The sequence below is a fragment of the Toxorhynchites rutilus genome, chromosome 2 (genome assembly GCF_029784135.1).
Source record: "Toxorhynchites rutilus septentrionalis strain SRP chromosome 2, ASM2978413v1, whole genome shotgun sequence".
In the NCBI taxonomy this organism is placed as follows: Eukaryota; Metazoa; Arthropoda; class Insecta; order Diptera; family Culicidae; genus Toxorhynchites; species Toxorhynchites rutilus.
The window spans coordinates 127,877,774-128,020,782 of NC_073745.1; the positions used below are offsets into that span (position 1 = coordinate 127,877,774).

General features: G+C 38.4%; 4 protein-coding genes and 1 pseudogene across 13 annotated transcripts in view; 2 read left to right on the forward strand and 3 right to left on the reverse strand.

Annotated features, from left to right (window-relative positions):
- Positions 1-1,906, forward strand: part of LOC129766108 (uncharacterized) — a 5,520-nt gene extending 3,614 nt beyond the window's left edge. The window contains exon 1 of the mRNA XM_055766564.1: positions 1-1,906. This exon is cut by the window's left edge and continues 3,614 nt beyond it. Coding sequence (XP_055622539.1) covers positions 1-1,906 — 1,906 coding nt within the window.
- LOC129764171 (ras-related protein Rab-23) overlaps positions 1-23,489 on the reverse strand; it is a 227,120-nt gene extending 203,631 nt beyond the window's left edge. Inside the window, exon 1 of the mRNA XM_055763012.1 lies at positions 23,358-23,489. The gene's annotated coding sequence lies outside the window, so the exon portion shown is untranslated. The remainder of the gene's footprint in view (positions 1-23,357) is intronic.
- LOC129764172 (protein yippee-like) overlaps positions 1-23,500 on the reverse strand; it is a 318,646-nt gene extending 295,146 nt beyond the window's left edge. For 2 of the 3 annotated variants that reach the window (XM_055763017.1, XM_055763015.1), the window contains exon 1: positions 23,358-23,492. The gene's annotated coding sequence lies outside the window, so the exon portion shown is untranslated. Of the gene's footprint in view, positions 1-23,357 lie in introns of all 3 variants that reach the window. The other variant, XM_055763016.1, reaches the window with a different exon arrangement.
- LOC129766109 (tigger transposable element-derived protein 4-like) lies at positions 13,113-13,603 on the forward strand (annotated as a pseudogene).
- Positions 23,501-42,831: 19,331 nt separating the features above from the next.
- LOC129764169 (zinc finger protein 569) lies at positions 42,832-119,614 on the reverse strand. 8 transcript variants are annotated; one of them, XM_055763003.1, is made up of 13 exons: positions 118,869-119,614; positions 118,491-118,685; positions 117,446-117,754; positions 70,682-70,830; positions 70,347-70,420; positions 62,176-62,403; positions 61,964-62,103; positions 54,984-55,119; positions 54,426-54,915; positions 53,795-54,357; positions 52,783-53,312; positions 52,440-52,709; positions 42,832-43,243 (listed from the first exon to the last, which is right to left on the reverse strand). In XM_055763003.1, exons 3-13 carry the CDS (start codon positions 117,569-117,571, stop codon positions 43,160-43,162), a joined length of 2,790 nt encoding a protein of 929 aa, XP_055618978.1. In that variant the 5' UTR covers positions 117,572-117,754; positions 118,491-118,685; positions 118,869-119,614; the 3' UTR covers positions 42,832-43,159. The 8 variants fall into 8 exon arrangements, with proteins under 8 accessions (XP_055618978.1, XP_055618979.1, XP_055618981.1 ...); XM_055763004.1 differs by lacking the exon at positions 118,491-118,685 and having other exon boundaries at positions 119,382-119,614; XM_055763006.1 differs by lacking the exon at positions 118,491-118,685 and having other exon boundaries at positions 70,682-70,815.
- Between the last annotated feature and the right edge of the window lie 23,395 nt (positions 119,615-143,009).

The following is a 143,009-nucleotide window of genomic DNA, read 5'->3' on the forward strand; positions in this document are numbered from 1 at the left end:
CAGCGTCGACGTTTCAGCAACGACATACCTGTGGACTGATTCAACGATCGTGCTGAACTGGATCTTGGCCACACCGTCAACCTGGAAGACGTTTGTAGCGAACCGTGTGGCAGAAATACAAGAGCTCACGTCTCATGCTGTGTGGCACCACGTCCCGTCAGAAGATAATCCCGCAGATTTAATCTCCCGTGGAAAAGACCTCGATGAACTTCTCGACGCTTCGTTGTGGTGGAACGGACCGACGTGGTTGCACTCCGAGACTTCTCCGTGGCCCGAAACCGTACCCTATTCCACAGCTACCACGGAGATTCTTGAGACTCGTAAGACAGTGGCCCTTCCAGTTGCTGACCAAGAACCACCCGATATCATCGATCGCTACCACAGCATTCGTCAAGTGCTCCGAGTGGCTGCCCTCCTCTGGCGATTCTGCGAAAACTGTCGTCGTCACGCACAAAACCAACCACTCGTTGTTGGACCGCTGACTCCCGAAGACATCGACCACGCCTTGTTGATGCTGATTCGCAGAGTCCAAGGGCAGTGCTTTGACATCGAGATACGGCAGCTCACTAGTTCTGGCCAGGTGGACAGAAAGTCGAAGCTCCGTTTCCTACATCCCCAGATTGTGGACGGAATAATCCGAGTTGGCGGCCGGTTGCACTTCGCGCGAATACCGATCGACGAGAGACATCCCATCGTGCTACCTGCTAACCATCGACTCACTGAGATGATCTGTCGACGAGAGCACCTCAAGACGCTGCACGCTGGTCCAGGATTGCTGCTTTCGTCCCTCCGTCAGAGATTTTGGCCTCTTGGCGGTCGGAACCTTGTGCGAAAGGTCGTTCATCGATGCGTCACGTGTACGCGAGCCAAACCTCAGTCGTTGCAGCAGCTGATGGGCAACCTTCCACCAGTTCGGGTCAACCAGGCGTACCCATTCCAAAACGTTGGTGTCGACCTTGCTGGGCCATTCTACGTTCGAACCACGTTAAGGAACAAGCGAACACCGTTTTTCAAGGCCTACATTGTGGTGTACGTCTGTATGGCTACAAAAGCTGCGCATCTCGACCTCGTCACCGATCTGACGACCGCAGCATTCATCGCCAGCCTTCGTCGATTCGTCAGTCGAAGGGGAAAGCCGAGCCACATCTTCTGCGATAATGCGACCAACTTCGTCGGTGCACAACGAGAGCTAGGGGAACTGAGAAAACTCTTCCAGTCCCAACACCATCAGGATGCTGTAGCCAGAGAGTGCACGGATGATGGAATCGAATTCCACTTCATTCCGCCCCGCTCGCCGTCGTTTGGAGGAATCTGGGAGGCATGCGTGAAGTCCGCCAAGATGCATCTGCGCAGGATTCTTGGAAATGCCCATTTGACCGAGACCGAACTCCAGACAGCTCTGTGCCAAGTTGAAGCAATGCTTAACTCTCGTCCGATTACGCCAATGCCAGGCGCTCCAACAGATGAACTCTCGCTGACTCCAGGACACTTCTTGATCGGTCGGCCGCTTAACGCGATGCCTGATCCCGATAAGACTAGCATCTCAGAGAATCGTTTGTCTCGCTGGGAACGAGTTCAGCAGTTGTCGCAGCATTTTTGGAACCGCTGGCATACTGAATACCTCACCACGCTGCAACATCGATACCGGTGGACTGAAGCATTGGATAACCTTGCCGTTGGGTCCATCGTCGTCTTGAAGGATGAACAGCTACCACCGCAGAAGTGGGCCCTGGGTCGCGTGCTTAGCGTGCATCCCGGTACCGATGGCCGTGTTCGAGTAGCCACCGTGAAGACCAGCTCCGGAATCATGCAACGTGCGATCTCTAAGCTGTGCCTGCTTCCTGTTGAGATCGATCCGGAATCCGTTTCACCGACGCCAGAACTAGCTGGTCCTAGCTCAGGGTGAGAAGTCGCTAGTACGGGGTACTGGCCCAAGCTCGGGGGTATCGAGCGTTTTCCTGGTGCATCTGTAAAGAGAACAAGGCCTCGCCGTGTGGGCTTTTCGGAGCCCCCGGCTGAGAATTGACAGCAGTTAAGTACTCCCGTTTGTGTTCTCTTCCGATCGATACAACCGTGTTTAATTACAGTTTTCCATCTACTACAAGATCAACGATGCACCAGAACCCAAGACAGCGCCAGCCCTGTGAAGCAACCACATCAAAGAAGAAATGCGTTCGAGGAACATCTCTAATAAGAAAAAAAAGTCTCGTCATGTGGGTTCGGTAATTCCGACCCCTTGGGGTGCGGCAACCCCGGCCCCGTGACCGAGACTTAACGCAAGTTAAGTTCTCCTTTTACACTACTCATTGCCAGTCGTCGTACGAATTCTTCTTCCCCACAGAAACAATCAGGGACGTTTCCATGTCGTGCGACGTCGACGATGCGTAGCCGTCTCCTGCTGAAGCAACAATACCGACCTATCCTCCAGGTCCTCCATGGAATATGATTCCCCCGCTGATATTCAAATGAAAGAGCGAAATTTCATTGGCGGCCGGAATGTTCAATACATATCTGAAAACTAAAATGAAATTTGTAAACATATAAATACTCATCTACACAATACACTCACCATACACTTAGAAAATAAGATACACTAAAATGGAATACTTACCAGTTTTTTACACGCCGCACACACTGTGCGAATCCAAGAACTAACAACAAAACACGCATTGCTCGGGATTTTGTGGAGGTGTTTCGAGTCGTTCGAAAATAATTCACGTTCGGTAAAAATACGAGAAAGAAGGTGCCGCAAGTGAATAAATCAGTACTGCGGCAATCAGTGCTTAGACAAATACATTGAAAATATTTCTAATACGCTATTAGTATTCTCTAAAAATTCCCGGAACCATTGCAGAAAAGGTTTCGTATTGCGCTGACGGCTTAAAGTGAATTGAGTGTGTAAATGAAACGATATTTCCTGTGACCGATCGTACTCCGGAGTGGGCAAAAACCTACACTCAACAAAAAATAGAGCAGCAAAATGAGACATCGACAATTTTGAGTGATTTTTGAAACGCTGTAACCCTGTTATAAAATAATGCATTCGTCAAAGCAACAATTGGACCTTGTATAGAATATTTTCAAGTTTGCAGTGGGCAGATTTGACCATCGATTTGCCGTGCGTTCATTATTTCATGAAATATTCTTGATTCAAAATTCGATAGAGAATACCTCTGTAGTAAATAGTTCTACTGAAACTTTCTATGAATCAAATGGAAGCGAAATAACCAGGTTGATTGGATTGTTATTGGGAATGTATTTTAAAAAATTAGAGAAACATTGAAAACCAAAAACGTTTTATCTTTTCTTGCAATGTCTTTTGTCTACAACTCATATACACATTAAACTAAAATATAAACTTACTATATCCGTAAACCAGAAATTTGTAGTTTGAAAATGCTGTATTTTTTATCTTCATGTTATCATTTATATAAAAACTACAGGCATTTCGAAATCGCTTAGAAACTTCGACCCTTTAGTCCTCAATCCTTTGTCATATGAAGATCTATAAATATTAGTGCATGCTCTCTACTCCATCTTTTCTTTTCTTGAAATTCTTTTTAATTGATAAAAAAAAATCTATGCATATAAAATTGTTCTGTATGTTTTTGGGCGCTTCATTAACTCGAAAAGTTCGCCACTGATGGAGCTCATATTATGACATAATATAAAATCCACAGGATTGTTGTTACTGATGCCAACCCCTCAAGAAGTTTTAAGATTTTTAGATGGAATAAGCACACTTCTGGAGTAAAGCTGTGAACGTAAATCAACTTTCTAGTACTGAATACTTATTCTAGGTGGTAGCAACACATTTCTTTGCAAGTGTTAAAAAATCGTGAACTAAAATTGTATCTGATAATGATTTCAAATCCATTTTTTATTCGATTAGTGTTGCTCAAGATCAATCTTTGGAATTGTGTGATGTAGATTCGGATGCGGATTGTTCAACTGTATATTGCGCGTTTCCGTGTTGGCAAACTAGGTAGATAATTTACAGATTCATAGAAATTTCACGGATAATAGAAAAACAAAGTATTACAAGTATTTCATAATTAAACTCATGTGAAACATATGCTTTGTTTTGCTACTTATTTCGTTGCTATAAAACCTCAATGTGCCACAGCAAAGCGTGGCAGAGTACAGCTAGTAAAATTTGAAATAAACTTAAATGGAATTAAAATTTAATGTTTGTGCTATTCAGTTATTTCCTCAATTATTGTGATAAAATAAGGAAAAATATCCACGTGGGCAACAGGGGGAGGGATATGAAATTGTCCACGCTTGTCCACGGAGGGGGAGGGGGGAGTATAAAATCGTGCTTTTTCTGTCCACGTGGTATGTGGACAGCCCCTGATCAACGAAACCCCCTTATAGCACTATACTCGTTTTTCTCGAAATCATAAAAATGTCGCATGGTCCGGTCTGACTTTACACCGACCATATCTTATCCCAGTGGATCGGGATAGTGCCCTCTTTCGGCTCTGTATATAGGAAAAGGTGGCCCTGACCCGATCCCCTAAATTCAAGAAATTCAAGTTGATGTACTCAACAGGTTTTTGAGGTCCTTAAATAGGCCTTACAAATGATCAACAAAATTTACAAACATCTCCATTAAAATCATCTAGAAGAGCCTTGTAATTTTTCTCATTTTTTCATTCGGATTACGTTTTGAAAACCGCTAAGCAAGACTTTTTCCAGACATTCGAATTGATTTATTGAACAAATGCCTCAGTCCGTCTTTTTCCGTCAGTGCAAAAGCCAATTTTTTGACCTCCGTCATGGACTTCCCATAGAATCTCCTCTCTAGGTCGAGGAGATATCGATACTTACTACGATAAGTAGGGTAAATGATCTTGGTTTGTCCAATTTAGGGTGTTAGTATACTAGTAAACTAGTAAACTAGCAACTAGTAAATGCAAATCGATTTTTCTTCATGAAAATCACATGAGGGGCTTAGAATGCAAGGGGTGTAAGTGACTTGATCGATTTCTCTTCATCAACTTTTTCTTTAGTTAATAACTCAAATACAAAAACGTTTCAATTTGAGTTTGCTATAGAATCCGATAGATGAGGTTCTGGCCTATATTCCACATTGTAAAATACAGCTGGGAATGAGTTTGCAGTTAAGTTATGACCAAAAGAGAGAGTCGATGTAGAGAAATCGATCAAATCACTTGCACCCCTTTCATTCTAAGCCCCTCACATATAATCGATACGAGTTTGGGTTTGCTGAAAAGCCCCAAGTCTCTAGTTGCGTTGATATTATTCAAATTTTTATGTTTTTTAACAATTTCCCTCAAAGAGAAATTATGATCATAGCTTGTCCAAAAAATTATCAGGGTTTGCCCGGATTTAGAAATCACTATTTTTGAATTAAAAAATTCGAACTTTCAAGTAGATGTTGCATTTATCATTGTTTGAGTTTACTGTCATCACATTGATCCATTCATAATTTAGGCTTTCTCCAGAATATTGCCTTTTATTGGGCATTTTAAAAGTGTTACCCTCAACACACTCAACACAGAGAAACTTTATTTCTGCTATGCGCGAAGAACACAATAAACAAACTGCAGCGCGCCAAGCGGTTGCCGTAGAAATCATGTGGACAAAACAACATTAATTAATTGGACAACTCATGATCAGAATTGAGGTCATCGAAATACGTTAATTTAATGGTTTAGCTATGAAAATCTGATACAAATGGTGTGCAAGCATGATGTTTACAATATTTGTGAGTGTTATAATCCAGGAAAGGTCTGAATACGTACCAAATAATAATCTGGTAATTGATTAAAAGTTAGCTCAAATGAGGAGCGCATTGACATCAATAGAAAGTGTATTTTATCATCCTTGAAAACATGTGAATCCGTAAAAATATACTAAAAAACTACTGTAAATCATGGGAAAGACTATTTTATTTATATGTTTTGAAACATTAGAGTACCTGATTTGACAAAGGTGTGCTGAATTAGAGCATTCAAAACAGTGGATAAACTATGATCGTATTTTCGACTGGACAAACCAAAATCATTTACCTTATTTTCAAACGGTTTTATTTAGCTTGCCCTGTAATTTGTATGTTTGTAACATGTTTGTTAATAGAAAGAAATTAATAGAAAGGGCCTGGCTGGGTAAGAGAGTAAAAAGTGCCCCCAAACCAAATCACCAGCTGTATGGCAAATATTGTATAGGATATTAAATAAGAAATTATGGCGGTTTATTTGAACCCCTATGTGGTTTGACGTAGGATCTATAGTGAGAAATGTACTTTTTCGTTTATTTCACGTTATCCTCAAAAGCTTCGAGATAAAAATTTGAAAATAATACTGAATATGCTTCTTACAACGGTGTATCAAAAAAAATTATCAAAAATTGAAGTACCAGAAAAAATATTGAAATTTTGATTTTTTTTTGGGATTTAGTGATTCAGTACTACTCTAATTCATATTCAAATGTGTTCCTATGGCTTTTCTAGATATGTGTGATTTTTTTCAGTGTTTCGTGGTACAAAAAAATGTTTTTTTTTATATTTCCAAAGGGTCTGGCTGGGTAAGGAAGTAAAAAGTGCCTTCAAACCAAATCACCAGCTGTATGGCAAATATTGTATAGGATATTGAATAAGAAATTTTGGCGGTTTATTTGAACCCCTATGTGGTTTGACGTACTTTTTCGCCATCATTAAAAACTTTGCCCTTTGAACCCCTTCCTGTCGACCGATTGATTTGAAATTTGGAACACACCTTATAAAACTGCGTACAGTAAAACCTGTTTTTGTGCGGTTTTTTTTGTGCGAATTTTTTTTGTGCGATTTTTTTTGTGCAGTTTTCTGTTCTTGTGCGGTTTTTTTGTGCAGTGTATGAAAAGAAGCATATTTGACAAAGTTATCGTCCATTTAGTTTTTTTCGATGGTTTATATGCATTTCAGTGCGAAAAAAGCATAAATAAGCATATTTATCCACTTCTGAAATCATTCCCCTCCTCTCATCAAATGCTCTAAGTTTTTGCATGACATGATTTCTAACAGCAACGCATGAATGGCGTGGATTTCAGTTATTTTCTTGAGGGAAACTTTTTTTATGCGGTCCCTATCTACCGCACAAAATTTTTTTTTTCAAAATGTGTACCGAACACGATTTTTTAAAGCTGCTGGTTAAGTTTTGCTCGATTTTTTATGCGACTTTTTTTGTGCGGTCCCTATCCCCCGCACAAAAAAGGTTTGCCTGTATTTCATGATTTTGAAAACAGGTCCCGTTTTTATGAAATAAAGTTAACGTTAATAACTATTTTTTCTGCGATTTTCACGATTTGCACACCAATCGAATCGGAAATTTTCTAAGATTTGTTTGATATGCTATACATTACAATCCCATAGTCTGTATATAGTTTAAATTGATGAAAATTGGAAGCATTTCTATTTCCCCATACATTTGTTCTGTCCATTTTTGTGCTTTCCCGAACAGAGCTGTCAATAACGGGCAACTTATGCAGCCGCTAGAATAGAAACAACGAAGGGGGATAGCGAAAAGAGCGTATTTGCGAAGTAAAATCCACCCTTGCGTAGTAAGTAAGCTGTCGCTAGCGTATAAGTATTGCATTTCCTCCGAGGAAAATTCTCAGAATCTTTCTGTACCCGAAACAACAAAGGTCGCTTATTCTGCTTGTTTTGTGTTTTATGTTTCCTCTCGTGCTGTGAACGCTAGCGAATATTTCACTTGATGTGCATCTGGCATTGCAATTGACACAACCTTCCGAGCCATGGCAAAGCAGGCGAAAAAAGAAAAGACCGCAAATGATTATAGGTCGCTTCTAGCCATCAATGTTTGGCTTTGAGTGTGTTGCTTGTTTTCGTTGCGCGAAACTTAGAACTTGTTCATTTCCTGTACATGTGAATAGCACACCTTCGATACTTTTAGTTGCCATTCGTATTCGCTCTCGTGCGTCTAGAGGCGAATGAACTGAAAAGTTTGAAACCTCAATAATTCATCACGTTTGTTCGTTCTCGTGCGCATCGGCTCTGTTCTGTTGCAACAAGCTCCAAGCTTTGTTGACGGTTTTGATACTTGTTGAATGGCGATGCACGTTAAATACTCAGTGCAAAGCGTGCATTGATATAAAGAAACAGATTGCGACATATGACCAACTAGTGCATTGCTCTCGCAAAGTCAAGAAAGAATCGCTGCTTCTCGAAATGATTCTACAAAAACACCCAAGCCATTAAACCTTTTCAGGGTCCCTGGAACTTTTTACTAAAGAGTTATTTATGAAATTTCGACGTATTCGCAAGTAATATCCGAGATGATAAACCAACAAATTTAAAAAAAAGAAGATTGCGTTGTCCTACGTCGTAAGCAGTCGTGTCTCGCATACAACCCCTCGAATTTTCATTTACAATTTTGACAGAAGACCAGCTAGGTACACACAGTTAGTGTTATTGCAAGTTTTTACATTCTTCAATTTTAAAATAAAAATGTAAATTATCAATAATACATGAGTATCCGTCTTACGCACCCTGTCCGTCTTTCCCGACTTTCCCCTACATCCCATCTTCATGCGTTGTACAATGGTCTCGGAAGCGCATTTAAGTGAAAATTTGCATCTAGAGCTCGACAGTTATTCTCTAGATAGAAACTGTCTTCGACAAAGTTGTTACATATGATAGAGCGCTCATTTTTATGTTGTCAAAAATAGGGTGACCAAAATTTCCGATGAAATAAAAAAACTAACTTTTCTTTTATTTTTAGATATAGGTAAACATAGTTCGACAATGTTGTAGCTCAAGTTATTATATGCAACTTTGTAGAACGAAGTTCTTTCTATCTCTCGAAATAACCGATATAGTGCGTTAGGATCACCATGAAAAAATGTTTGTTTTTTTGTTCTAACTTTTATATTTTAAATTATGCAAATTATGCAAGACGGTTTCTTCAGAAATCTTTTAGAGCTTACTATGACAAATATTTTTGGTGCAGCATTTGATATTTCTTCCCAGAAGTACGCTATTTTCATTGTTTATCGTTTTTTCTGGAGTTTCAAAACATCAAAAACATCAAAAACTTTAAGTAGGATTAAGATATTGAATACTAAGCGATCGATCGTGAGTTCAAACTCAGGGCCCTCAATTGACCATCTTTGTGTTGTTATAGAATAACTACGTCCACGCAACCATCATCAGCTATGGAGATCGATCCACGGTGGAACAAAGATCGATTCATCCATACAACTGCTCTGCTCTGCAAGAAACATCGGGCTGCTGTTCTATAAATAACCCAACAATGATCAATATCAACTGTCTCCGCTGTCCGGTCTGCTGAACAATGGAAGAACAGATAGAATACCCTTACGCCGAAATGGCTACTAGAGTGTAATTTACCATAATGTAATGGAACAGAAAACCTAACGCCTAAATGGCTACTACTTCTACTGTGTAATTTACAATTTATAGAAACATAAACATATGTACATGTACACGATAAAAACCCGGCTCTGTTGCAGATAAAATGCTAATGAGCCTGATAAATAAATAAATGGGATTAAAAAAACAGATATTGACAAGTTCTGCATCGCAAGATGTTTGTCTTGAAAAGGTCTGAAAGTCGTCCGAAGACATTGAAGACAAGACAAGTAGAATTGGAAATATAAAAGCTAGAAAAAAACGATTTTTTTTCATGATCATCCTTTTGCGATTTAGATAGAAAACGCTAAGAACAACTTTGTGGAAGATCTTTATTTTCTAGACAAAAACTGTCTTCGACAAAGTTATTACATATGATGGAGCACTCATTTCCATGTTGTCAAAAACGGATGACCAAAATTTAAGGTGGAATAAAAAATCTAGCTTTCTTATCTACATAGATAGAGATGAACTTAGTTCGACAATGTTGTAGCTCCAGGTATCTTAATCAACTTTGTAGAGCGAAGTTTTTTAATAGATTATTATAAATCGATTGAAACACTGGATTGGATTAATTTTTCTCAAAGTTTTTTCAATTTCTTTTTCTGCTTGAGCGATGGTCCTATTGTCTAGAGATTACGCTTCGAGCTCTAGATGCGAATTTCTACTTAAATGCGCCTCCTGGACCATTGTGCGTTGATTTTTCACGAAGTTACAGCTTTGCTAAAATCACCTAAAAATTTCGACTTCGCACTTTGTTCCTTTATTTTTTTTGTCGAGTGTATTTTGGTGGCACTCTCAATTTAACATACAGTAGAATCCGTTTATTATGACTCCGTCTGTATTGACCAACCGCCTATTATGACGTAATTGCACAACGAAGTTTGGTTTTTGACGTAGGATTACGTCTTTCGGGATCATATTGGGGTACAAATTGATAAACGAATATCGATCGCATCGTGAAAAATGTCCAATTTCAAACGCTTATTGCTCAGTCATTTCATGACGGATTGTTCAGATTTTTACATCAAAACATTGCGGCACTCTATAACAATTTTTCACCTTGAATAAAATAATTTATATCATGTAATTAACTATCGAACAATTGAAAAATCTCAACCCCTATCCAAACGGTACTGATTGGTCGAAATTGACGTCATTTCTTTTTTGCCTGCTTCTCTTCTTTCGTTCCCCGATAAGTCAAATATTTGCATGGCGAGCGAGTGCGGGCGCCTATTTCTCACATACCAACTGATATAAAAGGACGGTAGCATTTTTGGATTTCTCATTCTCGTTCAACGCTCAGATCGGCAAACATCTGGGCTTCTAGTGTGCAGTGCTCTACAAATCAACCAACGCCATACGGTGCGGCAAAGGGGAGGAAGCCATCGGCAACCAACGATGGATGCGGTGCGGCAAAGAGAGCAAAGAAAAGGAAGCAGCGGAGAGCATCGAATTAAATCTAGTGTGCATTGCTGATGCGCTTCTCTTCACATCAACAATTGGATGCGGCAAAGGTGGCAGAGGAGCGAAGTGCATTGCATCGCATCGTATAACACCCGCTATCCGTCGTTTAGCTCGTCGTGGTGGTGCCAATCAAACCCCCCCAAATCGACGCACAGAAGCCGATGGCGCCAAAGTCAAGGAAAGCATCAGCGAATCCGTAAAAGCTACCGCTCCCAAAACTACATGCTACATCCGACTGAAACGCAGCAGATTCCGTACAACCCATTAAACCATTCCAGTCCTTCTCAGAACTATCAATTTGTTTTGAAACAAAAGAGTTTATTTTACTATTTTCCACTTACCACAAAAACTATATAAAACTATGATCAAAAATACTGTTTATTTTTACATTTTCTACTAACAACTAACAGGGAACCATCATATCACGTCTAAAAATGTCTATAAGTATTCGATTAATCGAGCGAATATTCGTTGACCAAACATCGATAAAAGTTACGTCAAATATAATTTTAAATAAACATCGAAGTGCTAAATAATATATTTTTAATGAAATCGCTTTTCAGTTTGATCCAATATGTTACCAATTTATGATTCATGCGGCGATAGAAAAATAAACCCATTACCAACGTAATTCACATAATTCTTATTGGAAAACGTACTGTTTTGACGTAGGATTATGTCTTTCGGGAACATATTAGGGTACAAATTGAAAATCAAAAATCGAGCACGTCGTTAAAATTGTCCAATTTCAAACGCTTATTGCTCTGTCATTTCATGAAGGATTGATGAAAATTTTGCGTCATTCGATTCCGGCACTCCATAACAATTTTTTTATATTGATAAAATGATATATGTCATGAAACTAACCATCGAACAATTTAAAAATCTCAACCCCTATCCTAACGGAAATACCCACTTCTGATTGGTCGAAATTAACGACACATGCAGCGGTTCCCTAACAGAGGCATCTAAACCAAGCTGCCTGGGGGAAATCGGCATTGCAAATACATGAAAGTAGTGGGATCTTTTGTTCCTACCGAAATGCGTTCCCTAACAGAGACATCAAAACCAAGGTGCTCGAGGGAAATCGGCGATTGCAAATATATGCAAGTCGGGGGCATTTTTATATTGCAAGTAAGGTGAGTGATACGATCAATTATAGCAAAATTTGGTACTTTAATGTTGGTTGCTTCGTGAAATTTCATATCAATGACCGATCGTGTATTGCGAGAAATTTAGCACAAGTGTAAGTGTAAAATTGTAAACAGTTGTGTTAAAAATGACTTGATAAATGAAACAGTTTATTTTAGTAAAACCAAGGGGTGTTCCCGCTCGAGAACAAGTCGTTTGGTTTAAGCTGTCTGTTCATTTTCACCTAAAGTGAAAATAAACAGACAGCTTTAAAAGTGAAAAAATATTCGAAAAAGTGATTTCCCATATACTCTACATATAGTATTAGGTGTTGTTAGTCCAATTACAATTCGCATTGGGTTAAATAAACACTAAAGTAAACATTATAAAAGAAAATTACCTTTTCCATTTCAAATATGTTTTCTCTATATTGAAGTAACATGTTTTTACTGATGAGAAAAATTGGTAATTGTGTTCGGTATTGATAATTATTTTATATAACATTGTTATATGAGGTTTTCATCATATCTCATTTCACTTCGCCATCTTCTATCGTGATACGCACCATACAACGACTAATTACTTCTATCATCAGTATTGTAAACACTAGTAGAGTGAATAAACAATACCCAACAACCAAACAAACGGCCACTAAATCATTATAAAAGAGTTTAATTTTTCAAACATATCCAAAATCAACATATAGCCTAACGGAATCCTACGTCAACTATGCGGTCGTGTCTCAGACACAACCCTCCTGTGACTTTTATATGAAATCCTTTATGAAAAAAGTCGGATATAATGACTTCCTTTACAATGACATGTCGCTTATTATGACCCATTTTTAATAAACTATGTCCGGTTATAATGGCCGACATAATTCTTTACACCCTCGATGATGTTCGTTGATTCCCGGCGACGTTCGGCACGTGGCTCGTTTTTGTTTTGAATCTCAGTGAGCTATTGACACTTAGAGGTCAATAGTAGCATGCCATGGTAGCAGCAAATGAGTGGCACAGAGAAAAAGAAATTGCTCGTTAATGAAACGTCACAAAAACCAAGATGTCTTAGCACTGTTCAATTGTTACCTGTCGATTATGCTAACAATCGTAGAGCTTAGATGAGGTCAGAACTTTTTGAAAAATGGCTTCGAGATTGGGATCGTGATTTGGTGAAGAAGATGAAAAAGGTTTTATTGCTGGTTGCATCCAAAAGTTACTGATTTAAAGTCTATAACACTTGCTTTCCTTCCGCTGAAAACATCAGTACTACAGTCAATGGATAAGGGAATAATATGATCAGTCAAAACTAATTTTAGAAAGAACCTTGCAACGAACAAAAATAACGGTGCTAGATGCAATTCTGATGGTAAATGATGCCTGGCAAAAAATGTCACAAAGTACTATTCACAACTGTTTCAAACATGCAGGATTCATTGAAAACCACGATGGTTTACCTGTTCAAATATCAAAACATGAAATTGATGAAGAAGATGACGTTCCTTTATCCTTGTGGTCACGAAACCTGAATTCAGATTCTTTTGCAGCACCGGAAATGTAGGAAAATTATGTTGACATCGACATGTTGACAATTCTTAATTCAAAAATGTAAAAATATATTTATTCATACATACATACATACATACACACGTACATACATAAATATATGTATCGTACTTATTACGCGCATTTTAATTTTTATGTTCAATATGCTATGTTTCTCTATTAAAATATGTACATGGGTACAAATTTACATAAAAAAGGGTTTTTACACAAAACGGTTTGTATGACGTTTGCTTATTATGACATGTTTGTCCCTTCCCTTCGATGTCATTATAAACGAATTCCACTGTATTTCCAATTAAAACCCATCAGCCTTCATCAGAATCAGACTGAAGACGTAAATGGAATAAACGTTGAACTCAATCAAAAGCGTGCGGCATGCTGACGTTTAAGGCTATTGCATATATTGAAGTGGCTCCCTAATACAGCAAATGGATCTTGATAATGAAACGAGATTTTACCATACTTTACCATTAATGTCATGGTGCGAATCGGATCCCGATGTTGTAATCAATACTAGAAAAATATAAACTGATTTAGGGACGACACCCATCTACCAGTGCGATAATCAATAGATATCAAATAATTGAGATTTGTTGCTACCAACAAATCGATGGGAAACCCCCAACACTCACAAATGGTTCCAATCGACTGTGTGTGTGTGTGTGTGTGTGTTTGTGATGCTGCTATCCGTGGGAGCGTCCGCCTGCCGAACGAACTGCACGACGGAAAACATGAAACAGCTGTGCAGCGAGCAGCTCATACAAATTTCAGCACTCCGAGAAAATGCATGCTGCTGCACTGTCCTCCCCATTACACGCACACAAACAACGCCTCAATTTGTGTTGCGAATAAGAGCCAGCAAAAACGGTCCGGCAGGGAGACGGCGGTGGCGGGTGGAAAATCGATCGAACAAAGCGCAAAGCGGCCCTCCGACAGAGACAGCAACAATAATAATAACATTGCTGGTGCGCATGTCGGGAACTCCAATTTGCTCGACATTCACACCATTTTCTGCTGCTGAACGCAAGCAAACCCACGTCCCGTGTTCTGGCTATGCTGATAGACCCCCCCCCCCCTTCGATGATGGTGTGTTTGTACCAAATAGCTGATGTGCTGCTCCATAAACCTACCAACATGACCGAATCAATGTCCGAGAGTAAAATAAACACACTCGGAGTGAAGAAAATAACAACGCAATATCCCGGTGGTATGTCTCTTCTTTAGGGTCAAATGTTGGGCACATTGTTTGTCTGCGCGACAATATAGGATTAACGACGGCATTTTATTATTTTATCGATAGCTTTACGTTAGCAAAATAAAAACACCTTTTCTTGAATGAAACTCATTTCCACCAATAGTGGAGGGATACCCAAAGATGAATGAAGGGGCATTACTGTGTGATTTTTATCTCTGCTTGTTTCATAAAAATCAATGAATTTGTGCGCATAAACCAGAAAAATTGCATACACACAGGACCGTATGCTTTGTGTAGCATACTTGCATACCGTACGTATCAAAAATTCTGGATATCAGTACCAAACCGAATATCCAGAAATTTAATTTGTCTTGTAGTGGAAGAGTTGTTCAAGTCATAGACATTCATTGTGTATTCTCTGTGACAAATCGTGGAATCAATGTTGACCCTTTGTGGTCGTATGACTGCTCTTAGCCACCACAACAAGAAACCATACTAATTTTATAATTTTATCAACCATGGATCAGTTTACACATTCTTAAACGAATATTAATGTCTAGTGAAATTGTTCACGGAACAATACGGAGCTTTCATGAATAGTAGATAACAGCACTAGGTATAAACAAAAGTTTTAAGCGTGTATTAACGTGATATTAGCGGATAGTCACGATGCAGGGTTCTCCTTCGTAAACCATGGAATATTGTTTGTATAAATCATTAGTCACATTAAAACAAATTGTTCAGTAAACACATATCTAAAGTTCATTGAAAAATAAATAGATCTTGTTGATTTTTCATGAACTTATATCTTCTGCATCATTGCTCCTTAAAGGAGAATCAGTTCCGACTAATCCGACACCCCCATCAAAATGTAGTACGACCGCAAAGGATAAAAACAATTCAACGCACTGTTATTTTGCATTTACGTTGTCAAGATAAGAAATTCTCGACCCATGTCAATGATGTTTCGTCAAGCCTGCACACTTGTATCAAAATTTCAAATTGAATGTAAAGGACCTGGCCGGGTAAGAGAGTAAAAAGTGCCCCCAAACCAAATCAACATGGAAAATATTGTATAAGATATTAAAAAAGAAATTTTGGCGGTTTATTTGAACCCCTATGTGGTTCAACATGGGATCTATAGTAAAAAACGTCCTTTTTTTATTTATTTCACGCCATTCTCAATAGCTTTGAGACAAAAATATGGAGAAAAAAATACTGAAAGTACATCTTACTTAGGTGTATCGATAAATATCTTCAAACAATATTTTTTAATAAAAAAATGTAATAATAAAATAAAATTATATATTTTCTGGCATTTCGAAATTTAAAAAAAAATATGACTTTGAGACCCGCTTCTGTTCTAATTTTTATTTAAATGCATTCGTATGCGTCTTTTTTTCTATTGCATTGCGAGACACAAAAATAATTTTCTTCATCGTCTGCATTATTATTTTTATTTTCTTGAAATCGATTATTTCATTGTATTCATGGTTTTCAATTGTAAGATTAAAATAAAAAAAATAATAATAATAATTTGGATATTTTTAAGTGTTCTTCTCATTAATCCGAATTATCTTTCCACAAGGACTTTATTTTTTCTCACAAAGCTCTATCGTTTTGCTGACTCCTATGAATTTGGTATACCATCTAAATCCAATGCAAAGATAATCTCATATATTTCAAGATATGAGAAAAAATCTCTTTGTACAGTGCAATGCTCTAAATATACCGACAAAATTTAGACATATAGAAAACAAAATTTAAATAAATATCAGAGCAGTACTGGGTCTCTAAATACGAAATAAACTAAAAATGCCCAAAGGCCAAAAAAATGCTTTTTTCGCGCAATCCTTTCAAAACATCACGAAAAAATTACGCTACATGTGGAAAAACAACACACACGAATGCATTTAAATAAAAATCAGAGCAAAAGTGTTGAGAGCCACTAATATTCAAAATATTAGTAATTTTTTTTTCAAAATTTCCAAATTCCTGAAAATATTTTTTTTTCTACCGCGAAAAACACTCTGGAAATTCTGAAAAAAAATCACATATACCTAAAATAGACGTAGGAAGAAATTTGAATAAAAACTAGAGTAATACTGAATCTCAGAATGAAAAAAAAATAAATTCAATTTAAAATTAAAATTAATTTAATTTTTTTTAATGCAGGTCGGAATCGATTATCCGGAGTATTGTTTTTTTTACTCCGGATAATCGAGTCAAAACAACTTTTTTTCTTTATTTGTTTTTTTTTTTGCATGCATTTTTGTTATTTGAAAATAAAAGAGGCATTTGATTTTTGATTCAACCTTTAAAGTCAGAAAACACCTTTCTCACACGAAAAAAAAAATAATTTATCCAGATTCTCTCAGGAGGTGATAGACGGTCATATTTGATGAAAAAAAGCCTCCTACGCATATGTTCGAATTTCAACAATGACAGAGTTATACAACTTTTTTTTGTTTCGGACTCTGTTGCCTCAAACTGGCTCTACATTAAAAAGTACGCTACGGAAGACAATTCTGATGGTTTCATTTGAAAGATGAGAAAATTTAGTACAGGATTTAGTAGTAGAACAACTTAATTAGTTAATTTTAATAACATTTTGGAAGTGAAACACTTAAAAGTTAATATTTTTTAATGTGTTATTATTAATTTTATCCTAAAAACTTATATTAAACGAGATTGTTTCTATCAAATAGAATGAAGTTCTTTAATCGCTCAACAATTTGTTCTTTGACGCACAACTTCTATCTTTCTTAATTTGGATGCAATATCGATATAAACAATTCCTGGTGAAAATTCAATCAAAATCTTCAAAAATCACAATTTTTACCTTACTGTACATGTAATAGCCACTTAAACTTCACCTTAACGTTGAAAGGTTACATTTGTTCATGAAATAAGCCATATTTGAAATATAAAAAAAAATAATCGAGTCTGTATATAATCGAGTCCGCGTACTGTATTCTATTAGTCAAATCATTTCATTTGATTCCAATATTGAGGGGATTGCAAAAAATACATAGTCGACCATTTTGTGGCGGCGACCTTTTCGAATTTATGTTGTTCATAGTATAGTGTATTCTCAAAATCAAGCCATTCAGCCATTTTTTTGCGGCGGCCAAATTGGATTTTTCAAGATCATGGAATACGCAGTTTTAAAATGACAGTAGAATTAAATGTATATTCCAAATTTCAGATCAATCATTCAACAGGAACGGGGTCAATTTTCTATTAATGTGGGACAACCCAACAAACATTCAAACATACATAGAAACAGGTCAAGCTGAATGAAACCATTCAAAAAGTAATTAGTTGTTTGGGGACTGCGGCCATCTTGAAATTGGATTTTTTTGACGTGGGACTACGTCTAACCGGAGTATATGGGAGGTAAAATGAAAACCTAGACACAGAACATGCAGGAAAAAATGAAAGATTCCAAATGCTCATAACTCGAACATTTCTTACTGGATCGGAAAGATGTTTGCGTCAATTGATGTTATTTTTAATTAGATAAACAATTGAATAACTGTGAAATGTCAAGCGTTATCTAAACGCCCTAACTGCCTAGTTTTGATTGACCCGATTTACGGTTTCCCGAACACAGACTTCAAAATCAATGTACCTGTGAGAATCCGCTCAGCAAATATACATGCAAGTAGGGGGTATTTTTGTTCCAACCGAGCTGTGTTTCCCTAACACGGACTTTAAAATCAATGTGCCTGGGGGAATCCGCTTTGCAAATACATGAATGTCTGGGGTATTTTTGTTCCGACTAGATGTGTATGTCTAACACAGACTTCAAAACCAAGATGTCATCATACCAAACGTAAAAGGACAGTTATTAAATTTACTTGTAACGAAGAACATAATCTATCCAAATGCGTGAATTGACCTCACATGGCATTATACAATCTTTTTACTCACAAAGCAAATATATTGAATTCAATTGAATTCGGATATTGTTTCATTCAATCAAAAATTAAATCAATACAAACAAATGATTGCTAAGCTAAGGTAGTCCCACGTCTACCTTGCGGTTATATCATAGATATAACCCACCCATTTTTATTATCTGCTATGTTCTGCTAGTCGAAAACTTTCTTTTGATACATTTTTGGGCATTTTTCATAAATAACTGTGTTCTACTAGTCAAGCCTTTTCATTTGATACCCATATTGATGGGGTTATGAGAAAATAGGTAATCCGCCATTTTGTAGTGGCCGCCATCTTAGATTTGCATTTTTCATAAATAACCGTATTCTACTAGTCAAGCCCTTTCTTTTGATACCCATATTAGCTATTCAATATAAAATTATTATACAAATTATCCAAAACTCTCGAAAATCAAAAATAAAATACTCCGGATAATCGAGTCTAAAATTCCGGATAATCGCGTGGACATTTCTTATACCCCTCCCCTCTTTGTCCACGTGGACATTCCTATCTTCTTTTGGAGATAAAATCGATTTTTTTTTTCTTATTTGTTTCATTTTTTTTTTGGAAAACCAAGAAAGTTGTAGAGTTGTATCCGAACCATGACCACATAGTTGACGTAGGATTGCGTTACGATATTTGTTGTATATTGATTTTGAATATCTCCGAACAAGATGAGATTCTAGATTCGAACAACATCATCGTGAAATAGTCAAGGGGCGAGATTGTGTTACTTTTTATGTCTCAGAGATACAGCTTGTGATACGTTAACGAGGAGGGAGGTCCAAAATCCATATTTTTTAGCGTTATGCAATTTGTGAACAATGCCATAATATCGATATATTCTATTCTTTCTTCAATATGACCCGGTAGGTTATTTGTATCACTCTTCAGTTTCTTCCGAACTCCATTTATGTTGTCTACAGTTAGCTTCTGTACATGAAAAAAATATAATGCTATAACTGTTCCTGATAATGCGTATACATTTAGCATCTCGAAATTGTTCGGTAATTTCGTTATGAGTTTACGAAATGGTCTGCAGTTAATTGCTCGTTTGTGCGAAGCTCTCGTTTTACCAGCATCCCAAGATCAGAAAAGTCGCAAATTAGTTCAACTCCTGATCACACTTTTTTAAAGCTTGTCGAATGTTCATAAATGCTAAAGTAAATGTATTTGATAGTTTCGACCACATGATTGCCGAGCTGTATTTATTGGAAATTAACGACTGATTGTTTGTAAGAAGCTCATAACAGGAACGTTAAACCTTATGTTACAATCTGGCAAGCAATTTTTGAGTTTGACAGGGATGTGCTGTTCCTGAAATAGTAGATGACCATTTGCGGGTGAGGGCTGACTTTGGTAATAAATAACAGTTTATGTCGATTATCCCAACAATTTTCCATTCAAAATTGTTAAAAATTTTAATAATTTTCATCGCCTATCACGATTTTTTACAAAAACGGCGTTTTTTAAAGTATATAGAACGAGTCGCAGATAAAGATGTGATTCATTGAGTTTGTTTCGATCAAATAATGTGGAATCCATACGCCGTAGCAATTTGCAAGCTGCACCAGATGCTCAGGGACGGTGGTTTTTGGATATTTGTAGTGAATCTGTTAACTGATCTGTCGTGTACCGAATATTATTCTAAATGGATTCCTCGATTTGATTGACATCAATAGCGGTACGAACTTTCCGGTCCAACCCATAGAAGAGCATTTCACAAATTACCACATTTCAATAGAGGGCAATAAAGAGCTTCGCAGCTCGTGACCCTTCTTCAAAGATACGAGCCGTGCATCTTTAAAAGAATTAGTTGTTCGTCTTCCAATTTTGCAAAACCTTGGAAGTTCTCATAACATAAACAGAAACTGGATAAAAGCCCGCATCTAAGAAAACAATGTCGACCATTTTTTATATTACAATACTAAGCCTGTGATGTTATCTTCATCCTGACGGAATAAATTATCCTTTACTAACAATGAAAATAAATCGAACGCTCACAATGTATGCGCATTAGTTTCAGTATGTAGATTTCAATGACAAAGATCAAGAAGAGAAAAAAGAGAGAAGTATGGATGCCCGACCGGCACTCTTAGAGTCTATTTCAACAGTGCCAGCAGCTACTTAATCGGTCGAATTGATTGGAAACGAATTCGAGTCGGTTCTGAAAATTGCATTCTACCTACTTAAAAGTTTTTTTTTGTTTTGACACGGGCCAATCGCCACGAACATGCATACAGATTAGACGTAATGTATTTAAAAAAAATGTGCCCACGTGGAAATTATCTATACCCCCTCCCCTCTCACCGTGGACAAGCGTCGACATTTCGTGACCCCTACCCCCAGCGTTACCAATGTTCCAGTTTAAACTGGATTCTCGTGCAATACTGTGTTTCAACTTATAAAAATATCAGATTTCTAGGTCCTCCAAAACATTCTGAAGTTCAGACTATTAGATCTGCCATTTCATCCACGACTGGTACAATGCTCATAGCAAGAAAACTTACCCAAAATAGTTCATAGAGCCCGCGTGCTATGCTGGCTTTGAGTTTATATAAACATCAGATGTTACAGGTCTTTCAAATTATTCTAAAGTTCAGAAGGTCATAGAGTAAATGGTCTCCATTGACTTCAATTGATATGAGTATAAAATCCAATCGTTTACATTAAATGGATATTAGTTTCTCAAGGTCACTCAAAGAAGTTTTAGTTCTAAATATGATTAATTTATTGCATAATTTAAACTCCGCTAAAGAGCTAATGCATACGTTGCATAAAATGCACATGAACCATAGTGTATATTTCATAAAAAGCATACTATGCATATTTTTTCAAAAATACTTTCTCGAGACGCCTAATATAAGATGTAAATTAGCAATGAATAATACCAACAAAAATTGAGAGAAATAGCTTCTCAATTCCGAAATTTGATCATTTTTGGTATTATGGTATTGGCAATACTTGAGCAGTGTTGTTTTGGCATTGTAGTATTGAAACAATAATGTGGAAAGTTGTTTATGGTATTTTCTCATGATTATATCTCATGCTAATCCGTACCGAGACTCCGAGACTCTTCAAGTTTTGCCCAAAGAAAACCATCCCTCAAATATTGTTTCACAGTAATTACAGTTACAGTTTTATGAGCTACATATAAATACTACGTGGAGCTTGAAAGAAAATTCTATTTCTCAAGCATTGGAATAGGTAAAAAATTCATTTAAGATAAATCACAGCCGATCATCTCAAGGGGGTAGTACACTATGGAAACTTGAATAAAATAAAATAAAAAATATTTCTGGCTTAAAATGTTCTCTTAGATGTCTACTTTACTGTAGTTAAGTTACAAGCCAATTAGTGGACCTAAGTCTTTGCGTAAGGAGCGCGGATTCAAATTTAAAGCCTGTTTTCTCGAAACTATGTTTTGCAAACTCCATCCGATTTTAATGAAATAGATTTTCCAAGATTCTCCACTAAATTTCCTGTCATCGTACGTAGGATTTTTTGACATTTTGAAAAATATAATTTTGGTGAATGTTTTTGTCTCGATTTTTGAGGCAAAAACGCAATTTTTTTAACAAAAAATGTTGCCATTTCGTCAAAAATCAATATTTTGAAAAAATCCTACGTACGATGACAGAAAATATATTCAAGATTGCGTAAAAAAATCATTGGTTGAAATGGGTCCACTAGAAAAACTTGTAGAACTCCCACTATTTTACAAGGTTTTGGCCGCAAGAGTTTAACAAACCGGTTGCGGCTATTCAGGGGATAGTCCAATTGACACCATTTTATTTTTTGTTTGTTAAGTAATATATACCTATTAAAACTGTGAAAACTGTGATATCAAAAAATCGCGAAAATCACATACTTTTTGTGATGTTCATAGTATACTACCCCCTCAAAATAAAAAGGTTTTACAGGATCCAGTTTTTTTAAGAGCAATCTTCCAGTTTTTTGAAAAGTATTATTGGCAACCCTGCCTACCCCCCCTAAAGTTGTACACGTGGTATGTGGACAGTCCCTAGATCATTGTTCAGCGTCATAAACATGAGTGCTGACAAAACATGAGTGCAGCGGACATAAACATGAGTGCTGGCAGAGATTTCTAGACGGAACATTCGTTCCGCAAACCTAAGACTGCATCAGCGGCGAGAGCTTTGGGATTCAATTGCAGTGAAATTGAAATGTATGAATTTGTTTGATTTTTTACTATTCAAAATCTGAGCAATCCAAATGAAGTGTCCGAATAGTATATAGATAGCTTATTGATACTTTGAAATTATTGTAAAAGTTTACATTCGTTTCTCTAAACTTTTCGGTTTTACCCGACAGGGTGTCGATCTCACCCGCACTCCCATTTATTTCACCTGAAAACATCAATTTTTGTATTCCATCAATTCTACTCAAAAAATGATAATCAGATACTGTAGAATGGTTCATGAATAGTTCAAGAGAAGTTCTGTAACCATTTGAAGTCGAAGAAACGTGGGATGTCTTTGAAATATATGGAAACCTTTAAGGTTTCGGTTTTACCTACATAGATTTCTTCATCAAATGCGTTCCTCTATCAATCCTTAGGGGATTCTCGATCAACCCATCATCATGGTTCAAAATATGTTATAGCGAATGAGCTCAATCTTCACCGGATAAAACTTACCTTGTTTTCCAATTGTTGACTGAAAGAAATTCAAAATTCTGAATCAATCTGAAGCATGACATCAGAAACTTTCTGACTGCAAGTTTCAGTGCTTACTTTTCCTTTCAATACACACAAATCTAGATTGCTAAGCTCTACCAGCTGATCCCTGCACCCTATTCGGTATTATGTAATTAAGTGTGTATGAACAAAAATGCACACAACTGCACTGTGCAATCAAATCATTCACCTTCTCGATTCTTGCAACTCACACAAATTCACGGTCACTTAAATTTTTTATAGTTATTTTGTAATCACACTATTATTGCTGAGATTTTGCATAAGAATTCTTGCAAAATTATTTAATTGATGTTAACAGTTGGATTTTTTTTAATATTAAGTTATAATTAATATTCCTTCTGTTTATTGATTAACACTGTTAGCATACGTTCACTGTTCCCTGCTGGAATACTTTCTTCGTATCTTCCATCAAAACATAATCTCCCGATATCACCAATGTGAAAACATAAAATGTACCACAATCGAATTCCACCGAATCGAAACAAATAAAATCCGTCCGGTCGGTATCTTCCCGATGAGCTGTTCTTTTTTTCTTGACTACTCCACCGTGCCACACCAAAGCATTCCACAATCTCTTCACTAGCGACAAGATCTACGTAAAATCTTACCGATATCCCGAAGAATTTTCGACGTGAAAATTTTTTCCCAGTTTTTAATTCGCAACGACGCAACAGAAACCAACTTTTTGTCGATTTTTCCCTCACTATATTCTACACACCATGGCAGAGCTCTGAAAGATCGAATTTGTGTATGTGTTTGTAGCCTTCGGTCCGCTGTCTACATCAAAATAAATCCACGGTCTGAACGCGCTTCTCTGTGTGCAGCGCAATTCCGAACCGTAAACGGCCTCTATTTGTATCTCCCCACACACGTATGCAGCATCCAAACATTAATAAAAACAAACAAAACCCTTTTGTTAGTGATTGTAATTTTGCATCATGCATGATTTTATGGGTTTGAATACCCAAGAGAGCATGAACGATGCTTAAACAATATTTGAAAAGCATTCCAAAATTTTCGGCATATTTCTGATAATTTTGGCATATTAAGTCATTCGCAAAGTTCGGTGAAAGTAAGATTTTATGCTAACTACGCAGTAGCCTTTCCTCGATGTCCTTTTCGGAAAATTGAATCCAATATTATGCATTTTCTCTTACACACACCCACTGAAGTTAGATGTTCGATCGCATTCACAAACACTCATTCATAGGCGGCACAAACCATATGATTTGTGCTTGTTTTGCTGCTGTCTCTTTCGGGCAGAAGTGAATAATATTTGGTTTGTTGTGATGCTGTTTCATCTTTCGAGCGCAGCGAAAACTGTGCCGAGCAGTGGCGTACATCACAATCAAGGGAGGAGTTCTAGTTAGAGATGTCTAAATTTTTCGTTTATTCGATTATCGATTGATCGTGGGGCCATTTTTAAATATTCGATTCATTCGAATAATTGTCTTTCAGTATTCGATTAATCGAGTGAATGTTTATTTCTTGTACTCAAAATGAACAGATGTTTAAACAGACTATGATGTCATAATTTTAAAAGTTACATTAAATATAATTTTAAAATAAACATGGTGCAGAATATTCCTGTACAATTTACTGTCAGAAAAGCACATGATTTTCTCTCATGGCAGCTCGAAATCTTCTCGTTACAGTTTTATGGGCCTACCGCAAGGCTCCTGCCTAAGCCCCCTCTTGTACAGTTTTTACGCCAATGATATGGATGATTGTCTAACTAGAGATTGCACGTTGAGACAACTTGCAGACGATGGAGTCATTTCCATCACGGGTACTAATCCCGTCGTTCTGCAAAGGTCGGTGCAAGATACCCTGAACAATTTGTTCACGTGGGCCTTTAAGCTGGGTATCGAATTCTCTACGGATAAAACTGAAATGGTCGTTTTTTTTAGGAAGCACGAACCCGCCCAATTCCAGCTTCACCTATCCGGCAAAACGATCATGCACTCTAAGTTTTTCAAACACCTGGGTGTATATTTTGATTCTAAATGTACCTGGGGAAGACACATTGCTTATCTGAAACAGAAATGCCAGCAACGAATCAATTTTCTCCAAACAATTACCGGAACATGGTGGGGTGCCCATCCAGGAGACCTCATTCAGTTGTACAAAACAACGATATTGTCAGTGTTCGAATATGGCAGTTTTTGCTTCCGATCAGCTGCCAGGATTCATATTCTCAAGCTGGAGAGGATACAATATCGTTGCTTGCGTATAGCCATGGGGTGTTTGCATTCGACACATACGATGTAATAAAATAGGCAGAGCGGCAATAAATAAACGCGTCTTTATTTAACGATGACTAGCGTGAAAAGAGACAGAGTTTTGGGAGAAACGTCAAAGCAATACTTATAACTAGGTAGGTTGCCTTTAGCAATGTATTGGTCGGTTGCAATAGGGTTGCTAACTTAACACCTCCGCTCAACCGAACAACCCTAGCTTGTTCCGTAAATGTTCAAACGGTCCACGTGCCAATCCTTTTGTAAAGATGTCAGCCACTTGCTCCGATGTTGGCTTGTATAATATTTTGAAAACACCGCTCTGGATCTTCTCACGAACGAAGTTATACCGGATGTCGATGTGCTTCATCCGCTTGTGATCCCTCGGCTCCTCAGCGATTCGGATACAAGATTGGTTGTCTTCAAATAGTGATATGGGATGACTAAAAACGACACCAAGTTCTTCAAGCAAATTTTTAATCCAAATCCCCTCACACGCAGCTTGACTTAGGGATATGTACTCGGCCTCCGTTGACGATAGAGACACCGTTGCTTGCTTTCGAGTCATCCATGAAACAGTTGCTCCATAAACTAGAAACACGTTGCCGGAAATTGAGCGTCGATCGTCTTGATCGTTGCCCCAGTCAGCATCAGCATAGCCTACTAATGGCTCTTCTTCATTCTGATGATAGACCAAACTCATGTTTATGGTCCCCTTTAGGTATCGCAGTATACGTTTCAGGTGACACCAATGAACCTCGGTTGGTGCGGACTGGAAGCGGCTGAAGAAATTTACTGCTACACTTATATCTGGACGCGACGCAAGTGCCAAGTACGTTAAACAGCCAATGAGTTCCCTGTACGACTTCTTTGTCACATGATGTTCCTCGATTTCCAATTTCAAGTTTGGTTCTAACGGTGTCGCCACTGGCTTACAGTCGGCCATACCGAACCTTTGCAACATATCCGCTATGTACTTAGGTTGACTAATCTTCAAGGTACCTCCGCTGAAATCACGGTCCACTTTCAGACCAAGGAAGAGTTTCAACTCCCCCATATCAGACATCTCAAATTGTTTCGACAGTTGCTGTTTGAACCTAGTCAATAAATCCATTCTATCAGATACAAGAATGATGTCGTCAACGTACAACAACAGATAGACGACGGATTCCTTCCAACTCATCTTATAGAGACAGGTATCTACGTTGGACCGTTTGAATCCGAGCTTCGTCATGAATGAATGGAATTTATCATTCCAGCTCCTCGGAGCTTGCTTCAGGCCATATAAGGCTTTCTTGAGACGGTACACAAAATCTGGATTCGTACTCTCGAGACCTTCAGGTTGTCGCATATATATTTCCTCCTTCAGTACACCGTTGAGGAAAGCAGTACGTACGTCCATCTGATGAATGTAATACCCTTTTTTATTCGCCACCGCCAAGAGCGTTCTAACAGTGGTGATTTTGGCTACGGGTGCATACGTCTCGTCGTAGTCGAACCCCTTCCGTTGTGAGCAGCCTTTCGCAACCAATCGCGCTTTGTAGCGATCCACATTTCCAGCCTCGTCGCACTTAACTTTGAACACCCACTTGCAGTCCACAAGGTGCTTTCCTGCTGGTTTCGGTACGAGTTCCCACGTCTCGTTTTTCCTGAGCGATTCGAGCTCACTTTCGATGGCAGACTTCCATTGGTTCCAGTCGCTTCGTTTTCTCAGACCATCGATGGTTGATGGTAGATCCTCAACAAACGCCTCTGCGTTCAATGCGAACGCCATAACAGCATCAACTCCGGCTGAACCTGCAAAACATTCACCGCCAGTATTTGCTCCAAATCCAGTAATAAAATCGTGAAACTTACCGGGGAGCTTGCGCTCCCGTCCACTGGGCCTCGTCGACATTTCTGCTGGACAGTTGTCAACTTCTAATTGCGGAGGGAGCGCGTCGGCAGCTTTTTCCTCAGCATCAATCTCTTCAGATGATTCATAATCCGTTGGTTCAGTCTGCACCGACACGTTGTCCGTTTCCAGGCCAGGTTCGTCTTCTTCGGCTGATTCACAGGACACTTTTATTGGATCTTGTTTTCGCTCCGTTTTCCGTTCTTCGTCAAACACAACATCACGGGAAGTGAAGATTGTTTTCCTCCTAGGATCCCAGATCCTGTATCCATTCGCCGTGTATCCCACCATCACATTTTTTTCACTTCTTGGGTCCAATTTTCCACGTTTTTCCTTTGGCACCCATGTGAATGCTGTTGATCCAAACACACGCATTTTATCCACATTTGGCTTCCTACCGTACCATAATTCAAACGGTGTTTTCTTCTCTTCTAGAGCAGACGTCGGACTTCTATTCAGAATGAATGCGGCAGTGAGAACCGCTTCACCCCACATCGATTTCGGTAAACCAGCGTCTTGCATCATGGAACGAGCTTTGTCCAACAAGGTGCGATTCAATCGTTCCGCTACCCCGTTCTGCTGTGGGCTGTACGGAACTGTTACCTCCATTCGAATTCCCTCAGTGCGGCAATATTTCGCAAATGATTTGCTGGTGTACTCCCCGCCATTGTCGCACCTGAGTCTCGCTACCTTCGTGTTGAAAAATGCAGTCACATGTGCACAATACTGCTCAAATTTCTCCTGTACTTCATCTTTCGATGCCAACAAATACACCGCCGTGAAATGACTGTAATCGTCCATAAATGACACATAAAAACGTTTCCCGTTCCAAGTGGTTGGATTGAACGGCCCGCACACATCGGAGTGGATGAGCTCTAACGGTCGAGATGAATGTCTCTCCACGACATTGTTAAAGGGTTGTCTTGTTTGTTTTCCTGCTAAACATACCTCACATATACATCGGTCAGGCCAATCACGAATCTTCGCTGCTGTCTCGATAACCCCGTTTTTCCAGAGGTTCTTCATATTAGTCCCTCCTAGGTGACCGTATCTCCGATGCCACAAATCAAAAACGTCGTTTTTCGTCGTCATGGCACTCGCATTTGCTGATGCCATATCTCCACGAGAGTATATATGAAGAGCATACAGCTGACCGCTTCTGTGTCCCATGCACACGATCCGCTTTGCCTTTTGGATAATCACTTTTCCTGCAGCAATCTTCACCGTCATACCACTGTCTTCGAGTCGGCGCACGGAGAACAAATTACACTGCAACTCCGGTACGTACAAAACATCCTTCACCACCGCTGGCTGCTTCTTACCATCGATCATCATATCGACACGGATTGTACCGGCAGATTCCGCCACGATAACTTGACCGGACTTGGCCACTGAAATGCACACCTTCCGTCTAAGTGAGTGTATTTCCTCGAACAGTCGCTTCTCTTTCACCATGTGATCTGTCGCACCTGAATCTAAAAACCATTCAATTCGTTTACCCGTCCTCACAGCAGGCGCCACAAATGCACCGATGTCTGTGGTTGCAATAAACAAAGTTTCATCCTCGCACGTAGCATGTGCGGTTCCTTTGATTTTTCGATTGGATTTCCCCTTTGGCTTGGTATTTTCCTCGCGTTCCCTACTACATGTAGGTCGATAATCGGGACAGTCCACACGTTTGTGCCCGAATCTGCCACACTCGAAACATTTGAAACCGGCTTTCTTTCCAGCAAAAGCCGATTCACCAACATAATCCACCGCATGACCCGTTTGATTCGCACGTTTTGCCGACTCGTCCATCAGCCTCTTCTTCACGTACTCCATAGTCAAGTGATCCGGTTGAATGGTTTCCAAAGCCGTGATTAACGCATCAAAAGACTTCGGTAGCGATAGCAACAGCTGGCAAACAACATCCTCCTCGTCGATTTTCACCCCGGCAGCCTTCATCTCTCGCAGCACTTTTTCAAACTGCAGCAGATACGTCTTCACATTTTCGCCTTCTTTTAACCGCAATTCCTGGAACTGCTTCTTCAGGAATAATTTACCTGCGATCCCGACACGCTCGAACGCGTTCTTCAAAGCATCCCATGCTTCTTTCGCCGTCCGTTTGTCCTTTACGTAGTCCAATTGATCCTCTGCTATTCGGTGGATGAGCAAATTTTTGCACTTCTTATCCCTGGCCATACGATCGTCGAGTTTCTTCTTCTTCTCCACCTTGACAGCCACTGTGTCCCCCGGAAGCTCCCTCGCGTACTCCTCGTTATCGATGGCATTCTCCAGACAATCCAGCAAATTTTTGTCCTCCATCAGAACCTCAATTCGGAATTTCCAGTTTCCGAAATTCGTTCCATCAAACAGCCACAACTTTTCGTCACCCATTTCCGCGTTTACTACTTTCGAAAAAAAGAATGTTCCGGACTTTTCTTCCGTTACCACGCTGGGCCCATAACCTAATAAAATAGGCAGAGCGGCAATAAATAAACGCGTCTTTATTTAACGATGACTAGCGTGAAAAGAGACAGAGTTTTGGGAGAAACGTCAAAGCAATACTTATAACTAGGTAGGTTGCCTTTAGCAATGTATTGGTCGGTTGCAATAGGGTTGCTAACTTAACACGATGAGTCTCGAAGTCTTGGCAGGAGTAACTGTGTGGTACTCTATAAGAGAACGACTGATTTCAACAAGTATTCTCTCAAATATATATTAACCGCAGGCGTACACTCAACTGTGTCGACATAATGGCGGTGTAGAAGTCCGACACCGCATAAACCGTTGCGCAGCAACCGTTGGCACTTCACTTCACTTTTCACCATCACCGAGCACGAGGTAAGACGTTCCTGCATCAGGACAGCTACGCTGGGGGAATTCCCCAAACAAGCACATCCGAGAAACTCACAGTAACCCCAATTACTCTTTGGTTCACAGAATTATCCTACAGATTTCTCATCCGTTGCAAGATCATGAATCCATTGGTGATCGATAACTTCGAAAATCTACTCCAACTGACTCCTCAGTCAAGTTTTATGTCTTTATACCATAAGTACCTTACCCACGACGTGCACCCTTCACCAGGCATCTCCAACCAAGTTTGCTTCCCATACTTTTGCAATCCTTCTGTCATTATTGATCTGTCCATGGCATGGCATGACAAAAAATCCATGGAATCCCAGATCGCCTACGCTCCGATTCTATTCCGCCAATATTTTCGGCAGAATATGGGAAAGTTAGATCTGATAAAATGTTCTTTACTGACGGTTCATACATAAACGGGCACTGGCTTCGGCATCTTCAATGAAAATTCCAGTGCCTCTTTCAAACTCAAAGATCCTTGTTCCGTGTAAGTCGCTGAACTGGGTGCGATATACTACGCACTAGGGATCATTGAAACATTGCCCATCGACCATTATTTTATTTTTTCAGACAGTCTCAGCTCAATAGAGGCAATCCGCTCAATGTAAACGCTCATCTTATTTCCTAACAAGAATAAGACATCTATTGAGTGTTTTGGTCGAAAAATTATTCAAGATTACCTTAGCATGGGTTCCCTCTCATTGCTCGATTCCGGGGAATGAGAAAGCGGACTCGCTAGCTAAGGTGGGCGCTTCAGAAGGTACACTTTTTGAAAGGCAAATTGCTTATAATGAATTTTTCCACATTCCTCGTCAGCACACGCTCGTGAGTTGGCAGCGCATGTGGAGTGAAGATGAGTTCGGTCGTTGGTTACACACGATTATCCCTAAGGTCTCGACGAGCACATGGTGATCATTTGCGTGATATCTCGGCTTATGTCCAATCATTACAACCTAAATGCGCATCTTTATTGCATTAGGCTAGCAGCAAACAATCTTTGTGATTGTGGCGATGGCTACCACGACATCGAGCATGTTGTCTGTTCGTGTATCCGGTTCCATGCTGCCCGCTCTCAGCTTTCCAGAGCATTGAGGGCACTAGGCAGACAATCGGTTATCGGATCTTGATCTTCTGCTTCATCTATACCTGTTCTTCAGAAACGCCGATGTCAACGTTTAATGATGTTTCCTCCGTTGTATCCATGTATCATATCCCTCCTATCCGATCGATAAATTTTTTTTCTTAGTCGCGGCAATACATACACATACTCTTTACAGATACACAGGCCGAAGATTGTGCAGGCCACTGAACATTCAACAAGAGCCAAAGGTTGTACCGCTCATGACAACTCTACACGAGCTGATGATTGCGCCGGCTAGTGATCATTCTATCCTGGGTTCCTCGAGTCGAGAAAGACGCACCACGCTAGATATGGGGTACAGACTAGGGGGGCGTTGCTGACTAACAGTCAGCTGCATCCCAATAGGAAGTATCCCATGTCGGGCACACGTACAGAGCATTGAAGACTGCAACATCCCAATTATGAGAACACTTGTAATACTAACCTCGAGCCAACCGCGAGTAATCGGTTACATATTACTTACATAGTTGTAAGCAAACATTGTCAAAATATTGAACTCCCGGCCCCGTTAGGCTAACGCCATATGAGCCTTAATAAAAATATATATTTTGGATAAAAAAAACAAAAAAATGGTGCAGAATAATGGTTTTTGAGTTAAATGGTATTTCACTATATTGATATATTTACCATTTCATGATTTGTTTGCGAACGATTGAGCTAATCATGAAAATGATGCACAATATTTTTATTGTACTAACATACATTTTTTTTGCACAAAATTACCTGTACTTCGAATGTTGTTGAAATAGTAGATTTGTTTGAACATTTCTACTTGGTTCCCCTATAACTACTAGTTCTAAAGAAGTATATTCACAGAATCATTGACCACTAGTATGGTACATCTTCCTTGGCACTCTGAATTTGAAAACCACCACTTTAGAACGGGAGCTTAGACCATCATCTTGAATTCCGCATTTTACCTCTGCAGAAGCTGAATTCTTCTTCTCAGTAAGGGAGGCGATCTGGCGTAGTGGTCCATGCCTCTCACGCTAAAGGTCACGTGTTCAATTCTCACTCCCGACATTCTTCCAAAAATGGATGTAAAAGTGACGAACCAGCCAAATGAGTTGAATGTCACTATAATACAGATAAAAAAAAATTCTTCTCAGTCTTCTCTGTGATATTCCATTACTACTGGAATCTATTTCACGTAAAACTCCTATTCTTCCAGACACGTCTATCTTCATTGACAGGTTAAACAGCAGTCCCTTTGTTTACCTTTCACTAGCAGAGCTACACTCTAAATTCAGGATACCACATCCTCCCCTGGCAGTAACAACAATGTAGCGGAAAATAATCTAGTTAACGAATTCGTTTTGCAGTTTTTCAATGCTTCTTTTCAAACTTCTTCTTCTTTTTTTATTTGTTCACGGAGACTTTAAATCATATGATTCATTCGCATCCGATTTCAATTGAACAGCGTTCTCGTTATGTACTAGACAATATCCATGTGAATGAACTTCCGCAGTATCACAATGCATACGATTGATTGATTCGCCGTAATAAGGAACCGTCATCCTCCAAAGACGCTAAAACATGAAAAGAGATTAACGTTCTTTGGTTCGAAAAGAAAAATAACTCATTTTATAAAAAAAAATATTGCCCGTCTCAAGTTCATTTAATTCTTAAAGCTCACCAAAATTATTTGCTTCATCAGCGTCAGCGTCTATCAAATCAATGTACAATACCATGATGTTTGAAAAATTTACATTCATTTTCATAGATGCTGCCATATATCGGTTCTCAATGTTTTCATCAATTCTATAATCTACATCGAACTAATCGATATCTCGGCACAAGAGATATCGATCACAAATATTTCAAACAATGCATATTTTCCAAAAAGGTAGATAATTTTCTACATAAAACACATTCTAAAACTTAACGACTATTCTCAACTGCATGTAGACTTCTACATGCGAGAATCTTTTCCTTTCGAAATAATTCATTCAGCTCATAACAAACAACTGCCTCAGCTGCAGGATACCGCTTTCCAATTTATTGATTGTTTACCAGTGCCACGCTTTTTACAATCGTCTTTGGCCACCCCGTTTTATATTGTGAGTACACCGTCATTCGCACACCATGATATTGGTCTTGGGCTTTACCCGACTCAATATAGTAAGTAAAAACTACAATGCACGCATACAAGCTGGCCTTGGGCTTAACCCGACTCAACTGCTTCAAATGCAATGATTTTGGCCTTGAGCTTAGCTCAGCGCAAACAAACCAAATATTGGCCTTGGGCTTTACCCGACTCAATATGGTAAATATGAACATGTACACTTGCAAGCTGGCCTTGGGCTTAACCCGACTCAACTGCTCTAAATGCAACGATTTTGGCCTTGAGCTGAACTCGGCGCAAATCTAACCAAACATTGGCCTTGGGCTGAACCCGACTCAATATGGTAAACAAATGACATTTGATATGATTACATGCATGTTTACTAGTTGGCCTTGGGCTTAACCCGACTCAACTGATCTAAATGCACTTGGCGCAAATTTATCCAAATATTGGCCTTGGGCTGAACCCGACTCAATGTAGTATCTGAATAAAATAATATATATATAACTATATACGTACGCTACGGTCTTAGGCTCGAACCGACTCTTTTTTTTCTGGAGATGATTTCAACACAACATAACGTTCAACAATCTGAATGTTATGTTTTCTACATTACTGGCAGCACTTCAGAAAAAAATTTATCTCCCTCTATCACCGTTACCTTCATTGTTTCAAAACACTGCTCATCGGACGCAAAAAATCTTTTTTTTTTTGTAAGCATAACACTTTCTTCCTGTTCACTTTCATCATGGCAGGATCGCCAATGTGATATTCCATTACTACTGGAATCTATTTCACGTAAAACTCCTATTCTTCCAGACACGTCTATCTTCATTGACAGGTTAAACAGCACTCCCTTCGTTTACCTTTCACTAGCAAAGCTACACTCTAAATTCAGGATACCACATTCTCCACCACCAGAGAATTATTTTTATGCTTCAACGGTAAATGGTTTAGTATATTCGATGAATTTTGATAAAACACCATGACGGTTAAACAAATTTTGCACTGCATTTAAAAAAATAGTTCCCTTTTTCATTAATAGCGATTCCTGTGATAATTATTCGATGTATTCATATTTAGATTTGTCGGTATTCGATACAAAATTACTCGATAAAAATGGCAGATATACAATTATTTGAATTAATTGAACGATTAGCCGATGTCTCCAGTTATAGTAAGGTTTTAGTACTCGCAACATTAATCGGTACGACTCTATGAGAGTTTCAGAGAAAAATTAAGCAAACTTCGCTTGATTGCTATGCCAATTCTATGGCTGAAGGAACCACATAATTTTAATTCGAAAAAATTGTGTCCGAATTGGAAAAATAAAGAACAACATGAAACACCGTTTCAATAAAATAATTGCTTTCTGAGATTTGTAGACTGGAATCTAAACCATTGGTCTCGCAAACCTGAGCTTACATCAGCAGTGAGAGCTATGTAGTTCAATAAGCTATCATGCAACAAAGTCACTTTGTATTGCTTATTTTGGTATTCTGGTCGTTTTTCACCCGAAGTTCAATTCAAAAATGATCATTTGTTGTCGGTAGTGTTCAGTACCAATTATATGGCCAGGTTTGAGTACCGTTATGAATCATATTTCGGACACTTTGTTCTAATATCTTAAAATGCTTAATGCACTAATGATATAACTATAAAATTAATATCACAATTGCTTCTTTAGAGTAATCCCTTGGTTTCACTATCATTTCATATGAGAACTACATATGAATTTTAACATAATCGGCAAAAATCCAACAACACTACTCATTATCGTTTGTGTTTGACGATTGCTTAGCGTGAGAACGTAGAATTTACCCGTTCATAAATATTTAAATTTCTCCCGTGTTTCATCAGTTTTCATCATCGTTAACAGTTTACTGTGATTGCTTGGTAAGTGTTTCGCAGTTGATTATACAATATAATCAAGTGTAATGTAATTTTCGTCCAAAAAGTTACAAAATAAAGTGTCCGAAATTTGATTTAGTGTCCGAAGTTTGATTTTTATTCGCTTCATTTGAAAAGCATTTTATTCGATGATTGTTTTATGTTTTCAATCAAATAGGTACCAAAGTAGAAAGCTTAAATGCATATTGGACTAATTTATTGAAAATATCAACCAAAAAATACCTGTGAATAAAGTTTAGATCTGATTTCTGCATCATATGTCTTAAGCGTCCGAAATATGATTCAGAACGGTATTAACACTTTCGTCGCCCCGTCACCCAGATATGGGTGACACTTTCCTCAACCAAATTGAATAGGATTTTTAAAGGGAATTTAATAGAATGGGCACCTAAGTGTAACTATGGGATATGTAGAAAAATAATAAAATTATAACGATATCATTACAATGTTTATACTACACTTTTTATTAATTTATAGTGCGGATGGTTTGTACTGCAGCTTTTTGCGAAACCCATATAATATGACTTTGGCATGTGTTATTGTTGTCAATTCATCTTCAAACTAAATAAAATATTGCTAGAGCATGTGAAAGTTATCTACAAACTAAGTTTGATCTTCATTTAATAATTTATCCGCAATTTAGGCTCTGCTATATACTCAGAAAAGTCACTTTGGGCGACGAACGTGTTAAGGTGGCGAAAAAGTAATTCATTGTTTTTGCGTGATATTCACAACTTTTTTTTAATATGCTTCGAATTGTCCAAATATGCACCCTTTTGGATTTTTTTTTTCAATTAATTTATTTGTAAGGCTCAATCGCATAAGATTTGCGAAGTCGCTAATTCCAGTTTTGTTTATATAAAATGTCAACTTAATTCTATGTTTAGTAGGAGTCGACCAATTACTCACGGTTCACTCGAGGTTGAAGGGGCAACAACGAAAAAAAAATCAAAAGTAAAAAAAAATATTATATTTATATTGTACTAGCTGACCCGTAAACTTCGTCCCGCACGGAATGGATTTTTTGTTATGAATATTTTCAAATGCTCCCATTTTCTTAATAAACGATCGTTCAACGTTATAATTGACCCTTTACTATTTCCTTTTACTATAAGTTTCCTAGTACTTCTACCAAAACTCGTCAATATAATATTCTCGTAAAATATTCACAATTCTCGTTCAAGATTCTTCAATCGCTTGCAAACAACATGTTTCTCCGTTTCATGGAATACATGTTTGATATAAAAATATAATCAAATAAAGATAGCTCAAATCGGACGATTCCTTTCTTGAGTTTTACGCTTACCAACACATTTGAGTATCCGTTCTTGTGCAAATTTTTTTTCGAGATATACCAAAAGATAGGTGCGATCTTGATTCCGGATAGGATTAAGTTCAACTTGCTGGAAACCCTCCCTGATGTGGCGAAACATCGCTTGTTGTATTTATTCAATCGGTTTCTGGAGCATAATATTGTTCCAGATGATTGGAGACAAGTACGAGTTATAGCTATTTAAAAAACCGGAAAACCCGCATCCGACTTCAATTCGTACCGCCCAACAGCAATGCTGTCTTGTACACGATAAATTGTTGGAGAAAATGATCTTGTTTCGCCTTGATCGTAAGTCGGTTTTCTTACATGGACCTCCCCCAGGGCTCATGTTTAAGCCCCCTTTTGTATAACTTCAATGTAAGCGACATCGACAATTGCCTTACACAAAATTGCAGCCTAAGACAACTTGCAGATGATGGAGTGGTGTCTGTCGTAGAATCAAACGAATCCGACCTGCAAGGCCCCTTACAAGATACTTTGAACAATTTTTCAACCTGGGCCATTGGGCTTGGGATCGAATTCTCCACGGAGAAAACAGAGATGGTGGTTTTTTCTAGGAAGCATAGACCAGCAAAATCAAAGCTTCAACTTGCTATGTCATTCAAGTATCTTGGGGTCTGGTTCGACTCTAAATTTACTTGGGGGCCCAATATTAGGTATCTGAGTAAAAAATGTCAACAATGAATAAACTTTCTCCGTACAATTATCGGCACCTGGTGGGGAGCCCACCCAGAAGATCTTATAATGTTGTATCGAACAACTATTCTCTCAGTGATGGAGTATGGCAGTTTCTGTTTTCAATCAGCTGCCAAAACTCACCTCATTAAACTCGAGCGAATTCAGTATCTTTGTCTCCGTATTGCGTTGGGATGTATGCCCTCGACGCATACCATGAGTCTCGAGGTTTTGGCAAGCGTACTCCCACTAAAAGATCGCTTCAATTTATTATCTCTTCGGTTCTTCATCCGGTGTAAGGTCATTAACTCATTGGTGTTCGGAAATTTTGAGCAGCTGACCGAGTTAATTTTTCAACCCTGGATTCATGAGTTCATATCATGAACTCATCTCCATGAATATTCGTATATTCCCAACAGTGTTTTCCTGACTACATCAATTCCTCTGTGCATTTTGATCTGTCCATGAAGCAAGATATCCATGGATATTTAGATTATCAACGATCGAGGATCGCTCCAACGATCTTCGATGCAAAGTATGGGGATATCAATTGTGATAATATGTACTTTACTGATGGGTCCACTATAAACGAGTCCACAGGATTTGCAGTGTTCAACAAAATTTTCAGCACCTCCCATAATCTTCAGTTTCCTTGCTCAGTGTATATTGCTGAATTGGCAGCAATTCATTGGGCGCTGGACAGCGTCGCCTCACGACCTGTTGAACACTATTACATTGTAACGGATAGTCTTAGCTCTGTCGAAGCTATCCGTTCAGTGAGGCCGGAAAAGCACTCGCCGTACTTCCTTGAGAGAATACGAGAAATTTTGAGTGCTTTATCCAGACGCTGTTATGTCATTACCTTTATCTGGGTCCCTTCACATTGCTCCATTCCGGGTAATGAGAGGGCTGACTCATTAGCAAAGGTAGGTGCAATTGAAGGCGATATTTATCAGCGCCTTCAATGAATTTTATTCTTTAGTTCGCAAAAATACCATCGCTAACTGGCAACGCAAGTGGAATGAAGATGAATTGGGCCGGTGGTTTCACTCGATTATCCCTAAGGTTAGTCTCAAACCGTGGTTCAAAAGTCTGGAATTGAGTCGGGACTTTATTCGCACCTTCATCCGATTCATGTCCAATCACTGTTCGTTAGATGCACTACTCTTCCGTTTCAATCTTGCCAGCAACAATCTCTGCGTTTGTGGCCGGGGTTATCACGACATCGAGCACGTTGTTTGGTCGTGCGAGGTGTATCTTGTCGCCAGATCGAATTTAGAAAACTCCCTTCGGGCCCGACGAAGACAGCCCAATGTGCCGGTGAGAGATGTTTTGGCTCGGTTAGACCTTGATTAGGGTAACACGGGGAGATTTGGTCATATGGGGTAATTTGGACCACCCCTTTATCTCAAAAATTACGGCTCAACTTGGATTTTTTATAATGTCATTTCCTTCTATTGTCGAACCGTATGTACCTGAAGTAAAAAAAACTTTGGTAAAACTTCACAAGTAGAGGGAAACGGTAGCATGAACACATCAAGTACTTTGATTGTCAAAAAATGTGAGTTTTCCGATAGTGGTTTTAAGGTTTTTCCCGCTAATTAAACAAACGTTTCGTGTATTGTGCAGTAAAGTTCGGTTCGCCTACAGAAGAGGAACAATTTGATGTAGCGAAACTGTAAGTTTGATAACAATGAATGAAATTAATTGCAGTTTGATTTTTGCGTGTTGTGTGGGGTGACATGGACACGTTTCTGTGGGGTGAATTGGTCCTGCAGGTTTGATACTTTTCTTTGGTCTAATTGATTTCAGATGCCGCTGAATTACAAAAAGAGGATGGACAGACAACGTTGGAAGAAGGAGGAGCTTGAAAGAGCAACGCAGACCATCGAGAACGGATTTTCTTTGACCAAGCATCAAAACTGTTTGAAAATGCTCGACCAACAGTGAAAAGTTTCATGCAGAATTCGAGATGGTGTCAATCCAACTTTTCTGGTCTGGAATCTGGCCAAGACACCTGGTATCGATCCCAAAACATTGTTACAGATTGTAACATTATCCCAAAATACTTTACATAAACATAAGTATGTTTTTTTCGATGAAACACACAATGGACCAAATCACCCCACAGACGGTCCAAATCACCCCGCATCAAATTTTAATGTCCAAGAATCATCTCTTTTATTTCATGATATATTTGGTAGATTGAAGCTTTATATAATGATTTAACATTATTTATTGAAAGAAAACAATTGTCGCTCAGTATACAATGTGACATTTTTTATTTCGACCGTATTGGTTTGGAAATATCAGGCGATTTGCTTAGGTGGTCCAAATTCCCCCCTTTTCCCCTACATGTCCCATATATATGTTTTCCTTAAAGCTAGCGATCTTCGTGTGTGATTATCCCTATATCCTTATACCCTTTTTTCCATCCTTTGTGGGTAATTCGTCCCCTTGCTACAAAACAGTAGAATAAATTGACACGTAAATACACTATAGATATACGAAAAGATTTAAGAATCGAGTGTTCATCAATATTGTTACAATTTCCTTATATCCCATCCTTCTCCTAAAATATGTCACCCTCCTAAACTCGAGTACACGCGAGTAATCGGTTTCCCACCTTACTAACCATAGATGTAAGAAAATTGTTTGTATATAATTGTTTGTATATTGTTTGTACCATAGATGTAAGAAAATTGTTTGTATATATGTATTAAAATTATATTTAAGAATTCGGCTCCTTTAAACTTAAGTAACTGAGCCTGTAAAAATAAACGAATTAATAAAAAAAAAACATTTGAGGATCCATTTTCATTTATATAGACATCAAACATTAAATGGACTAACAACGCTTATGATGTAATTGTAGAAGATATGGGAATTAAATTTTTACCCTTCAGTGTTTCCGGAAATTTCCGGAGAGCGGATTTTTCGACGACCATGAGAAACATCTTGTTCGTTTAGTTTTTCTTGTAGAAGTTCAGCAGACACATTTCTCGTTGGGTGACGAAACTCCTTCAAATAATTGACGTTTCTTTTAGTTCTCTTCATTGATGGTCATGTCTTTATGAATATTAAAATATTTATTATCCACAAAACTGCTTCTTTCCATTTTTACATATATCAATAATGTTTGCTTAAAATGTACAGGCCTACTTCTTCCTCGCAGTTCTGTAGATTAGTAGTCCTGGTGTACACCTTCCTATTCTTATTTCTGTTGACCTCATCTTGTAATAAAATAAACTTTCTTTTCTCCTTACCTTTATTCCAAGCTTTATAAGCTGATCGATTCATTGTTACAATTTATCAGTTAATCCTAACTTAATATTAAACCTTCCTTAAACATTGAAAAGTGACTTTTACAAACCAAAAGTACCCTCTCTCCAAGTGGATTGATTGAATTTCTTCTCAAGAATCAATTGAATTAAGGTATTTCGTTCTGCTTCATTTGAAAGATGATAGCGTATCCATCCTAGCTTATCGAATCTAAACAAAATAGTTAACGCAAAATTAGTATGTGCACAATGTGGGTTTTTCCATTATCTTGGTTCTCTCAACTAAGCGCTTCTTCATTTGTAATCGGGAAAAGTACGTACTGTACGTTTCAAATAAAACAAAAAAACAGGATTTCTGTATATGGCCACAAGTAAGATGGTTTTTTTCTGGACCACGACACTCCGACCGTGTGAATCGTAAGTGCGGTGCTTTTAAGCGGTGTTCCGGTTTGTTTCTATCTGTCTCAACATGACACACCGCGCGATACTGCTTAATATATGTACAACAGGAGGCTGATGGATCCTCATTCATATCTTTTTTTTTTCATTCGCGGTGATTACCTTCGTTTGTGTTTTGTTAACAAAATTAACTGTAGTCTTAAATACTAACTATAAAAAAATACATACATTCAATATGTGTGTTTATCGTGTTTATCAATCCAATTGTTTATTCAATCGAGTCGTATGTACAGTCAAAAAAAAACTGTAACATATAATAAAACTCTGTTTATAAGTAACGTAGGGTGCAATTGTTTTTTTATATTCCCGTTTTCTGCTCACTGGCTTAAATTATGTTTCATAAATCGAAATAAGCTTTACGTTTAAATTTATGTGTATCCCCCTCTGCCCTATCGAGGGAAAATGCTTTCAACCAAATCATTTCTTCTTTGTACAATAATAATAATGATAATGTTGTACATATAATTCAATCTGAAAAGCTACGGGTGAAATTGTAAATCAAACTTTCAGCATTATTAGGCCATCAAGTATGAAATGGACATCTAGTTTTTTCCTGATATATTTGACAACCCCCTCAATTGGTCGCACGTCGTCAATATAAAAACGCACAATTAGGAACGGTTCATACTAGTAGTTTGATGAGTGAGATTGAACCATTGCTAGATTTATACAATGACGGAAAATAGACATGAAGTAGCACATTTGGAATTTTTGCTAGACCTCTGGTCTATCTGATGTCTGCACGAGACCACTACTGAATACGAAACGTATTGAATTTCGGGATAAACATTCCACAAAGAATGTATCTTCAAGAAACCTCTTGACTGTCAACAGAAACAACAATTTGTTTGTTTCGTTTGTCAAAGCTTGATCGATGGTTTACTGGACACACCATTTGTTTTATTGTACTGCTTCTCGCTTGGGTTTGTGTATAGTCTTAGTTCCAAGTCTAACATTTCATAGTTAATGACCTAATCATAAATCCGGCTACACTCTATTTGCCTATAGCGAATAAAATCATTTATCAAAATATAGCAAATTTACAATATTTATATATTTACTAGATAGAATCTCGCAAACTTGCTCTAATGTACTGAAAAGACGAAATCAAGGAAAAATCTTCAATTACAAGGCTTCATGCTTAATCATGGTAGTAATTTCGGGCTGCCGTTCCGACGATTGATGATATTCACCGGAGTCATTATTTGGAACCGTTTGTTGATGCTGAATCATTCTTTGCTGCTGATAAACATGCTGATAGTCACCACTCTCGCTAACGACCATTGTGGTGGCGTTGGCAGTTGCATAGTTGTGATGATTATCACCATTGGCAGCTGCTGATGGTCCTCCTCCACCTGCCGCGTTGATTAAGGATGCATCCTTGTAATCCATAATTTCTCCCATAACAATTTGTTGCGAATGCTGGTGATGATGCTGATGCTGTTGCTGCTGCTGTTGCTGCTGCTGTTGTTGGTGATGATGATGGTCTATATTCACAATAATACCGGTTTTGTCTTCACCATTTGCGTGCTGTTGCTGCTGCGACTGTTGTTGATGATGTGATGATGGTTGGGTGTGCTGCTGCTGCTGCTGTTGTGGGGGTGGGGGTGGTGCTACAATCGTGCCAGACGGATGGTTGATAATGAAACCACCCCCGCTTGTTGTGCTGTTTGCTGCAGTGGCGGCAATTGCCAGCGGTTGAGGAGTTTGACCCGTAATCGCAGCTGCCGTCGATGCTACTAGTGATGATGCTGCACCGTTGATACTAGGATTAGCCGCAGCGGCAGCAGTAGCAGCGGTGCTCAACAAATTTCATCCCACCTCATTCTTCAGTATGAATACTTTCTTCATTTCCTCCGTACCATCCGGTTTGGTTATACGGAGCATAGCCTCCTCTCACTCGACGTTCGACTGCCGGGACGAGTCGTGGATAATTTCATACTTGATGACCTGGGCGGTGTTACTCTCGAGTACTTGGACCTGTGCGGAAACGGAGAAATGCGTTAGTACCGCTTGCTAATCAATTTTTATTGTTTTTTTTTTCTTAGCAAATCAAACCAACTCTACAAGTCTACTCAATCTACTCATGAAAATTTAACCATAAATTGATTATCTGTATCGCATTATACATTAGGTCCCGAGTTCTGCGAAGTCATTTGTGCATATTCAAACTATCAAACGTAAGTCGTTTGAAGGCATCGGGTCATTTTGTTTAAATTTATTAAACCAGATCACGATATCAGCAGAAGTATAATCGAAATCAACGAAGGCAGCAGAAACCTGGCTTGTCTCAAAAAGCTGAATTTTAGACTAAACAAATGGAAAACTTCAGTTAGAAATTTAAAAAAAAATAATATATTAGGTTGGGGGAAAAGTATTTCATTATATTCTCGGTAGCTGGCTTTAGTAATCAATATCTCGCGTAATATAGATCATGTAATTTTAACTTCAGGCTCGTGACATTTCACACTAAAAAAAACTTTTGTTGTTTTTTGTTCGTCTCATTCAGTTATGAGTTAAACAGTGTTAACAATGGAAGTCAACAAAGAGAAAATTCGGTACGATTATATCCAGTCTCGATTATATACATTCTCCGATGTTCGAATTTCAACAATGACAGGGTTATAGAGCTTTTTTTGTTTCGGACTCGGTTGCCTCGAACTGGTTCTACACTAAAAGTATGCTACGTAAATCATTTCTGTTGCTGTCATTTAAAAGATGAGAAATTTTAGTACAGGATATAGTAGTGGAACATCTGAATTAGTGGATTTAAATAACATTTTGGAAGCGAAAAATTTAAAAGTTAGTAATGTGTAATTATTATTTTTATCCCAAAAATTCATATGAAACTTGATTGTTTCTATCTTTTAGTTTAGGGAACAGCATATAGTCGCATGGTGATAGATCAGGAGAATACGGAGGGTGGTCGATGACACAAATCTGTTTTTTCATCAAAACTTCACGAACTTACGAAAAAATTCGCGAAACAAAATTTAATATTTGCTCTTTGTTCCATTGTATTTTTACGACACAAGCACAAAATATACGGTTATCAAAAAGCGCGTAACTTTTTACCTGTCAACCGATTTACATAAAGTTGGCTGCGTTTGAAAGATGATACCTTTAACTTTCTAATGTTATCAACGTTCAACAGATGGCGTTACGTGTTCCATGATTTAAATAAAAAGTCCCCTTATTTATTGAAGATACTGTGTATGATTAACGCGACTAACTCACAGAAAACCCGATCGGGAAGTTCCATTTTTGATCTCTTTTTGCAGCAATAAAGGCATTATATCAGTGAGAACGAGTTCTTTCAATGAATCAATTGTGGTATGCGACATGTGGCATATTGTACCGTTTTGTGGAGGCCACAGCACCTCCTTATTAAAGACACACAATTGTAATAAAAAAAAGTCGTGACCCTTTAACGGTCACAATTACGTCACGCACTGGCGTTCTGCAGAATAATAGACCAATGACTCAACTGATCCATAAAACGCGGAAACTAATGTCTTTTTCAGGATGCAACGCCCTTGCTACAATTACACGAGGATGCTCTTCGCTCCAAATGGACAGTTTCGTTTATCAATGTAACCATTTAACTAAAATTGAGTCTAATCGCTGAAAAACATTTCTCACGAAGAACGCGATGAGTATCTCGAGTTGAACTATAGGCTCCGTAACGGAGTGGTCTGATAGTCACTCCATTCGAAAAACAAAATGCCCAAAAGTGATATGATTGTTAATTATTGACCCGAAAACTTGTTTTAATAGCTTAAAATTTTGGAAACAGGCTATTAAAATCACACAAATCTGTATATAAACAAATGCCTGCTCGGAAATCTACTCAGTTATGACACACAAACTTCAAAACCAAGGAGTCTGAGGAATAAACATTGCAAATATATGCAAGATGCGGGTACTTTTGTACCCGCATGCATTTTTACACTCCGGAATGTGTGCGGATTTCAAAAGCGGTATGAACATAATGCTTTGACTCGGTTATCCAAGACTGCATTGGAAGATATCCCTTCGAGGCTTCGGGTCATTGAACTTCTACGTAAATGTTGATAACAATCTGCTGCGATAACGTCGATTGAACAATATGCGCTCAACTTACTCGTCAAAATTAAAACTGAGTGCCTGAAGTTCATTAAATCAGGCAAATTTAAGGTTCGAGAAGTGCGTACACTTACAATAACTTTAGAGGGAAATGTAAAATGCATTAGCCATTCTTCCGTGGAAATGAACAAGGCATCATGCCATACGTCAGACTTATAACGATGAATGTAATCTATCTCAATACATGAAATTACCTAAATTGGGTTTTGTTCGCAATTGAATTCGGAAATGATTACATTCAATCACTGTTTTAATCAATAATTTAATCAATACACTCAAATGGTTACTCAATCATCGATAGTCCTACGTCAACCTTGCGGTTTTATCTTAGGTATAAGCCACCCATAGTTTTTTTTTTCTGAAGAGTTCATTATGAAGTTTTGTTTCTTTCTAAGATTATGTGCCCTGTCAAACGATTTGAGTCGAACCAAATTAGGCACATTAGCTTCTTCTAGGTTAGTGGTTTGCTCCATTCCCCCCTTTACGAAAACTAATCCCGGAGCTTCACCCCTATCAGTATTTCGGAAGAATATCTGTAGCCTATCAGTGAATTAATAAAAGAGTACAAACGGTTTTCAAGTTATATTCGTAACAAATTTGATTTTATACTTGTATCTGATTACAAAAAAAGGTAGGGTAGATAGGGGCAATATGAACAGGCTGGGCGAAATGGCCACCGCTCGTTTGAGCTTGTTATCGAACCAATAACACTTATTTGCCAACAATTGTGTTACAAATACTCTTATTAAGTATCTCCGTGAAAACCGTATTCAAATTCAATTGTTGTATAAAGATATTGAGAGAAATATCACACTGATTGATTATCACGAAAAACATATAAAAAACAGTCAACAAAATAAACTATGTACGCTCCATGCTGAAATTTATGACTCTGCTTTCTATATCAATTCGTACTGGTTTTATTTATGAGCATTTTCACTGATTTATTGCGCTACTTTGCCGTTTCATGTAAAAAATCGGTTCATTTTCATTGAGCGCAAATGTACGGGCGGAATGAGCATACCTGCTTGGGCATTATGGCCAGGTATTTTTTCAACATAACCTGTAAAAACAGCTGTCACCATTTGTAAATATAGATGGAAATAGTTAGATGTGGTATCATGGTGCGGAATTATATCAGAACATTCGCTTGTAAAAAGTGGTCACAGACCTTGAACGCGGCCACCGAGACAGCGAAGAGAAGTACGACAGTGTGACAAGCATCCATTGTGTCCCGCGAGAAACACTTAAACGTTATCTACGTTGTGCAGACCCTTTGCTGCTCCATATTTCTCTCTCATTCAATAGTCAAAAGCAATTAGCCGGAATAGATTGGCTGGCTGGTTTTCGAAAGTGTCACTCACAAATCTCACTTCGGACACCAGAAGCAACATCCGCCGCTAGGATTGAATGATTCAATCGCGTTGCAGTCGGAAAATTCTACGATTTACTGGAGGACGTAAAGCAGAAATACAACACTCCACCAGAAAGGCAATTCAACGTCGATAAAACATCAGTGATTCCAGTAACTATCTTCGTTTCCATAGGAGCAGTAAGTAAACTAAAAATTATTATCTTTATTCAACAGGTGCAGACCAAAAATTCCAAAATCCTAGCAATGTGGAGAAAAAGGCAGATGGGCGCAGGGTGCTGAGCAAGGAATAACCATTATAGAATATTCCACAGGGCATCTTATGTTGCTACTGTGGGACACAATTCAGTTCTTCTACGGTTGGCGATAAACGGAGCCAATGCTATCGATGCACAGATATTCTCTGTTCCTGCTTTGAGCAACGTAAAATTGTATTCCAATCACTTTGATCACATTGTTATTTTTTGTACATGCAAACTGAATGGAATCCAATGAAATACACGTAAAAGTTGCAAAATAGAATAATCTTTCATTTTATGAACTCGTTACGTTATTCTCCTACGAAAACATGCTCAAATTATTGAATCAATAAACATGGTCATATTGCCCCGCATGGTGGCCCATTTTGCCCCGTAGTGTTTTCGATCGATGGAAATGGAACACATTTTTTAAAGTGTAATTTTTCCACATAAATCTTTTTTAAAACGCATTCATACAATCTACATCGATCAATAAGGTTTCAAATCGTGATGTTTTAATATGTAGCATAATTTATAGATGTTTCTACATGATTTAGGACGTTTCGTTCTTAGGGGGACCATATTGCTCCTATCTACCCTATATAAAGTCTGTCAAGTCAGTATGGCACCTGCGTCTGAACGTTTTTCATCTTCGATATCTACTCTGTTACGGTGTTCTGTTCCCGTCAGCAGGATTGTATATATATATATATATATATATATATATATATATATATATATATATATATATATATATATATATATATATATATATATATATATATATATATATATATATATATATATATATATATATATATATATATATATATATATATATATATATATATATATATATATATATATATATATATATATATATATAGTTCCAGAATGTGCGCCAGTTTATATACGGTTTCAATAGCCTGTTTTCAAAGCAATTTTAAAGCTACTGACACAAGTTTTCGGGTCAATAATTAACGATCATATAATTTTCCACTCCGTTCAGCCGGCAAAGAGGTATTAACGTTCAAAACTTCGCACTCCAGCGTCCCTCTCGTTTTCGAAACTTCGAACTTACACCCCGGTACAGAAATGAAAGACGCAGTCCTACGTCAAAACGTTTCGTGTACCCTGGAGTCGCTTTTTACGCGGGGGATACGTGCCGCGTAAATAAAAACCGCGTAAATTCAGGAATCCGCGTAAAAATAACAGAGTAATTTTCAAAATCTAACAAACAGTGAATTATTAGTTTAAAATGCAACCCATATTCTAACAATTGATTAACTGATTTTTTTTGCATGCTACTATCATGATATCTGTATCTCCTTTCATTTCTCGGCTACTAATCGGTCATACAATACAAACTTATTTCGTGAAAAGTCACATCAATTAGCATATTGAATTTTTACGCGGTTGATATGTGCTGCGTAAAAAAGCCGCGTAAATTTCGAAATCCGCGTAAATTCCGCAATCTGCGTAAATTCCGAAATCCGTGTAAAAATAACCCGCGTAAATTCCAAAAAATTAGTAAAAAAGCCGCGAAAAATAAAACCGCGTATAAAAAAACCGCGTAAAAAGTGACTTTAATGTATATGAATAATCATTCTGCTCGTGGTCGTGAAACAATGATGACTTCGGCGTCTTCTATCAAACTTCACAAAGTACCTTCGCTTCAAATTGATCGGCGTCAAGTCAGAGGGGGTCAAGTCGTAAAGTTTAAAAAAATCGAGTTATCAATTGCATTAGATTAAGCATTTCGTAAGCTACATCCCCCAGTTATCAGATTTGGGAATTCATGCATACAGCAGGAATAACGGATCGACATTTTTATGAATGATCAACGAAAACCCCACATAGAACGCGGTCAGAGCGGACCAGGTGCTGTTAACCATTGCGAATGTAGAAAAATCACGCACTGTTGAAAACGAGGAAATGGGAGATTTTCTCAGCGATTTTTAGAGCTTTTCTGTACCAGGTGACTCTTTGTTCTACCCATCATTGGATTATAGCAAGTTTTCTGCACTGCAATGCATTTCGAGTGTATTTACGATTATTCATTGCTGTCGGTAAGTGGACCAGATATTACTCTATATAATGTGCAGACAGACCGAACCATTTGTCAATCAGTCGTATATTGCATTTCAAAAATTGCCAAGCACCAAATTCATACCAACAAAATTATTTCTTGGAGCTAATAGGTACCTTGTTGAAATGTGCTTGAACCCGTTAGCGTAGAAAGTACACATTTTGATTATGTTAAAAAAAATTAACTTGGTTCACTCTGCCTGAACGGATCAGTGGAAAATGCTGGTCTTGAGTATGAATGATCGCAAAATGTACACTATTGCAGAGTGCATTTTAGACTATAGGTATCGGATCTGAAGCCACGGGGTGTATATTATTAAAAGCAGTACATATGAGTTTTTTGGGAATTCAGAAAATCCCAAAAAGGCGGCCATTTTTGTTGAAAATGAGTGATTTTTTCATGAAAAATCGCTGTTCAGAAACTGATAAAAAATTGAAAAAAATTAGATAAAAAAGGGCCATGTAAAGCTCTAAATAATTAATTTTCCGATGCTAATATTATTTTTTTGTTTTGCAAAATCGGTTGAGTAAATCTTGAGATATCGTACCGCCAGCTGAAAAAATACGGTTTCGAGAAAAACATGTTTAAAAATTCGTACAGCAATATTATATCCCTTGAGATGACCTCATACTTTTGGCTATAATTTACCAACGAAATCAAACATCGAAAATTCCTTTTAGGACAACATTTCTTAGAGCATAAGCTTCCCAAAAAATGCAAAAAAAAGGAAATTCGATTTTTGCGACCTTCCAGACCGGGGTCCCCCCTTAACATGTAAAGCCGGCGCCACACGATGCTACGAACAACCCCGAATATTGGACGCTCGATGGTTAGACGCATCGTGTAGTCGATGGACGAACTACGAGCCTCCAATGTCGAGCGTCGAATGTTCGCGTTGGAAGGTAATCCGTTCGTTGTGGATTACCATCCAACGCGAGTGGCACGAGTCAAAGGATTTTTGTCATTCGTTGATTCGACACTCGATGACATTCGATACATCGCTACACAATTCGTCCGAATCTATCTTTGACAGATTGGTTTGTTTACAAGTTTTATATGAAAGAATTATGAAATTGATTCATAAAATTCAAAATATTCGGCAAAATATTGCAGTTTAATAATGTAGATTTGAAGCATTTTTAATTTACATCCCGATATCAGTACAATTGCTACGGAGGCAATTTCAATACTTGCATTGTCATCCAGTTTCCTGACGTTTTTGATGGTAAATGAAAATAATAAACATTCGATCCAAATACTCGTCGATTGTTTGGACCGATTGCATTGAATCGAACATTCACTTCACCGTGTAGCAGCACATTCGTCACAACATTTGTCGATTAATCGAGTCAAATGTTTGAGTCCAACATTCGAGTGAAGCGTTGGACGAATCGTGTAGCGCCCGCATAAGCCGTGCAATCATGTTAATACCTGTAGTAGATGGCAGAGACTACTGTGCTGATCGCAACCAGATGTTTATGAATCAAAATGGAGTCAGCTGCATTTTTCAAAATTCCGAATAAACCGCAAAAAAGCAATTCCTTTTTGCACCACAACGTTGAAGGAGGCAACTGCAAAGTACCTCGTAGCTCCGCTAGGAGTGCTCCAAACAATCTTTTCTCTACGCCATTCGATCCGGGTCGTTTTTTTACTTACGCAGCTGTAAAAATCCGCGAAATTTAAAAAAAATGCAGCTAACTTCATTTTGCCGCGAGCCCCTCAATTGTTAATTGATTGAAAAATATTTTGAAATTGTTCAGTGAACCAAGTCTTAAAAAGTGCTTCATTAGTTCAGTCAGAGTGGACCATGTACGTATAGGAAGCCAAATAGCGCTCTGTTCTGGGCATGAAACTTGATGTTTTTTTGCAATTATCATACGTCACGGTATTGTTAGAGAGTTGCTAACATTTCTGAGAACAATAATGAACAAAAAAAATTGAAAGGTTCGAAAATTGCAGAACATTGAACTTCAAGTTCGTTTTTCTCGAAATGAAAAAAAATGTCCCATGGTCCGATCTGACTTTACACTGAGCAATTTCGAAACAAATTTCGATGAAAACAAGACGTTCTTCATCTTGGTATACCAACAGAGAAAATTGTTTCATTAACACACAGTTACATTTTAGGGTTCCAAAAAAACGTTGAGCGAAAAAATGTCGACTTGATGGAGCAATTTCAGACATTTTTCCACATTTTTTCCGATGGATTTGGATTCCCGACTTTTTCCCGCTTTTCCCGAATGGGTGGCCACCCTGGGCCTCGCACTCGGTGGAAGGGGATGCACGATCTGCTGGTGTACGAGGTGACTGGAGAACGGCTGCCAAAAACAGATGAAGCAGGACATCTCTAATTCGTTAGACCCTAGACCGGTAGACGGTCCGTCGACCAACAAAGTAAAGTAATGTATGTAATCCTACGTCATATGCGGTCTTCATTACGGACTCAGCTTAGATAGCAGACCCGACATGAAATAATTAAATATCAAAATTGCCTTTGAAATTAATAAAAAAGAAATCAATGTAAACAAAATAATGCCAGCAGGAGGGAAGCACAAGTTTGTTCTTTTCCTTCAATTTGTTTTATACCAAGCGAAAAAGCGAGAATTGAGCAAAAGAAAAAGGACGCTAAACGCATGTGTTTTAGAGCGATAAGCGACGCAATATTAGCGTTCAATAAAGCTTTAATGAAACACCACTTTATGTTGACTTCTTCAAGATCCGACATCGCCAGAACTCCTAACAAGGAAGGAGGTCAAGATAAATATTAAAAAAGAAAGCAAAATCCCAAACTAACAAGCAGGCCACTTGCTTCGCATCGGACGGACCTTTCTGGAGTCGTCGGATCACGAAGAGTTAGTGGCTGCCCTAGATGGGATTTACTGAAATCTAGAGGTTTAGCCCATGAAATGATTCAAAAAATTGAATAAAAAAATCCAGAGAGACAGGTTCCCTGGTTAACATTGGTGGCTCCAGAGAGGAGGAGCCAGACCAAATTTGCCTGAAGCCAATAACTAGAGAGAACTTTGATTCCCTTTCCCAGTCGTATCTCAGACACAACCTTCCTGTAACTTTTTCACAGACACAAACAGTTCAGAAACACTATTAGGTTGTCTAGTTTGTATCATTCTGGAATCCGAATCGTCATAAAAGCGTGGAATTTTTCACAAGTGTGAAACCTCAGACAACCCCTTCAAACTCGTCTATTTTCTTCATTATCACAGATATAGTACTCTATCCAATTGAAATTTAACCATTACATACTAATCAATCATCAAATATAATTACGTGTCGAAAATTACAATTCTAATTATCAAATGTATGTGTGTGTTAAGGAAGCTGAAATGACTTTACATATTGTACCTGCACAGGCTGGTTAGCAATAACCAGGTTACGCATCGCGTGCTGCTGGTTATTCTGGGCCTGCTGGTTCTGCTGCTGCTGCTGTTGTTGGGCTTGCTGTTGGGCGGCTTGCTGTGCCTGCTGCTGTGCTTGCTGCTGCAGTTGATGCTGCTGCTGGGCAGCCTGCTGCTGTTGAGCTGCCTGCTGCTGGGCTTGCTGTTGTGCCTGCTGCTGCTGCTGCTGTTGCTGCTGAACCAGCGCGTCCTGATTTGTCTGTTGAATCTACGACGAAATATGAAAAAATCGAATCGTTAGTCAAAAGATTCTCCCTCACACCGATGTGAAAGTGACTTACAACGACGAGCTGTTGTTGGGGTTGTGCCTGTTGCGCCTGCGCTTGTCCCTGACCGGTGCGTTGGTTCTGTTCCAGATGCTGCCGCTGGTGCAGCATGAGATGATTCTTCTGGAAAAACGCTTTACCACATTCGCACACATGTGTGCGAACCGTACAGCCCCCATTGGGGTGGCGTCGGTTGTGCAGCAGAAGCCCGTGCTTGGCAGCGAACCCTTTACCACAGTGACCGCAGTAATGGGATTTTGGTTTCGCCTGAGCTACTACCACCGTCTGCTGGTGCTGTACCTGCTGGGCCACCTGGGTGGGCTGTTGGACAACCTGCACCTGCTGCTGGTGGGTTGCCTGGGCCTGGACCTGTTGTGCTTGTTGGTGCTGTTGTACCTGGGTCTGCTGGTGAGGCGGACTCTGTGGTTGGATCGTTTGCTGCACCACCTGACCAGAGGAGGTGATAATTTGTACTGGAACGGGAGATGATGACATTACAGGATTTGTGGTAACTACAGTAGTGCCACCTCCTATTAATGAATATTCTAATGGTTATTAGAATGTTGAGTAAGTTTTTTTTTGTGGTGGTAGTGGTATTAGGTGCGTGGGTAACGTAAGAAGCGGTTCAGGAAGCACAAACGAGTAGGTTTGTTTTTTTTGGATAGTGCAACATGAAAATTGAGAAAAAGAAACAAAAAATATATGAGAATGACGAATTTGTCCTGTATTATAATTATGTAATACAAAATATTAGCATACTACAAATTGGATGGAATAATTTTGAAAGAATGATTGTCATTATACACATATGAAAATATGGCTAAAACTATCGCTGGATTGATTTCAGGGCAGGCTAGCTGTCTGAGCTCATCCCGGGTCATAGGTTTTGGATATATTTTTCATTTTATGATGATATTTCCAACATGAATTTATTTAATGCGGCATTTGTTGTTGGAAGCAATTATTAGTTATGTAAAAGCAAAATAAATTATCCATATCTAACTGCAACCGGTAAACAGTTCAGTACCTTGATTGACGGCTGGGAACAGATGGCCGGGAATAGCTGCGGTCAATGCACAAAGATCTGTCATCAAGCTCTTATCGCCGGTATGCAAACGCAGATGGAGCGCGAGTGCCTCGCGACTATTGAAAGCACTTCCACACTCGCGACAGGCATACTGAGGCCGGGGAGAAGTTTCCGGTGAGCTCTGGCCAGTGGCAATCGTGGTGATGATGTTGCCCGTGTTAACATCCTGTACTGTCTGCTGTCCTTGGTGGTGTTGAATCTGTTGAACTTCAATGTGCTGCTGCTGCTGTTGTTGCTGCTGTTGTTGAGCTTGTGCCTGAGCCTGTGCTTGTTGTTGAGCTTGTTGCTGCTGGTGTTGATGATGCTGCTGCTGTTGCTGCTGTGCTTGGGCCTGTTGTTGAGCATTGCTCGTTACCACTGTGTTTGTCGTAATGATGGTGGTGTTCGACGAATTGGGATTAACTCCTCCGTGGGTTAATCGATTGTGGGCGTTTAGTTCGGATTTGGTCCGGAATCCTTCGCCACAAGCAATACACGGGAAAGGTTGGTCGCCAGTGTGGATTCTTCAATAAACAAAAGAAGAAATTTAAATGATTACCGCCATTCAATGACCAGCTATTTACACAATTACCTCATGTGAGCGGCAAGGGTTCGTTTTTGTAAGAATTCTTTTCCACACAGCGTACACGAGTGCGGAATCCGTCCGTGAAGCTTTCCGTGGTTTACCAGTTGGAACTTACGTGGGAACGTTGCACCACAGTCTGGACATACGAACGGGTTGACCGATCCGTGGAATCGCGAGTGCATAACTAGATGTTCCTTTTGAGCGAAGCTTTCCCCGCAATCTTCGCACACATAGGGGCGCTCTCCGGCGTGGAACTTACTGTGGGTCACCAAATGGCGTTTCAGTGGGAAAGATCGACCACACTCCTGACACACGAAGGGTCGCTCTCGGCTGTGGACGCGTGAGTGCGTCAGCAAATGATGCTTCAAGGTAAAACTCTTTTTACACTCCTGGCACTGGTAGGGACGATCCGTCGAATGCAGCAACAGATGGGTGTTCAGGCAATGCTTGTGAGCGAAATCTTTGCCGCAATGGACACACACGTGTGGTCGTTCACCTGATAAAATGGAAAAAAATGGTTATTGATGTTCGATACGATCTAATCGTTGATCTATCGATACCCACCAGTGTGAACCCGAGCATGGGTTGTGAGATGGTGCTTCAGCAGGAAAGATTTTCCACACTGATCACATGAATAGGGACGCTCCTTAGGTACTACGTTTGGTGTTGGTGTGTCCGATTCTTGTTGAACATACTCATTCTGCGTATGAAGAGAGCTTGTTAGTAAGGTCTGTACGAAGATATTTATTTGTAACAGGGTGTCGGCTCAAAACTCGAAAAACAAATTCCCCAATATTTTCTGATTTTCTTGTATTTTTCTGAAAAATCCAGATACAGACTAATAACCAAATGTTTGACTAGTTCTGTAGGTGTAGATCTTTTTTTTTTGTACTAAATTTATTTTCGAATGGCTCAGCAATGTTATGGAACAATGAGCCGTGTTTATGAATAGGGAAAAGCCTCTGTAATCAGAACCATGGCAATGTTCTTTCTCCGCCCGTTTTCAATTTATTGTGTATAAACAAACTATTCGCGAATCACGATCCATCAGTCATCCGACTAACGGCCAGACGGTAACGAGAATTGGCCTTGGCCTTTTTTGAGGCCGATAAAGTTAGCTTACTTTTCCAAATTAGCCTTTTTCAAGGTAAATTTTTCGAAAAAAAACATTGAAAACGAGAGCGTTACGTTTGAAGTGCAAAGATTCCAGCGAAAATACTTCTTTAATGGCCGAACGAAGTGGTATGACAATCGCGTTCGAAAGACAGAAGATGCATGAGTGATGTTTATTACTTATTGACCCAAAAACTTTTTTTTCCGTAGCTCAAAAACTGCTTTGAAAACAAGATGTTAAAATCACAAAAAAAAATCTATAAATATGCTTGAAAATCCATCGAAGTCAAGATCGGTCAGATGCATGTCGTCGGACGGTCGTGAAAGCACCATGTATATTGTGCTCGGCCTGGCCAATCTCAGATTTCTTGCTACTCTGTTCATTTTTTTCGCTTTTCGATCAGTTGAGTTTGCAGTGCACTCTCAGAATATGAGCGAAGTAAGCATAGTGCAGAGCTTGCACTTACGGGAAGAAGCACAGCAGAAGAAAAATCTTAAATAGTACGACCGCGTTAGTTTTCAGACCGTTATGTAAAGCTTGGTTGTGTATAGTCGAATCATACGTAGGAATTGTTGATTTTATGCGTTATCAAATAGATAACGTTGATGGGAAATAAATATGGCATCACCTCGGGCCGCACTGTGCTTAGCACGAGAAGAATATTCGCGGTGTGCCACGTGTATTCGCAATAAGCTATTTTTATAATTTTTGCTGAAAGAGAGTTTGTCGTATTGGCGTAATGATGATGATATTTTGAATTATAAAGGCTTTCAGACTTTGAGATTTTCTCAATTCATTCGCCTCAGGCCCTAAGAAAGCCAATGAGGAAAATTTAACTAAACACTCGAACTCGCTAGCAGTATGATTGATATTTCGTGGATGAGTAGTTTGTGACTTTTTCCGATCAATAAATTTTTTTTATTAAATTCAAGCATTGTTGCCTGGCTAAAAGTGACGTGAAAACGCAGCGAAATTCAAGCCGGATGTTAAGAAACTATTAGAGTTGCGTGCTTCGGAGTATTGAAGGTAAAAATCGCCACCCTAACACACACCCGATTCAATTCCGATTTTCTGTTGCCATTCTGAGTGTTCTTTGGAGCATTGTTTTGAGCGTTGGAAGTGTAATTTTGCTAAGAGACACTGGAAATCTACTTGGATATTCAGTGAGTTCAGTGTTTCAGTGCCGCTCTAGACAGCGAGCAATAAACATAACATGTAAATTCTGAGAGGTAGTTAGAAAATCTGCTGCGCTTTTTATTGATTCGCATAACGGTCGCTCAACTCACTCAGTGAAAGCATTCATTCATTAGTCCTTATTAGTGCTACCAAATGTGTGTACCATAGAGATTTACTCCTGAATTTCCTGAGAATGAAAATTATCCGTAATAAATATACGAAGATTTTCTGGTTGGAATTGAGAATTATCATAATAGCCTACAAATCTTGTTTATTATCTATATATTCCAAAGCGATTCGCTTTATCGAAGATACCCTGTCGACATTTATTTAAGCTTGAAGTTGGCGTGAAAAAAAGATACTCTATCAGATTAGCATGCCCAAAGGCAGTTTTAAATCGTTATATTTTGAATGAAAATAATTACTTGTTGCTTTTGAATAATCAAAGCACGTAGTCCTAGTAGTAACTTTACAACTGTGTCAATAAATTTCCTGATATTTACATGAAAATTCATCATCATTAGTATAATCTTACGAAACTGATCTCGAAGCTGAACTTATTCTTTATTCTCGAAGATCCATTATGAGCTTCTACTAATCAAACAGTCGATAAATTCCCACAACTACTGCTAGCAACAAACTAGAAAAACTTCCAGAATAAGTCAATGCGATAGCCGTCGAGTTCCATCAGAGCAACGCCAAACTTCATGTCTCTTTGCCAACACGACAATTTATGTTGGAGTCTGGCTGGAATGTGCTATCCCACCATCTAATCTAACCGGATATTGCACTTTAAGATTATCACAGGTTAAGGTCCCTGCGAAATTCTCTCAAACATACGATCTTCGACATTATGGACAGTACAGAAAATATCTTACTTTTGTATATCAAACAGTTTTCGGTGAGAAAGCAACCATATTCTGAGAGGATGAAATTTTTAAGCTGTGTGAAAGATGGAGAATGATCGTGGAACAGAACTGTGCACATAAATTTGAATAATTGTATGTCTGCCTATGAAAATCATGAGTTAGTGTTTCCAAAAATCGGTTCGAAATTTCCGGACAACAAAATATGAACATCCTGATTTCTCCTGATTTTTATTTTCATTCCCCTTGATTTTTGAAAATAATAGTTGGCAACCCTGCTTGCATATGTTGGCTAGAAAGTGGCGTCAAGTTGTTCGATGAATGCATATAAAAGGTCGATAAATCGATTGCAAAGTGGCAGTATTTGAGGTCGATTGTTGGCTGTAAAAACGGAATATGGGTTGTATTATGCAGAGTTTTATCGCACTCAGATTTATAAAACGGGACAATGCCAAACATCACCATTAAGCTAATTCTATCACGTCTTAGATGGACCTTCTCAGATTGCTGAATGTCATGAAACTACCTTCTCAATACAACAATGTCTTTTTCAGCAGTGCCACATAACTGACACATTTTTTTTGTGTATTACAGTGACTCTCGACACATTTGGCAGGTTCGTCACGTTAATTCCATTTTTTTGAAGAAGTGGGAATTGAATTCGTAACCTTTAGCGTGCGAAGTACGAATGTTACCATTACGCCAGATCGCCTCCCTAACATATAACTGTTTTCAGGTACCACAGGATTTCAGCTTTGATAATACGATTTTTAAGCATGAATTTATCAATAGTTTTCCGCGAAGGAAAAACGAAGAGAATTGGTTGAAATTGAACTGCAGGTATTGATTGTACAAGTAAGTGATCAGTTGCACCACAATCTGAAGATGCCTGATTCGAACTCTTTGTGTGAATCCTGGTTAACCCATTACTGCCCAGGTGTACAAGAACTTGATTCAAATGGCATGAAACTTTCTAGTCCATCTAGGTTTGTCCCGAAAAGGGGGGGAAACGCAATATTTTGGTTTGGAGTTCTTTGGAAGTTGAGATATCTGACGTATGAAATTTCATACGCTGAGCCGATACAGTATCAAAAATGGAAATCTTTTGAATATCGAACAAAACGGTTTTATTTCATAAAATTCAACTTCAACAACCATTTTCATGGTTTATTGACAATTTCGTGTACTGCCGTTCTACGCATAATTGTCCCACGGTTCAATACCTAGAAATTTGTACATTTCCGGTACGATCACACGGAATCTTGTATCTCCTTTTAGCAGTACGTACTTATTTGTCTCTGTGATGATTAGTTCGACGAAATCTGCGTCAAATAGGTAATGGCCAGACCAGACCGCAGACCATTTATGTTTGGAGCAGAGATCACTAAGATCAGGTGACTGTCCTTCAAGAACAACGGCTGCATCTGCATCCGAATTTAAGGTCATTTTTTCCCAGTGTCTGGCTCTCCACTTCTTGCTGCTGCCAGAGTAGCATTCTTGTGATTGGCCTCGTTCAATGTTTTTCGAAAGCGTCTTCGTCCAAATCAATCAGATAATTGTACAGCTCCTCCGGATTATTGGGAAGCTGATATATCCTATTGAGAAAAAAATATGCCGTAGTTGCACAGCGTATGAAATTTCATACGCTCAAAAATAAACATAGATTTTTTTGCGGTTTCATAATTTTCTTCGGATTTTTTGTTAGATATCATTTTTTACACTCGTCTAGTAGTGTTGTGTCACAGATTTGAGCAATTTAGAATCCTGTAAGAGGTAAAACTTTGATAAATTTATGTTTGCTTTTGCGACTCCATTAAACTCGAACTTTGCAAGCTTCAATATACAACAAAACAACAAAAATGACACTGACACAAAAAAAAACACTTTTAAATTGTCATGTGGTATCATTTAAAATGCGTTTAACACTTTAATTTCATCAAAAACAGTTTTTCAAAAACGGGCATTTTTGCGTGTTAAATTTCATACGCTGGGCACTGATGGGTTAATGTCGATTTGCAACAATAACTTCAGATCTTGCAGCCAAATGCGTTGGAGGGTGCTTTTGCCTGCCATTTCGTACTTAATACTGCTTTGCTTCCTATGTTACAGATAATAGTAATAAATTCTGTAGCATAGAAAACAGTGGTTAGCGCCACACATTATCACGTCGGGGGTTCGAGTTCGATTCCCGTTCTGGTCAGGGGATTTTTCATCAAATAATTTTTTTTCGACTTGCACTGTGGTCACGCATATTATAGAGTTCACCAATCCAGAATACATTCAAGGCGTGTTATCCGGCATAGAAATCACAACTGAGTACTACTAATAAATATGACACAAGTAATACCTATGTTGTGAAGAAAAGTTCCACACGGAACGTTTGTGCCATCCAAGAAGAAGAACATAGAAAACAATTTATTAAAAACTTATTAGAAGGATACACAAAATATATACCAAATAACCCTTACCTGAAGTAAAATAGACAAATTTCACCAATTTTTCATGCGTTCATGCAAATTTAACACCTGGTGATGGGACCACTTGTTCATCGTCAATCATAGTAACCCACGAGTTTAAAAAAAAATTGACAACGCTATCAGTTGAACTGCGGAAGTAACAGCAAAGCATATAGTTTCGTGCGCACTGGGAGCTCCATAGCATTACGAAATAAGTGAACATCGTCAAGTACTTTGAGTGCGCCGGACACGGCCGTTCCGGTTTTCTATAATATGTTTACATTCCTGGAGAAGAATGAGAGCATTGAACGGAAGCCAGGGACGGTTCGACGCGATCGTAGCTGGAGCTAAAGCAGAAGACGGAGGGAAAGGTGGCTACATTGTTCCGGGCTTTGGACCAGGAGGTCGGAGCAACGGATCAGACAGTAAAAAATCCTAGCGGAGATGAACATCATCATTTGGAAACATAAGTCAAAACCGTGTCGTGTCGGGACAGGAAGCTGTGACCCAGAAACAAATGCTGAAAGTGATGGAGGATGATTTTTCCGATGAAGCGGAATGTCGCGGTCGTCATGGACGACGAGACTTATTTAACGCTGGATGGCAATGACTGACAGGGAACAGCTACTTCACGTATCCCACCAAAGAGGTTAGTTCCAAGGTGAAGTACTCCCACACCAAGTTCCCAAAGAAGATGCTTCTATGGCTAACCATCAGCGAAAACGGGATGTCAAAGCCGTTCTCCTTCTGTTCGGGACTTGTGGTGAACGAGGAGATTTACAGCACAAACTGCCTGCCGAAAGTTGCCTCCTTCATCCAAAAATATCATCCGGCGAGAATGTGGTGCTTTGGCTGGACCTGGCCTCGCCCTTTACGCGTGGGGAGATGAACCGCTTGAAGATAGATGTTGTTCCGAAGACCGCCAATCCTCCAAACGTCCTCCAACTACGTCTCATCGAGAACTCCTGGGCAAACCTGAAGCGGAAGATCTATTCTAATAATTTCGTGGCGAAAACGGAGGAGGAACTAATAATAAAGAACTGAAAAACATGCCAACAACTGTATTTCCGACAGCGATAGGGCGTCGCAATACAGTAAACATTCACTAACTGGGCGAAAAGGGAAGACCACTTATCGACATTCGCGTTTTAACTGGTCCGGCATGTTAAACGTCAAATAAAATCGAGGGAAACTTCAATGAATTGTTTGATTCGCATTGTTCCTGTAATTGGATAAATAAAAGGATTCCAATGGATGTTTCGCATTGAGTGCGATAACAGGTATGACATATGATTTGAGAAAATTATTTTTCTGTAGTTTCATCAATGTTTTTGTCGTGCGAAAATAATGTCTATTCTCATAACATTTTAAATTACATTCGAATGCCCCTCACAGCAAATCTTCCATTTGAATATGGCGTAGATTGTTTACGAAATTCTGCTTTTTAACTGGTCCAAAGACCAGTTAACGTTCGCCCAGTTAAACAGCAGACCAGTTAAACCAGGACCAGTTAGCGAACGATTACTGTACTTCTTTTAACATGGTCAATAAAATTATGTTAGTTTATTCCATTAAGTTTTCTTTTATAGTTCTTTTTTCTATCCCCATCCGAAAATTGATCGTTTGTCAATGCAAGCGTTTAAAATAAAAACAGCTTGATTGTAGAAGCCGTCTATTTTTGCGCTATTTATACTCCTGAAGGACTAACTTCACCTACAGGCAAAAGCGAACAACATATACCAAAAAAAACCCTACAGAGAGTCAAACTAGTCAGATACATTTTTTTGCATCATCAACTTTCTAATTACAGCGATAATCGAAATCCTAATCGGCGGAATTGTATTATTTCCCTGATTGGAGACGAAATTCCCTGATATTCCCTAATTTTAGGGTTTTTCCAGGTAGTCGACACCCTAAAATTGTAATACTCACATAATCAATTTCAACGGCTTCCAGTTTCGGGGAAATGCTTAGATTCGGTTCAATCTTCAACTGGTGTGTGGATGTGGTGGCCTGTGAATCTTCCCCGTCCTCAAGACCTTGGATAACTTTCTGCACCTGGACGGCAATTGCTGAAAACGACATAAACAGTTTCAAAGAAACATGACGATCTCATTATACATCAACCCCCTCGTTTAACATACCTGCATGGTGTCCATCGGTGTTGGTTGTGATGGCGTGCTGATTGTTCGCCGCTACGGCCGCCGCCGCTCGCTTCATCAGGATATCGTTGCATTCCTCGGCGGTCAGCTGGATTGGTCCAAGCGGGGACATGAATGCGGTAGCGCCTCCACCAGCCCCTCCCGACGTGGTAAGGATTGTTTTCGTCTTCGAATCAATGATTCCGTTCGCTAAGGCGGAATTAGATTGGTCTAATGGTGACATGTGTGTTTTTGCGGGTTGAAGAGTTTATGAATTCCAATATACAATATTTATGTGTGTTCCGTGCGCATAGTTAGATTGCAGAAAGTTGGTTAAGAGAGGAAAAAAGAGAAGAAAAAAATACCATGTTATTAAAGCCAACAACAAACGAAGAAGCGAACTTTTAACGGTTATCCTGGAATTTCATTAATAATAGAGCGGAAGCATTTCACACTAAAAGAAAAGGGCAAAAGGAACTCCGGTCGGTCGTAAAGGATTTGTCATGCAATCACCACTTTTCGTTTTAAATATTTACAACTTGTTCTCAATGGCTCTCATTGCGCGGGCGGGCGGTAAAAAGCTGGCAACTTAACTGCTCGCTACTGCCGGTACAATTCGTTTGTTCTCGTTTTATATATGTTCTGCAAATTGTCTGTTTCGTTGATAGAAAATCAATAGTGACTCGCTGCTCGAGCGATTACTACAAGACGATAAAATTCATCGAAGAACCGAAGAGAAGCAGCGGGTTGCGATCGCATTTGCGCTGCTGCTTCCCCACCATTTCTATTATTTGTTCCCGATAAATTATTTCATTCAGGTGCGATACTTCTTGTACTTGTGTACAACCGAGACATGAATGGGCGATGAGAATTTGATTAATGTGACGAGATTTATATTCTTCGCAGCAACGCAGCAACAAGGCAGGGGATGAGACATCCTGGTCCACACGAAAGTTGTGCAATCTGAATGCGGATTGTTTTGACTAATGATGTGCTCATGAATAATTAAGGAAAATATTTTGGAGTTGCATTTCTTAGACGTAAGCTACTATAGCTGCAAACTTTTGCCTGGTTTGATTTGAGTTTTTGAATATTTGCTAGCACAAATAATGATTCATTTCATCTACATCGCTAGTTGGTCCATCGCTCTTCCAAAACTCGGATTCGTCTGACTCATCGCACACAACTTGAAGATAATTGCTTGAGGAGCAATACAAAAAGTATGAGAACCAACAGTAATCAGTTAATTGATTTTATCGATGGACCTCGAGACCGAAAATGCGTCAAAGACGAAATAACCAACAACTGAACATACAAAGCATTCAATGCTGTCAATACTGTCGTGACGGAGGAATATTAATGATTACTGTTTATGGAACTTTGCTTTTTCGTCAATTTCGTTAGTTGTCGCGTTTTGGCGTGTTCAATTGTTATCTTCACCCGTTCTACTAGCATAACTAGGAACTGATCATTCGTGGTACGTTGGTATCTTATTCTCAGTGAACTTCATTTAATAGAGGAAAGCAATATATCATGTTTCTGTTACAGTTAACCGGATTGATTTCCAATCCATTCACACTCCATTCACTCTATAATTTAAATTTTTCACCCACAAATGAACTATTTGGTACAATCGCTTTGATGTTAATTTGCATACTGAGATATGAAATTCTGAAAATTAAACCACTCGAACTGCTTAATATTGAAACCGCTAAAATTACATTCACACGCGGAATCTCTTATGATTTATGGTTTTTGTTTCCCTATGTTTTTTCGTTATCGTTGCACTGACGGTTTCCATGAAATATCGTTGCGAAAAAATTTTACCTAGAAGGTTATCGCAAAATGATTTTGTTTATATTATTTATAAAATATGAAAATATCGTTAATCGAGCTACTGTAATAAGTTTAACTAAATAGAAGATTGCCGTTAAATTCTGACACGTATCGTTTAGGAACCCAACAGTCCCCTTGCCATTGCGTTTCTAGAGGAACTTAGCTGTCTCAACGTAGTATTACTTGCGTTATTTTTATTAGCACCTGGTTGAAATTTCTACGTCAAATAACACGCCTTTGGTTGCGTTCTGAGCACTGATGGAAATTCATATGCATTTTGTCTAATGCCCGATTCGGTATACCCATTTTACTCACAAGTAACACATCTCAAGGTTTACTCAATGTTTTTGAACCAAAAGTTCGAATGAATGTAGCAAACGTTTATCCACGAACCTGTTTTCTGCAGCACTGATCATCGGTGATATACCCACGAGCAGTGTTGAAAAAATCATCTTCGTTAAGCTCAAAAGCTTATATTTTCAGGCTAGGTTGCATCGAAAGTCTATATACTCCAAACGAAAATCAAAATAACAGATCCAAACAACTAGTGAATATGAGCAAATGAACTTTTGTTCATCAATATGTTTTGATGTTTATTTTTCCACCCAATGTCATTTTCATCTTGATTATTCAGGATGCCAGAACTGAATTTCATTTTAGCCAAACGAATATCAGCTGTTGTTTACTTTTAACCAGAGGTAGCTGTGTGCGGCTGGTTTTTATGTAGGTCGGATTGTACTGATGCTTAAGTCCTTCCAAATCAACGCAGGCAACAAGAAGATTATGATATGTTGTAATACATTTGACCATCGAGTCCAGGAGCAATTCTTATTCAATTGCAATACGATGTTTAGGGATCGTTCGCGATGCCGTTGTTACCGTCTCGCCAAACAAAATCCTGCGCGATTTCTTGCAAAGATCGTTTCATCGAGCTCTGGCGTTTTTGTTTTCTAAATGGTCCAGCCTGACTAATTTTATTTTATTTTTGATTTTTGGATCAAAATCAATGCCAGAACGAATATCGTTTCGAATGTGAGGAATATCAATTTGTTGCTTTTGATATTCAAAGTATAAATAACAGCGAAGTTATGAGCTCCACTCAATGCCGATAAAATGCATCAGCGATATGAACAAAATGAACTCGTTTGTTATTGTCATCAATATAATGAGGGCTGAAATAAAATCATATTCGTTACTCGTGAATATTTGTTGATATTCTTAGACACTGCCCACGAGTATACTTACAAGGCTGTCACCTTGTTTTTCCTATGACAGCCTTTCGATTGATCTATTAACTGCAACCGCATAATGAGCATGTCATCGCATGCGACATTTATAGTTACCGTCGTTCACTGTACACGAATACTTCTTCATATACATGAACAGGGTCTTTCAGAATAAACGCTCACGCAACGAATTTTAATAACTTCTACAAAAGTGAACCGTTTTTTATTTTTTAAAACGAAAATAATGCTTATTTTAGGAAATTTTCGATGTGACCACCCCTTTTTTCGATAACGCGTTTTAGACGGTGAACAAAATTCTTCATGCACAACTCTAACAGTACGACTTCGATGCTGTTGAAAATCCGAGTTATTTCTTGTTTAAGTTCCTGCGAATTTTGTGGCTTATTAACATAGCAACGGTCCTTCACGTACCCAGAAAGGAAGTAATCGACGACGAGAAATGATGAAATTCTTACCATAAGAGGACAAAGTTTCATTAAGGCTTCGATTGCTCGAATAATACGATTTCACTAAAAATACACGTTCTTGTAAGTTGTACATCGTGACACTAAAAACCTTCCGATCAAACTGAACGAGTAGCCGAATATTATCGTCCCGAAGTAGGGAATGCAATGTTACTATCGACGGAGCGAAAGAAAAATTTCATAAGGATCTTTTGCGTGAGCGTTTAATCTGAAAGACACTGTATTTTGTTCATTCGTCTACGACAGCTGATGCGTGGAAGCGGAACTTCCAATAGTCGCTTCAGTCGCCATGAAATAAAATCGTCTGCCTGTATGTGCACGTAGCCAGTTCCCACAACCAACAATAACAACTTAACAATTTCGAAACAAAGAGCTGAAAATTACTTTTTTACTTGTTCCGTTCTCTTCAGTCAGAGTAATTTTTTACAATCATACTGAAATATCGATTCATCTATTTCATTCTTTCGCTTTGAATTGGGAAGGCAAACGCTTTCAATTGACGATTGAAACTGCACGCATGGGCATATTCATTATCGTTCGAACGGGACATACAGTGTCGGACATAACATTAGGACCACTGCTCAAGCAAAAAAAGAAAGTGTAACATCTGTAGTTAAAACAATAGTCATTCATTAAAAAATGCGTTTTAAGCATACTTAACAACTATAATGACGCGATAAAATTTAAGACCAGTTCGTCGTTTCGGCTATTTCGAGTGTTATTTCGACCGATTTTTGTAGAAATTGATTGTTTCTCGGTGGTATTTTGTGTTTTTCGGATCCTGGTATGTATTTATCATGTAAACAAGAAGTATGTGAGGTTTTAATTCTCGATTTTTAGTTGCAGTCAACGAAAAATGAGTCGCGAGCATAATAGCACGGAAATACAGCGGATGGTCATCCGCAAAATGTCCAAAACATGCGCAACCAACGCGAAATTGCAGAGTACTTGGGACGATCCAAAACCTTCGTGATTAATGCCCTCCACTACCGCGAAATTGACTATAGTGAGAAGCCTGATCAAGGCATTCACTGCATAGAAGGGAAAGCAAACAAAGTAGCGTACTCCAGAATGTCATGAACCAAGCAATATTATAATATCTTCGAAGCGTGAATATAGAGGAACTCGTACACATAACGGCGAATGAATCCCAGTACAGAGCATCGTTGAATCTGGGCTTCGAATCAATCCCAGACCATAGATGCACTATGTACGTTGCAGTCTTGACGTTTCCATTCTATATTGATGGAATACGGGACTGTTGAAGCGACCAAAGGAAATTATCTTGAATCTATTATCATTCACCAGCATTCCGCTATCGCAGAACCATTCTAGTGTACCGCATTTCTGAGGAATAAATAATCTGAAAGGGATGCGATCTGTCTTTTAGTTTGTTTAACGCGTCATTTAGAACAAGTTGACTCGGCGATTTTTCGTCATATTTTGGTTGTTTTTTTTCGGTATGAGAAAAATCGCAGCACGACTAGTGTCAAAAAAGCTTTTTTCAAAAAGCTCATTGCAATCAAGGGGCTGAAGAGATGCTTGAACGATCAAATTCTGATCCCACACCCATCCAACGTATAATTACTGGCCATGAGATATGGGTGTCGCTTTTTATTATTTCCGGAACGCAAATTACCGATTCGTGGGATCCGTTTTGACAGCATTGGAAATATTAAACCGCGTGAATTGAAGGCAATTCATGAATACAGTTATAAAAAAATATTTCGATGACAGAATTGTTCGCCTGGAAAAGTGTAATTTTTCAGAATGGGCCTATTTTTGGGGCGATAACGTAAATTTAGATGGTAAATAAAGCAGTCTTATGTCTTTAAAAACAACTCCCGGTATATATTTTAAAGAATGTAAGCAAAACAGTCACTCTTTGCTACAGGTTTGCTTTGCTAAATACGCTTTTAAAGAACATACCAAACAAAACAAGGCAGACGGGAGTAAAATCAGTAAACAAATGATTATTGGATTAAATGGATTAAATCGTTTTTTTACGCTCGTACACTGCATTCGCATTCACTCGTTGAACACGTGGCTGATAGTTTGTAGTGTTTGTTGACGAAAGCGATACAGATAACATCCACACGCAGGTGTCACTTTCCGGAATATATCACCTTATAATCAGGTCCACTGTGGTCTTTGAAGGTAAAGTTGCATGGAGTACGAATGAAAGTTTAAGTTTATTCACAATGTCTAAAAAGAGCGATGAGTTTTGTTTACCGTTGACCGGAATCATTAATATAGTAATTTTACGAAAAAAAGATTTATCGAAAAAAAACTCGTATATTCATTCCTTTTCAAAAATTAAGACACATTCTGAATCAGGGTGAGCTGGAAATTCCTCTGTTTCGCCATTGCGCATATTTCCTTTCAAATTTGTAGTTTCTGAATCGCTCAAACCTATTTACGATTTCTGAAATGCAAATGAAAAGTATTCCGGTAGATTTTTCAGACAAAATATGCGGGAGCTCAAATACCTAATTTTGGGTAAAAACCAGGGCTCGCCAAAGTTAAATAAAAAATTGGCAATTGGAAATGAGTTTTGGCTTCATCCAGCAGTTTTTCCGTCAACATGACTCAACAGTCATTCGGGCGTTTTGTTTCTAACTCACTGCATTTCATTCTTCCCCGTCAAATGGACTTCAATGCATATTGTAGTGACTCCCCCAAAATGAATTCGTTTCTCTCTCACATGTATCACGTATGTATCACGTATGCATCGATGTTTGAGTTCAACGTCGTTTGACATCTACTTAAGGTGAGCTAGATTTTTTTTGCATCGTACACGAAACTCACACATATAAAATAGCGTGCGGTGTTGTGTTCAGAAACACTGACAAATTTGTGAATTTTGTTGATATAAACCCGTTTCTCTGTATGTTTTTTTTTCGCAAAATTGAACTCAATCTTTATATGGACTTAATATTGACAGTAAATTAAGATTGTGTACGCGGGTAACAAAATTCATGTCAGGGGGAGTAGAAGTGTGGATTGAAGTCAGGTTGAATGAAGAGGTATATTTGTTTTCATTAGTCACGTCAATTAGAATAACCATTGACTAGAATAGTTCATCAGCCATCCTCGCTCTCAACGCTCGTCAATTAATTTTTTAGTCAATTCAAATCATGTTGACGGCGAATGCCGAAGTAGTCCTAGTCGAAGCGAAGCTACTAAGTGGAGTCGATTTTCATTTTTCATCCTCCAAGATTTCAGGCCCTGGTAAAAACTTTATTGAAAACTATTTGCGAGGCATCGAACTAGAAGAAACCCGAGTTGTTTATATAATTGTTTAGAATGTTCAGCATGATTTACATAAAATATCAAAATTTCATATACTAAATGTATATGTATATTTGTATATTTGTATATTTTTTGTTTTTCTATTTAAAATTCCTCCTATTTTTTTAATTCTCGATCTCTTCACAAAAAAATATAGGTATGACTCCGAAAACAATATTTTTGTGGTTTTCGGGGCGCGGTTTATAATTCAAATACCTTTGATTTTTTAAAAAAAGTATCGGAAATCGGGCATTTTTCAAGTTCGAAAACTTTTGAATTTGAATTTATAAATCGGCTTGAAAATGGGAAAAGAAAAATGAATGTTCTTGTGACTTTGATGTTTTATGTTAAAAATATCATCTGTAGAATAATGCACGATCACATTCTCGACTAGTCCGGCACCTTACAAATTACAAAAAACAAGCATTTATGAAGTTTCCGTCTAAAAAGGCGTTTGGGTTGCCATATAGTTTTTTTTTCCAATAAGTCTACTAAAATATCCTTAAGAAATCGCAGATCGGTTGAGAGGTTCAAAAGCTATAAATTTCCAAAAATGAACGTATTGACAAAACAGATTTTCCAGACCACTCAATTCTGAATTACGCACCCTAAGGGCGAAAACAAAACGGTTGTATATATTTTTATGATTTTTTTTTCATGGAATTACTGCATAAACAGTTTCAAATACTACTTTGTGTCGCATTTCTCCAAGATACCCAAGACGCAAAATCCCTATCGGACTTTGAATGACAGAAACGGTGGCGAATCTTCATGAGGGCAACAACAGACATTCCGCAGTCTATGAGTATACGAGTTACGATTCTGCGCGAGAGTACAGGAGAATAAAGATATCCAAAATCGCAAGAGGGAAAATCGTAGTGAAGATTATTGTCTGGCTCGGTTTGCTCAATGGAATCGTTGCTCTTGTCCAAAAGCGAAGACGCGGGCAACAGAGTACGGTTTGAAACATTAAGGGTTTCATTAGAGTCTTCTTGTTTTTATTGTGATGTGGCAAAAGTATTATTTGAGTAACTTTCAATATTTTGGTCAAAAGAAAGGGTCGTTACGCAGGTCACTCTCCAGTTTACCGGTTTTGGGTGAATTTATTTCAGGCATAATTTAAGATAACAACCAATGTTTCCTACTAATTAAACCATTACCAGTGAGTATCAAAAGCCTATTTCAGTTCCCTTTACCGGTGAGAAATGCAACTTGCGCTGCTGCATTGAATGCAATTTAGAGCTAGCAACAACAAAACTACTAGCCGAAAGAGGGTGACCTCACTCTAGAAGCTCATTGAACCTAACCGTTCCTTCGCGGAATCGGGTGTACTTACTTATAACTTCGTGCTTCTTAACTGCCGGATGGCCAGTGGTAACGGTGGCTGTAGTTCCACTGGTGGTGATAATGCTGTAAAAAAGATGCAACAAAAACAAAACAAAATAAGAATCATTACTCAACGGGACGCGGCGGCGGCGGTTGGGGAAGACGCGCTCACAAGTGCACAGACAATAAATCATCGTGAGATGATGAGAGGAATCGTCGTGTGGTTGCGAAATTGAATCACAACACTGGGCTGTTCGCCGCCGCAGCAGCTACAGCAGGAATAATGCAGTTGGGAACGAACCAGTGGAACAAAAAAATATAAAGAGATGAGAAGAGGTCACTTACCGCTGTGTTGTGCCTTGCTGTAACGCGGACGGATCGTTGACCACGATCATCCGCCGGACCGCACCCTTGTTGGAGGCGTGCGTGATTGTACCCTTAGCATCCTTCTGCACTATTATGCTAGCACCGTCCGGCAGCTGCAAGTATGGCATCTGTTATCAGGACAAAACGGACCACGGCAGGTAGGATGGTGGTAGAGGGTGGTGGTTGTGGGCAAAGATGGTGTTTTGTTTTGGAAGGAACGGTGGTTTTGATGAAGTGATTTTTTTGTTGATGTTGGATGGTGTTGTGGTTGTGGTTTTTTGTACGCAAACACAGGTAGCGCGCGACGCAACAACAGAACACAATATGGAAAAAAGAAAAGAGAGAAAAAGAAGCAAACATGTGGTAAAACAGGTCGAGTTGAATGAGCAAGGCTACATGAGAGATAAAATAAGAATTAATTGAATTTCGTTACGTTAATCGACATTAGACACAGGTGTTGCACGAGAAATAAATAAACTTTTTTTTCTTCGTTCGCCAATCCGATATATGTTACCTATTGTTTCGAGCGAGTGTAACCATGATTTATTGATGACTACATGACATAAAGACGCATCGGAGCAGAATGATTGATCGCTGACATTGTAATTTGATGTGTTTATGCCGGTAATCATTTCAATAACATACTCTTCAGCAACACGTGCGGCAACAAATGCGTTCACCGCATCACGACGAAAGAAATTGAAAGCAGAATTTCCGCTCCTAGAATACCACAATACTATTTAACAGCCATGTCAAGTGGAATGCACAAACACATTCGGAACGGTGAAAACTGAAGCTCTCTATTGCAACTGAAATTTTGTTGTTTATAGCTTGCGCTCAATCATATGTAACACCACACAACAGAAGTTAGTGGTATTGCTTTCAGGAAGATCGCTACACCAAAGGATGGAGAGAAACAACACTTGTCAAAATCAGCTGTGTTTTGTTTGTATCATTATCGGTGTTTGTTTTTACACGGCTATCCGCTGAATTCGTGTTTATATGGCACACTCACTGTGAAGATTTGGTCACCGATGTTCAGCGAGCCTTCTGTAGGATATACAGCTCCTCGCCGGAAAATATTGACTCTACGTGTATGTGTGTATGTGCGTATACTACGGCAGTCCGTTTGCAGACATCAAACCAAAAGGGTCCTCTATCGGCCGTGAGTGTGTATACAACAAAAAAGAGCAACAGTGGTACCCACTCTGAGCAGCAGGAGGCACAACCACGACTTCACACTCGACGGTCCGTTAGTGGCAGTGTGACAGTTCTACATGGCAATGCAACGAGGAAATATTCAGAAAAACGCACCAAACAATAATGATAATAATCATCACGACAGAGAGTCGCACAAACTCCGTTCCACAACATCAATTGCTGTATGAAACCAACCACAGCATACATACATCCCCTTTAATGTATCCACATAGACACACATTGGCCAATCCATGAATGGTCCATATTCCCTCAGTATGCCGACACAACACATGAGGTCGCGCGAAAAGCACGTGCTTTTCTCTACGGATTGTTGGTTTGAGTGACGCGTTAGATGCCTGCTCCTCTATTCGCCACCACCGAACAGCAACACAGTAACATCTTTTGTTTACAAGCAGCAGCAATCGCTAGAGTGTCCGCGTGTTTTGCAGAAGAAAAACACCAAATCAAAACAAACACACGCCTTTAGTGCGGCTAAGACCCAAACGCACCAACATTCAAGAGTCAGTAACTATGGTGTTGTTCATCAGATGTAATGGGGCACTACAACTGATTAATGGATTTTTTTTCTCCTATTTTTTGCGTTTGTCAAGTGGAGCGCACGAGTTCGAATCGCAAAACCAACACCGAGGAATTTTGCAATCTTTTCATGCAATCTAGGAAATTGATTTACTCACTCTTCAAGACCGTTTCATAACTGCTTGCTGCTGGTCGGTGTGTTAGCTGCTGTGGATGTAATTACTATCGGTTTTGCTCCATTTCTCCGTTTCTCATTCTCACTGTTATAATACCTCTCTCTAAATAATTGATCTTAATGTTGTAATGTTGAAGGAATGAATACACAAAAGCACAATCGAACTTTGTCTGCGACATGTGGTTTGCTAATTTGAGTGCTTTTTCTAAATGGTATTTGTGTTTTGAAGAAAACTCTCAAAATCTGCAGTGCCAGAATTTTAAGATGATCACAAGAACGAAACAAAGTTGAGACGAAATCGCTTTGATCGCGATTATATTACTGTAAACATAAGGATACGAAAAAATGCGACTGCACGAGGAAACAGGTAGATTTGACTACCTCCAGAGGTAATGGCGATGAAATGTAAAGTTTACCATTTGTACAAGTATGAAACCGGGAAACACATTTATTTCATTAAAATGAAAAACTCTACTTTGTTCAAAACATTTTCATCGATAGCTATACATTTTCCCAGCTCTCGATGCCATTTAGGGATGCCACAACAAAAGATCAGCTGTGTTCCTCGTTCAGAACTGTTCCTCATTTTTTGGCCAGTTTTGCGGTGTGTGATGTAATATTATCATGCAACAAAATCACTTTGTGTTGCCTGTTTTGGTAGTCTTGGTTGGGTTTCACCAAAAACTCGATTGAAATTGATCATTTGTTGTCGGTAACGTTCAGTATTAACAGCTTTGCAAGATATGAGTAACTCTCATAGAGGATCAAACCCTTCTGATCCCACCAAACACACAGTTTTGTACTTCTTCCATAGCGATTTGACCGTGCAACCGATGTTGATGGTTCCTTTGGATTTACCAAAGATCTTTATCACTTAGGATTCTAATCAACTTTCCGTCAGTCATAATCCGATGGAGAAATGATTTCCTGTAGTCTTTTATGTAGAACCCACTTTCCGATCTTCTGGATCATTCCCATGTCCTTCAACCGTATCGAGATGGCTTTTTGAGTCACATTCTGCTAGTTGTTGCCCTGAGTGTCACATTCGTTCACTGTCCACATCTTTTCCATGCTCTTCATAACATCCTCACATCAAAATCACAATTTTAATAATTTTTTTATTCACTTAAAGAACAGCAATTTTCCAAGAGCAGCATGTCACCGTAAGCTTCGACAATTCGTATTTTTCAAGCACGAAAGTAAACATGTTCAAAACTCTTCCACGTATGCTGCAGAGTAAAACCTATTTCGTTTTAACTTGAATTCTTTGCTAGTAGTCAAAACAAAGTTTCCAATAATTCATTATTACGAGAAGGATTACATTGCCAGTTGGAGCCACCTAATAGAAAACTCCGGTGTCGTATTTTTCTATATCTGGTATATTTCATCTCCCCTCGCTAATTACGCTAACTTTGCTCACCTTTTCAGTGTTTTTTTAACTTTTCAAGCCTTTTTTTTCAAAACAAGATGTTGAACTTTACACTATGTCGGCGAGGATGAACATTATAGAATTTCAAGAATGAATTCTTCAGTACAAATATTTGTTAGCACTGACAAGGGACGATGAACGAATGGTTGCAAATGTGGGCAAATTGTCAAATTAATTTGCAGCATAGATTGCTCGCTGTCTAGAGTGGCACTGAAACACTGACCTTATTGAACATCTGAGTAGTATTGTTCCCTTAGCGAACTGACATCTCCCACGCTCACAAGAACACTATTTCGGAAAAACTGACAGCGGGCTATATCTGTGGTATAACCGCAAGGTTGACGTAGGACTACTGTTGGTTTAGTGATCATTTGTTTGAAGTTGCATCTGAATCGATTCTCTTTGAATGGATGAATGAAGGAGGGGGTGTTTTCGAAAACGAGAGCGATATGTTGGGGGTACAAGGTTTTTAGCTTTAACCCTTTCGCTTCGAGCGTCGTCTATAGACGACATCAGGAAGATACTGCACATCAATCACACCAATGCGTTATGCATACTTTTCGGTGCAGTGTTCCGTTCAGCGGTAGCGCTCCGACGGAGCACACTGCCGTAGTGAAAGGGTTAATACCTTCTTGTCGACTGAACGAAGTGACATGATTATCACTTCATTCGAAAGATCAAATATCTCTGAGTAATATGCCTTGAAAGCAAACTATTGGTAAAGTCGATGAACTGAAGAAGTGTTAAGTCTCAATGATTTAAGACAATAAAAAAATTGTTGAAATCCCAAAATTCTATAAATATGGGTACCTGCTTGGAATTTCAACTCAGTCATGGTTAATATGCGTGTGATGAAAGACACGACTGGCAAAGCAAGATTGTCGTTGTGCACAACGTCTATGATCAACTTGTATGTAACAGAAGAAGCAATCACGCAAACTGATGTAAAATTTATTCTCCGCTATCTCATGTTTGCATGTCACTAACTCTCAAACTCTTTCCCCATCTTTGTGTGTGATATGATTTGTTTACCATTACCAATAGATAAAATATCTGTCACTTTCAATCGGTCTGCGTAAGTTTTGCGCTCACTCTGCCCTTCCTCAAAATATCCACTTCCCGCATGAGAAATTGTTGCGTGAACATCGTTTGCTGGCGAGACTCGAGCGGGAATAAATTGTCTTCCTCAAGATTTATCTTGTACTCCTAATATGTTTCCGAAAGACGTAATTTTACGTTGATCGCACTTGATTGATTGAAAGAATGTGTATGGCCACAGTATTCGATAAACTTTTTCGCTTTAAAGAAGTTTTGAATTTGTGAAGAACTATCTGATACTTGATTTGCTAAAAACAAAACCTTTCGTGTTATGCATGATGATGTTTAGCTTTTTTCGCAGTTGCTGTTGATTTCTTTGGCTCCGACTTTTTCGGCTTTTGTGAGAATTCAGTTTATTTTCGGGCAGTCGCAACGACATTAGCAACAGCTTTCTACACCCAAACTAGCGTTGGCAGAGATGCCATTTTGTATTTATCTGGGTGAAATGCGCAAATAATGAGCTGTTTTAAAAGCTTAAGAAAAGGTTTGTACGTATGCGAGCAGACATCTCTTTCTGTTTTCTTTTCTCATTCTATATGGGGTTGTGCAAAAAAAATCATACGACGTCAATGTGGATCGAACCAAGGCCGGCTGGAATGCAAAGCTATTTCACACGTCCACGCTATTCATATAGCTGCTAGTGCTGATATACGTAAGCATGATAATATTACACCTCATCATAAAAAGAAGTTGGAAAGTGTTTTCCAAGAGGATAAAGAAGAACATTGACGAGAATATATCTTTCTCTGTCTGGACCGTGTATTTGGCAAACTATACGAAAAGCTTTCATATGTTTTCATTTAAATGTGTGTCCTGTTTCGCTCGCTCATATTTGCTAGAGCCAATATATATATTATACAAATGATATACATGTATTGGGGAGTAGAACATTCTCTGTTATTTTTTAGCTCATTTAATGTAATAAATCGGGATGCCATAACATGAGCTAAAAATTAACTTTGGGAGTACTCTTCTTGTTGGTCACCGGTTTGAACGAACACGACAAACCAGCGCCCTTCGTCCATGTTTTACCCCCAATAAATTCCCGCAAGACATAATCTCACGCTTAAAGAACAGTTTCTTACAATATATAAGGTTTTTATGTCACACCAATACTAATACTTTCCTATGCGAAGAAGATATTTACTGGGTTGGAAGAACAATCTTCAACTTTCTCTTATTTGCACTTGATCGAAAAAATAATATAAATTATTATATTATTTCGCTTCAAAGATATTTCGAATTCTGAGAAGAACTATTTGATATTTGATTTGCTAAAACAAAAACAAAATTTCTCGTGTTTTGCGCGCTAATGTTCAGCTTTTTTTCTTTTGCAACTGATTTCTTTGGCTCCATCGTTTTCGGCTTCTGTGTAGCGATTTCTGAGAATTTAACAGTTCGGCTGAAATGCTCATAAGGTTGACGTTTAGATGACGCCTACTTGACTATCACAAAGCACCATCTTTCAATGGATACGTGTCAAAATTTGACAGCAATCGGTCGATTGGTTCGAGAGTTACAGCATTGAGAGTGAAGCAACTTTTGTTATTGTGAAAAAAATGCAAAAATCAATGAAAACGATGGCAAAATTGCATGAATTGGGCTTCGAATTGCTTCCGCATCCACCATATTCTCCAGATCTGGCCCCCAGCGACTATTTCCTGTTCGCAGAACTGAAGAGAATGCTCACTGGCAAGAAATTTAAGACCGATAATGAAGTGATTACCGAAACTGAGACCTATTTTGGAAAAAAAAACCCGAAAAAGTACTATAAAAATGGTATCGAAAAGTTGCAAGATCGCTATAATCGCTGTATCGAAGGCAATTATGTTGAATTATAAAATTGAATTTTGCAAAAATAAAATAGTGTTACTGTGTTACCATATAAACTGTTAGTTGTAGTGTTAAATACTTCAATGGTGAATTCACCTTTGAATCTGTATTCTTGTTTGTAATTTCAAAATTAGTGAATTAATCCAAGTAAAGATTTATTTGAAAAGAAATTACTTCAAATATCAGATAAAATACATAATAATATTCGTAACAAATGACATTATTTGAAAGCAACAGGCCGTTTGATTTTGCCACATGCACAATACAATTCTGGAAATATTGGCGTATCGCATTTATGTATCCAAACAATACAGCAAATGTTCGCTCTAGTCAATCGTGCTATCACATTGGAAAGCGATGCAACATAATTTGACATTAACAGCACTTCCTCTAACTAGACGATACAGATTGATACAAATCGCGATTGCGCTGCTCTTTCAATCGTTCAGCAAGTGCATGTGCATGTGCTTCTCATTCATCTGGCGTTCGTCCTGCACGAATTCGCGATACATGTTCCCGATAATATTAATGCTATTAACGTTTCGGTGCGATGCTCAAGGGGTTGATTTGCACACCGAATCGTCAATCTTGAGTTTCGGTAAAATCACCGCAATCACTGGAATTTTCATTCCCATCAACACTTTAATAATTTGAATTTAAAACTTTAGAGAATGAATTTTAATGTAAAATAACCTGAAATAAATCAATGTGCAATAACGAAGGAAAAATCACACCAGTTGAACTACACAATTCATGAAGACGAAGGCACAGTGTCAACATATGCCGTGGCATGAATCAATCAACTCTCTTTTAAGTGGCTTCACACCCGAAGACAGTATGAAGTTGTTAAAATTTGAACGAAAATAGTTACATCATGTTATTTAATATATGAAATGCGTAATTCGTAGAATACGTATTTGGTACGAGAAAGTCAATTTTGTTTTCTTACGTTTTGTGTGACTTTGTCTTACTCCACCCATTATCCTTTTTGCCTAACGCCAATGGAACACGAAGCACTATACCGTCGACGCGAATCCGTAATGGATTGTTTAAACTTCCCATTTTCCTTGAAAAATTTTTCAATTTAATTTTTTTTTCTTGCTCGGAGACGAACACAACAAAACGAAGACAGCACAAATCGAGCGACCCGTCCTCGAGTTATGCGCAGTCTTACGAACTTTGTTTTGCATGTAAAATAGAATGATTATGACATCAATTTCATTAATCAGATCAAAATAAAATGAATTGCGCTTTGTTACAAGTAGATTGCCATTATTTCCAGTATTATTTCTGGTCGCTAGCTGGATGATTGATGAATCGTGAATGGCTTATCGTTTCCAGGTTAGAAGTCGCAAAAATAGTTCAATTTGTAAATTATTTTCTTGCATAATTGTGTTTTTCGGAGTTTTGGAGATATAATGTTGTTAAAAGATAATGAAAAACTGCTTGAGTATTCAATAAGTTCAGTGTTTCAGTTTCGCTCAAGACAGCGAGCAACCAACAGTACATGGTAATGATGAGAGTTGATTTGACAATCTGTTCAAATTGGCTTTTCATTGTTTTGCGAATTGTTTCCCTCCTCACTCAGTGCAAGCATTCATCCATCGGTTCTATTCAGTTCTACCAAATATTTAGACAAGAGTTCCATTCTTGAATTTCAGTAGTGTTTATTCTCGCCGGCAGTAATTTCGTAGTCCTATGCTAACGTATTGAATGATCTGTCATCGTTTTTCACAGCACCGATAAAGTCATCCATTAAGGTTTAATCGTGCTGCCATAACCTTACAATCTCCATACATTCATCAGACGAGATCACTTCATTATTGCAACTTCATATTTCGGTGTGAAGCATAAAGTTTTCGTGTAAGGTCATCAGGTTCTTTAAAAACCTGCATGTTGGAATCCGTTAACAGTCTTGACTGTACAGCAGAAAGTTTACTTCCTTATTAGATACGAATCGCATCCTTTACATAATGATTTGTAATGAATTCAAGAGTCCCTCTTCCTTCTTTGTGCCACACTTCCAGTTTCAATAGATTACTTCCACCTCACTCTTATTAAAAAGTTTGCAGACGTGATTGTAATTTGGCGCCAATGCGCCGCTTTTGTGCCTTCTCCTCCTTCTCCGTTCGTTTTGATGGAGCGGAGTTAATGTTGTTTTGAATCAATTTTGCTTCCCGCCACTTGCCGTCGCCTCCTGGTTTCACTCTCACGCACCCACCACATCACCGTGTGGATGCGCTTCGTTCGTACATTCATTGGCTGTGATATGTTATTAATGACCCACCCCCACCATGCCATTCCATCCATCGTTTCATATGGCTCCGTGCCACAATATATGTGAAGGCCTCTACATGTTCCCTCACTATAACTCACTTCTGCTGCGAATCGTTCCGTGCACCGAAAGCATCTCACACGGTGGTATGCATGTATAGTTTGTTTTGGTTTGTTTGGTAGGAAAAATTACACCCACAGGTACGACGCATGCAGCATAGGCTTCGTTGGTGACAAGGAGTCACCTTTACGTTGAAAATAATTATTGCAGCTATGTGTCCTTGCCAACAACAACAACTGCATCATTGGGATGGGAGCAAAGGAAAGTTTGAATGAAATTTCCACCCCGGCGGGGTGGTGGGTTGTGTTCCGGGAACGTGGCGGTGGGACTGATAGGATTGAATCCCCAGCCCAACACATGAATTTTCGCTAGTGCTGCAGGTGGTAAACACCACACCACCACCACAACTATTTGCGACTGATGGCACAGGAGAATTATTTCCAAATGGTTCACCATCCCGAGTACGTGAACACAACATGGCTCTTTCAAGAGAGATACGTGATGAAGCCAGGTTTGTTCTAATGGTGGTAGCCGTCACAAGCGCAGTCTCCTCAACCACCACCCACGTAAAGCACACTACACTGTTGTCGATAGGACTGGTTTTATGTGTTCGGCAGAATCATTTCGGAGAGCAGGTTGAGTTTGCTACTTTCGATGCCAACGATGTCTGCTTTGTGTAGGAGCTCAAGTATGCAGCAGCTTTTTTGTGTTTGCTGGTCGAATTTTATAATACTCATTTCAGAGGAGATGGTAAGCGCGGCTTGTCGAGAAGAGTGTACCGCATACATTCAGGCGATGCCTGAATCATAAGGTGTGCGTGTGTGTGTTTATGTGTGCTTTTTCCTTCAGGCCAGAGAAGGTACACGAAAGGTCGGACTTTCGTTCCTTTGTTGTTGCTCGGACAGCATACACAACAGTAGGACCATTGCAGGGGGAGGAGTGGTGTTCGTGTGTTGTGTACAACAATGTTCAGAGCAGCAAAATACCTTCGATACGGCGGACAAAGACGAAGCTTCGCGCTGTATGCCGCCGCCACCATGCTCTCTAGACAGCCGCTGCCGCCGTCGTTTCCTACCGCACAACAAAACGCTCTTTTTGAGCGCCAATTTATGTTTGTTGGGCTAAGGCGGCAGCGGGTAATATAATAACTCCATCGACCGACGGGACATAACGGAGCGAACGGAGCTGCAACAAGCGATAAATTACATTCGTGATTTTAGAGCATTCCAGCTGGTTTCTGCGGGGAATGACCCCGTGAAAGAGTGGTGATTCCCATGTGGATATGAAGAATTACGGAAATTTAATCATGGATATACAAAAACGTAATGTTTTACCCCCAGCATTTACCTCAACTGCATTCGGGGCTCTACGAAACTATGGAATTCGGAGATGATATTACATTACAGATAATTGGAGCTCGGATATGGCATTATCGCATTTTGCAACAATAGTTGATCATTCGATGGTCCTTTGTGAAGCTTATGATGATCACCATCAGTTTCCAATCTTTCGAATCTCAGTTTCAGGACTCTGCATTCATTCCGTTACCGAAAGATCGTCTCAATAATGTTCACGAATTGATCACACATTCCCATCGTTACACACACATTCGATATTATATTTAGAGGAAAATAACCCCTCGTTTTTTTTTGCAGGATCACAAATGTAACAAATTTGCTGCTAACCCAGAAGACGCCGGAAGTGATTGACAAAGTGGTTGGATGTCAATTAGCCACAGTTTATCGCATCAAAAAATATCTACAGGTTGGTTCTAAATAGCTAAGCCGGTGGTCCGCGGTTTTCACGTACGTATACGTGATTAAATCGGTCCGTGCAAAGATTTTTTTTCCATCCCATTTGTTTATTTATTTAGGCTAGTGTGAGGACGTGAAAATGAAGTAACTTAGGAGGGACCCCTTCTACCGAATTGAGCTAAACACATGTTCCGTTGACTGATCGCTCCACATGACCAAGGACTCCGTCACGGTTCTTCCATAAAGCAAGATTATTTTATGAACCGATGCTCTTCTTCGAACTGAGACTCTTTTGAACCGTTGCTCTTTTTTGACCCGAGACTCTCTCGAACCGCAGCTTTTTTCTTTTGAACTGCTGCTCTTTTTTGAACCGTGGTTCTTTTGTAAAGAACCGTGGATCGTATGCTCGTTTCAGACGAATCGGCTCAAATGAGCGGCTCGTGAGCGCTCGCCCATCTCTACCCCATAATGCAGCAGACTTCACAGATACTGATGAACCTTGTCGAGAATAAACTTATTTTCTGGCTCATGTTTTCATTTACTTGATATCAGTCTATCGGTAGGCGTTTCATATCATAAAACATATCACGTTTTTCTGAAATAGTTTTTACGTTAATAACCATTTTTACTGCCAACGTATTTTGGTGATGTAGATTTCAATCGAATCGGGAAATCTTTTAGGTTTGTTGACACTACGATTCACTAATCCGAAAATTGCAAGCAACCCAACATTGGTTATCAGTTTTATGGGTCACCAAAGGTAGATTCAAGTGGTTAAGAATTGCTAGAAGGACCGTCGCGTCGCGAATTGTGACATATGGCCAGCTTGTGTATTGTTCTCGCGATGGTAAGAATAAATCATCAATCAACCATCTTCAACTACTTCTACAAAATCACGAAAAGCCATCGGCCCTTTCATACCCTGGATTCCTCGAGTCAAGAGAGATGCACCACGATTGATATGAGGTACAGACTAGGGGGGCGTCGCTGATTAACGATCAGTTGCACCCCAATAAGAAGTATCCCGTGTCGGCCACACATACTGGAGACTACAACATCCCAATTATGAGAATCTTTGTAATACTAACCTCGAGCCAACCGCGAGTAATCGGTTACATATTACTAACATAGTTGTAAGACAAAAATTGTCAAAATATTGGACTCCAGGCCCCGTCAGGCTAACGCCACATGTGCCTTAAAAAATATATATATTTTGGAAAAAAAAATAAGATTGAATCACACGTAAGTATAGTTGATTTTATAAGTTGTCAAATATGGATAACGGTGGTGGTGGCAAGAGTAGAGTGTCCTCTATAGCTGCAGTGTCAGCTGCGTGTCTAAAAGAAAGGTGCATACTTAGTGCACTACATACATTGGCTAGAAGACACATCTCGAAATGTGGCCAGCTTGTGTATTGTTCTCATGAGAACAAGGATGAATCATGACTCAATCATCTTCAGCTGCTTCCATAAAAGCACGCAAACCGTCAGCCCTTTTCAGATCCACCAGAACTTTCTACTAAAGAAAATTTAGATAAATTCTAATGTTACGTTCGAAGTAATAAATATCGACTTGATTTTTATATTTTTTATCCGGGAGAGAACTTGTGTGAATTTTGGAATTTTGGTGACTTTTTTACGATCGATCATTTGATTTTTGTGAATTCGCACCACTGTTTCCGAGTAAAAAGAGGCTTCAAAGTGCAGCAAACTTCGGATATGAAGAAGGTATTTTCCAACGATGAGAGCTGTGTTCCTTGGAGGAAAACTGAAGGTAAAAAATTGGTTCAGAGCGATTGCTGTCGTCGCCGCCGCCACCACAAAACCGATTCGGCTCGGGATTACTATAGACCCCTCGCAAAACGACGAAGTAGGTAGACCTAGATAAGAGAAGGTTTGACAGTAGATAGCGATAAGAGCGATAGACCAAAATATAGATATCATTTGATATCAATTCATATCTTATGAGATTTTAGACAAAATCAACTAAAATTTATATCAAATTTTGAAACCGATTGAGAGTTCATGAACTATGAACGAGAGTAATTGTGAGTAGAATTTATTCATATAACTTGAATTGCATACAACATTGAAGATAGATATCCCAGCATCTTTGAGCTAATCTTACTTTTGAAGGAACGAGTAGCTTCAAGGAACTCAGACAGAAAAACTCAAACAACTTCATGTAATGTAATTATGTTAAGAGATACTGGAAACTGGATATTGCTTGCATATTCGATAAGTTCAGTGTTCCAGTGTCGCTCTAGACTCTAGACAGTGAGCGATCAACAGTATATGATTCTACTGAGAGTTGATTCGAGAATTTACTAAAATTGGCTTGCGAACCATTGGCGCTCCTTAGTGCAAGCATTCATTCGTTAATGCTACCCAATGAGTGTAGTAAAGAGTTCATATTTTCAAATTACAGTAATGCTCGCCAGCAATAAAACATTTAATTAATTTATACGCATTGTTGTTTGACCAAATTTCAGCAGTTAATTATCAATTAAGAGCTAGTTGCTGTAAGTTAGTGCCGGAAAGTACTGAAAACTCAAAATGTACAATCGATTTGACCTCGCATAACATCAGGCTTGTTAATACGAATCTTTTGGAAGGTAATCCGTGTTGCTGATTATCTTCACTATTGGGTCAAACCTCGGGTCATGATTTATTTTTCTAGTTACGAACGGTACATGTCAGTATGTAAAAAATCGGCAATTAGGACCTAAGAAAGACAAAAAGAAGTAATAAAATATTTTTATTCACAAAAGTAGTTTTTCGCGATAAAATGACTTTCTTCTTGCCAGTGAACATTAAATCGTATGATATGCCAAAATTGGAGACGATATGCATACTTCCAAGACACATTTCGCTTATATATGACTTATACACGCAAAAGCGGAGGCGATATACATATATGAAGTCGTATATGACGATATTACGAAACTTGTAACACTGATATGTGATTTGTCACGACAATGTTGTATAAATTGAATATAATGTATGGTAAATGATTTTAGTTTGTCCAGTCGAAAATATGACCATGGTTTGTCCACTTTTTTGACCCTTTTGACCCTTTTGACTTTTTTGACTTTTTTGAATGCTCTAGTTCAGCGCAACTGTGTCAAATCAGATATTAAAATGTGCCCTAACATATAAATAAAATAGACTTTTTCATGATTTGCAGTAGTTTAATAGGGGTTTTCTACGGATTCACATGTTTTAAAGGTTTATAAAATCCACCTTCTATTGGTGTCAATGCGCCCCTCATTCGAGACAAGCCAAATCACTATACTTCTCGGCGCAGTGCTCCGTACAGCGGTAGCACCCCGACGGAGCACACTGCCGTTGTGAAAGGGTTAAAGTATTCGAACGTCAATAAAAGCCAATAAATTAGCTTGGATAGACTGTACACTTCATAGTGGATCTGCTTGATCAACCGGAACCAACAAAATTGCATATCTTTATGCAGTAAATTATCGCGTAAATCATTGCGCAAGTTTCGGTTAAAAGTTAAGTACGTAATTTTCTACAAAAACCCACAGTTCGAGTGAGTACTGCACAGTCATCATCAACGATCATCTGACAACTATTTGGAGACCCCTATTCCGAACCCGATTCAAAATCACAGAAGAACTCGAAAGAAAGAATTCCCCTCAAGTGCATTCTGTCGGTTCCGTCCATTTGAAATGCAAAAATGAAGGAGCACGCCTTAGTAAATGAGGTAACGAAAATAATGACGCAAAACATCAAACGTCGCGAAATCCATCCCTTCGTTCTTGAGCGTTTCTTCCAAGACAGACCCAACCTCAGAGAGCTCAGGTTCTTGTGTCTCTCATTACCTGGAAAGGACGGTCGTCGGTCTGTGGGAACATCGGCCAGTCGTCCACAGTAAACCGCAGTCGCATCTTTCCACAATGATTCACAACATAACGAATGATGCGTCATTTGTCTTCGACCATTAACTTTGCAAATTGCTTCGAAGCCAGAGAAGTTTCCCCGGAACGAAACAACACGTCATCCTTGAACACGACGACGACAACGACGCCGTATCCCCTTTGCTCGCGTCAGAGTATAGTTAAAGTGCAGAACTGCACGAAGCTAACCGCAACTTTTGAGAGCAAATGCCCGGCGGGAACAATGTGACATGCAACAAATCGTTTGCATCATATAGCAACTCACTTCTGCTAAGTGCACAACTCCTTCTTCTCCGCCATAAACATCACAGCTCATTTTCTTGGATTGACGCTTGAGCCGAGGCTCACGTCAGCATGTGTCTTCCAGTAAATGCCAAACACAAAATCCTTCGATGAGAGGTTGCGAAAAAATCCGTGTATAAAATCCATACAGCGGAGTCTGACTATCTTATTTTGTTATTCCGTCCGACGGCGACGTCGTTCGTTGCAAATTCCGGCAAAGACATGAAAATATTAATTCCGTCACGACAAAGAAGAATGCTTCGCGCGATGGTTACTTGAGAGAGCGCGCGAATCGTGCTAATACAACGCTCCCCGCAACAACCCCGAAAGTGTGCGTTTGGCTCACGAGCTTCGTCGGTGTGGTTGGTTGGTGCCGAGGAGAGCTTCAACCTCGACATCAACAAGAGAATGTTAATGTTGAATGGTTACATTAATTTAAATATAGGATTAACCTACATCTAATTCACGAATGTTGGTGATGGCGTACAACATATACGTTCGAGGGGGTTTTACCGTTCAACAAGTCAGTGTCGGCATGTGGCGTGGATGATAGTTGAAAGCGACGGGAAAAAAGATATCGAATGAAGAGTCGTTGGGAACAGGTCTTGGTGTGTATTATGATGTAAAGGGAGACAAAAAGGGACGCGCAGACAATATAAGTGGCGTCCGTACGAACGCGAGATTTGAGGATGTGAACATCTCGTCATCAGTCTAGGTACTGGTGAAAGATGCTTTCCATACCCATCCTCATGCTCTTTTTTGTCGTAGTACAAACTCGTATAGTAAACGTATTGGAATGTGCGTTCTTTTGCTGCACATAATCTGGGCCTGTCTGGAGTCCGCAAGAGCACACCGGAGGAGGCTGTGCGTACCGAACTTTTATTTTCCCGCCCTCTCAACAACATAGGTTTTCTACGGGTGTATGTGGGTCAAGGTCGCCGCCGATCTGTGTTGTATATGTTGGCGAGGAGAGTAGTAGCAGCAGCAGCAGTGACAGCATAGCGCCTTCGAACACAAGCGACGAAATCAGCCGCCAGTGTGTATCATATCGTATCAAACTGCACACATAACGAGAATCCTGTGATGTTGGTCAGGATTTGCACAAACTGATACACACAGAACACGCTGTGCTGTTAGTGTGGGTTGTTACACAAAATTAATGGAGTGCTTGCCAACAACAACAACATTACAACCACACTTTGTTTACCATTTAAACCATTCGTCACACATGGCGAGACAACACAAGGTGCACACAGGCAGCTGCGGACGAGCCTCCAGCCACCAGAGTGTTACAATACCACTCTGCTGGTTCTGCACAACGGTTTGTACAATTGTATTGCCAATACCGAGTGGGACGAAAAAGGCTTTTAAACAGAACTTATAGCACTTGTCTGCGATGACTAGCATTATGTATTGACATATAAGTGTGCATCAACTCAACCTAGAAAATAAAGTTTCTATCAGACACTTCATAACTCTACGGAGAGTAATACTCAAACGTAAAACGAGAGTGTACTTCCCGTTTGTAGTCATAACAAAAAACAGATGAAAGTCATGGGAAAATACAGTATGATCTCAACACAATACACAAGGGTTGCAAAAGGGGAGAACTGAAAGTACAAATCGTGGTGTGGTACAATTTTTCAAGTACAAGACGAAATTGTAAATATCCGGTAAAATTTTGTACATTGACAACTACTCAAAATTACAATTTTTATTACCATATGACCAATTTGAATGGCGACTGTTTTTTATGAGAGGCGTATTCAAAATAATTGACTTTCTATTAAAAAAACGTGACTAGAAATTCAAAATTTGTTATATCTCGGAACGATTGGTCTTAAAATAAATCGTTTAATTTTTCATTGTGAATAAAAATTTTATAAGGGCAAACATACTCTTCTGAAGAGAAAAATTAAAAAAATATTGAATAGTGATTTTGGGAAGTCACCGCCATATATACAATTTTTTTGAAGTAGGACTACGTCTTTCATTTCTATACTGGGGTGTAAGTTCAAACTTTCGAAAACGAAAGTGTTACGACGGAGAACGAGATTGTGAGCGTTAATAGCTCCTAAACAACTGAACGAAATAGTATGATAAACACTTCATCCGAAAGATAAAATGTCTACGCGTTATATGCTTGTTGCTTTTTTAACCCAAAAAATTGTTTCAATAGCCCTAAAATTGCTTTCAAAACAGGCTATTGAAAACACACCAATCGGTATATAAGCGAGTGCCGCTCGGAAATCCATTCAGTTATAATTGCGTAACGATTGAGGTACCATCGCTGGAATGGATGGATGTTTCCCTAACATAGACTTCTAAACCATGGAGCCAAAGGAAATCGGCATTGCAAAATAGATGTAAGCAATGGATACATTTGTTCTCGCTTGCGTATCTGGAAATTGGAATGTTTCCCTAATAGACTTCGAAACCACGGAGCCTGAGGGAAATCAACATTGCAAAACAGATTCAAGCTGCGGGTACTTTTGTACTCGCTTGCATTTCTGGAAATCGAAATGTTTCCCTAACACAGACTTCAAAACCATGGAGCCAGGGGAAATCGGCATTGCAAAATACATGCGAGCTGCGGGTACTTTTGTACTCGCTTGCGTTTCTGGAAATCGGAATGCTTCCCTAACACAGACTTCAAAACCATGGAGCCAGTGGAAATTGGCATAGCAAATTATATGCAAGCAGCTGGTACTTTTGTACTCGTTTGCGTTTCTGCAAATTGGAATGTTTCCCTAACACAGACTTCAAGCATGGGAAAATCGGCATAGCAAAATGGATGTGAGCTGCGGGTACTTTTGTACATGCATGCGTTTCTGCAAATCGGAATGTTTCCCTAACACAGATTTCAAAACCATGGAACCAGGAGAAATTGGAAATGAAAATTGGATGCAAGCAGCGAGTACTTTTGTACTCGGATTGACTATGGATTTGATATGGTATGACACGGTGTAGTGGATATTATATTACATATCGAAGAAATCACATTTATAAAAGCAGCGTTATAAAATTATTTGTTTACGAATGCTGCAATCGATCGTCGTTATCGGGAAGTTGGAATTGTTGGGAAGGGGGTCTGTGTAATTCCGAGGAGGAATCTATCCCATCTCAAGTGTTAATAATCCTGCTCCGGATCAACGATGATTCCAATTGTCGGGGCTGGGGGAGTGGGTACTATTTGTGCTGGGTATTTCCGAGAAGGAATCGATTCCCCCTTTGAACGTTAGTCCTACGTCCACCTTGCGGTTATATAAAAGATATAATCCATTTCTAGTTTTTTAACAATCGGAGTTAAAAAATGGCGTAGATATTATAACGGTGTATTTGAATGTTATTCGCTACGAAACACAATAATTACTCAATATTTTTTACTCATTTTATGCGTCTCATTAGTAAAAAATCCGTCTTATGCTCCAAAGATCCAATCGTCTCGGAGTAACTTGACTTTTTCAATACTACTTTTTCAATATACTGATAGTTGAAATTCCTGTTGGGTGAAAACGACTCAATTTTATTTTTGAGTGATACGATATGCGTGTACTAAGACTCAAAATTCATCCGGCTCGAATGGCACTCTTTTCGTACACTTCCTATCAAGTAACATCAACCAAACTCTAATCGATTACTCACAAGATATAAAATTTTCATCTGCTATCGCACTGTATAGTGAAAAACGTCGGAAAACTCGAGCTAGCGCTCTGAAAGTTAAATTTTCATTTTTCAATCTTCGGCAATGGTTTTGTTTGTATTGGTGAAAGCATCGATATTTCTTCGACACTGATGCCAGACAACATCATCGAAACAGCTATAAAAACCACTCAATGAAATGTTATTCCTGAGTCATAGCGTTTCATGTCATGAAAATTAATTGGATAAAATTGTGTTGATATCAATAGAATTAGTATTTCTACATTTAATGAGTCTATAATGTAAGTTTTAGCAACTTCAACATTGGGTAAGAAAATTGTATTGCAGAGCTCGGAACACTGCCACGACTGCCTATGCTTTCAAAAATAGTAAACGGAAAAGTATTAAATTCAATCAAAATGCCTCGGCCAACGAAGAGAAGGTGAAGGTAAAAGGTCTCCAACGTGAATATGTGAAAACAATACGATCAACGAAGGAAAATATTAATGAATTATCAACATCGAGTTACTATGCGGAAGAACTTGTTAATACCAAAAGAGCCCCAATTCGCATGTGTTATAAATTTACTCATGTCATATCGTTCATACATTTTATTTTAGTAATTGTAATTTTTTTCAAATGTATTCAAATACTCGAGTCAATGAAGCGCCAAATAGTCTGATAAGTGGATTGATCTATTTACGTGTGCTTTGCTCTTCTCTCACAAACACTATTACCCCATTTTCACACGTGGGTTTACCTATACTACTACAATGGTTAGCTTCCACCTTCACCTTAAGCACTTTCATTCGGGGCCCTACAACTACAAAGTCGTTCTCAGTGACTAGCCTTCCCTCAATAATGAAGCTACTGCATTTCATGCTGAGCCATATTCAGCAATAAATTGAGCCAGCAATTTATTGCTGCTCTCTTTTCATGCTTAATAATGAAAATATTTCTCCTCTTAACTTTCATTTCGGGAAGGTTTATAAAATTACTAGGGAACTCGCATTCGCGGTAATAGAGATTCTACTGTATTATCAGCATTCCGGATACCAGAGACGGACGGAGACGGAGACAAGAGACGAGGCAAAAGGAAGTAATACATGGGCTGAAAAGTTCCGGGATTTTTCAACAGATGGCGTCACTAAAAACGAACAAGATTCATTTCGAGAGGATCATCTGTCACTAGCTTATGTGTTATGTTTCATGACATTTCATTTATTGGTTCACAAACTACAGTTATTTGAGTGAAACTACCTGAGCATTCATATAGAAAATTGAATGAGAACATAGTATTTTGATCTAACATTGTTTTTTCATGAGAAAAACTCTTGAACAATCAATACAGTTGATGACGAAATCTTATTCCACCTCCGCAGATACACCTAGAAGGCCAAATGAGGCTAATAATCCAGAAATCGTAAAACAAGTGTATCGACTCGTTTTGAACGATCGTAAAGTGAGTTAGCTGAGGCCGTAGGAATTTCAAAAGAACGAGTGGGATACATTTTGGACATGAAAAAGCTATCCGCGCGATTGGTGAGACAAATATTGGTGTGCCTCAAGGCAGTGTGTTAGGTCCTATTTTGTTTATTTTATATATTAACGACTTAAAGAGAATACTAAAGCACTGTGATATAAACCTATTTGCCGACGATACTGTGATATACATTTCTTCCGACAATGCTATTGCTGCTACTGAAAAATTGAACTGTGATCTTTCAAACTTGGCCAAATGGCTGAAATTTAAGAAATTGAAGCTGAACATTGACAAAACAAAATACATGTTAATTAGCAATAAGTCAGTGTATAGTGAAAGTGTGAATGTGACGATTGATAATCGTTTGTTAGAACGTGTTTGTGAAATTAAATACTTAGGTGTTATAATAGATGATAAACTAAGCTTCAAAAGCCATATTGACCACACAGTGAAAAAGATTGCGAAGAAGTTTGGAGTTCTCTGTCGACTAAAGAAAGATTTATCGCAGTGGAGTTTGATTCACTTGTACAAAGCCCTGATATCACCGCACATAGATTTCTGCCCATCAATCTTGTATCTCGCCAATGATCAGCAAATGCGTCGCCTCCAGAAAATCCAAAACAAGATCATGCGTATAATCCTGCAATGCGATCGAAGGACTCCCGTTCTGTTGATGCTTCGAACACTCCAATGGCTCTCAGTAAAGCAACGCGTGACGTATCGCACGCTACTACTGATACACAAAATTGCAAAAGGTTCAGCTCCAGCATACTTGACGTCCAGGATAATAAGAGGAAGGGACATCTACCGATATAGTACAAGATCTGCTAATAACATCCGTACGGCATCGTTTCTGCTAGCAAGCACTCAGAATTCACTGTTCTACAAAGGGATAAGGCTTTATAATATGCTACCGGTACAAATGAAAGAAGCTAGTGTGAATGAGTTCAAACGGAATTGTGTGACATTTGTCAGAACTAATGTGGCTTTGTAAATAAGTGGTTGTGTTTGCGTTTGAACTGTTTTGTTGAAATGTAAAAATATGATGATGCAGCAAAATGCAAAAAAAAAAAAAATTTTAAAAAAGGTTTTGATGGACGTACATAGGAATCAAAGACAATGCAAGGACATTAGCTTTCAAAGAAATTAATTTAAAATTATCTTTTTAGATAAATTTGCCCAAACATATAAATTTCCATGTACGGGGTAAGTGGAGGGCCATCATATATATATATATATATATGGTGCCGCGTTTGCTGACCATCGACCAAAAACAGCGGCGCGTTGATGATTGAACAGCCGGTTTGGCGTTGTTGAAGCGTAATCGAGTGGGCTTCTTTCGACGTTTTGTGACAATGGCAGTGTGCTCCGTCGGAGTGCTACCGCTGAACGGAGCACTGCGCCGAACAGTATGCGTATCGCGTGTAACGGGGATTTATTACCACATTCTTGAGTCCAATAGGTAGTGTGCAGAGTGGCACTGAGGTATATTCCGAAGACTTAGACGTTTCGCACTATAGAAAGGGAATCGAAATGTTGGAAACGCGCTATACCAAGTGTATTGCCCTCGAAGGGAACTATGTCAAAGAATAAATACAGCTTTGCTCAAAAAACGATTGTTTTCATTAAAAATCTCGTGACATTTCAGCCCATAGTAGAGTAGAGTAGGAAAAGGTAAGGGATAGCAGCGTTAAAATTGAAATATAATCTGGATACCCTTCCCTGAGTATCTAGCTAGCTGTTCGTTCACCTAGGGTTACATATCCTGACAACTATGAATTGGGTTCAGTTGTGGTGCTAGGGAAAGAATCAGTCGCCTCTCGTAGTCGGCATGATTCTGCTGCCTCAAGATGCATGCAGGAGTTCGATATGAAGTGAATGAGAGACACCGAAAACGATCATGACGTCTCGGCTCGCGTGTTCGTGTATGCCACTGGGGGAAAAAACTTATACAAGATTATATTTGAACAAACGATAGTGGGTTAATTCATAGGAGTTCTGGGGCAGAGGTTACCGGGTCACACGTGGGCAGATGATGTAGAACCTCCCAGTTCACTCTTTTCAAATAATTCTTGACAGATCCATGAACATGTGGTCTGGCATTGTCATGCTGTTGAATTAGCTTGTCGTATCTATTCTCCCATTCCGGTCATTTTTCCATCAGAGCTCCATTTCAACGTATTATTAATAGTACATAAAACAGTTCAAACACACAAAGTTGCACCTACGGAAGCACGTGTCACATTAACCAGCATTCGCCGGTACATATAATATACATTAACACAAATTTTATGAAACAATTTACACACTGCGAAAAAATATCAGGCGTCGTGTGTAAAAATTGCGCACACATTAGAGGGTCGACCCTTATGTGCAGCAACATCGAAGAGGCAGCAGCAGCTACACACAGATTGATATTATATCTCCATTATGACGATACGCACAAACCGAATATACTAGGGAAAATTGTTGTTGTGTTGGCCTTTCTTTCTAGGTTTTTTATTCGCCAGTGACTGCTAACACTAGGTTCGGATACCAGTGACTGCTAACACTCGACCATTCCACCAGTTTGGTTGCATCCATTCTGTGTCCGCGTATTCATCAAATCAAGGGTTTGTAAATAGTGGTTCTCATATTCATATACACAATAATGCTTGCAGATCAGCTGATATTGGATATTGGTTTTGTCACAGAAGCGTCTACTTTCTACCAATAAATTTCGCATACACACCAGTTCGTCATCTATAGAAGGTCACTTTCCATTTCGATTAGCCACTGTTTTTCCCTTCCCCGTGGCTTATAGAACAAATACACCTCCATAACACGCGCAAGAATGGATCAATCAGGTGTGCGAGGGTGGTAGAAGCAGCGACACGGGGATTCGCGGATTGAAGCGTCACACAATCAAAATCAAGCGAATGTTTTCCAATTTTCGAAGGCCATGCAGGTTCGAAATGTGTTGGCGAGCATATTCCTGCCACAAACACTAATAATGCAACTTTTCGCTCTCTCGCTCTGTCCCTACTGTCGGGGTTTTTTGGTGGTAGACGCGACGAAGGTAGTAGGATGGTGTGTGAGTAGGTCGGTCATTGACCATGGCCAAGTCACGTGCATTTGTTTTCAATCAAACGCGATACGCAACCGTCAGGTGTGAGCCAGTAAACAATATGTTCAGATGTGAGCTCAAAGATTGTTGTGTCGTCGACGACAACGTCGTCAACTATTCGACCAGCAACAAAGTAAACACAAGTTAACCTCACTTAATCAATTAAATTTATTGTCGTGTTCATCAATTTAAATTGAATAATTGCCATAATTGAGTTTATTTTGCTGAGGGAAGACGGTTAAGACAAACTCTTCCTTCAGTCACAGCACAATGCGGAAGCGCATTTGTAAGCCTCTTGCAAGAACTAGATTATACGATAGACTGCATAGACTTATCGGAATTCAAATAATGTGAAGGTTGCGAGGTTCAATTTCGCTAGCTCTTGAATGCAGCAGCACAAACGTAAACAAACGACCCACACTCTCTCCAAATCGATTCTCGGTGGCGTATAGATAGTGAATCTATACACTAGGTCAAGTAGCACGCGTTCAAGACCACCACCGCCGCCGTCTTCTGCTGTAGTTGTTCCAATCGTCGAACCATTACTTTCTTGACAAGCCCCTTTTTTCATTGTAGTACCAACAACACAAACCAACCAACCCACCTAAGCAAAGTATAGCATAGCGGAGGCAAGACTCAAACAAACTTGCGAGTGTTCAGAATGTGCGTGCATTAGATGTGGAAAGCACCACAGCTAAGCAGGGCGCCCTCTTTCCCCTTCCTCCCAACAACATCATCATCCTCATGACGGCGCTCATGTTCATGTTTTGGTAAAGTGCTACATGTTTTCCTGTGGATTCACACTCTCGAGAGGATGACAAATCCGCGTGTATCTCGTGTGTGTATGTGTGTATATATATATGGAAACCGCAGCCGTCTTCTAGTAACTGCGAAAAAAGGGCGCACTTTTCCGTACATTCCGAAACAGAGAGTTTCAATAATCTTGGGATTTACTTTTATATTTTAGAGAATCAGGAAGCCCCGCTTAGCTACTTGGAATTATCGATGAGTGTCCAATTGCAATTACAAAGCCCGCCATGAGAACATCCGATTTGTTTTGAAATGGAATGTAGCAGAAATGTGTGTTGCTGAATATTATTCTCTTCCTACTTGCTATCTTTTTTTGAATATGCAGAAGTGTAGAAAATAATAAAAATAAATATAAAAAAGCCAGAAAACAAGTTTTTAACAAAATATTCATAATGAACCATACAATTTTCTCCGGCTTAAATTTATTTTGTAGTTTAGGAAGCCTGACCATAATAGCTTGTGAACACCATTTATGCATAACAGAAGAGACGAATTTTGATTTCTGCTATTAATCACTGAACAAAACATCATTATTAATTAGAACTACTTGTACGTTTGATGCAGTTTCATTCCTCATTATATCTTTAGCAGGCTTCTGTCACGCTTTTCCAAATAATGTTAAACGTCGATTTGATGTCGATTTTCGATGCAGGCTTCAAACTCCACTAAATGTTTGTATTTCAATTGATTACTAATGATTTACTGATTCGGAATATGCTAGATTTATTTTTTTTTGACGTAGGTCTTTTATTATGTCTTCTGAGAGTGCAAAATCCGAAAAAATATAAAGTTTTAACGAAACAATTTCAACGTTAATATCTATTTCTGTTTAGAATGGGCTTTGAAGATATGCATTTCAATCGAATCGGTTTTTTTATGAACTCGATTAGATATGCTATACATTGCAGTTAAATTATTTAACTCGACGAAAATGGGGAGTACTGCCATTAATCTGTGCTTTTCTGGGCTCACCTACCCACACCATCAAAAAACGGGCAGCTAATGTAGCTGCGAAGCACAGTTTTGACAATATCATTTTCATACCGAATCCTGCTGTGCAAACCAGTCGCGGGTAAATGGCTAGCTCTAAACGCAAATGCAGCGCAAGAGACAGAAGAATTCTATTCTGAGTCTGAGAGCGAAATTGCTTCATAGGGTCGACAGTGTGTTGTGAATAAAAGATGACTTCACCCACCGCAGAGCAATTTTGTTATTTTTTTAAATTTTTGTTCTCAATTCCCAGATGGAGGCCTTATTAAAAGATATACCGCGTAGGTTTTCATGCCGTTAGGTGGAGAATGTTTGTGCGGAAGAGTCGACCTGCGACCAAATGTGGACGCGTCCAAATTACTCACTCGCTGATGTCTCTAGCATCATTGCAATCATTGCATCAAACTGACGCCATTGAATTAAGGTTCTGAGTTACACAATTGTGTGGGGAATCATTAAGCTAGGTTATTGTCAGCTCACCAAGAAAATAAATGTTCTGAAATTTTGTCAGTGATTTGGTTTCGCATGACGGTAGGAAAACTCTCTCCGCAAAGGATGATATCTAAGCTAATGTAGACTGGTAATATTAACAGAAAGGGCTTCTGTTGAGCAGAGCGCAGAACGGAGATAAAGGTGTGTATATTTAGTTGCTTCAACCCATCGATATATGGATATTTGTGTGCGTACGTGCGTGCTTCATAACCTGTACGTAAAAATAGTGCATCTTCGCTACGCTGAAACCCCATTTGTATCCGCTCCCGTGTGCATTGGCTCTGCAACTATGCAACAATCGCCTATTTTTTATGCTATGATTGCCGATTGTTTTGTGTTGCAAATTATGCACTCGTAATGATAAATATAAACACGGAGGGAAGATAGCGGGAGGGAAATATTTACGCTAGGGTATTAGTAATAAATATCTGCTGAGGCAAATATTCAGCCTTTTTCCAAGCAGTTAACATTGTTTGTTTTCTGTTATCAATGCATTGAACTGACGCTATGGTGAAGCAGCACAAGCACAAGAATGAATCATCAAACAATAAAAAAAAACATTTCAGAGCGACCAAACTGGTAGAAAAAAATTTTCGTTGCATTATAAAATAATATCCGTAGTTATAAACAAGCGACTTGAATTAAACCACAGCGTAGTTCTACGTCAGCAATGCGGTCGTGTCTTGAACACAACTTCCTATATTTTTATTTTTAAGTCTAACAAGATGAATGTTCCGGAATGGCCTGCTCAAAGTCCAGATTTGAACCCTATTGAAAATTTGTGGGCTATTCTGCAAAATAAGGTGCACAAAACTGGCGTAGCGAACTAGGACACGTACTTTACATCATTATCGAGAGCCTGGAAGGAGGTTAACGCACAACATCTGAAAAATTTTGTGAAGAGCATGCTCAAACGTGATGGTGATTAAGGTGATTAATGCTTACGGTGGTCATATTCCATACTGAAGATTTAAAGATTGCATTATCACAACGTTTTTTTGTTATGTATTTTCAAAGCGGATTTTTTTTCTCGTCATGTTGTTTTATGGATACATTTCACTAAATTGCTTCACAAGGTTGATTTAAGAATAAATTGACTACATTGTTGTTTCAATCTCTCTCTCCTTATTAACTGTTATTATACAAAAACATACCCTCATCTCACGAACATTATTCATTTAAATATCACGAGTAGATTTTTTTTTCATTGCGTGTCACTGTGTACCTCTACCAATAAAAAGCCTGCTGTGCAAATTCATCCGTCCGTGAATCACTCGCTCGAAATGCAGTGCAGGGGAAGGAAAATATTACAACGCAGTAGCCAGCTTGTGTATTGTTCACGCGAGGGCAAGAACGAATCACGAGTCAACCATCCTTAGCACGGCAGCGAAGCAATTCCTATGCCAGTATCGTCCTCGCCAGTGAACAGTCAGTCAACAGTATTTGTCAAGACCGAGAGTCAATTTTGGAAAGTTTTGAATTGACTTTTTCAAGGCTACAAGTGAGTGACGACTAGAAACGACAAAATTCATTGAAAAGTAATTCTAAGATGTAGTAAGAAAAAAATCATTACTCTCGAACAGACGGCGTTAGTAACCCATATTTCGCTAAGTATAGGAACGGTTCGGTTACGCTAGGTGGCGTTAGGAGAATAAGATTTTGTACTAAACACAGCTCTCAGACAGGCTTGGCAATTGCCGCCACGTTCACGAGTTCTTTTATTTGATTAGGCTGAAACTAAGTTGACTGACAATGAGTGAAATAAAATGCAACTCTGGTATTTCTGGTGTTGGTAGTTCAAATAAATCTGAAGATAAACTTCTATATGCCGCCCTGTAATCAGGCCATTTTCTCATTATTCGTTTAGGAATGTAAAGAAAATGCAACGGTCCTACTCTGACTTTTCCCTATGTTCGCGAGTTAAGTTTCGTGAACAAAATTGCATTCTACTGCTGCGTTGCGCTTGAATCGAATAATACGAACATTTGCGTATTTGCGTGGATCACGATGGAACCGATTTCTTGTTCTCAAACTATCGGTATAGATGGTGAACTCCCGTTAGCTTGGTTGAGATCTTATACTTCATAGTTCGCATTTGATGCCAAGTGATTGCCAACCCCCAAAGCCAGTCTTCATCTAAAGAAAGTCATGAACTTTCCCAATGAGGATCGGAAAAGGCTTTTATACTCTGAGAGGAAGTAACGGAACTGACAGAACGAATGTCGAGAGTTAGTCAATAGAAAAGACGTTCCAATAGGACAATGCCAGACCTCATGTCTCTTTGATATCCCGACAACAATTGTTGAGTGTGGTTGGGATGTGTTCTTCTACCCACTATGCTATCCAGATTTTGCACCTCTTAAATGCAAAAACTTAGACTATTTGAGCAGCATAGAAACGCACCATGATCAATTTTTCCACGAGAAACCAAACAAGTTTCGGGAGGTTGAGCTTTACAAGCTGCGTGAAATCATATCCGGTAAGGTATCATGTTTAGACTCTGTTTTGTGGTTTTGTGTGAGCAGGCAGGCTTTGTGAGCTTCTGAAAACGCTGTTGCCGAAAATTGAAGTAGATTTTACCAACGAGTAGCTAAGAAAAAAAAAACGCTTTTACCCATTCATGCCTCAGTAGGGCCCTAGAATGAGACCCGCAAAAACATGATTCAAAATGCCAGGGCGACCGTGATAGTGCATCGAAAAATACGCGGAAGTACGCGGATTACAGGTTGTTCGATCAGCTTTTTAGAAAATAGCGCGAAAATGAATAAACACAGATCCTAATGTGGTGGTGAAGTTACGACCAGTCAAATCTCTACAGTCTAGACATGGTATGTGAGAAAAAAAACCGTGGTACGCATGAGAGGCGCGCACACACACAGTGTGCCTTCAAACTCATTCCCCAGCTTGTTTTTTCCCATCGAAAAATGAATCTGTAATGCAATGAAGAGCCAGAGCTAGGGACAACCACCACTTTTCCCTCTTATGCATGACACATATACAAAAAAAGTGAAGGGAACAAGAGCATAATAAGCATGAACAGCGCATAGGTATTGTATTGTTGTTGCTGCTACTGCTGGTTGTGTTTTCCGAGAAAAGCCGGTAAAACCCTATATTCATGTTGCTCGCCGAGCCATACTACACCCAGCAAACCCCTCCTCCATGGCTCTTCTTCAAGGTCCACACGTTTTTGTATGCGCACGAGGTCTACTTTCAAAGCGAATCTGTGTGTCAGATCAGGTTCAGTGCGAGTGTATTTTCCCGTGAGAAAAAATATACACACCAATGGTGCCAATTCATGAGAATGATAAACAATTTTATTTCATAAAATGCACAAAAAAAACACTGTTGCCTGACTTGCTAAAATCGGTCTCGAAACAGCGCGCAGTTTTTTTCATCTTAGCTATGAAAAACAACCTCCTCTTCCTCTCATGCTGATCAACAACTTTGAAAAGTCGCAAAAAGAATGGAAGCGCCAAAACTTCGTAAAAATTGTTTCGAACACTTATCAAAGCTGCAGTGCATATCATTTTTCGTTTTCCCGCCATGAAATGAATGCTTCAGCACAGCGCTTTATTTCATGTGCTTCCTCCCGTATGCGTACATCATACAAACAATGTGGAGCTGTCATTTATTATCTTTCACTGGCACGACAACAAAGTGCTCCAGACGCGCACATGACTCGTTCATTTTACGCGGAAAACATCTCTGGAATAACATATTCCATGGAAGTGCAACGTTAGATCCAGCGTATTTGATAGAAACCGGCACCCCGAAATGAAGCACAACCCGGACAAACTCAAATGGTGCCCTGAGACCATCATTCCGTCGTCATCGCGATGGTTGCCAACAACCATCCATCGTACAGCCAGGGCACCAGCGAACCGCCGCTTGACGACGACGCGGATGAGATTGTTTTGTCCAATCTACTTTCGCCGAGGGGATCCAACGGAGTCGGAGTCGCTGCCGCCGGTTCGCTGTTCTGTACTGATCACACACAGCAGAGAAAACACGTTATAAAAATATAAATGTGAAAACCAAGTCACACAAAGGCAGCACCATCATTTGCGCGATAGTCGTGCGGTACATACAAAGGGATTTTCGGAAAGAGCACAACACACAACGAGCCCGCGTTTGAATGGATGAAAATAAAGTCGATGTTGGTATAGGACGACCCGTTACACCCTCCTTCCCCTACCAATCCTCTCCACGGTGCAATTTCTCGTTTTCTGTGCCGTGGACTCTTTTCTCGTTGCATGCATACGTGAACTTCAACTCGAACGATTCGTTTCCCGAAGAAGCGGGCGCGCAAACGCGTTCTCGGATGCTGTGGCATCATTAGCCATTCGCCGTCGCTTGTAGAGAATTTTGCCGAATGCATCCCACAGTAGCAGCAGCAGCAGCCGAGAGGATGGCGAATTCATATATTCGTAATGTATAGATAAGATTGTGGGGTGGTAAGGCAGGAAAATGTTTGTGCATCAATTTTCCAACAGCGGAATTTCAACTTCTGGTGGCTCCAACACTAGCGCTTTTTCTTTAATGAAGTGTTTGGTGTTATGTTTGGATGTTAAAATTCTATAGAAGCCTGATGTTGCTTCATGATGGGTTATAATTGTTTGATTCTAAGCCTTCCATATTTCACTGCAGCAATGGATGGAAGCTAGGACCCAAAAATGTCGCTGTCTAAGTCTTCCCATACAAGGTGATCCACAGCAACGGGTTTAAAAAAATGTCATTTGAACTACACATTTTTTTTATTATTGTCAAGTATCCGCAAAGTGAAAATATGTCATGTTTTACAGTTTTACTTTGATGAAGACGAAAACACAAGTCAAGCGACTGAAAATTTAAATGTTGTTTCGATGCCCAGACGTTAAACATTGTTCTTGAAGCACCATTCGGCATAACTTCAAACATGCAGCCATGCAGTCAACAATGCATGCCGTCAAACAAGTCGTAATATCAGATGTACACGTCATTTGGAGTGATGATATAAAAAGACAAAGTGTATTGTAGATAAGCGAATTCTATTTCTATTTATTCTATTTATATCTTCCCAAAATTATTCAATTTTTAATAATTGGATAATGCACTCGATTGTGAGAAAACGTATTAAAATAAGTGCATTTCTTGTATTAACTCTTTTCTTTTTATATCAGTTACCGCACTGAACTTCCGTAGAGGCTGACCTTTGTAACTAGTGTCGTAGCAGACTTGGACTACTCACGTGAGTGATACCATTTACCAAGATTAGGTAAAACAAAATGATAATACTATAATATAAAACGAAAACGAAAAACAATCGATAAATTTCCACAAGTACTACTAGGAACTGGACGAATCAAAGGCAGCGATCAAAAAAGTCCAAACGTTCAAAATTAGCTAATACGATAGGCATCGTGTTCCATCACGACAACGCCAGACCTCATGTTTCTTTGACAACCACTATGTTTCATCAATATCGAAATCATCAAACTATCCGTCTGTAAGGCATGTAATGGTAATGTATTTTTGTGATTCAGTCGAGCATGGAAAGATTATTATAGAACTAACATAAACAATATCGTATTTATGGACAATATGTACAGTTTTTTATTCATTCTGTTGGGTGCTATACAACTAGGATTGGACGATCTTTATAAAAAGATCGATCTTATCGAATCGATTCTCCCAAATGGCGTAGGGATCGATCCACTGATTAAATCGGTACCAAAGAATCGATCTTTGTTGAATCGATTTTTGAAAAATCCAAAGCTTTTTGTCGATTTATCTGCTTATTCTATATGAATGCTGTCGTTTCTTTGAACAGGGATAACAAATTTCATATTGCTATTGAAATATCAAAAGCATTTTGTTTTGTTTCTCAGCATGAAAGCCACAGCCACAGGGCATTCATCTTGTGCCGTCAGGAAGTCATTTTATTTGATAAATTAATTGAAAAAGTATTATTAGAAATTTAACAACCGCCCAGAACTCAACTGACAATGATCCCATAAAAGCCAATCGCGCCATACATCTGTCATTTAGTCGAAACCGATTCTTGATTTTGGCGCCAGATCTAGAAAACAACCTTTCGCCTATAATTGACGTCAACATCAGGTTCAGGATCCTATGCGCATCCGCTCACAGTTCATTCTCTCAGTAGCTGCTGCTAGTTCTGTCTCTGTCAGCATTTGTACAGAAGTAAATCTTAGAAGAAGTTATCCAAATGATGGCATTATGTTTAAAAAAATGTTAGGTGACCTTTGGTGAGATAAAAAAAATCGATGTATACTGAAAAACAAATCTACAAAAAGATCGAAAAGATCTAAAGTAAAAAAATCGATTTTCTCGATTTTCTCGAATACAAAAGATCGATTAAAAAAATCGGAAATCGGAATGGAAAAGATCGATCTTCTAAGAATCGATCCGAAATCGCCCAATCCTATAAACAACAAATTATGCTTATAAATTTCCCCATCAGAGCAGAAACCCCTTATCAACCTTCCACTACGATGAGGAACGATGACCCTAATGCGTTTAACAATTTTCATAGAGTCGATATAAAACCGTAGTATTGAACGTGTTAAGGGGGTATTCCAGCCCTTATGATTATCTGAAATAAAAAAATCGAATGCTGATATCGCATGAACCTCGGACAAGTCAAAAACATGTTTTTTTGACAAAATGGCACCCGTTTGAAACACAAAATGTTGTTAAAAACCTTTTTTCTTACGTTTCCCGATTTTTTTAACCCTTTCCGGTCGTACTAAATTTGAACATGGATTTCATACTGGTCGTAATTATTTTTTCTTCGAAAGCAGTGATGTATAACTTTGTGAGATTATATGCAGTATATTCCTAACTTGTGAGATTATGAAGGATGAACATGATTATTATTTTTTTTGTAAACTTCGGAAAAGTATTCACTAAACATGTGTTCCAATGTGTTACTGACGAATTTCATGCCAACTCGACTAGCCGTTGGCAGCACCTTCTCAGATAGCAGTGAAACGTTGTGTGTGTAAAGAATGGAGTGTAGAAAATTATTTTTTTTATATTAACAATTTTTGCAAAAATTTCATTAAAAAAAAATTTTTGAAAATTAACATTCATTTTTCTCGAAAACATATGCTTTCAAAATTCTGAAAGAAATAGATATAAATCGCCCTTAAAATTTGCAACAAGTTTTCCATACATCGGACGATGAGCACATTTACATGGAAAAAGTTTCGAGCAACAACTTTTTGTTTTTCTTCTGTTTTCCTTCAAAAAAGTGCTATTAATGTTCAATTCGAATTTTTTTTTTTTTGAATAAATTATCGCATTTTCAAAAAGATTTAAAACTTTGTCGAATACACTATATCGCTATCTTGACTTCAAACAAAATTAGAATAAGTTATATTTTTTTCAAAGAAAACATAAAAAAGTTTCGTTGGACGATTTGTTAGAAATTGTAAGGGCTATTCATATATATATATATATATATATATATATATATATATATATATATATATATATATATATATATATATATATATATATATATATATATATATATATATATATTATATATATATATATATATATATATATATATTATATATATATACATATATATATATATATATATATATATATATATATATATATATATATATATATATATATATATATATATATATATATATATATATATATATATATATATATATATATATATTTGGCAATTTAAAAAAATACGTTTTTGAGAAAAATAACTTTTTTGTCAGCGAATTTATTTTTTTTAAATTTTGTTGGTAATTTTTTGTGGTAATTTAAACAAATTCCTACATTTCATCCATTGACAAAAATTTTGTAGGTATCATAGTTTTTATGTTATAAATTTTTGTGAAAATTAAAGAAAAAAAATTTGGCTTTTTCCAAAAAGTACTCTAATTGTTTTTCGAATATTTCAAGTATGCTAAGTTGCTTAAATGGCCCATGTCTTCACACCCACAACGTTTCACTACTATCTAATATGCTGATGTGTGATGTCTTTCGAAACAGTCCATAAACTGCAGCCCTGGTTTTCGCACATATCACAAAATAATTAGTTTGATAACTTCCGCCTTTTAATCTTTCAGTTTGAACATACATGGCAATGCTCTTTACATCTACACATTGCAGCAATGCATGAAATTTTGCATTAAGCCTTTCCTCAAGCACGGGTAACTACTTTTGTTTGTACTGAGTACCGTTATTTATTCTTCAAAGCACCTTTTTAATTCGTGAACAAGTTCACCAGACATTGAAATTCGTATATAAAAAGTGTGAACTGATAAATTGCTGCGTAAAGCATAAGATTAGTATAGTTCCTTGCTGTGGTGGCTGAGAGCAGACAAACGACGCCAAAAAGTTAAAATAGTAAAATTTAAAAAATATCGTTTTTTAGAGTTTCATGCGATAGAGAGAAGCTTGCAAATTGTATCTATATAAATTCGACATGAATCGGTTCAGTAGTACTTGAGATATCGTGTGCGCCAGTTTGGAAAACTAGTTTCGGAAATTTGGAAAATCGAATTTTTTTTCGATTCCAAAATTCCAAAAAAAAAACTTAAAAATGCATAAAACATCGATTTTCGATTTTCCAAATTTCTTTTACTCCCCCGCTTGGGAGATTTTCGAGGATCAAAAAATCAAAATTTTGAGCGCTTTGAGGCACTCCTAAATCATGTCCGATTGAACTGAAACTTTGCACAGGTCATTTTTTTGAATCAATAAACAAAATGTACATGGTCGGTTTTTGAAATTTGACATGACCATTTTCGCTGCTACCTTATTATGGCCGTACCCGGTTAGATACCGCATCATTAGAATGGCTCTAACTCGGTAAATAATAGGATTTTCGATAAGTCCTTTCTTGGGTATATTCTTGAATGCCTAAACTACAGAAACATGAAGGAAAAAATTGATTTTTTTTCAAATTTCTAGGCTAGAATACTGCCTTAATAGAAATTGAAAATATTCTTTACGTTTTGGCGATGAGAACAAGTTGCCATCGGACGAAGCTTCAATTGCAATATATCCTCTTTCCACACTCTATGTGGAAATCGGGGTTTCAAAAAAAAAATTTTAATTTTTTTCAAAAACCCCGATTTTCTCTAATCCCCCTCCCCTGGGTGATTTTTCGATTTTCAAAAAACTCAAACTTTGACCGCTTTGAGCCACTTTCCCTCAAGTCCGATTGAGCTAATATTTTGCATAGAGTGTTTTTTCGAGGTGGTGAACATTTTTTATGGGGTAACTTTTTGAAATTCGAAATGACCTTCTTCATTGACACCCTAATGTACATTCTTCAGACCATGGAATCAACAGTTGTTTTTGTCGCTCCTGGTTTTTTTTTGTTTGATCAAACGTAGAAAAAATTGCCGACAATATTACACTGGTGATTGAAATTCTTTCGAAAGGGTGAAGTTCATGGATACCAACCGCCAGAAATAATCAAACAGTAGTGTTTCACGAAAATTACGTGTCGCAATGTTTACAATTGCTCGTGACGGTACTACTTCGGATACCAGAGCATTGTTTTTTTTTCAACTGTCGTTATTATTGTTATATAGATATAAGGCGATAAAAAATATTAACAGTCTTTCAAATTGTATTTTAACAACTTGTGCCTAAATCAACGACTGTCGAGGAGTTTTGTGCGAGTCTTTCGGACGATTAACGACCCATCGTCCTAAATGATGAACTTTGTATTACGTCAAACATAAAGCGAAAATTTGTTGACAGGTGAAGTAAAACACAAGAAATTGTACAACTGGTACCACCGCGAGTTGGATGAACCAGCTATTGTATTGGTGAGACACACTCAACAACTCGTAACATTTCTACAAATGCAGCAGGTTAACACAACATACGACGTGAGACACAACCAGAATGCGATACTTTGTAGAGTGAGTGCATTTGAAAACATAGATTTGGACAGATCACGCACACACGGGGGATGGCGGTGTGGTGTGAAACGACGGTGCACTTACACGCCCAGATGGTAAAATCTGTGGATAGGATAGGAACGTGAGAATAGTTCACCGTTGCATCTTGCTCTTACCAGCGGTAGCATTGCTCGGATGAAGATATGTTGATTGAGAGTTCAAATGTGCGCCAAAATTATTGTAACAAAAACATATGCTACGAGTGTGGGGAAATCGCCAAGCATTGAAAGTTACAGCACACCATCGACGCGATTATTAAAGGGGGAGTTAGCTTTCTTGCAAAGGAATTTCACCGTCTCAACATAGTATTATATACGGTATTTGAAATTATTACTTAGTTTAGATTTCTATGTCAAACAACAGGTCTCGATTGTATTCAGAGTGGCAAGCTCTTCAGAATAAGTGTGTACTAGTGCTAGTCGGAAGAACTTTCTTCGAACCCGAACCACCTGACTCCAGAAGCCTAGTTTAGGAGATTTTAAAAAGTTTAGGAGATTTTGAAAGCTACAAAAAAATTCAGTTGAAACATTCAGTCAAATTTGATTAATTTGGAAATTCCAAGAACGCCGCATCGCAAGGATGTCTTTAGATGTCAGCTCGCAATTCTTGTCTGAAATAATAAAAAAAATCTAAGAATTTATTCAATTCACTTTATTACTCATTTTTTTATGAAGAAAAAATATACTTCGACTTGAAAAAACAAAATTTTTAGTTCAAAATGAAAAGAATAAGGTATGATTTATTTCGTTAGTATTGATTTATTTACGCTGGTCAATTGAGAGAAATCACGCTTAACTTTTCAATAGGACCCATCTGTTTTGATCGATTCTCTTCATTATTATTATCATTATTAATTTATTAATCCATCTGACTCATAGTCTTAATGAATATAACCTAACCTAATGATGTGGAGGATGTATAGAGCGAAGGATTTTCTGTCTAAACACTGTCGAAGACATATCGAAATCAAACAAATGTGACACTTCGTTGAATGCTCTCGTTATAGTGGACTTCGGCTCAAAGTAACCGAAAAGCGAGCGGTGGAATGGAACAGTCAGCATCGGATCCAGAGACCGTCGTTGAATCCGGGTGGGAGCGTTCAGTGACATTTTTGCAAGTAGGCTGGGACAGTCATGTTCTCCATTCAAAATCTTCGCTGCAAAGATAGAGCGTCGTTGTTCAAGGGTGTCCATTCCCAGCAGGCGGCACCGATCGATATAAAGAGGGAGATTAATGTGATCCCTCCAAGGAAGCAAGCGCAGGGCGAAATCGTCGTTGTTCAATCCTGTCGATCCAAATAACTTGATAGGGACTCCAAATCACTGACGAGGATTCAAGGATTGATCGAACCAACGAACAGTAGAGCGTTTTGAGGCAATACATGTCAGTGAACTCTTTAGTTGTCTATTGTCAGTCTATTTGGCACGATCAATAGCTATCGAGCGATGATCGTTGAAGGTCAGCCTAGAGTCAAGCCGAACTCCTAAGTCTGTTGATGCATTCGTTCAATAACTAGGATGGATTGGATAGGTTTGGCAGAGTGACAAAATGTTATCACGAAGCATTTGTTAATACTGAGCATCATGTTGTTCACTTTGCACCATTCGACGAACAGATTTAACAGGCATTATAGGTGAACGCAGTCGACTGGGCTGTCGACTACGTTATAGATTTAGAGGTCATCAGCATACATCAGTCTACAACCAACACCCAATAGAGCTGAGACATCGTTGATGTAGAATAGTAGAATAGTGCGAATAGTAGTGGTCCGAGGTTACTACCTTGCGGGACGCCGGAATAGTTCTGAAACCATGTTGAACTATATGAACCAATCTTAACACAAAGCTTCCTGTCGCAAAGGTAGGATTTGAGCCAGTCCACATAAGCAGCCGAGGCACCAAGTTTAGAGAGCTTACATAGCAAAATCCGGTGGTCAATTCTATCGAAGGCGGCTTTCAGATGGGTGTAGATGGCATCAACTTGTTTGCCATTCTCCAGGTGGTTAATACTTTCGGAAGTGAATTGGAGCAGATTTGTTGTCACTGACCTACCCGGGTAGAATCCGTGGAGATGTAAGCTTTTGATTGAGAAAATAGACGACCGTACATGATAGTCTCGAACAACTTAGAACCAGCACATAGAGACGTGATTCATCAACATTATCTGCCCTTAATAACTCAAACTAAAAGCATTCCCTGATGTGTTCCACAATTCTAGAAGAGAACCTTGTTTATTAAACTATCTGACAAAAATACCGCAAAATTGGTCTACAGGAAGATTGTAATCTAATGAGAAAGTCAATAAAGAAAATCCACGGCTCAAATCGGACGATTAGTTCATCGGGTTTGGCGTTTAGCAACACATTAGACGATCCATTTTTATTTATAGGGGAAATCTGGGTAAAACCGACACCCTAAGGATTTCCACATATTCCCAAGATCTACCATTTGTCTTCGACTTCAAATCGTTACAGAATCTCTCTTCAACTGTTTATGAACCATTCTATAGTATCTGTTGATCATTTTTTGAATAGAACTCGAATTTTGATAGAATACAAAAATTTATGTTTTTAGGTGAAATAAAGTGGAGTGCGGGTGAGATCGACACCCTGTCGGGTAAAACCGACACCTTTAAAAAAAAAGAATGAAACCTTGTTACAATAATTTCAAATTATCAAGAGGTTATCTATATACTATGTGGACACTCCAAGATCCCAGCTTAGGTAACATCCACGTGACCTGTACCGATGAACGTTGAACGAAGGGATACCATGAGCTCTGCCAGGGTTTTTTGTTGACATACCCGATTTAACGTTGGTTTTGGCTTTTTCATCAGTTCAGCTCAGCCGTTTTGTCTTTCGAATATAAACACGAGGCATCTACAAAAAGTAAGAACATATTTTTCCTGTCTGTGAAACACAAACCAGGTGTCGGTTTTACCCTGACTGAAGGTGTCGGTGTTACCCCGAATTTCAAAACAATGTTTTCGAGCATTGATAAGCAACAACACCACCTAACGTCTCACAGACTACACTACAATGATCTACGATGAATTGAGCTCATAAAAGTATCGAATTTTCCAAAATTTTCCGACTTAAACACTCAAATTCCACGAGCGAAATTTTACATGAACTGTCTCCTGTTTGCTAACCGGTTCTGTTTTGTTGTTTGTTTTGACAGCAAAGCGACTTCCGCAGCTGTGGGGTGACTCGAAACGTAAGAAATGACAAGGGACATCGGAAAATGTTCAAAAAATTGCTTCCAACTGAAAAAATCAGAGGGTGTCGGTTAGGGTGCCAATGAAAATGGCCATCTCTAATTTCAAAAAGTTACCTCATAGAAAATGTTCACCACCTCGAAAAAACACCCTATGCCAAATACCAGCTCAATCGGACTTATGGGAGAGTGGCGCAAAGCAGTCAAAGTTTGAGTTTTTTGAAAATCTAAAACATTTCCAAGGGGGCATCAAAAAACCCCGATTCCTGGTTTTTGAGTTTTTTGAAAACTGAAAAATCACTGGAAATCGGGGTTATCAAAAAAAAATTGATGCCCCTCTTGGAAAAGTTTTAGATTTTCAAAAAACTCGATTTTTCCCTGATTTCCCCTATATATGGATATATGTGGCAAAATCGGTCTTCAAGGCCGTGGTTATCGAAAAGCAAAATTAATGAAAAAATTGATCAAAGCAGATAGGTCCTTTTTAAAAATTACACGAGATTTGTGTAGTTTCACACAAAACTTTATTGTTTCGTTGCTCTAGAGACTTTCCCATCATGACTCCGTCGACGAAGTCCCAAATCAAGAGTTCATAAAAGCGACGTCCGCACTCTCCGGCATCTCAGATGCAATTGGCAAGGTTATTGTAGCGTCACAAAACATGATACTCATTACTTTCCGGAAAAAAAATATCTGTGAGTTGATGTTAGAAACTCCAAAATAGAGACAACTACAAACAGATAATATTTCATGGGACAGTATTATGACGCGACACGACCGCTAGCAGCATGAACTTTACCTATTGTGCAGAACGTCCGTCCCTTGAAATAACAAACGGAGCGCTTTTGCTTGCTGCTGTCGCCGTCGTCGTCGTCGTTGGAGAATGAGCCATTCATTTTTATATTATATACAAGCACAACCGCCAGCTCGACAAACGAAAACGCGCGATGGCATACACTTTTATATAACCATCATCAAAGCGATAACTTTTAATGCGCAGCTACCAGCAGCAACCGCTTGGAGGGAGCTAAAACCCTCGGTTCATGCGCAGCCAACGTGAACAAAATTGACCCACACACACACACTGAAATGTGGCAACCGGGCAGAGATGAGTTGGCTGCCTGTGTGTGACGCCAGAGCAAACGAGTACAAGCCGAGGGTTTCTGTTCCATCATTTCTATTTGAACACCACACCACTCACCGCTCCATACCAACCTTTTTCCCCTCTTGACCCCTTGTCCATAAACCAATTCACCGCCAGCAGATTGAAGTAACCTTCTCGTATGGGTATGAATAAGCGAGCAATCAATAGTGCATACGTTTGTATACGAATGAACGAACGGAAAGAAGAGAGGCTCACGACGGAGGGAGAGAATGAAAGCGGGCAGATATTTTATACACACAGGATGCGGCAACAACGACGACGACGACGACGACGAAAGCAACCAAACCTGTGTCGGGGAGCCATGAGAACGAACGAAACATGGCAACAGTGCGCGTGCTTGATGATGTGGTTATTTACCGCAAGCCCGTCTCGCTTCGGTGTTGGTTCGTCCACGATCGGTACTTTTCCAACTCGCGTAAACAAATACATAACAGGCGGCGGCCATATTGAAACGGCTCGAAATGATGTGTGTAGGGGATAGCAACATCTCATACTCGTGCGGAGAGTGCGAGCAAAAAAAAAGGTAACTTTTCGAATGAATAATTAGAATTTGTCGTGTTGGTGGGGCCTCCCGCACTTCACGCTAACCAGTCGAGAGATAAAGAAACGAACGGAAAATGAATGTTTGCAGGTGATTCACAAATTAACACACGTTCTCTAGGCGGTCGGCTCACGGTTGCTACACGTAGAGGAGCAGAACCACTACATTCCGAATGCCACATGCGGGCCGAAATTTCGTACGAGAGAGTAGAATATGATCAACTGCGATGCAAACAAATTTATTTGAATTTCAAATCAGACCGACTCGGAATAACATCAGTCCTTTGCTTTTAATAGAAAATAGAATATAACTATTTCCAGCTGAACGTATTACGAAATTGCGAACATAGTGAGGTAAAATCTTTTCATCGAAGAAATTTAATTGGATTTAATGTTTCTGAATGTCACTTTTGGGATCTTATAAAATCCGATGATCACTTCAATCGTGTCTTGCGCTTGTGTTATCTCTTGTATTATCATTTGGATTGCATCAATAACAGAACATCGTTAGATTCCAGTCACTGGCAATTGTCAAATTGGCTATTCACGAGCAGGGATGCCAGATCAGTGGAAATATCTGAAATACATACACTTACGCTGTTGTTTCACTTCTTGCAAAATCAAATTAGGGATATTGGTCTTGTAGCATCCGAAACCAAAGCTTTTATTTTTAATTTTATATCAGCGCGCCTAATGTTCGATTTCGTATTACTGATTACACATTTTAAAGTGTAATGATTTTTCTTTAATTGGTTATACAGTGGCACCACTCAGTGTCGCATTAGAGGCGTATGTGACCTGCAATTGGACATATCAGCAAACAACACAATGTGGAAAACAAGTTAAATCAAGAAAATCAATGAAAATGCATTAAATAACCATTAGAAAAGTGTGCAATATACACAATCTAGTAAAATAATTGGAAAATGGTTGAATACAATCCGAAATTTTTTTCGTGTTGTAGAAATTGCACAAAAGATTATTACAAAAATGTCCAATTACTCGTGTTGCATTACAGGTCTGTCCAATTAGTTTGATGTTCAATTAGAGGCCTGTCACTATATTAGGAATGTTCTTCTTTCAGTAGTGAGATGTTTGCCAAATGTTGTGAAAGAAAAGGTAAAGTTGATATTATGAATCTGGATTCTAAAAGACTGAAACTTTGTAATAAGATTTTGGAAGGAGCGAACACAGACCAAATAGGACTTGGAGACAATTTTGTAAACTTGTAAGATGTCCAGACGTCCAGACGTCATGCTTTCTATACAATGAAATCTCTTCTTTAAGTATTCGTTAAAACAATAATTTAGAATTTCTAATCCCTTTTGTAAGAAAAGTAGAAGATCGCAATCTACATGTGCAAAAGGCAAGCCGTGCTTTCTTCTTCTTGTAGATTTTCAAATGATGTCTCTGCTCCCGCTGAATCATTCCGATTCAGAGACCTAATTTCTTGGCAAAATCACAAATAGAGGCAGATCGACGCTTACGAATATAATTCACGACTTTCTGATCCAATGTGTGATGGCTAGAACCGAATTTACTTCCACTTCTTGCACATCCTCCAAGGAACACTCACTTTCTCACTCGCTTTCACACTCCCCGAACAAATTTTGGACCTTTTCGCGAATTGTAGGAAATAATTTCATTCCACGTAAACATGCGTTTGTGTTTTGGTGACTTCGGAATCCTTTTAATGAAAACATGATTTCTCTGAATTCGTCAATTTCGAGCGCATGTTCACTCATTAATTTGCGAATGGACTTTAGAGATATTTGCACCAATCGATTCAGACACTCTCTCAACATTCTAATGCAACAACAAAATGTAAAATTTTGAATAGTTGATTTTCTAAAAGAGAGTTGAAATGGAAACTCCTAACTTCTTATTCCCTTTGTGTAGACCGCTTGATATTTCTCTAACATGTGGTCGATTGCGGCTTTTTCAAACATATTCAAAATTAATATGCAGTAATTATCGTAACGCAATCCTTGAGCAACTAGGCGGTCGTGTGCCTGACACTACCCTTCAACTTGTTTGCTTTATCTGACTTTGGGAAAGATTGACAAACTATTTCCGTCCAAGTTCTTGATTTAAAGTTTCTTCCATGTTAAAATCAAGTTAGCTAAATCTAAAAATAACATTAAGTGACACATGAGGGTAAATTACAAAAAAATTCAAATTAAATACGACTGAAAGATGCGGACTTTATAAAAATTATCAATAACACGTCCAAAGAATAGCCTGTACGATTTTGTTTATCGTTATTTGTATGTTTGTAAGTTCTGGTATTGGGAAGCTCTGTTGAGCCTAAATAAATAAACAAATGGGATGAATGGAAAAAAAAATATTTTGTTAATGAGCAAACATCCTCAACAAAACTGCGCGTCATTCGCAGAAAACAGTTGTCATTTCGAAAACGTCAAAGTTTGCAAAGACAATTGAATTGGATGAAGTCTCTCGTACGACATTATATGTAGAGAAAAATAGTCAAACTACAGCGAGTTTTGCGTATTTATTCCCAAAATTCAGTAGATTAGTATATTGATGAAATTTTAATATAAATTTTAGGAAGTTCAAACTGAATTATCAAGATATTATGAATCTCATGCAGCGGTTAGAATATTAGATTATTCGAGGATAATTCACAATTACATAAACATAAAACACAATACCAGTCTCGTTTAAATTGTTTCCCACTGCGCATTAGAACGTTTCAAAGCGATCACGTCTCTTCCGAGAATTATTTTTTGGATTGCGAATTGTTTTGGATAATACGAAATGTTACATCTGATTATGTGCAGTAGAATTTGGAACAGAATTTTAAAATGTACCGTCAGCAGAACCTCATCTAAATATGTGTTCAGGTTTAGTACAATGTCTCAACTTTAAATTCTCCTCCCTCTCTTAGGGGGCTGCAATACAAATGAAACACAAATTTCTGCATAACTCGAGAACTAATCAAGCAGACGAAACCAAATTTGGCATGTGGAGGTTTTAGAATGCAATAAAGCAAATTGAGCCAAATTTGGCATGTGAATAATTTAGGGGCACGAAACGTTTCTATGGTGAATAGACACTCCTCCCCCCCCTCCCTCTCTCTCTCTCTCTCTCTCTCTCTCTCTCTCTCTCTCTCTAGGGGCCTGTCTTTGTTTTATCATGTTTTCTGTATCAAACATTTATTCGATGTAACGGAGAAAAATATTATTTGCAAGTGGTTGAAAAATCTTGAACGAGAATTGTGTCTGAAAATAATCTGATATGATGGCGTCGTGCACAAATAACGTAACGCGAGAAGGAGGGAGGGGGTCGAGTTTGCGTTACTTACTGTGTATTAGAGATAGGAAATTGCGTTACGTAGGAGGGGGAGGGAGTTCAAAATCCGGATTTTTAGCTTTAGGTAATATGTGCACAACGCCTATAATGATGAGTTCTGGTAGAAGTACTAGGAATTTTATAGTAAATGGTAAATTCAACGGGGTCGATTAGAAGATCAATCAATGAACAGTTCTGCGATGGAACTCATGAACTTGCGCTTAGTGAGATAACGTCAATGTTTGAAGGTATTGATAAAAAAACAAATTTTTGGCGGGACGAAGTTTGCCGGGTCAGCTAGTTAAATATATAATCCCAACTTTTGCCGTGAATATTTTATAAGCGTTTGTGCTTACCCTGATAAAACATATTAGTTGTATGAATAGATAATTTGTCATTAAAGCTTATGTTCTAATATTTTCTTTCAGATTGTTAGTTATTTAGTTGGTCGAACAACTTGTAATAAAGCAAAATATTGTCACTAGGAACAATTTTAACAAAGTTTTCTCCGGGAATATCATTTGTTAAATGACCTATTGGAAATGCTGAAAAAAATCCAACATAAGGTTTCGAAAATCAATAAAAACTCAGTTTTTAGAGAAAACTTCGCCTTTGAAGACTGCGAATGCGAGTTTTAATGCAGTTTTGTTATTTCAATTTTAGAACAATGATAAGTAATGTGAATTAATTGTGCAGATTTCTTATATAGCCATGAATAGAGCAACAGTGATGAATGAGAAATTAGAAATTTCTAAAATTAAATATTGGCCCTTATTAATTCTAGGTGCATAGAACTTTGTTGGTTAGCTCTATTTTGCTGTTATAGATACAGTCGGATTAAAGTTGTCGGCATAATTTTTCGAGCTGTTGTTGCATTTCTGATGTTCTGCTTTGGGAAACATTTCGGCAACGTTTCAAATTATGAAATTCGTCGATGTCTGTGACATGATTCGAAAAATTCTAAATATTACAAAATACGTAAGTTTGTTCGGTGTGATAGTTATAAGCATCGAATCGACCGTTTGATTTAATTTACATAATAGGGTCCAATTTTTCCGATAGAGAGTCCTTATACTTCTAGGTAATTGAGGAATACAATAATCATCTTGAGAGAATTTTTATGGAAAATGAATGCTTTGTATGTTCATAAATAACAAATTCATTTAAAAAACCAACGAAATTGATCGATGAGACTTCACAGAATATAAAGTATTATGTATGAATTATTTAGAAACCCATAATTATTTTTACCTATGTTTTCTCCATTTATTAAAGCCCCGCGTTGAGCTTTTTGTTAGGAAAGCGCTAACTGACTAGAGCTGACAGTTATAAAATACGAAAATAAAAATACATACGGTTTGTTTTCGGATGTTTTACAAAATCTGACTATTTACTAGTCGAATTTCTGACTATTAAATTGACTTGACAATACTTATTGCATGAATACATCATGCAATAAATATCTTTGGGCGCTGGGACCGGCACTGATATTGTGCAAGCGGGTTGAATGGAAAGCGCAGCAGTAAATTCGGGACTCAACGTTTTAATCCTCCTATACTCGAGGATACAGCCTCACAGACAGACCAAATTTTGTTTTGAGGAGGCTGAGTTAAGACTATTGAAACTGAATGAAGTTGAAGAAAAAGTATTTTCTGGAGTTTTTTTTATTTAATTTAAACTTTTATTATTTTGAATAAATACAAATATCGCCTATAAACACACAATAGCAAAATTACAGAGACAAGCATTGTCTGTGATACCGTGCGCGAGTATACGGATTATAATTTTACGCGGGTTGAAACTTTGTTTTATTCTCTAGTATTACATTCATTTCCTAATGAATTTTTGATACACTCAACATTGGAAGACCGCCGCTTAACATTTGAACAATTAGTCGTTCGTAATGCCCAAAAGTTTGTCCGCCCCTCTTATAGGCAATAAAGAAAAAAGGAATCTTTGGACAAGTCGCTATAAAAAGCTTTGGCTGTAAATGCGCGAATCACTTTCAAGAATACGTAGAAGATTAAAGGGAAGACTCTGTTTAGATTTTCAAAGAACATCATCCGCCACGCAAATACTCGTACATAAACATTCCTTCTCTTCCTTTGGCGACTGTGCCTGCACGGGGGTTTTTATTGACTATTTTTACCAGAATTTAAACAGTCAGAATGGATTACTACTCCCAAGCTTAATTTATAGCGTTCTTTGCGCAATTTCGTTGGTTTAAGTCAATCATGGATAGCAACCCTGAAGTGTACAGTTACCCATGTTCAAGCTAAATAGCGACGAATGTTTCAGATGTTATCAACATGTATGAAACTACATATTCTAGATAACTCCATACTTTTAACAAAAGCTGTAGTACTCGATGTTTAACAACGTTTAAAATGGACAAAAAAAATTGATGGCGTTTTCAATACTTTCAAGCAGAAGCACTCTGTATTATTAAAAAATAATAAAAAAATATCCGCTTTGAAAACCATTTTACACAAAAAAAGATACATTGAATGAGAGTTGTATTTTACTCGTATTCAATGTATTTCAAAAAATTAAAAGACCATGGATTCAAAACATTAAAATCCATGGATTCAAAACCGTCTATTGATATGCACAAGAAAAAAAAACTGCCATCACTGCATGAGTCCATTCATATGAAGAAATTTCAATGAATTCCTACTCGTTCGAATGTCGCTTATGGATTCAATTGTGATCAGTTGTACAGCTGAATACAAATAACAAATGAATGTTCTCTAGTGTATTTTCATTTTTGTTAACTTGATTGCATGAATAACCAAACATCAATCAAAAGCAGTCACGAGATGTATGCAATGCACTAATTATTCGGAAATGTTAAACAAACAATTTCCCATTGAGTATGGTTTTTTTTCCCCAGAACAACCGGAGAGTCTTGGTGCGGCGCCACGAGCTGCTGCTGCTGCTATCACGGAAATGTGTGTGCGCTTCTTTCTTCAAGAATCTGCTACACACTTTGGAGGCCGCTTCGGCCGCACTCGACAAACGCGTTTGAGCGAGGAAAGTCGTCGAGTGTGGTGGCCCGGAGCAGCAGGAGGACTGCTAGTTATGGTTTTCTGTGTAGAGTGAAAGCATACACGCGGTATAAGTTACACAATGTATTTGTGTGATATGATAATGTTGAAGTTTGCTGCTGCACATCACAGCGTTGAGCAGAGAGCAACTTGTTCACGGCATTAATCCCTGTGTGTACAACACACTTGCCGCCTCCCGCCGCTCGAGGGGAACCAGCCAACACACAATACTGCGATAAAATCATATGATTACTATACTATTTTGGCGCGAAACTGTCCTCTCAAATGTGGTCTATTTGAAGCCAATACTAAGACCAGAGATCATGTTACCTCGCTCGAAAAACAGGCGCTCGTCATTTGGGAAATGCTCGCAGTGCAAGTTGAAGATTGGATTTAGCTAGTTAGTGAAAAAACGGAAACACTTACCGTCGCATCGCTCACGGTGTAATTGATGTTGGGGCCAATCTCCACTACCGACTCGGTGCGGGAATTGTCCGCGAAGCCCCACGTATAGTTGAAGCTGGTGGGCGGATTCGTTTGTGCCGCACACATTTTGATTGTTTGACACGCTTCTTATCGCACGTTTGTTATCAGTTGCGCCAGTAACAATATAACACTCTACGCGCCTTTTAACGCGCTCTGGATATGCTCTGCACTAATAAGTTTCACTTTTTTATCTTATGTGGTAATGATGGCTATCTCGCCGGCCCGAGTGACAACTATGTGGCACTTTATCTGAAATTGAGTAAAATGGATTGACTTTATTGACACAGCTGCCAGAACATTTGTGTTGTCTTGGAAAGTTCTTGTGCGGGTTGTTTGGGAAAAGGGGCGATCAATTCATGCACTATTCAAATAACCGTGGCTGTCAGAACGTGCGAACACAAAACATTTACTTATTATCACTGTCGTACGGGGTGCAGGTATTGCTCTAACAATTATTGAAAAGAATCGTTGTTATTTTTTGGATGGCGTATCGATAGAATAAAAAAACTGATGCATGCATTTTCATGCCTGTTATAGGCATTATAATCAAAAAGCTTTATGAGAGATTGAAGAAAATTCAGAGAATGCATGTGAAAGAGAACAAAATATCTAAGAAACGTGAACCGAGAATTGGGTTTCTAATTTTTCTATTATATCCTTATCAAAAATATTATGAAGATGTCATCCAACTCCCGTGGACAAAAGTTAGAAGTCAGAAAAAAACGAAATAAAAATTTCATTATGAATGCTTCGTTTCCTTGTCGAGCATCGCATCATATCAATCGGCAGCATATGTCAAAGTTTAATTGATGTGACTCTCTCCAATATCCGTATCAGCGTCAGCGAAATGGAAAAAATGCATCACCCATATCAAAACACAACGATCAGTCAAACAAAGGCAATAACAAAGGGATGACCTAAACGAATCGTGCAATGCAATTTGTCAACACAAGTCAAGTGGGCTTTGGTTATTAATTTGACATACAATAACAGGAAGATGACATTCTTTGATCACTTTGCACTCCCTCGCAATGTTTTTTTCCCTCCTTGCTTCCTTCTGTTTGCGTTACACAGAAAAATCGATTCATACGCCTACACATCCGTAGGACGCATCCGCACACCCATACACATGTCCCTCACAAACAGCCAAAGCATCCGCCGCCGCCGTCGCACAAGCAGCCTGCAGGAAAATAGGAACAAATAGAGGCCCCATACACACGGACACACACACACGCGCACACTCTAACGGTAAGGACGAGCCACACAACACACAACAAAGGAACAGATAAAACAAAGATTCGACACTTTCCACTGAGTGTGTGCGCGCGTTATGGGCAAATTAAAAATTCACTTTTTCACTTACACTTTCACGCAATCGACAGAATTGAGTTCTGCTGCTGCTGCTGTTGTGATAACGTTTTGTTTACTACACGCGCGAATCTCACTTTGCGTTTTTCCTGGCGCTGGCGGAAACACGGGTATCACTTCAGCAAGCGTCGGCAAGAAAATACTCCGTTGACGCCATTTTATAAACGAGCGCTTTGCTTTTTTCGACTTTCTTTACCCCTCGTCGATTGGATTCGAACTCTAGGCCGTGGAGCGATAAAAACGAAAGAAAAACAGTCATTCAAACCGAAAAAAGAACTGACCACGAGACGCATCGAGGAGAGTCCACTCTCTATTCTCGGTCAGAAACCATGTTTTCGGTGCATGTTGGATTCTTTTGGATACCAGGAGGAAGGCTGAAATGCACGCACAGCCGACGGCAGGAATGTCCGCGCCTTTGAAGAATGTATGTTGCTGTGTGCTATCTCTCCTGCAGCTACTTCTCCAACTCGATTCCGCAGATCCACGAAGTCTCAAATACACACTATACCTTGTGGCTCAATTTTACGCGAAACGCTTCTGCCGTCTGTGTCTCGAACGGGAGCTCTCGTAGTGGTGTGGTGGTGGTGGCATGTGAGAGTGTTACAGCGCGAGGGGGAAACTCACAAAAAAAAATATAATCAAGGATCACTGGATCACAACTATAGTGTTGAGTGAGGAGAGTGTGGCCTCTGAAAACCGAATAGCGAAGAGTGCACACTACACACAACTGGATCTGTCTGCAGCACTACGAATACTAGTGAAGCCTACCAAATTTTCTTGTGTTCGGGGCATGGTTTAGCTACGCGTCGGTCGGTTCGGTTTTTTAATCGAGTACATATGTATATAATAGGTAGCTGCTATATACAAGCAGTGCGGCCAGATCGTTCGATTTTTTTCTAACCACGTTGCAAGTATAGATTGAACTCAACTAACACACTACACATGTCCAATAACGATGAAATTTTTGTGGATTAATTTGACATACTTTTTACATGTTGATCTGTATTATATGGCGGATTATTTCTCTTTTCGTTGGTTTCATGAGTAATAAATATTTTATTTTAAAATTATTATTTTTCAACAAGTACAAAAAATCTAATGTTTTTGGAATTTTGAAGAATTTTTATCCATCATGTTACCCTTTTTATTCATTACCCGGGTATACTACTTTTTTTTTCAAAGTGGGGAACCAGAATTCATTGTAGTTCAAAGGAGGGTGCATTGACTTTTGACGTAGAACTACGTCTTTCATTAGGAGTCATTAAGGTTTGAAATCAGAAAACAGGTCACGTTTTTATGAAATAAAGTTAACGTTAATAACTATTTTTGCCGCGAATGGATTTTTGGCGATTTACATCCCAAACGAATCTGAAATTCCCTATGATTTGTTTTCTATGCTATACATTACAATCCTATAGTGTGTATATGGTTTAAATTGATGAAAATTGGAAGCATTCCCATTTCCTCATACATTTGTTCTGTCCATTTGTGTGCTTTCCCGAACAGAGCTGTCAATAAACTTATCGACGAGCAACGAAGGGGAAATCGTAAAATGTAAAGTCTCTGTGAACAAAGGAAAAGAAGAAGAACCAATGGGAATGTTTACCTGGAGTGTAAACAGTGCATCTCGCTGAGGCGAACTTCCATTCTTCATGAGGAAATCGACTGAACAACATCGTTGCTGGGCGAGCTGGACGGCGAGGGACCGAATGCCTTTCTCAAGGCAATGGGGGTGGAGGAGCAATATTAAGAATAAAGTAAAGTTTTCCAAGGGCCTTTTTGAAGGTTAGAGACGAATGAACTGAAGAAGTGTAAAGTCTCAAACAAGGAAGGAAGGCAAACTTTCAGTACAGTTCTGTATTCAAAGCAATGAATATCGCTTGTTCTTCCTTGTTTTGCGTCATCACATGTCTTCGTTTCAGATTGAGCTGTTACCGAAACCGAACGGATTGAGCAAATTACTCACTTGCTGATGTCTCTGGCATTGCAATCATTGCATCAAACTGACGCCATTGCATTAAGGTTCTGAGCTACACAATTGTCAAGCTAGGATATTGTCAGCTCACCAAGAAAATAAATGTTCTGGAATTTTGTCAGTATTTTGGTTTCGCATGGCGGCAGGAAAACTCTCTCCACAAAGCATGACAGGATGATATTAACCGAAAGGGCTTTTGTTGAGAAGAGCGCAAAACGGAGATAAGTGTGTGTATATTTAGTTGCTATTTGTATGCGTACGTGCGTGCTTCATAACCCGTACGTGAAAATAGTGCACCATCATTTCTGCCAAAGATGAAATGTTTTCTGCCAACGCTAGTTTGGGTGTAGGATTGCATTTGCGTTAATCTTGATCATAATGAAGCAGTGCTACTCTTTTCGAGATTGTTGAGATTAACAGATGGAGTTTATTTCGTTTATTTTGCACCAAGAAAGTAAATGCCGATCTGAAATTTTGTATGTGATTTGGTTTCGCAAAACTTTCTCCACTAAGGATCACAGCTACTCTTATCTCGAGCATGTATTGTTCTGCGAGCACAAGAATTAATCATCAAACAATTATTGTCAAATGCTTCTACAATAAAAAAAAACATTTAAGGCGACCAAACTGGCAGAATGGTTATTTCAAAATTTTCGTAGCATTATTAAATAATATCCGTTGTTATAAACAAGCGACTTGAATTCAACTACAGCGTAGTTCTACGTCAATAATGCGGTCATGTCTTGAACCCAACCTCCTATAGTTTTTTTCCCTTTTTACATGGTCACAAAGTACCTGGGTGCCCACGAAATTCAAGTGTGTATGGTACTTTTTACCGACTCCAAATTTGTTAGCACTCATCAATGCAGTAATCTATTCACTTTCCCAGTGATTCGAATAAGACCTCAATGCAGCCGGTGACCATTCTACTCAGGAGCTCTCGAGATGAGAGAGACGCACCACGATCTCTATACGAGCTGTAGACTAGAAGGTGTTGCTGATTTACGGTCAGCTGTATCTCAATGCAAAATATTCCGTGTCAGGCACACACATAGGACACTGGAAGATTCAACATTGTAAAATTACCATATTATGAACAACCAACAACACATTGTAATACTAACCTCGAGTTAAATGCGAGTAGTCGGTAGTCATGTTAACACAAGATGAGCCTAAACAAAAATAGGCCTCAATGCACATAGCTGTTTCCCGGATTTCCGAATAATGTTCTGGTATAAGAGCATTGCTTGTGAAGTATTGTTCAAACGCACTATGTGCCTCGTTATGATTGGCTCAATTTGTGCTCCTCAAATGGGTCCAATCAAAAGGAGCAACCAGAGTAATAGCGGAATATAATTTGGATACAAGCAAAGAAATATATAGTAAGCCACCCCCTTATGGTTCTACCGCCAGTCGAATGAAATAAATTTGGCTGTTGCTTGTAGGAGCAGCGGCATGAGTGGCAGGAGCGTAGCGATGGAAACGGCGACAGCTCATACACTAAGAGTTTCCGCTGACTGCAGAGTTTTCATCGACTGATAATTTAGGACAGTATGTGCTGTGTTCATTGCTATAATTACCACCAACACAATCGAATTCTTTTTTTTTGTTTCCGTTCTGCAAAAGATGCTAAATAGTATAATTTGTGAACTATTTATTTGGGAATGATGTTTTGGGAGCATTGGCAATGTAATTTTGCTAATAGGTACAGAAAATACTTGGATATTCGATAAGTTATTAAAAATTATGTCCCCGACATAACCCGTTCGTCTTTCTATAATTTTCTAATTCATCACAAGTTTATCTGATATTCGCGTGAGAGATAATTATTTGTGAATCAATTATTCAACCTCTCCGAAACCAAATGTGTGGTTTGGTAATTCATTTTGGCGAACCAAATTAATACTCATATGCTGTTCTACGGTTCATTCTCTGCAACTTAATTTCAAATACAGGATAAAGGAGAGTAGCTTTTTTCATTTAAAACGGAGTTTAAATATCCGTAACTATAAAAATTCTATGGCCTTGTAATGGCTAAGATTGCAACATATGTTGCATAGTAGGATTTTCTGTATGGAATATACTACTACATCATTCCCGAGAGATTTTCGATAAGATAACTAACACCCTATATATAATGTAATAAGAATAAATGCTTTTGTAGAGATATAATATTCAAGAATGTCAACAAATTTTGTTGCGTGTAAAACGGAATGGGCATGTTTGACTGCATCGGTGTCAGGATTATTTCTTTATTATTCTAGAATAAAAAAAAGTCAAAAACATGACTTTTAGGGCGATTACACATTATCCGGTTTCCGCCGGACCGGTTAGAATCCCAAATGGCAAATTTCGATCGTACCAATCTCTTCACGGCGCCGTGATACAGCCGTCCACTGCGACTGCAATGTCCGGTGACCGGATAAGCAGTATACGCGATGACAGTAGTATTGTGTTGACGTCTGGTACAGACACCGGTTTGGGAAAGTAAATCATTCTCTATGAGAATATCAGACCTTAAGACAGTTAAATTGTTCAAATTTTTAATGAAAATTTTTACTTTATATTATGTGATCAGTTAAAACTCGTAATACTGATTCTTACTTAACCATTTTTGTATAATTTTCTTGATATTGTCATTAAAACTCATCATTGTAATATAAAATTATTAACAAACACAATTCTTGTTCAGGAGGTTTTCATCACTTGCAAAAGAACGTGTAACGTGTAACTCATTAAGAACATATTTTATAAGAAAATGTTAATTTTCATTCATAATTTTAATTTTTAAATATTTGTTAACTGCACCCGAAAATCAGTTATCACTATCATTTCCCAAAAGCGGAGCACGAAGCTCCACGCGAATTGACAGTTGTTTTTCATGTCTGTTAGTATTAGTACAATTCAGGCAATTTTTCGCCCCATATATTAGTATGTGTGTGCCGTTTGACGTTTGTTTGTTGATTTTGAAATCAAGCAGAATTTGCAATTGGTATGGACACTGAAATTTTTATTTCGCTTCTTTATTTATAGCTGCAGTGGAAAATTTCAGTGATAGAAGTTTCTGCTCAAAGCGAAGCAATGATCACAGGCGCACGAGGTCGTCATGGAGTGTTTTGCCATGGATTGTGTTCAACGGTGTATAGTGTCTTCTGACAATTTAATCGAGCTCTTAAATTAACTTCTGTTTTTGTTTAGCTCACAGCAACTTTCCTCATTTGAAATCGCTACCGAAAGAGTTCGAGGATGTGAAATAAATGTTCAACTGGTTCATCAAGGGATAGATTTTGGGTGACTTCATCCAGCTGAATGTGAAGGTGAGTTTTTGTTAATTTGAACACACCAAAATAGTTCTCTCATCTAGTGTTCCCATTTGGTATACCATACAGTTCGACCTGACCCGGAACACGATCGACGATAAGGTGGCCGCGACTCGGCTCGAAAAACTTAAACCCGAACTGTCCGATCTGTGCTCGGTGATCAAGATGTTCCCCTGCCCGACGCTGAAGCATCGGCTCTGTCAGAACGAAATCACCCAGCTGTTGGCATATCTGATTCGGTCATTCTTCGTCCAGGATCCGCGTATTAATAGCCGTGCATTGATGCTCGATGAATTGCGGCTGAGTGTATTCTGAACAAGGATCTGCGGAAGCAGCAATGAGATAGTATTTGAAGGAAAAGTATGATGTAATTTGAATCGCAAAGATAATTACTGCAATGGTGAAATAAAAAAAAACACTCTAGAATGATTTTTTGCAAATTTCAAGATAATTACAGGAAGAAAACACATAATACATATAAATAAGTAGTTCCCCTAGCTTGTTACGGAGTGTTATTATTATTGGTTCATAAGATTGTACACTTTTATCTAACCGTGTTCTCGAGGCTGTTGAAAAAATATGTGGCAACAGAGCGTGTGGAATAAATCATACACAGTAACTGGACAAAAGTTAGTTTTTGTAATACTGTTGATGACGGCCAATTTTTTTGTCCAGTAAGTTTTTCATTTTCTTTGCAAATTTACATTGCCGTCGTTGTGGAAACCGTTGTAGTACCATATGCGCCTAAGATGAAAATTTGTGCTCTGCGAATTACGGAAAAGGTTTGCGAACGTATTCTGAAATGGGTCGTATGTACTCTCCAAGGGTCGCAAATTTGAGCAGGCTCGTAGTTGCCGCAGCAGCTGTGGTTCCAAGATATTCCATATGCAATCTTGTTCATGACCCATCCCAAAATCCCCCTCAAAAGGCACATCATGAGAGGGTGATTTTTGATTTTTTCAATAAACACGGGCTTGACCAGGTCGGTGCAGTTATACCACAGGCAACAAGAACAATTGGGCTGTCAAACCACTGTATAAACAAATGCATGTATGTGTATGTGAAAGATGTACGGTTTTGTGTAGCGCGAGGTCTCTTTCACATTGTTATCCGGTTATCCGTCCAAACCCAGCGGCGCTTTTTGAAACCGGTCCGGCTGAAACCAGATAATGTGTAATCGCCCTTACTATACAGAATGTTATATCGCTAGAACGGTTAGTTCTAAGATAACAATCTTTGAATGGATATTCATACAGAATTGCATATTAAATCGAAATTCTCATGTTGCTTTTCTTTAACCTTCCTATACTCGCGCATAGGTCTGACAGACCGAGAATGAATGAGCTGGCTGAACTAAATGACTATTAAAACTGGATTAAGTTGAAGAAAAAATGTTTTCTGGAGTTTTTTCATTCAATTATATCTTTTTCTATGAATAGATAGAAAAAGATAAAAACACACAATAGAAATATTACAGAGATGCGCACAGTCTGTGAGTACACGAGTTATGATTTTTCGCGCGAGTATAGGAGCGTTAAAAGCTACAATTTTCCTATTTTTATCCATTTAAAAAATATATATTTACGTTTATGTGAGACGGCCCATGCACCTCTAACTACAAAAAATTAAATCAGTATTCAAATAACAAATACATGAAATAACTAAGAGTGGTGTTTCGAGATATAGAAGTTTGTAATATAAAATCACTAAGTAATTTTTAACAATCTATGTATTTGTAATTTTCTCTAGCATATTGATTTGAAAAAAAAAATTGTCAAGCATTTTGTTTTAGCCAGACAGTTGGCCCTTATGAAAACCGACGAGTGATACAAATAGTTTCACAGAAAAAGTTAGGAAAAAAAATAAAAGAGTGTTGTCCACGGGGGTATTAAACGGGTATTGTGAATGTCCACGGATGGGAAGGAGATGTCTAGAAATAATTTAAATTATCTGATTTGTAGACCCAACAAACCTTCTCAATCTGCGATTCGATTCGTCCGTTGGCATAAAACTGTTTCAATGGCATTTCGAACAAATAATGTTGGGTCTAATATTACTTTTAATAATAAATTCCAACGTTTCAACGTGTCAATCAATTCGATTTTTGTTTCTGAGCGAACTGAGCAAAAAAGTACTCTGCGCTGATCGAACCAGATCATAGTCAGAATGGGGTAAATGAATTGCTTTGCCAGGAAAGGAGACAAACGAGATTCCCATTCACCGTTGTCAAATACTTCTGAACGGGTCATGATGGTGATTTTCAGTAAAGCGAAATAATTTTTAACAATTTCTGTTTATATAACCTTTCGCGATAGTATGTCAAATATATAAAAATTACCACCTTTTAAACGCGCTTACTACTCCTTACACTGTGTATTCGATAGAAAATGTTTTCCATAGAATTTCTAACTTTGATTAAAATTTTCATTGTTAATTTGCCTGTAAACCTGTAACAGACTAAAGGTTGCGCTTGTTACTGAAGAATCAATTATCAAAACTGCAACCCAACTACTTACAGAGTCGAGAAACGAGAGCTGACATACTTTTTTTCGGAGAACAAAATTGGTAAATAAAAAGAGTTCACGAAGAATTCCTACGCCGATCAGCAAATTGTTTGAGTTTGTTAGTTATACTGCAATGGAAACTCTGGAATCGTTGGTTAGGTGTTTCGGTAACGATATTCTATCGAAAAACATGTTTGCCATTGACAATAATGCTCCAGAAGTTCTGCTGAAATCTGTATATGTAAAAATCGAAGATTACACAAAAATCAATTTTGTTGCACACTGTAAAACTGAATTAGAAACATAACGCAATTAAGGTAGCGAAGAATCTGTATGAAAACTAAACCTTGATATTTTTTGTTAGATGACTTCAACAGATTTGAAACATACAACAATTTTAGAAGAATGTTACTTGCTGTCAGCACTGCTGGCTATATACCAATGTAATTAACATATACCATTCGGCTGCGGCTCGGTTACCCTTGTGTGTGATTATCATCAGGAAACAAGTCTACGATAGCATGAAGCAAGTTGAATACATAGACGCGGCGCGCTTTTATATTCTCTCCAACAAACACTGCCTCTCCTCTCTTTCTCGCTGTGTGAGGTTACGTCTCGTCTCATCTCACACATTTAAAGCATATAAATGCGCATGTGATGCTTTTTCTTCGAAAGGTATACTTTATACTGCCGTTTGTTCGGTGTACATATTATATTCCAACATGAGTGAATTGCACTAAAAACGTATGTTTGCCCGTTCGCATTGAACATCATCAGCAAATGAGATTGCTTTTCAGAATGCAAAACTATGGCTATATTGGAAAAAGTACTTTACCTTACTCACGCACACCTTTTCCCTCTCAAAAACCCGTAAAAACCAAATTTCGTATGTTGCTGTTCGTGTTGGTTGATTATCTCTGTCATTAGTACTTTTCAATAAGCAGTTCGACATGATAAAACATAAGCATTACACACATTGAATGCGTCTACCGGAGTGCTGGTTTGCATTGTGATTAGCACAGGCAAGTTACCGTTTTCCGCTCAATCTACGTAGTTCTTCCCAAAGTGACTAGCGACTTTTCAAAGTAATCTGAATATAATTCAGTTGTCGTTTTAATTTTTCATTGACCGAACCAGTCGTAAACTTCCATGGATCCGGTGGAGATTATATTCCTTGAAAGTAGTGATGTCCGGTAATCGTTCAGTAAATTGATTGGCGACTGTAAATTTGAATTTAATTACTGTGTCTGAACCAGAGGCCTGGCAACACTATCTCAACCAATATAAATTGTATATTTGACACCATGTACAGCGCTAGAACCATGCAAGAAACTCGGTACAATCGTTGTACCTGTACCGACCTATTTTACCGCTGTACATGGCTACAGTTGTACTGTGTGCAGCGCCATAGACGGTTAGTGGTGAGTAGCATGAACAAACCGAATCAAAACACTTGGTATACATTTTTCACACACTTTTCATTGACTTTCTCTTGAGTTAATAACATAGATTGGAAACATATTTGTTGTGTTTGATAGTTTAGACGCTAAATAAAAACCTTTTTCATTGAAATATTGGTGAAAATACAATGCAATAAATTCAAATTTCTGATTGTCAGTTTGACATGCGGTACAATGTACAACTAATACCAGGGACAGACATACAGCTATACTAGCGTTGTACGTGTACAGCGCTGTACAGGTACCATTGTACCATGACAGACATACTTTGGTTGTACATTGTACCGTATGTCAAACGGAGAATTTTTCCGATTTTAACCAAATATTTCAATGAAAAAGGTTTTTATTTAGCGTTCAAACTATCAAACATAACAAACAAATTTAAAATTTAAGTTAATAACTCAAGAGAAAGTCAATGAAACGAATGTGATTTGATTCGGTTTGTTCATGCTACCCATCACTAACCGTCTATGGCGCTGCGCACAGTACAACTGTAGCCATGTACAGCGGTAAAATAGGTCGGTACGAGTACAACGATTGTACCGAGTTGCTTGCATGGTTCTAGCGCTGTAAATGGTGACAGACATACAATTTTCGAAGTACAACGCTAGTACAGTTGTATGTCTGTCATAAGTATAAAGTATGTGTGTCATGCTACCTTGGTACCTGTACAACGCTGTACACGTAAAACGCTAGTACAGTTGTATGTCTGTCTATACACATACTTTGGCTGTACATTATACCGCATGTCAAACTGACAATCTGAAATTCGACCAATTCTCACAAAATATTTCAATAAAAAAAATTATTTAGCGTCTAATCTATCAAACACAGAGTTATTTAACTTGAGTGAAGTTATTAACTCAAGAGAAAATCAATGAAAAGAATGTTCACCGAGTGTTTTGATTCGGAGTTGTCAAAATTTTTCCATGCTACCCACCACTATCCGTCTATGGCGTTGCGCGCAGTTGGAATTGACAAGCTGTAGTCATGTTCCACTGGGAACTGTACCTACTACCATGGACAGACATACAGCTGTACTAGCGCTGTACGTGTACAGCGTTGTACAGGTACCACGATAGCATGACACACATACTTTGGTTGTACATTGTACCGCATGTCAGACTGACAATCAGAAGTTTGAAGTTTGCATTGTATTTTCACCAATATTTCAATGAAAAAGGTTTTTATTTAGCGTCTAAACTATCGAACACAACAAATATGTTTCCAATCTGAGTTATTAACTCAAGAGAAAGTCAATGAAAAGAATGTATAGCAAATGTTTTGATTCGTTTTGTTCATGCTACCCACCACTAACCGTCTATGGCGCTGCGCACAGTACAACTGTAGCCATGTACAGCGGAACAATAGATCGGTACAGGTACAGCGATTGTACCGAGTTGCTTGCATGGTTCTAGCGCTGTACATGGTGACAGACATACAATTTTCGAAGTACAACGCAAGTACAGCTATATGTCTGTCATAAGTATACCGTACAACCAAGGCGCTTATATGTATAATGTATAACAGGTGAAGGAACATCATCACTTCAAAAAGAAGGGGATTACGGTTTGTGGAGCGGGGGTTGTTTGTTTTGTTATTGCTAGGATACGCTATTTTTGCATTTTAACATGCGAGAGTGTGGAAATGAGAATGAAATACTACAAAATCATCCCTTCTGTTTCACATAAATTCGCAAAAGCCGAACATAGTGGGCATCGTTCGAATAAGCATCGTAGCAGTTTGTAGAGAGCCACCGGCGGCGTTCTGATGCTGTTTGTAAACAATACCGACAGCAATTCCAATATGGCTGAAAATGCATTTCATATGATTGTTTCACCTGGTATATATAGAGGCGCCTTGCGTACAACGATTGTTTTTCCAGCAAACATTAAATCGTATAACTTTGTCGCATATAAAGGGGGATCGAATTACAATCATACATGATAGACAAAGTAGGCATCGTAAAATCATATAAAATGCTAAAACAGCGACCTTATTCATCATGATCAGAGATCGAAATCCTCGCTCGGATGCACGGTAAATATTCAATCAATCAATCTAGTTTTCGATGCACCGTGTATTGTTGATATTTTCGTCTCTTCGTTTTCACCGAAAATTCTTTTTCAGAGAGAAAGAGATGTGGAAAACCTCGTTCTCGGAAGTTCAACGAGAATGGTTTTTCGTCTCTCATTTGGTACTGAAAATATGGAGCGAAAAATCATAGCTAACTTTACCAACGTTAATCTGTTAGGACAGCGTCCAACCGATCTGCATTTGGACAGCGTCTGAATTGTACAAATATTAATCCATCTCATGTTCACTTCACGATGAAACCCAATATTGCCGCATATTTTCATGCAATGTTTTCAGCTGTACTGAAGAAGTGAAAAACCATTATCGGTATCAAGGAGTCACTGAAAACGAAACCATTTTTCGGCAATCATAACTCACCGAAAAATAAAAATCGGTTTTGCGTTTCTCGCGAGAATCGAAGTGAGCGTATAACATTGTCTCGCCTTCTATATTCTCAGCTATGTTTCCCTGTGGGTGAAAACGGATGTTTTTCGTCTCAAATCAGCGAGCATTTCGATCTCTGATCATGATATATGAAGTCGTAATTCAGTATAACAATCATCGGTTCAATCAGTGGCGTAGCGTGACCGGGTGACCGGGGTGGGTTACAAGGGTGTCACTCCTCTATAATACCTAGTTTTCGTTTTCGAACGAAAAGTCAAACAGTTACAGAATAAGAAAATAAATGAAATATGGACTAAAGGGTGTGTCACATCAAATTGCATCACGGAAAAAACGCTGTAGAAATTTAATTTTTAGGAATTATATCTTCAGCTTTCGCTTATAATCAGATAAGAGTGTATAGATCACGTTGGCCATGCTTCACTGTCAATTTTTCGTAAATTTGGGAAAATGTCGTCGAACGAAAAAGAGCGCCGTGAATTAATCCTGTGCACTCATTTCGAGAATCCGGAGTTGTCACATCGGGACATCGGTAAGATGCTGGGAATCGTCCAATCCACGGTCAGCAGAGTACTAAAACGATACTTCGAGAAATTAACCATCGACCGGAAGGTGAAGAACGGCAAAAATGGATGCTCCGTCAGTGAAAAAGATCACAAGCGCGTAGTTAAGCAGTTTAGACGTGACCCGAGAAGTTCGGTCCGGGATGTCGCCAATAAGCTGAATTTGTCAAGTTCATTCGTCCAGCGGACCAAGCAGCGGGAGGGCCTGCGTACATACAAGGTTCAGAAGGCTCCTAACTGCGACGAAAGGCAAAACATGGTGGGGAAGACGCGAGCCCAGAAGCTGTACACCGAAATGCTGACGGAGCCGCATTGCCTGGTAATGGACGACGAAACCTACGTCAAAGCGGACTTTCGTCAGCTGCCGGGCCTGTTGTTCTTCTCCACAGAGGACTAATTCAGCGTTCTGGAGGAGATTCGCAAGCAGAAACTATCCAAGTTTGCCAAAAAGTACATGGTGTGGCAAGCGATCTGCTCTTGCGGAAAGCGGAGCGTCCCCTTCGTGATGACCGGCAAGGTAAACGGGCAGGTTTACCTTAAGGAGTGCCTACAGAAGCGCTTACTACTACTATTGAAGCAGCACGAGGGCCCGACCATCTTCTAGCCGGATCTCGCTTCGTGCCACTATTCAAAGGACGTGTTGGAGTGGTACGAAGCCAACGGGGTCACCTTCGTGCCAAAGGAAATGAACCCGCCCAACGCGCCGGAGCTTCGCCCAATAGAGAAATATTGGGCGATTATGAAGCAGGCCCTCCGGAAGAACCCAAAAGTTGTCAAATCGGAGGCGGACTTCAAGAGAAAATGGATTTCTGTTCAAAAAAAACCACAACCTGACGTTGTACAGAATCTTATGGACGGGGTAAAGAGGAAGGTGCGAGCATACGGGCTTGGGCTCGAAGTATGAATAAAAAGAAAATGCCAAAAGTTGTTTAATAGTTTTTATTTTACTGTCTAAAATTTTCAAAAGGATCGGTCTACTGGGCGAATTTCTACAGCGTTTTTTCCGTGATGCAATTTGATGTGACACACCCTTTATTTGTGGATGTCGAAATGTGACTCGAATAAATCTTATCAAATAAATATCTTTGGGAGGTGAGACCGACACTGATATTATGAAAACGCTTCTCGTTGAGCGACCCATAGACGTTGAATATTTTGCGCAATATTTTTGTTTGTGCAATATAATTGTTCGTTTAGTTGCACTTTCCTGATGAATTATAACACATTCAATGCATTCACTAGCAAAAGCTGCTTTTCCGAAACTTCATAGTTGCCAATTTGTCGAATCGATTTTTTCATTTCGCTGTCAAGTATTCATAAGGGGCTGTCCATATACCACGTGGACAACTTTAGGGAAGGTAGAGAGTAAGACAATGTCCACGCTTGTCCACAGAGAGGAGAGGGAGAGGGTATAGATCGAGTCCACGTGGACAGGAATTTTTTTTTTCAAATGCAACAAGAATTTCAATAATCTTCATATTTATAAAAAAACAGATTGAGCCGCCTGAGAGCGCTGACCAGCGTAATTTTTTAATTAAAGTCAGTTTAAGGCAAAAAAACGGTCTCAAGGAAAAGTTCAATAATTATTTCGTAGATAAGATTTGACCATCAGCGTGGGAGATTTTTTTAATAAAATATGATCACATGAAATCACACGAATCAGCTATCTAACAATTTGTATATAACAATATTTCAAACAGATATATAATATTTATGAGAAAGTTTTCTCAGCATTTTAAACATTTCTACATGTTTTTGAGAAATCAATTAACTTTCTATTAACTTAATTTATCCCTCAAAAACTTATTTCAATAGGGCAGCGTATTTCAATCCAAAAATGTACAAATTAAAAAAAAAATGGGTAGAATTGGGGCAGCAGCAGATTAATTTAAGATTTTCAGATGGAATAAGCACATTTCTGAAGTAAAGTTATGAACGTAAATCAACGTTTAAATCAACTGAATACTTATTCTATGTGGTGACAACAAATTTCTTTGCAAGTGTTGAAAAAATCGTGAACTAAAATTGTATCTAATAATGATTTTAAATCCATTATTTTTTATTTGATTGGCGTTGCTCAACATCAGTCTTTGGAATTGTGTGATGTAGATTCGGATACGGATTGTTCAACTGTATATTGCGCGTTTCCGTGTTGTCATACTAGATAGATAATTTACAGATTCATAGAAAATTCACAGATAATAGATAAACAAAGTATTACAAGTATTTCAAAATTAAACTCCTATGAAACATATGCTTTGTTTTGCTACTCATTTCGCTGCCAAATTATACAGGGTTTTCCATTTCAGGCTTCCGAAAGTATACAGCTCTACGCTGACAACCGTTTGACATAGCTGTCAACCAAAGCGTCATATCGTTAGTTGAATGTCTGCCATTTTACAATATGGATCGTTTTAGCATCGCACAACGTGTTAATTTTGTTAACTTATACTATAAAAATGATGAAAAACCGGCAAATGTTTTTCGAGCATTACGGACGGATTTTGGTCGTCATGGACGGCCTACAGAGCACACAATGTAGTGCGTAAATTCGAACAAACTGGTTCCGTAGCGGATATTGTGGAATCTGTGCATCATCGTAATGTGCGTTCGGCCGAAAATATTGCTGCTGTTGCTGCCAGTGTGGAGGATGACCCGAATGTTTTGATTCCACGGCGTGCTCAGCAATTGGGCTTGTCAAACACATCATTGTGGCGAATTTTGCATTTGTACTAGCACCTACATCCATATAAAGTCCAACTGGTACAACAATTAGAGCGTGGTGACCATGGAATGCGTCGGGCATACGTCGATTGGGTGAACGAACAACAGCAGCGAAATGCTGAATTTTCGCATCAAATTTTCTTCAGCGATGAGGCACATTTCGAGCTCGGTGGCTATGTGAACACCCAAAATTTCCGTATATGAGGCTCAGAAAATCCACACGTGATTGTTAAGAGGCCATTGCATCCGCCAAAAGTCACTGTTTGGTGCGCATTATGGTCTGGTGGAGTCATCGGGCCGTATTTCTTTGAAAATGAGGACGGCGAGACGGTAACTGTGAATGGTGAGCGCTATGGCCGCATGTTAACCGATTTTTTTTTTCCAAAAATTGAAGATATGGATACGGATGACATGTGGTTTCAGCAGGACGGCGCTCAATACGACCGAACATGGCCATATTGCGAACGAAATTTGAGGGACGCATAATTTCGTGTTTTGGTGGTGATGTGATGGACGGCCAGATCATGCGATTTGAACCCGCTAGACTTTTTTTGTGGGGTTATGCGAAAGACCGTGTCTATGCTAACTCTCCGCAAACTCTTGAACATTTGAAAGACAACATTCGTGAAGTTATGACCGAGATATCGCCCCATATGTGCCGAAAAGTCATCGAAAATTACCTGTTCCGGATCAAGGTGTGCGAGGAAGCCCTAGGTGGACATTTGAATGATGTTGTATTTCACACATAATGGCATAAACCAAACTTTAATTTGAAATAAAAGTTTCATCGAAATTCTAATTCTAAGTGTGTTTTATTCCAATTTACTTTCGGAATTTAAAGTTGGAAAACCCTGTATATACCAGGGATGTCCAAACGGTAGTCCGCGCTCTAGTGGTCGCCCGCGTAGGCATTCTTAGGTGCCCGCCAGCTGGTCTATGATAGTATCGCCTCCAAAATTAATTGTAAGAATAGATTTATCTTCATTAATGTTTTCGTTTTATTTTTTTTTCAGATTGTTAGTTATTTTATATTGACACATCCAGTTGTTCGACCATAAATTGTAATTTAATAAAAAATTGTCACTAGAAAGAATTTCTACAATTTATTTTTCTGGCATATCATTTGCTAAATGACCGATTGAAAATGCTGAACACATCCGGCATATTTTTTTTTATTCCATTTATTTTTATTCGGCTCATTAGGCTCATTAGCATTTTAGCTGTAACAGAGCCGGGTTTTAATGATTTAATAATCAGCTGCTGCCCCGATCCTACCCATTTTTTAATTTGTACATTTTTGGATTGAAATACGCTGCCCTATTGAAAGAAGTTTTTGAGGGATAAATAAAGTAAATAGAAAGTTAATTGATTTCTCAAAAACATGTAGAAATGTTTGGAAAGCTGAGAAAACTTTCTCATAAATATTATATATCTGTTTGAAATATTGTTATATACAAATTGTTAGATAGCTGATTCGGAATATTTCAGGTGATCATATTTTATTTAAAAAATCTCCCACGCTTATGTTCAAATCTTATCTACGAAATAATTATTGAACTTTTCCTTGAGACCGTTTTTTTGCCTGAAACTGACTTCAATTAAAAAATTACGATTGTCAGCACTCTCAGGCGGCTCAATCCGTTTTTTTATAAATATGAAGAGTATTGAAATTCTTATTGCATTTGATGTTCATGTTTCTATAAATTCGTTCTATGAATTGTTAATTACACAGTAGTAGTAGCCAATTAGGCGTTAGGTTTTCTGTTCCATTACATTATGGTAAATTACACAGTTAAATCCGGTATAATGTTTAATGAAGTATTGTTATTTTTATTTAGAAAACAAGATGAGTAATGTAAAATAATTGTGCGAATTTCTTTCAATAAATATAGTCATGAATAGAACAACATGAGAAACTAAAAATTTGTTAAATTACATATTGGGCCCTATTATAGAGTCTAGTTCAGGGGTGGCCAAACTTTTGGGCATTGCAGGCGACTAATTGTTCAAATGTTAGGCTGCGGTCTACCAACGTTGACTGTATCAAAAAGTCATTTTAAAATGTATTTAGTACTAGAAGTTAAAACAAAAATTTAACCCTCCTGTACACCTGCGCCAAATCATAACTCGTGCGTGGCTTTGTAATTTTGCTATTGTGTATTTTTAGACGTTATTGGTAATCATTTAAAGTAAAAAATATATAGATAAATGAAAAAAATCCAGAAAATATTTTTTTTCAACTTCATTCAGTTTCAATAGTCATTTAACACGTTGAGTCCCGACCGAAATAGGGGACTGACAAGGAATTTTTCGTCTGTCCCGTGTTGGTCCCTGCAAATCGATAGTGGGCTTCTCTAATTATCATTTTGTAACGTTATTGTTGCCGTTCCCAATGCCGACACTATCCGAACGAGAGGCCCGCTGTCGGTCCGGTGAGATCGACGTAAAAAAAGACGGACATTTCAGTGTCAGTCCCCAGGGACCGACGTGGGACTTAACGTGTTAACACAGCCTCCTCGAAACTAAATTATTGATTCTCGGTCAGTGATATCGTATGCCCAAGCATGGGATGGTTAATTAAAGAAAAATCATAGGTTAAACTAATGAATATTCAATGATAAGTTACTCTGTAAAATAAAATAATTATCGGTTACTAAATAATTGATAAGTTATACTTTGTTTTCTGTAAAGTCTCATCAATCAATATAGTTTATTTTTTCAACCAAATTGTCATTTATGAACATACAAAGCATTCATTTTTCATAAAAGTACACCCAAGATGATTATTCTATTCCTCAATTACCAAAACGTATAAGAACCAGAGATGAAACGGATATCCGGTAACTATCCGACCAATAATTGCTATCCGGCCCGAATTACGAAAAAAACAATAATTTCTCTTTAACACAAGATATTTTTTTTCAAAATTAGGTTAATATTAACTCATAACATTAATTCAATAACGCTATTACTTTTATTATAACGTTTTTTTAAACGACCGATTACGCTTTGCTTCGTACTCCAGACTAGTTTCAGAGAACAGTCTTTCACTGTAAACACTACTTCGAGGAACTGAAAGATGAACAGTAGCGAACCTTGCGAATTAAGGGTACTACTTAGATTTTAATGACCACCAAACGTAAGGAACGCGATTGCGATCGTTTCGAAATGTTTTCGCATGACAGTCGATTTCGTTAGTAATGGATTTTTTAAAATGGAAACTGACTATCATTTTTATTTCCCACTTCGTTAAAACTGTTTCAAAAGATGTCATGAGCTTCGTGTGTGAGGTTTAATTCAGTTTCGTCTCTTTTGTTTCGTATTATTTGATTTGTGGTGAACCGTCTTCAGGGATGACAATCTGAGACTTATGTCATCCCTGAAGACGGTTCCTAATTTTTAAATCTAGAATGAAAATAGTTGATTGATGTTCTTTACTTAAATGAATACGTAGTTCCTACTCTTACACGACTAGTATTAATATTATTTCAATATATCCACAAAAAATTCATAGTTGTAATAGAAAATCCTTAACATAAAAAACTGTTCAATATTCCGTGCAGAAAACTTGATACTCTATTAGGAAATATTCATTCTATACGGAAAATTTAATCATAGTTCCTTATGTTCATGTAAAAATACGTTCATTAGTCCCTAAATTATAAACCTTTATTTGCTTCATGTACACATACAATTTCTCCTAGTTTCGTATTTGCAAACAAAAAGCCGAATATCCTGCCATCCGGCCTCAAAGCTTGCCAGATATCCGGTATCCGATAACATTACTATCCGTTCCATCACTAATAAGAACTATCTATCGGGAATATTGGCCCTGAAAAATTGAATTGGACGGTCAATTAGATCCCTATCACACCGAGCAAATTTTCGTATTTTGTAAATCGATAGAATCTTATCGAATTGAGTTTGTTGTCTTATCGAATTGAAATGTTTCCCAAAGAAAAATATTAGGAATGCAACAAGCAAATCTAACAGCTCGAAAAATTCATCTCTATCTCTCATCTCTCTCATCTCTATTTTGCTGTTATAGATACAGTCGGGTGATAGCTGTCTGCATAATTTTGCTTGTTGCATTCCTAATATTTCCATAAACCGCATTTTTAATCGAAAATTTTATTTTTGAACAACCCCAACGTGGAAAGCTTTCTTGCATTCAACTTTGCGTTAAACAAATTTATATGGTACTCAATGCTTTAAAGCTTTTGGGGGTTCCATTTTCGTCATGAAAATTAATTTTTTTTGTGAAGAATAAAATTCGCCGAACCGCGAAGATTTGATATTCTAGGGCAGGGGAGATAAATCTAAAACGCGCGTACTGGGAAAAATGATTCACTTTATTCAGTATTCGGTTCACCGTAAGCCGTTATTTGCATTAAGTGCGGTGGTCCTGAAGCGCTGTTTAAAAGATGGTCCGAAATTGACCAACCTTTTTTAGATTTAAAGTAATGAGTTGTGCAATGTGAGTAACAATAATTCTAATTCGATAATTAACTAACTCGATAATTAACTAACTCGATAATAAAGTAACTTAACAAACTTCAATGTTGTCCTTTATCTCTTCTGAATTCGATAGCGACATTCCTGCGTTTCATGGAGGGCTGCCAGCCATTGTTGAACAGTTTTTCAATTTATTTCACAAATTGTTACAATATTGACGGTCGAAAGCATCCGATAGGGAAATACTTTTATAGTATTTTCGATCTCGAGAGAACCTGCAACATGCATCAATAATGTGTTCCACAACTTTCGTGTTGCAAAAATAAAAGATAAGGCACAATCTCGTCTCAAATAAGCCGAAAAGGAAAACCAAGGATTCATGTTTTCGCACCGGCTACACCTCCGAATGATTGAATGAAGCCGTGTCATAGGACTCGTGTATTTTTAATCAGCCTCTTAGTTGGAGTCCGCGGGAATACCTGTTGAGAGGACTGTATGCACTCTACGGCCGACAGAGATGAAGAGGCAATTTAAAAGCTGCCAAAAGAATTTCTGGTTTTTGTCTTAATTTTATTAACTGACACCGATTTTCGCTTTCGACGGTGTCAAGTAAAAAAAGGAAAAAATGGAAAAGGAATTTCTTATCGGCGTGACTGCGATGCATTCGGCATAATCGAAATTGCGTATTTCATTCTTTGTGTCTGAGTTTTTAGTTATTTGTATCCTTCTATTGTATCGATTACTGTTGTTGGTTTTGTGAAACATATATCTGGAACAAATTATCTTAGGAGGTCCATTGCTTTTGGTCCCCACTGAATCCAAGAACCTATTCTCAAACGTGGCTTATCGCCGATGCCTTGGAATATATTTATTTTACTTCAACAGTCGGTCTCAGACAGAGTGGGAAACATTTCTCGCTTGATAAAGAAAACTGATTACTTGTGGAAGCAAGATTCTCCGAATGTTCTGTGTATTCCTTTTGTGTCTACTTTCTGCGAATAAGTTCTTCTGATTTATTGCTTCGCCCAAATCTCGCAGCAGGAATCCGAATTGGAGCCGGTCCATGCTTTTTCAACTGGAACGTGAGGACAAAACCTGTCCGCATTGTTGCTATCGATACCTTCGCCGATGTTCCTCTTGGCTGCAATTTGCCAAGAGCATACTAATCGATGGATAATTTATGTTTCCTTATTACACTTGGACAGCAATCTGAGTAAAAAAGAGTCCAGGACACAACCGATATATGAGTTATTAGACTTGTGGCCGATAATTTTTACCGAATATGTAGATAGCAGCAAAGTTATGATGATTAGCCATTTTAGTAATTCATTATGTCAAATTTTAATGGTAATCGTTAGTACGCACCTAAAAGTGACACGAATCATCGTAATTTGATTATGAAATTAAGCGTGTATACTCTGGAGGAACATTTAGCATGGAACCTTGAAGATTATTTGTTGCACGATCATCCTCTTCGAACATTAGTCATCGCTTCTTTTTTGGTGGTCTCCCTGATATCAAGTTTGCCTGAAGCTGGAAATACAATTTAAATTTGAGCATTTGTCTGTCTGTCAATTTGTTTGCGTTCCGCGAGCTAACATTAATGAAACTGTTCATTCAATGATATTGCGAGTGCCTTTCTTGGTATATTGCGAAGGAAATAGCGTAGAATTTGTATAGTAAATATTAACCCACTACCAGTTTCCGAGAGATGACGAAAATTCGAAAAATTGGCCTAAACCTCCATTTTGTTTTCTTGTAGGAGGTTAAATCCAATGGGTTTTTTCCTACATCACAATGTATGTTCTTTTATCAAAGTAACACTGTAGAAAACTTAACATATTCTTATATTTTATTATGGTTTGTTATTTGTTATGTTTTGTAAGGTTATGTACTTTACGCACATACGTTATTTTAACCGATTTTTTTTTGCATGAGGAAGCTATGCAATATTAAATGAAATAGATGGTAAGTGGTAGCTAATAAATTAAGCTATCATTTGGTGCAAAAATATAAGCTTCCCAAAGCCATGATAAATTAGCAAAGTTTTCTATCTGCGGATGAAGGCCACAAAAATGAGCAAATAAACAACACGAAAATTATTTGGCTAAACAAACTCAATTTTCTGTCCAGAAAATGCTCAAACTGAAAACCCGATACTACTTTTCTGCTTATTATTTATTCATATAAGGTTATCGAGAAATAAATTCGATGCTTTTGATCGATAATTTGTTGCCATTCTGAAGGATGTTTCATTATACCATGTATGTATTTGTATGTATGTATGTATTTTTGATTTGAATGAAACAGAAAGATAAAATGCATTTTGAATAATAAACCATGTTACATATTTAACAAATTTGAAACCGATCTCATTCAATTTGTATGAATTTGTATTAGAATAATTGATTCCTTATGGGCACCTTACACGATCAAACTGATTGACAATAAGTGTCTTCAATATCGTGACAGCTAGGCTTTCGACATCCGATCTAACCTCAATCAATATTTTGCCACCTTACACGGTCAATATCACCCTCAACCCGAGACAACGAAAATATCCGCGATGGCTAGTGGCGACATTCGAGTTTGGGATCCAAACTTTTCTCCATCAAATTAGAAGGCGAAAAGGCAATTTTCAATTGGTAAAATTTGAATGAAAATATCTACTTGGTATTATTGATTTAGTTGAAGCGCGTAGTCCTAACTCTAAGTTTACCTATTTTCTATGAATTTTCAGATATTCCTACTAACATTTATTATTATTATATAACGTCAGTTTCAGATACAATTTTTGTATGGGATTTTCTCACCACTCGCAGAAAAAAAGTGATTTGCATTCACATAGAATACTAATTTGATTTGGAAAAGTTTATTTTCATTCATAATTTACACTTTAAAACTCGTTTTTCCTTCTCAAAAACACATCATAATACTCGCTTCACAAATACAGACTGATCCTTTCAGTTTCAGGGATGCCAGATTATTTTAGATTGCGAAAATATATGCAAATTATATTATCTGCAAGCAAATGTTTTTATTCGATAAATAAGACTATGACAGTAGAACCCCGTTTATCTGTATCTGTATCTGTACCCCGATTATCTGTATCTGTATCTATTTCTGTATTGATAGTACATAGTTTCTATGTTTAAACATCATCTCATCTATTCGCGGATAATCGGGATTCTACTGTAACTTGAATTAACACGTGATGTTTTTTCAACTGTGATTTTCCCAGATCTTCTCATTCTCCAAATTTTATAGCGGAGTGTGAAGAAACACACAATTTAGACTAAAGTGGCTGCCCCGCTCGCTAGCGCAAAGAATGACTGAGTTCAATGTTAAAAAATTCCTAAGACGTTGTTAATTTTCATTCACTCTCTCACCATCCCATTGTCAGTTTACTTTGAGGTTTTGATTTGTATCGCGAAAAGTACAGTATTTTGCTATTTTAAGTAATTTACATTTAATGCGACATTTTTCTAATTGGACAGGCCTGTATGCGACACGTTTAGTTAGACATTTTTGTAAACATCGAGTTCGGGCCCAGACGTCGACGCTGTACCACTCTCATCTTCAATGTCCAATTACAGGTGAAATTGCCTCCAATGCGACACTGAGTGGTTCTCCGGCATATCGCATTAAATGTAAATTACTGTATCAGTTTTCCAAACCAAAAGCTTTTATTTATGATTCCTACAATTTCAAAAGTTTATAAATTTTAATTGCAATCGCAAAAAGACGCTTGCAAATCTGGCAACTCAGTCTAGAAGTCCGTGAGGTAAAACGTCATCATGATGCATCCATATGAAATGTCACGATATTGATGCCCGAAAATCAGAAAATCCAGATTTCTGCGTTGTCGGCCATGTTCAGCTGTCATTATGCTCTCAAATGTCATCATATTGTCAATAAATTTGACCGTGTAAGGTCCGCTTTATACGAATTTTCGCTTTGCGGCCAAGTTTCATGGAACGTATCTAGGCCGTAAAGCGAGGTATGGGTGTACTAATGTTTCTTCTGTATAACCTCCTTGCTCAATGCCCTCTATTTCACTTAGAAAAATCCTCGGTCGAAAACTACCAAATACATTTGGTAATGCAAAATTAGTAGAATGTACAAATTTTTTGTACATATTGTCAACAAACCCGCATCCCTACCAGAGATTAGTATATTTTACTCGATAACATTAGTAAGCTTGGATATTATCATATCTGAAAACTGGTGAGAAAAGCGCGTATTAACCATTTTCATTGTTCCCATAAGGCAATACGGAGGTATAATAAGGATATAATTCTGATAGGTGCATGTTCGGCGAGAAAATGTAGCCGATATTGGGCTTCCGAATCATGGTCCTGCTTGACATATGTGTTTATTAGTACGGTCGAAAATGACTATAGATTGTTAGTATTTACCAAAAAAATCGTTATATTTACTAATTATTTCTCTCAGTGTTCCAGTCAATCTGATTCTTCTCTACACTGGAGAAATAGTTTAGTAAAAGCAGCTACCAAATTTTTAGAAGCCAAAACATTGGTAAAATATACCAATTTTTTGTAAATATTACCATAATTCAGTAAAAGCGATGTCAGATTCATTGAACGTCCCTACCAGAGATTCGTATATTTTACTCCGTACCATTAGTAACTTGTTT

Coding starts and splice junctions, on each gene's coding strand:
- LOC129764169 (XM_055763004.1), bottom strand. CDS start 117,571: ATGTGTGCGGCACAAACGAATCCGCCCACCAGCTTCAACTATACGTGG. Junction 55,120..61,963: donor AAGCCGTTGAAATTGATTAT/GTGAGTATTACA, acceptor CTTCATACGCAG/AATGAGTATGTTCAACAAGA. Junction 43,244..52,439: donor AGCCTGTGCAGGTACAATAT/GTAAAGTCATTT, acceptor GTTTCCGCACAG/GTCCAAGTACTCGAGAGTAA.